Source organism: Aquarana catesbeiana, linkage group LG06 (genome assembly GCF_042186555.1).
Source record: "Aquarana catesbeiana isolate 2022-GZ linkage group LG06, ASM4218655v1, whole genome shotgun sequence".
In the NCBI taxonomy this organism is placed as follows: Eukaryota; Metazoa; Chordata; class Amphibia; order Anura; family Ranidae; genus Aquarana; species Aquarana catesbeiana.
Window position 1 is genome coordinate 103483218 of NC_133329.1, and position 130528 is coordinate 103613745.

Consider the following 130528-nt stretch of genomic DNA (forward strand, 5'->3'; position numbering starts at 1 on the left):
GTTCCTCTCTCTCTCTGTACAGGGCAGCCATCGCCACCAAACGCATTGCTCCTGCCCTCCATGATGGGACCAAAGAGCCTGGTGGGAGGGGGGGTGGGACCCCCTTTTACCACCCGCAGTAGTGATCAAGTGGCTAATTAGCCACTCAGATCACTTCTGCCTTTCTCGGAATCGCCAGATGAAAAGAACAATAACGGGACGATGCCTTCACACTGATGTGCTGCGGTTTACCCACATAGTGGGTGCAGTGCAGTGTACCTGCAGCTCTCCTGTGGGTTTGTTGAGCTTCTATTATATCTGGCCAGTTTGGTGCACTTTCTGATTGCAGTCGTTTTGGTGCACTTTCGGAAAGTGCACCACACCTGCTGGATATAATAGAAGTCTATGGCAAAGTGCAACTATCCCAGCAAAGTCGCAGATGCACGGTGCAGGTAAACCGCAGCACATCAGTTTGAAAGCAGCCTTTAAGGGGGGGATCAGAACAGCAAGGGTTAATTTACATTTTCAGTTTGGAAGGGCGGTAAAACTCCATAGTAAAGACGTGCTTTTATCACCCCCACCCCAACCGCACCCAGTTTAGCTGCAGTAGCCAGGGGTGTACACATGTGGCAGCTGCAGCATGGGTTATATGTCCTGCCATGGTTGGCGAGTGTAGCACCTGCCCAGCATGATCCATTCAAGTGAATAATGCCACTCTGCAAGTAACCTGCAACCTTGTGCAGTAAAGCAAATAAGTAGTTAAAGAAGCCAATGTTGTGTTGCTTTCTCACCACCTGCTTTAACCCCTTTTATCCCACAGAAGCATGCAGTTAGGGGGCGCTTGCAGGGTGGTCCCATTTAATTGAATGTGTCACGATTGGCAGGTAGTAGCATCCACCAAAAGCAACAGGGGGTTTAATTCCTACTGTACCATGTGTACACCTTTTGGCTGCTGTCACAGCAGCTAAAGGGGGTAGGGATCGGGGGATGGTAAATCTGCGACTCAACCACAGGGACTTCCCCTCCCTCCAACTTTACATGTGAATGAGTCCTAAGGGTGCTGCTGCTCCTCTAAAAAGCCCTTTGATTGTGTTTAACAAGTGGTGAGGAGGTGATATGTTGCCTCCTCACCACCTGATTTAAGCCCATGATTGACCTTACATTGTGCACTGGTCCAAATCAGTTCCAGTGAAGGGAACTCTTAGGCGTCAGCATACCAAGACATTTCGGATAATTTCATGCTCCCAACTTTGTGGGAACAGTTTGGGGATGGCCCCTTTCTTTTCCAACATGACTGTGCACCAGTGCACAAATCAAGGTCCATAAAGACATGGATGAGCGAGTTTGGGGTGGAGGAACTTGATTGGCCTGCACAGAGTCCTGACCTCAACCCGATGGAACACCTTTGGGATGAATTAGAGACTGCGAGCCAGGCATCCTCGTCAAACATCAGTGTCTGACCTCACAAATGCTTCTGGAAGAGTGGTCAAACATTCCCATATACACACTCCTAAACCTTCCCAGAAGAGCTGAAGCTGTAATAGCTGCAAAGGGTGGACCAACTCAATATTGAACCCTACGGACTAAGACTGGGATGCAATTAAAGTTCATGTGCATGGAAAGACAGTCATCCCAATACTTTTGGTAATATAGCTATAGTCCAGAGGTAGTGAATTAAAATTCACAGGGGGGGTCCGGTAAGAAAAAGGTTCTTCTAGCGGAGGTCCGAGTGTCATATTGATGCTATGACTCCATATGATATCCTCCACATCGCAGCCTCCTGTGCACATCACAGGCCCCTCATCTCAGACCCCCATCACAGACTGGTGCCCCCCCTCATCACAGACTGGTCCCCCATCATAGACTGGTCCCCCCCTCATCACAGGCTGCTCCCCATCACAGACTGGCCCCCTCCATCACAGACCCCCCCCCCCCCCCCCCCCCCAGATAGCAGACTCCTGTCCTGTTCTGGTCGTCCCAAACGTCTTCCATTTAAGAATTATGGAGGCCACTGTGCTCTTAGGAACCTTAAGTGCAGCAGCATTTTTTTGTAACCTTGGCCAGATCTGTGCCTTGCCACAATTCTGTCTCCGAGCTCTTCAGGCAGTTCCTTTGACCTCATGATTCTCATTTGCTCTGACATGCACTGTGAGCTGTAAGGTCTTATATAGACAGGTGTGTGGCTTTCCTAATCAAGTCCAATCAGTATAATCAAACACAGCTGGACTCAAATGAAGGTGTAGAACCATCTCAAGGATGATCAGAAGAAATGGACAGCACCTGAGTTAAATATATGAGTGTCACAGCAAAGGGTCTGAATACTTAGGACCATGTGATATTTCAGTTTTTCTTTTTTAACCACTTCAATACCAGGCACTTAGACACCTTCCCGCCCAGACCAATTTTCAGCTTTCAGCGCTGTCGCAATTTGAATGACAATTGCGCGGTCATGCTACACTGTACCCAAACAAATTTTTTATCATTTTGTTCCCGCAAACAGAGCTTTCTTTTGGTGGTATTTGATCACCTCTGCAGTTTTTATTTTTTGCGCAACAAATAAAAAAAGACCGAAAATTTTGAAAAAAAACAAGTTTTTCTTTGTTTCTGTTAAAACTTTTTTGTAAATAAGTACGTTTTCTTCTTCAATGATGGGCACTGATATGGCTGCACTGACGGGCACTGATACGGCGGCACTGATGGGCACCGATGAGGTGGCACCAATGAGGTGGCACTGATGATGGGCACTGATAGGCGGCACTGATGGGCACTGATAGGTGGCACTGGTATGCGGCACTGATGGGCACTCATAGGCGGCACTGATGGGCACTCATAGGTGGCATTGATGGGCACTCATAGGTGGCATTGATGGTTACTTATGGGTGGCACTGATAGTTGGCACAGATGGGCATGGATGGGCACTGACAGGTGGCATGAATGGACACTGATGGGTGGCACTGCTTGTTTGCAGTGATGCCCCTAAGGGTGGCATTGCTGGGCATCACTGCAACATAATGGTGCCAATCAGTGCCCATTTGTGGGCACTGATTGGCACAGATTTGGCACACTGGGCACATGTGGATGGCCATGGGGTACATACCTGGCCATCCACATGTTGCCCCTTCCCTGGTGGTCCTAGTGGCGATCTCTGGTAGTCCAGTGTGGAGATCTGCGGGGGGACTGCGCTGATAAACAATCAGCGCAGACCCCCCCTGCCAGGAGAGCCGCCGATCGGCTCTCCTCTAATCGCGTCTGTCAGACGCGAGTGAGGAAGAGCCGATCAACGGCTCTTCCTATTGACAGCGTGATCAGCCGTGATTGGACACGGCTGATCACGTGGTAAAGAGCCTCCGCCGGAGGCTTTTTACCAAGATCAGTGTAGCGGTGTGTCAGACTGACACACTGCTACACTGATCGCCACGATGCGCGCCCCCGGGGGCGCGCTGCGGCATGTTATCCTGCTGGACGTCATATGACGTCCAGTCAGGATAACAGAACCACTTCCTGGACGTCAATCCGCTATAGGGCGGGCGGGAAGTGGTTAATAAATCTGCAAAAATGTCAACAATTCTGTGTTTTTCTGTCAATATGGGGTGCTGTGTGTACATTAATGAGGGAAAAAAAATGAACTTAAATGATTTTAGCAAAAGGCTGCAATATAACAAAGAGTGAAAAATTTAAGGGGGTCTGAATACTTTCCGTCCCCACTGTATATATGTGATCTAGCGCAGCCCTCAAAATTTCCACCCACCTGCTCACATTTGGCGAGTGGAAATTTGCTGAGGGCGAGTGGAGAGGAGGCGCTGAGAGCAGGTGAGCACCCAGCTCTCCAGCTGCCTGAATGACAATGTGATGCTGCCGTCATTCCTATCATTCCGAGCAGCACACAGTGTAGGCTGTGATGGCTGCTAGAGGGATGATTTTGCTCCCCTCTCTCTCTAGCTTTGGGACTGGCAGTTTCAGGCTCTGGCTGCTCATTGAGTGGGCGGGATAGGGATGCAGCAATCTTCTAAGACCCTGTCCGCCTCTCCGTCCGGCCACCCGCCCGCCTGCCTGCACTCCTGGAAGAGGGAGATGTGAGCTTAGCGGGCGCGAGTGTGTTTCATTGCTCCTGTCCCCTGTCCACCACCATAGCACTAGGGGAATGGGACTGGAACAGGCTGGAATTGATGAGGGGGTCAACATAGGCGTGCACACAGGGTGTGCCAGGTGTACCTAGGCACACCATAATCACTGCGTGCAGCACTGATTCCCACTACTGCCCACCCCTTGTAGCTCTTCTGTTTGTGAAGAACAGGAAGCTGCTCACCACAGAGCACTTCGCATTCATTCACTGTTCCATGCAGCTGCAGAGAAAAGAACTGATGAATCTCAAAAGAGAGACATCAGGGGTCTGTTTAAAAAAAAAAAGATTACAATAATAATTAAAAACAATTACAATAGCCTTTTTTGGTATGGGGACATGCTGCAGCATAACGTGGGATGGTGGATGTCCTCTGTACAACCACTGAAATTACCCTTGGGCTGACATTCAGCTTGACACACCCTCTGTCTTACTGCTGCATTACCTGCCATTTAAGCATTCCTCATTGAAGTGGGTTCATATTTGCTAGGCTGCTTGTAGAGTATGAAATGCCTGAATCTCAACCTGGATTGCAGTGTATGGACCTTCTTACCTTGATAAGGGTTCATACCAGGTTCCATATTGCAGTACTTCAGTACTTTGCTTTATGAAAGTAGCTGTTGGTGGTGTATCGTCAGAATGTTGAGCACCTTTACCTGCTGCTGAGGGGAGCTGGGGGACTTCAGGGTGCGCAGAGGGTGTTGGAAAGCATTGGGGGATAAGTTAAAAGCTTGCTACTTGAAACCCAGTCAGAGCTTGCTGGAATGCCATCATTTGTATCACTTAAGTCTGGGTATGCTGTTGCCATGGACTGAGGCGTTTGGGCTGTAGAACTGGACAAGCTACATTCTGTGCAAGAAAGGAGTAGTGGGCGATTGGACCTAAGTGTTACATATTCACATTTACTTGCAGCAGTGAGTTAACAAGTATCTAAACACCAAAACACTATTTTAATATATATATGCTGTTTACAAGCTCTTTAATATGGTGACTGCATTAGTGCATTTTGGCTTTTTTCTCTTTTCACCTAGGGGTCCTGGGATTTTTATCATTCCTATCCTTCAATGGCTACCCTCTCTTCTGCTCAGAATCACACCAGCAGGGCATATCACAGAAGGGTTAAAAAAAAATCATGACAGGACCTATGACATCCTGGGAAGCAGTCCATTGGGCAAAACGCAGCAGCTGCCAGAAGCGACTCTATCACATACCATGGAAGTGCCGTGGCGACCATCTTAAGTGAGGTTTACAGGCTTTTATCAAGCATTTCTTTGTAAGTGAATTGTTGTATAATAAATACTGGATTTTAGTGATATTGCTGTACTATATGGGCCCTTTTTGAGTATTTTACATGGCAGAGTCCTAATATTGCAGTGGCAAAAATTATGGAATCACCAGTCCCTGAGGATGTTCCTTCAGTTGTTTATTGTTGTAGAAAAAAAGCAGATCACAGACATGGCCAAAAACTAAAGGCATTTCAAATGGCAACTTTCTGGCTTTAAGAAACACTAAAAGAAATCAAGAAAAATAATTGTGGTGGCCAGTAACAGTTAGATTTATAGAACAAGCACAGGGAATAAATTATGGAATCACTCAATTCTGAAGAAAAAATGATGGAATCACCCTGTATATTTCATTACAAACACTAACACCTGCATCAGATTAAATCTGCTTGTTACTATGTAGGTAAAGAGGGTAAATCATCACGCAGTGTTGCACAAGATGTTGGTTGTTCACAGTCGGCTGTGTCTAAAACATGGACCAAATACAAACAACATGGGAAGGTGGTTAAAGGCAAGCATACTGGTAAACCAAGGAAGACATCAAAGCGTCAAGACAGAAAACTTAAAGCAATATGCCTTGAAGACAGAAAATGTACAACAAAACAAATGAGGAACAAATGGGAGGAAACTGGAGTCAACATCTGTGACCGAACTGTAAGAAACCGCCTAAAGGAAATGGAATTTACATACAGAAAGGCTAAAAGAAAGCCATCTCTAACACCTAAACACAAAAAACAAGGTTACAATGGGCTAAGGAAAGGCAATCGTGGACTGTGGATTATTGGATGAAAGTCATATTCAGTGATGAATCTCGAATCTGCATTGGGCAAGGTGATGATGCTGGAACTTTTGTTTGGTGCCGTTCCAATGAGATTTATGCAGACGACTGTCTGAAGAAAACATGCAAATTTCCACAGTCAATTATGATATGGGGCTGCATGTCAGGTAAAGGCGCTGAGGAGATGGCTGTCATTAAATCTTCAATAAATGCACAGGTTTACATTGAAATTTTGGACAATTTTCTTATCCCATCTATTGAAATGATGTTTGGGGATGATGAAATCATTTATCAAGATGATAATGCATCTTGCCATAGAGCAAAAACTGTGAAAAAATTCCTTGAAGAAAGACACATAAGGTCAATGTCATGGCCTGCAAACAGTCCGGATCTCAATCCAATTGAAAATCTGTGGTGGAAGTTAAGGAAAATGGTCCATGACAAGGCTCCAACCTGAAAAGATGATTTGGCAACAGCAATCAGAGAAGGCTGGAGCCAGATTGATGAAGAGTACTGTTTATCACTCATTAAGTCAATGCCTCAGAGACTGCAAGCAGTTATAAAAGCCAGAGGTGGTGCAACAAAGTACTAGTGATGTGTCGGAGTGTTATTTTGTTTGTTTGTTTTTCATGATTCCATAATTTTTTCCTCAGAATTGAGTGATTCCATAATTTATTCCCTATGCTTGTTCTATAAATCTAACTGTTACTGGCCACCACAATTATTTTTCTTGATTTCTTTTATAGTTTCTTAAAGCCAGAAAGTTGCCATTTGAAATGCCTTTAGTTTTTGGCCATGTCTGTGATCTGCTTTTTTTCTACAACAATAAACAACTGAAGGAACATCCTCAGGGACTGGTGATTCCATAATTTTTGCCAGGGGTTGTAGAAGATCAGGAGAAGTGCTGGTAAGGGGCATGGATTAATTGGTGGATCACACACATGGTGGAGTTAGCATTGGGTTTAAAGAAATACCCGTTTATAAATGCATTTTTGTGAGTAGCACATATTAAACTTTGTGGAAATAGTTTTTCTTTGCAGTATTACACTATGGGGGGAGGGGGTTTACTAAAACTGGTGCAGCTGTGCATATTAACCAATCAGCTTCTAGGTTTTATTGTTAAAACTTAAAATGTAAAAAAGGTAGGTTTTATTTTTTACCATTATGCATTCTAAGGTAAAAAAAAATGTGTGCAGCAGCGCCACCCCCCCTATTACCTGAGCCCCCTTTTAATTCAGCAATGTCCGTGAGAGCCTTGGCTTTAAAGTGATTCACAATCCTGATGAGCCATGGGCTCCTGCTGCTGTCAATCACAGCCATTTAGCCAATCAGGAGATGGAGGAGGCGGGAGCTGGAACCACAGCTGCTGCTTGCTCTGGAGGCACCCAGCAGAAGGGAGGGGCCAGGAGCACCAGCGTGGGACCCGAGAAGAGGAGGATCTGGGCTGCTCTGCGCAAAACCACTGCACAGAGCAGATAAGTATAACATGTTTGTTATTTTAGCAAAAAAAAAAATACCTTAATGTTGCTTTAATTGAACAAGCTGAAATTAGAAGCTCATTGGTTACTATGCACAGCTGCACCAGTTTTAGTAAATCTCCCCCATAGTGTAATACTGCAAAAAAAAAAAAAAAATTTCCACAAAATATAATCTGTGCTACTCACAAAAATGCATTTTTAAAATGTGCATTCCTTTACAGTGTATTCCGAAAGTATTCACAGCCTTATTCCAAAATGGGTTAAATTCATTATTTTCCTTAAAAGTCTACAAATAATACCCCATAATGACAGTGTGAAAGACATTTGTTTGAAATCTTTGCAAATTTATTAAAAATAAAATATGAAAAAAATCACATGTACATTCACAAGTATTCACAGCCTTTGCCATGGCACTCAAACGTGAGGTCAGGTGCATCCTGTTTCCACTGATCATCCTTGATGTTTCTACAACTTGATTGGAGTCCATCTGTGGTAAATTCAGTTGATTAGACATGATTTGGAAAGGCACACACCTGTCTATACAAGGTCCCACAGTTCATGTCAGAGCACAAACCAAGCCATGAAGTCCAAGGAATTGTCTGTAGACCTCAGAGACAGGATTGTATCGAGGCACAAATCTGGGAAGGGGTACAGAAAATTTTCTGCAGCATTGAAGGTCCCATTGAGCACAGTGGCCTCCATCATTCATGAATGGAAGAAGTTTGAAACCACCAGGACTCTTCCTACAGCATGCCGCCCAGCCAAACTGAGCATGCGGGGGAGAAGGGCTTTAGTCAGGGAGGTGACCAAGAACCTGATGGTCACTCTGACAGAGCTCCAGCGTTTCTCTGTAGAGAGAGAGGAGAATCTTCCAGAAGAACAACCATCTCTGCAGCACTCCACCAATCAGGCCTGTATGGTAGACTAGCCAGACAGAAGACATTCCTCAGTAAAAAGGCAGATGACAGCCCGCCTGGTTTGCCAAAATGCACCTGAAGGACTCTAAGGCTCCATTCACACTAGCGTGTTTTTTGATGCATTTTGCAGAAATGCACGGGAATTTTTTAACATGGGTTCCTATGGAACATGTTCACATCAATGCCTTTTTGTTTCTCTGCATTTTTGGAAAGGGTCGGGGACTTTTTTTCATGCAAAAAGCAGCATTTTGCATGTAATAGAATTCAATGGACAAGCATCAAAAACGCAAGTGCACCGTTTTTGCAGCGTTTTTGATGCGTTTTTGCCGTTTTTTTTAATTTTTTTAATTTTTTTTAAGACTGTAAAAAAAAACAAAAAAAAAAAAAAAACGCAAAACGCAAATCGTGGCAAAAACGCTGCTCAAAAACGTGGCAAGCATGAAAAAAAAAAAACCTCCAAAAACGCTCAAAAGCAACATGCATAGGTGTGAATCGAGCCTCAGACCATGAGAAACAAAATTCTCTGGTCTAATGAAACAAAGATTTAACTCTGGCCTGAATGGCAAGCGTCATGTCTGGAGGAAACCAGGCACCGTTCATCACCTGGTCAATACTATCCCTACAGTGAAGCATGGTGGTGGCAGCATCATGCTCTGGGGAGGTTTTTCAGCAGCAGGAACTGGGAGACTGGTCCGGATCAAAGGAAAGATGAATGCAGCAATGTACAGAGACATCCTTGATGAGAACCTGCTCGAGAGCACACTGGACCTCAGACTGGGGCAAAGGTTCCTCTTTCAACAGGACGACCCTACGCTCACAGCCAAGATAACAGAGGAAGTGGCTACAGGACAACTCTGTTAATGTCCTTGAGTGGCCCAGCCAGAGCCCTGACTTGAACCCGATTGAAAATCTCTGGAGAGATCTGAAAACGGCTGTGCACAGATGCTCCCAATCCAACCTGAGAGAGCTTGAGAGGTCCTGCAAAAAGAATAGGAGAAACTGCCCAAAAATAGGTGTGCCAAGCTTGTAGCACCATACTCAAAAAGTCATGAGGCTGTAATTGATGCCAAAGGTGCTTCAACAAAGTATTGAGCAAAGGCTGTGAATTCTGGGATTTTGTTTTTATTTTTAATAAATTTGCAAAGATTTCAAACAAACGTCTTTCACGTTGTTATTATGGGGGATTGTTTGTAAAATTTTGAGGAAAATAATGAATTTAATCAATTTTGGATCAAGGCTGTAACATAACAAAATGTAGAAAAAGTGAAGCACTGTGAATACTTTCTGGATGTACTGTAGGTGCATGTCTCCAAATGTTCCTTTTTTTGGGAGCTTCTGACACCCACTTGGAGAGAGGAGATACAGTGAGGCAAAAAAGTATTTAGTCAGCCACCAATTGTGCAAGTTCTCCCACTTAAAAAGATGAGAGAGACCTGTAATAGTTATCATAGGTATACCTCAACTATGAGAGACAAAATGTGGAAACAAATCCAGACAATCTCATTGTCTGATTTTTGAAAGAATTTATTTGCAAATTATGGTGGAAAAAAAAAGTATTTGGTCACCTACAAACAAGCAAGATTTCTGGCTCTCACAGACCTGTATCTTCTTCTTTAAGAGGCTCTTCTGTCCTCCACTCATTACCTGTTTGAACTTGTTATCAGTATAAAAGACACCTGTCCACAACCTCAAACAGTCACACTGTAGACCTGCACCAGGCTGGGAAGACTGAGGCTATGTTTCCACTAGTGCGACTTTTCATGCGACTTGGGACTGAAAAGTCGCACGACAAATTGTATGCCATGATTTCCAATGAGTACCGTTCATATCTGTGCGACTTCAAGTCGCAGCGACTTCAAAGTAGTCCCTGCACTACTTTGGTCCCACTTTGATGCGACTTGAGGTCCATAGATACAGGCATTGCTTCAAATCGCGCGACTTTGGGGACGCAATAGTGGAAACATAGCCTTAATCTGCAATAGGCAAGCAGCTTGGTGTGAAGAAATCAACTGTGGGAGCAATAATTAGAAAATGGAAGACAAACAAGACCACCGATAATCTCCCTCGATCTGGGGCTCCACGCAAGATCTCACCCCATGGGGTCAAAATGTTTACAAGGACGGTGAGCAAAAATCCCAGAACCACACGGGGGGACCTAGTGAATGACCTGCAGAGAGCTGGGACCAATGTATTAAAGGCTACCATCAGTAACGCACTACGCCACCAGGGACTCAGATCCTGCAGTGTCAGACGTGTCCTCCTGCTTAAGCCAGTACATGTCCGGGCCCGTCTGAGGTTTGCTAGAAAGCATTTGGATGATCCAGAAGAGGATTGGGGGAATGTCATATGGTCAGATGAAACCAAAGTAGAACTGTTTGGTAGAAACACAACTCGTCGTGTTTGGAGAAGAGAGAATGCTGAGTTGCAACCAAAAAACACCATACCTACTGTGAAGCATGGGGGTGGCAACATCATGCTTTGGGGCTGTTTCTCTGCAAAGGGAACAGGACGACTGATCCTTGTACATGAAAGAATGAGTGGGGCCATGTATCATGAGATTTTGAGTGCAATCCTCCTCCCATCAGCAAGGGCATTGAAGATGAAACGTGGCTGGGTCTTTCAGAATAATAATGATCCCAAACACACCGCCCGGGCAAAGAAGGAGTGGCTTCGTAAGAAGCATTTCAAGGTCCTGGAGTGGCCTAGCCAGTCTCCAGATCTCAACCCATAGAAAACCTTTGGAGGGAGTTGAAAGTCCGTGTTGCCCAACGACAGCCCCAAAACATCACTGCTCTAGAGGAGATCTGCATGGAGGAATGAGCCAACATACCAGCAACAGTGTGTGACAACCTTGTGAAGACTTACAGAAAACGTTTGACCTCTGTCATTGCCAACAAAGGATATATAACAAAGTATTGAGATGAACTTTGGATATTGACCAAATACTTATTTTCCACCATAATTTGCAAATACATTTTTTCAAAAATCAGACAGACAATGTGATTGTCTGGATTTGTTTCCACATTTTGTCTCATATTTGAAGTATACCTATGATGACAATTACAGGCCTCTCTCATCTTTTTAAGTGGGAGAACTTGCACAATTGGTGGCTGACTAAATACTTTTTTGCTGCACTGTAAAGGCACAGAGGAAAGTTACATTGGAGTCTCACAGGCTTTTTTGAAAAATAGGAGGGCAAGTAGAAAAGAACGCATCTTGTGGTTTATTGGAGACATTTTTTTCTATAAGTTTTGATGCAAGCACATTATAAGAATACAGTTAGTACATATGTGAAGTTAGACATACTGCACTATATTGTTTTTCTTTTCTTCGAAATTAATCATCTTATCAAATGGAGCACTACTAAAGTTCCAAAACCAGGGAGGACAATGTTGAAATCCATGATCTATATTGGACTTTAAGGGGTTGAGAATCCCCAGAATGACATTTGTGGACTGGGGTGTGGAGGACTTTTAATAGTACTGAATTTTTGTTGTCTTTCCCCACTGGGATTGCAAGGCCTTTTTTCAGATGCTGCTAATATTCGGTTATTTAATGGTCTAGTTTCTAGTGTACTAAATTTTAAATAAGAGCTCTAAGACATTGTCACAAATACAAAATATGAACAATAAAGCTAAAATTTAGAACATGTCCAGGATTATTATGATTGCTCTCCTTAACACTAGAGTTATCACAAGAAAATTCTGTTAATGGAATAAAAGCTAAAAGATGTTCTATGCCGCCATCACCAACCAGTCCTGGCCCTGAACCACCTATGAATTGGCAGACCATTTGGTAAACTACCATTTATGCACGTCTGCAAATGACAGCTGAATGTGGTTACACAGAGAGCTGGTTCTGGGTGAAACTGGGTGCACTGGTCTAAGGTTTAGCTTAGGTTCACACTGACATCGGGACTGAAATCGTGCAAGTTCAGCTGAACTCGCACAATTTTATACCCGCATGTCAGTCCGACTTCAGGAGTGATTTCAGAGACATCTGTGCATGTTCCTGCACAGATGTCTATAGAAATTGCAGCCCAAAGTCGCCAAAAGTAGTACAGAAACTACTTTTGGGAATCGGTGCGGTGCAGCAAAGTCGGCGTCGCACCGATTCGGATGGTGCCATTGCCGGCAATAGCCACCGATTTCACATGTCAAATCGTATCAATGTAAACCTAGGCTTAGTTTAGGTAATTAAAATGGCTGTCATATAGTTAAAAAGTCTCAAGCAAGCAGGTACGTATAAGGGCTGGTCCTACCCCGAGAACACTTAGATATAGCCGCTATGCAGCTGACAATTTTTCACGTGCCTCCTTCAGTTTCTCATTTGAAGCATGCTGGGCAGGAGGGGGGAGGCAGACCCACATCTGAAGTTGACTTCATATGTTCAGCAAGAACCAGTGAAAATTCACACACTGTTGTTTGGTCAGCTTCCAGAAAAATAATTCTTCTTGCTCTTCCCACTGACACATCATTGTTGGAAAATGCTTCTCCAAAGTCTACTGGAAAACAGACAGTGCCAATCTCTTCGGTACCCTGCAGCTGGTTCGTCCTGGTGACCTCCACGAGAGAGCATATCATAGAGGTAAGCAGGAGGAACCAGTGAGATTAATACTCCCATAGGTGTCAGTTTTTCAGCAGAACATGTTTCAGTAATGGAATGGCATACGTCACAGGAGAGGTAAGAATTGTTTGCAGGGGTCTCAAACTGGCAGCCATCCAGCTGTTGCGAAACTACAAGTCCCATCATGCTTCTGCCTGTAATGCTTGTAACTGTAAGCCTTGCACTGCCTCATGGGGACTTGTAGTTTTTGCAACAGCTGGAGGGCTGCCAGCTTGAGACCCCTGGTTTATTGGTTAGATAACTACTTGCTTGACGCTTTAGGCCCCTTTCACACCAGCAGATCCGATCGGACCACCCATTGTTCTCTATGGGGAGGTGGATATAAACTGACGTGTCCGTTTACACCCGGCTGCATCCGATCTGCCCCACCAAAAATAGACAGATGGTGATCCATTCCACATCCTTCCAGCAGATCAAATCGGATGGAAATGGACAAGCGGTCCATTTCCCTCCGACTGCCACATAGAGAACAGTGGGCTGTGTCCGCTCTGCGTAACCGGAGCGGAGACTGACATGTCACCTGTCTGCTCAGCAGAGAGATCCCCTGCTGAGCAGGTGAATCTGCTTGACAGAGTTCACCCCATGTGAATGGGGCCTAAAACACCTCCTAAAATATTTATCATCAACAATACACATTACCCCCCCCCCCCCCCATTTCTATCCACTCAACTGTCTATATTCAAACAGTAAAAACATCCTTGGGACTATGTCAAGAGGGCTTGTCTTTATGCCCCATGTTGGCATGGTGTCCATCATAGCAGTGGCAGAAGAGTATAGGACTGGCCGTAAAAGGGATTACTTTGATGCAGTTGGCCAGCTTAAACATGTGTTGCAGTATGTGTGAACTAAAAATCCCTGTTTTTCATTGCATAATTTGCTGGAAAGGGTGTATAGCAGGGGGGTTCATCCAGAGTCTGTATTGTTAACATGTGGTCACACCCCTTTAGCACCTGATAGTTTAACCACCTCAATACTGGGCACTTTCACCCCCTTCCTGCCCAAGCCATTTTTCAGCGCTGTCGCACTTTGACAATTGCGCGGTCATGCAACACTGCACCCTAATGAAATTTTTATCATTTTTTCCCCCACAAAGAGAGCTTTCTTTTGGTGGTATTTGATCACCTCTGCAGTTTTTATTTATTGCGCTATAAACAAAAGAAGAGGGACAAGTCTGAAAAAACACAATATTTTTTACTTTTGCTATAATAAATATCCATTTTTTTTTCTCAGTTTAGGCTGATATGTATTCTACATATTTTTGGTAAAAAAAAAAAAAAAAAAAAAAAAAAAAAAAAAAAATCGCAATAAGCATATATTGATTGGTTTGCGCAAAAGTTATAGCGTCTACAAAATAGGGGATAGATTTATAGCATTATTTATTTATTTTTTTGTACTAGTAATGGCAGGGACCTGCGATTTTTATTGCGACTGCGATATTGCGGCGGACATATCAGACACATTTTTGGGACCATTCACATTTATACAGCGATCCGTGCTATAAAAATGCATTGATTACTGTGTAAATGTGACTGGCAGGGAAGGGGTTAACACTAGGGGGTGATCGAAGGGTTAAATGTGTGTCCTAGGGAGGTGATTCTAACTGTGGGGGAGGGGACTGACTGGGGGAGGTGACCGATCGGTGTCCCTATGTACAAGGGACACACCATCTGTCTCCTCTCCTCTGACAGGACGTGGATCCGTGTGTTTACATACACAGATCCACGGTCCTGCTGTTACCCGGCAATCGCGGGAGCCCGGCGGACATCACAGCCACCGGGCACACGCATCGGGTCCCGAGCAACGCGCGAGCGCCCCCTAGTGGCTAGGGAGGGCGATCACGTCATATGACATCCGCCCATAACGAGAGCTGCCTCGTCCCGCAGTCATATGACAGTGGGTGGGCAGCTAGTGGTTAAGGTGGTTGTTAAGCCATAATGTGTCCTCTGTTATATCGCATATTTCCCTTGTTTTATAAAAACAATGCGGCGCAATTCCTAATTTTGAAGGGCCGCTGTGCACGCAGCTGACATCCGAGTGCTCTCCTGCCCCGCTCCAAGGACTGCAGAGGGGCTGACCTCCCTCCTCACAGTCATCTGGGACACATCACAGGTCCCAGAAGGCTACGGGACCATTTACAGTGCGCGGCTCTCACATGTGCAGTGGACACCCGGCCATGAAGCCACAGCTGGGTGCCCACAGTTGAGATGCCAGCACCAAAAGACCAATGGAAGGAACGCCTCAGGCATGCACAGCGCTGGATCCTGGGACAGGTGTCTGTTTATTAAAACTCAGCAGCTACAGTTTGTGTAGCTGCTGACTTCTAATAAATACAAATACGACTGACACTTCTCGGTAAGCCCTTTCACACTGGGGCGGTTTGCAGGCGTTATTGCGCTAAAAATACCACCTGCAGACCGACCCAAAACAGCCTCTACTGTTTGTTCAGTGTGAAAGCCTGAGGGCTTTCACACTGAAGCGGTGCACTGGCAGGAGAAGAAAAAAAAACTCCTGCAAGCCGCATCGTTGGAGCGGTGAAGGAGCGGTATATTCACCGCTCCTAAACCGCTCCTGCCCATTGAAATCAATGGGGCAGCGCGGCTATAGCTGCGCTATGCGAGCGGTTTAACCCTTTTTCGGCCGCCAGCGGGGGTTAAAACTGCACCGCTAGCAGCCGAATACTGCCACAAAAACGACGGTAAAGCAGTGCTAAAAATAGCGGTTTTACCGCCGACGCCCCCACCGCCCCAGTGTGAAAGGGGCCTAAGTGGATGAAGTTAGAGTGTGTTTGCAATATCACAATAATTTTTTTTTTTTAATACATTTATTGCAATGTGAGATGTATTTTTTACATGCATTTCAACTTTCTCTTTCATATTTTTATGTGAAATCATGGACAAGTGACTGAACGTCTTAATAATTTGTGTCTCACATTTTTTGAGCTTTTAAAGAGTTACCATTACTATAATGTAACACTTGTGATTTTTTTTTTTTAGTATCAACTATTGTATTAACCTAAAAGGTACACACAAAAATAAGATCTGGCAAAGCCCCCTCAGTTTCCTCAACAGGAGGCCATCTAGGTATCTCACAATGAAGATGCCGCAAGAGTGCAGTAGGGCTTATATTGGGGTCAGTATCTTTGTGAACACCCAAGGTGCAAATGAGAGACAAAAGAAAAAGGGCCACAAACTGAAAGTGTAGAGGTGCCACAGCAAAACATAGGAAAGACCGATGCACTGGGAAAATGGGGACATGGAGGTAGGCATACTTGCTATTCACATAAGCCAGCAAATCTTGTTGATGAAGGGATGTGGTGGTAGACCTGGAAGAGTCCATGCAGAAGTTCAGATCTAAAATTAAGCCTTTTAGCCATTTGGGATCCAAGGTGCGGCAAACAGGCCCTGTGGACTTTGCAACTATGTGCAAGTTGAAGTAAAATCCTTGAAACCTTTGCCAGGGGAACTGAGGCAAGAACGCCCAAGTCTAGGGATAAGAAACTGAGGAGGGGGTAGGCAACAAAATGCCAGAAAGCCCAGGATAACAGCTCCTGCAACCAAGCATCCAAGATGCAAGCTGTTTAAGCATCCCAAAAGGTAAACACCACCTTCTCACTCTAGGTGGGGTCAGACCTTCATATGGAGGAAGCTTTGTCTGAGGCTTTGAGCCCCAGACACTGTAGGTAGATTAGGAGCCAAGGATGGGGTGTCTTAGTGTGAAGGCTGCAGGAGTGGAAATGAGAGCAATATTTCGTAACCTGAAGAGATTACAAAGGCAGATTCAAAAGACACATTGGGGGGATTTACTAAAACAAGAGTGCAAGATCTGGTGCAGCTCTGCATAGAAACCAATCAGCTTCCAGGTTGTATTGTCAGAGCTTAACCACTTCAGTCCCGTAAGAATTTACCCCTTTCCTGACTAGGCCATTATTTTTTCAAATTACGGCACTGCGCCGCTTTAACTGACAATTGTGCGACGTTGTACCCAAACAAAATTGACGTCCTTTTTTCCCCCCACAAATAGAGCTTTCTTTTGGTGGTATTTGATCACCTCTGTGGTTTTTATTTTTTGTGCTATGCACAAAAAAAGTGACAATTTTGAAAAAAAAAAAAAAATATATTTTTTACTATAACATCCTAATATTTTTAAATAAAACTAAATTTTTTCTTCAGGTTAGGCTGGTAAAAAGAAAATCGCAATAAGCGTATATTGATTGGTTTGCATAAAAATTATAGCATCTACAAAATAGGGCATAGATTTATGGCATTTTTAGTATTTTTTTTTTTTTTTACTAGTAATGGCGGTGATCAGCGCTTTTTATTGTGATTGTGGCGGACAGATCGGACACTTTTTTTTGGGACCAAGGCATTTAAACAGCGATCAGCGCTAAAAATAGCTATTGATTACTGTATAAATTGAATTGGCAGGGAAGGGGTTAACACTAGGGGGCGATCAAGGGGTCAACTGTGTTCTAACTGTGGGGGGGATAGGACTGACTAGGGGAAGAGGCCACTCGCTGTTCCTACTTAGTAGGAGTACACAATCTGTATCTCTACTCCCCTGAGAGAACCGGGATTTGTGTGTTTACACACACACACACACAGATCCTGGTTCTCACTCTGACACGAGCGATCGCGGGATCCTGGAGGTCATCGCGCCTGCCGGGCACACGCATCAGCTCCAGGGACACGCTACGAGCGTCCGCACCTGCTAAAGCGTCTTAAAGAGCTGATGTACAGCTACAACGGCTCAGGCAAGGGAGACAACCTGCCGCAGTATAACTGTGGCGGCTGGTCCGGAAGTGGTTAAACAAGCTGAAGTTAGACACTGATTGGTTACCATGCACAGCTGCATCAGATTCTGAGTGCTCAAGTTTTATTAAATCCCCCCCCCACTGTCCTTCCAAGGCCACTTCTTGGACATAGGTTCTGCAGTCCAGGACTTCAACCAAAGTGTCCAATGCATGTTTACGGACAACACGCACTTAGGACAAGTATGTCAGGGCTACAGACCACCCCCCCTTCATATAACATGGGGGGGGGGGGTTCTGTAGCCAAAGCTGAACTTGGCAGGGCTGATATTAATGCTTCAGAGAAGATTGCAGAGGGCATGGGATAGCACTGGATTTCTGGCAGGATCCACATATCAAACAGATTTACCAAAAAAAGCTTTCAATGGTATTCAACATACTGAAAGGGCGTACATAAGAGGCAGTAAATGTATGTCAACCCCAACAAATGAGGGCAAGCACACATAACATTTTTAAATTAAAGTATGCAAATCCCACCAAGTGCACTACAAAACAATTATTCGTTAAGCGGTGAACATTATGGGAATAGGCAGGATTTAGTAGTTTGACAACTGAGCAGGGCTGACGCCAAATCCATCAACAAAAGGGCATGTTGTGTCATTGCACAAGAGGAAGTTAGAAGACAAGTGCATGTCTAGCAGATCAACTGGTATTCATCTGTACTCACAGGGTCTTTAACAGGATTAAACAGAAATGTGCACGTATTGCAGATTCGCCTTGACATATGTTTAAAAAAAGACTCTGTCAACAGGCTATCCATTTAAATTTTCCCATAAAATTATTTGTGCACTTAACATTTTATGCATAGACCATTAAAAGGTCACCCCTGCATAGATATCCAAGAGCTCGGAGACTGCTCCTGGGTCCCTCTATTTCAGACATGAAACTTCATAGTAATGCACTTTGCTTCTGCCCCAGTAGCTGCATAGTTTATGGAAAGGAAAAAAACTGCATGTAAAATTCCTACTGTATTGCCATAGAAAAGACTAACCAGCCAAACATAAGCACAACCACTGTGCCTTGATAGGACAAAGCTGATCATTTTTAAGATTTGGAGCTGTTATGAGAGAGGTCTCCCTGGAGGCCACTTACTTTCCCCCTGTAGTGAGTATGTATTTATACAGTCATATTACACTCAGGAAATCCATTATCCACATTCCTCTCCGTCCTACAAGACACTCACATAGGCTTCAGGGTCAACATTTAGGATTAACTGACCAGCATACCTTTTTTGAAAAAAAAAAAAAAAACGGCTAATATTCACAGATACATAAGGTTCCCAGTGTACGCTATGGGTGATATTGTTATTGAACCTCTCTCTTAGCAAGCCAACTAAAACCAGATCCACCATTTCATAGCAGAACAGAGCATTCTTTACAAAATGGATGTTGAATGTACACATGTAACCTGTTCACCAAAAATCCACTGTCCTAAACTGTTCAATACAGACGCATTTGCAATTTCCAGGCTCCAAACATGCTCCCCTCCAGTGTCTGCCATTGTGATCTGCTACTACAATGACCATATTCCTTCCCCCAAGTTGAACTCTCATGTCCATGCTAAGCCTCACCAAGGGGTTGATTGTGCCACCAGTGTTTAGCCCCTAGCTTGATATCACAGCTTAGAACTGTTCTTTATTTTATAGCATGATGTACAAAGCTCAGTCCCTGGAACCCGCAATTTTCAATGCCTACAGCCAGGTGGAGCGTGCATGCCACACACTGCTCAAGAAACTCATTTAAAAGCAACAGATATGCAATCAATCCTTAGGCAAGTAATCAGCAGGGAGAAGGGCTGCAAACCCTTTTAAAGAATATTCAAATCCCAGAAAAAAAGCTTAAAGTAAAATTATAGGCAAAACCCATTTTGTGACTATCAAGTCACAGCAGCGCCACTACTGGTCACATTGAAGAATTGTTTGCATGAATAACACCTTGGGTTGTAGGCTGTCTGTTGAGACCATTTATCAATCCTGCTGGAAACATCTAATTGCTTGATAGCTGTTGGCTGCTTTGCAATCTTTGTAAAATGAACTGACCACCAATTGTGCAAATTCACAGAATCATACAAAATAAACTGTTAACAATTTGCCCATGTTCTATGTACCTGTGAGTGTTATTGATCAGTCTTTCATAAGATTTGAGCTAACCAGTTATGAAAGAATATAAATGGCAGCCTTTTTCTATCAGAAGCCTCTTGCTTTAATACTGTTAGTCACCAACCTGGAACAAGTCTCAGTTCAGTGGCTTGAAACATTGACTCAAGATGTCCACATAACAGCCAGGCAGCTAGTAAATACAGGACAGCCCATCAATGACAGCATTGATATTTCTCTCAAGATAGATTTGCTAGACGTTCTAATTTAGGTTGGACTTTTACACCCCATTCACATCTGGCGATTTAAGAACGTGGGTGGAATCGCCGCGATTCCAAATTGTACTGCAATGCTGGTAAAACGCAACATGCTTGTTCGGGGGCAATTCATTTTCAAAGGAAAACCCTTTTTTTTTTTTATATCCACAAAAACTAAAGCATTTTCCATCCATACAAAGAGGAACCTGCTGCTGTCAAATCAAAAGTTTTCATATATATTCGTTCAACAACCATACAGTGATCAAAATTATTAAACCAGCTAGGTTTCTGTGTATGGCCAGTTGTAGTGTGTTATGCTCCTTCGTTGCCTAACCTGCAGGAATGGTTAGTGACCACAGTGTAATTAATGGAGTAAGTGGTGTCACTCTCCTGGCTGACAATGAAAAGTAGGTGCAGCGCTGTATTGTAAGGGTGGGTTGTAATTCAGTAACTTTTTTTGGAGCCTATTGTACTAGTTGGTTCGTACTGTGTTTGCAAAATGTATATATACAGTGCCTTAAAAAAGCATTCATACCCCCTTGAAGTTTTAGACATTTTGTCATGTTACAACCAAAGATGTAAATGTATTTTATTGGGGTTTTATGTGATAGACCAACACAAAGTGGCACATAATTGTGAAGTGGAAGGAAAAGTATAAATGGTTTTCACTTTTTTTTTTTTTTTACAAATAAATATGTGAAAAGTGTGGCGTGCATTTGTATTCAGCCACCTTTACTCTGATACCCCTAACTAAAATCTAGTGGAACCAATTGTCTTCATAAGTCACCTAATTAGTAAATAGAGTCCACCTGTGTGTAATTTTACCTTAGTGAACAAACAGCATCATGAAGGCCAATGAACACACCAGACAGGTCAGGGATAAAGTTGTGGAGAAGTTTAAAGCCAGGTTAGGTTATAAAAAAATAAATAAATAAATAAAAAACCTGAACATCTCACAGAGCACTGTCCAAGCCATCATCCTAAAATGGAAATAGTATGGCACAACTGCAAACCTACCAAGACATGGCCGTCCACCTAAACTGACAGACCAGGAAAGGAGAGCATTAATCAGAGAAGCAGCCAAGAGGCCCATGGTAACTCTGGAGGAGCTGCAGAGATCCACAGCTCAGGTGGGAGAATCTGTCCACAGGACAACTATTAGTCGTGCACTCCACAAATCTGGCCTTTATGGAAGAGTGGTAAGAAGAAAGTCATAAAAAGTCCCATTTGCAGTTTGCAAGAAACCATGTGGGGGACACAGCAAACATGTGGAAGGTGCTCTGGTCAGATAAGACCAAAATTGAACTTTTTGGCCTAAAAATGCGCGACGGAAAACAAACACTACACATCACCCTGAACACACCATTCCCAGTTTGAAACATGGTAGTGGCAGCATCATGTTGTTGGGATGCTTTTCTTCAGCAGGAACAAGGAAGCTGGTCAGAGTTGATGGGAAGATGGATGGAGCCAAATATAGGTCAATCTTAGAAGAAAACCTGTTTGAGTCTTCAAAAGACTTAAGACTGGGGCGGAGGTTCCCCTTCCAGCAGGACGACACCCCCTCCTCAACATACAGCCAGCGCTACAATGGAATGGTTTAGATCAAAGCATATTCATGTGTTAGAAAGGCCCAGTCACAGTCCAGACCTAAATCCAATTGAGAGCTATTTTGCAAAGAAGAATGGGCAAAAAAATTCACTCTCTAGTTGTGCAAAGCTGGTAGAGACATCCCCAAAAAGACTTGCAGTGAAAGGTGGTTCTACATCTTAACTCAGGGGGGCTGAATACAAATGCATGCCACAATTTTCACATACTTATTTGTACAAAATTTTGAAAACCACGTATCATTTTCCTTCCACTTCACAATTATGTTCCACTTTAAAAATTTCAAGGGCTATGAATACTTTTTCAAGGGTGTGTAAAAATTTTTTTATATATATATATATATATATATATATATATAAACCACCCCTTGGTGGTGGTGTGTGGTTATAAAAACATATACTAAATATTGAAAACCAAAGAAAGTGCCGGGTGCTATCGACTATAAAATTTGTGCTAAAAACCAAATCCTTCATTTCATACATATGCAAGAATCTAAATAAAATACAAAAAAATTGCAATTGATATAAATACAAGATTAAGTGAATTCATAAACGTATACTTGATTAAATAAAAGGTGCTGAAATATGTATCCAAAGTGATTCATTTAATATAAGTCCATGTGCAGTTTAGTTTGCAAAATAAAGCAACAGGTGCTGTATAGAAGTCTAAATAATAGTGCCAAATAAAGTGCTTCAACAACTATGTGTATTCACAAAAACATGCGTTGTGCTGGTGCTCCCCCCCCTTTTTGCAGCACTCTCCAGAGGGCTTTCCCTACACCAGCACAACGAATGATTCTGTGAATACACACAGTTGTTGAAGCACTTTATTTGGACTTCTATACAACACCTATCACTTTATGCAAACTAAACAGTACATGTACTTATTATATTGTTAAATTTATCTTTTTAGATACACATTTCAGAACTTTTTACTCATGTATACGTTTATGAATTCACTTTATATCAATTGCAATTTTTTATATTATTATAATACATGATTTATATATTTGCACCCGGCACTTTCTTTGGTATTCAATATTTTTTTAGTGTGCATTTATTTTAACCACAGGTTACCACTGAGGTGTATATATATATATATATATATATATATATATATATATATATATATATATATATATATATATATATATATATACACACACACACACACATACACATATACATATATATATATATATATATATATATATATATATATATATATATATATATATATATATATATATATATCATACACACACACACACACACACACACTTATACATACACATTTTCCAAACACAGAACTAACCGAATGGTACAACAGACTACATTTAGTTGCTTACTGAATTACAACCAATCCTTTCAAGGCAGCACCACACCCACTTTTCATTTTCTATTAAACGGACTCTACCTTAGTAGTTGTCTAAGTGGAGGCAGCAGCTTTCTACACATTTGTACTTAAATTCAGCTATTTAAACCTTGTGTGGAACTATCCTATTTTTATTTCTACTCTCCTGGCTGAGCTGTCTGGCAGTCTTACAACTCACAAGCAGCAGCTGGAGAGAATTACAAATCTTATTGGCAGGTAAGTCAGTTCACAAAAATGTAATATAATTTTACCTTACCTGTCCTTAGCTGTGACCGCTGCATTAGCTTTATTTTTTCAGGCTATGTTTCCTTTATATTCACTTGGTAATCTGTGCCAGTCCTAAATGTGGTGGCTGCGTTATTTCTTTTAGGACTTTTCCCTTGATTTTCACCTAGTAATCCTGTCAGTAACACTTCGGGTCCTTGGAAAACAGTGCTCGGCCAGTAAGTAAATAATGGCTTCAGCTTGGTCTCCTACTCATGGGAGAACCCGCTCTAACATGTTTCACCCAGTAGGGGCTTAATTGTACAAGCCTTTATGGTTAAGCCCCTACTGGGTAAAACATGTCAGAGGGGGTTCTCCCATGAGTAGGAGACCAAGCTGAAGCCATTACGAATATGTTTTGCCCACTAGGGACTTAACAATAGAGTCTTGTACAATTAAACCCCTACTGGGTGAAACATGTTAGAGGGGGTTCTCTCATGGGTAGGAGACCAAACTGAAGAGGAGATCACTATATGCCAAAGCTGTGTGCAGTCAGGCGCCATTTTGTTGTAGTTCTCAATGTGACTGATGAGCCAGTATTCAGCTCGACCAGCACCTGCAAACATTGTTGCTAGTTGGCTGGGACAATAGAATGGGGCATTCGAGCGGTATCAATTTTATTTGGCTAAATAAATAAATGCAATACATGCTGAGTGTAATGCACCAATGGAGAAGCAGCATTGTCAGCCTAAGCTGATTTGGGCTTCAAACTCTTACTACTCTGCTCATTGACATAACATAGGGAGAGACAATCTGAAGCACACAGAAAGAAATGGTGGGAGATGACAACATTGTTTTAGATTTCAATTCACCGCACAGGGAAGTGACAGGGACACTCCATTTCCAGCACAAACAGCAGGTATTTGATCACAGAAAAAAATCTCTAATGCAGCTACCACATCTAAGGATTGGTAATCCATAATATATTACATTTTTGTTACGGAGTTAAGATACACTTTAATAGCCAGTGTTTTCCCCTCAAATAATGTTTAGATCAATGGGAAAATCATGGTCATTCCTAAATATTCACACAGCAAAGCCCTAAATGATCTAGGGGGCATAAGAATAAACTACATTGTAAAAATTTCAGTAATTTATATCAATTTTAAGCAATACTTTATATACAATTAAAAAAAAACATGCATAGTCCAGCATACAATGTTGAAAACAGCATTTTTTTTCCATAACAAAACAAACGGGAAATGAAGGAAAAAAAAAAAAAAATGAAAAAACCCAGAACACTGAAGTTTTAATACCATGTACACTTTTACTCAGCATGAAAATAGCTGCTGTCAGACAGTATTCCGACCCCTTCCCTGCCAGAGGGGGTCAAAGGAGGAAGAGAATTACTCACCCCCTCTGACAGCAAAGTGGTTAACAATATCATATCGGTTAAGAAAAGCTCCCAGACGTTCTACCAGTCTGTACAATGATTCAGTCTCGGGTTTTCTCTCCCCTCGGTGCCTCTTATTTATATGGGGGGGTAACAACCGGCATGATTTACATGATTGCTTGTATTTCAAAAAAAATTTTGCTTCTGTAGTTTTCTTTTTATAAGCAGTTCCATTTGGCGGGAGCCTTTATTTCAGTTTTCACGCCCCCAACCATTAGAAAATACAAATAAAATAAAGGGGGGGGGGGGGGGGGAGGGGGAGGGCAGGATATTTCAACAAGATGGCAAAATTCAAATTGCACGGCTTCTCCCTCTGGCTTCTGTGAAAATTCTCTGTACAACGAGGGAATCGGTCTGGTGGGAAGATTTGGTGGAAGAGCTTTCTTGCTGCCTGGGATTTTTATTTTTTTTATATAAAGGAGAAGAAAAAAAATATATATAACCATGAGGATGACGGCTTCTATACAGCATCCTTCCCCCCGAAACCATCTGTCTTTACAAACGTCTTATGGAAACGCCTCTTCTTGGGTTTGAAGAGGATGATGTAGTTTACAAGTGGTAAAAAGGACTCCAAACCCCCTCCCCTAGTTTTTGTTTTAGGCTCTGCAGCTGCAGGAGGAAAAAAAAAAAAAAAAAATACCCGGTAAGACAGTCCTTGCAGATGAAAAAAAAAAAAAAAAAAAAAAAAAAAAACTACACACATTAGGGTATTGATGAGTTCACCCCTTCCCTGTCAGACGCAAAATTGCACCAGTCTGCCAGAGAAGGAAGCAGAGTGAGCAAAGAAGGGGGTTAATCCTCTTTAACAAGGTTGGCCTGCTGTGTTTTGTGAGGCCGAGCAATAATTTAACAGCCCAAGGGGAGGGAGGTGTCTAAATTTGGCCGCCTGGTCAGCTTGGAAAAAAAAAAAAAAAAAAAGTGTTGAAACGCATTGAACGTCAGAGCAGCCACTGACAATGCTAGAGAAGGGTGAAGGCGATGCTCAGCAGCGCTATGCCATCCTCTCCGACAGTGTAGGGTTTGAATCTGGCAAATGGGTGGCGGTCTCAGTCCAGACTGAGGCCCTGTGTGTCCCTGATGTGCAGACCAGCAATGAGTACGCAACGTAAATATTAAAATAAATGTCAATGGTAAGGTGGAAGGAATGGGAGGGATAGATATTTATATATTTATATTTATATATAACAAAAGGGGCGGGAGGGGCAGATGGAGTTAAAGAGGACCCCTTTCCCTCCACCATTGCAGTTCTCCAGTTCACTGCCGGTTCTGTGGATGCTACAATCCCTCAACAAATTTTTCCAAGGTGTCCCCTGAAGTATCTCCCACAAGAGACAAGTCATTTGTGAGGGCGCCACGGTTGGGAGGGTTGAGCTGTGGAAGCATGGCGCTCTGATCAGGGTTCCCCAGGTGACCCTGGTCTAAAGAGGTACCCATAGAAGCTGCCAAGCCTGGGTGAGGCGATCCTGTCTGTGGAGAGACATGGTGAGGAGAAGGCTGAGGCTGTACTCGGGGTGAAGGACTGGAATGTGGAGGTTGTGACTGAGGGCGGGGCGACTGGACGGGGGCAGGTGAGCGCACCTGGTTGCTTAGGGAGGTTGCAATTTGTTGGCCTTGGGGAAGATGCGTAGAAGGCGGCTGGCCTGTCAAAAGGTGTTGCTGAGGACTCATAGGGTTAGGCTGCCCAGAAGAAGCCATCTGCTGCTTGAGCTGTTGTTGAAGTCGTAATGCCTGCTGGATGCTCTGTGGTGCTCCATCTGTGCCTAGTCCTGGCTGCCCCATCTGCTGTATTTGTCCCATTGCTGCACTGGGTATGGGAAGGTGCTGCTGCATACGCTGCTGCTGCAAAGCCTGTGACTGTGGGTATCCCCCTGGTGGCTGCTGAAATTGCCCATGGGCTTGCATTCCGCCTGCCATGACTGCAGTGCCTTGCTGTTGTTGCTGCTGCTGTTGCTGCATTATCTGTCGTCGAAGCATCTCTCGATATTGTGAGTTGTGGGCCAAGCTGGTATTGTGAGCTGAATTCATGAGGTTGATGCCTTGGCTCTGTGGGCTCATTCCTGGCTGCTGCTGAGGAACATTAGGCCTTTGCACCCCGACCTGCATGGGGTTCATACTCTGCAGGCCAGGCTGTGGATGCATGCCAGGCTGCTGAGGAGGCTGTTGGGGTGCTTGCTGTGGCTGCATACCAGGCTGGTTGGCCACATATTTAGCAGTTCTTTGCTTTATAAAAGCAGCCATTAGCTGAGGGTTTGACTTCAGGATGTTAAGCACCTGTTGCTGCTGCTGAGGTGAACTAGGAGACTTCAGGGTTCGCAAGAGGTCTTGGAGAGCATTGGGTGATATGTTACGGGCCTGCTGCTGGGGAACTCCTTGCAATCGAGGTCCGGCCACAGCCTGCGGGGCTGCAGTCATTTGAAGTACTGGACGTTGGATATTCTGTTGCATTGAACTCTGCTGAGGCATTGGGGCTGTGGACCACTGTCCCGGTTGCATGCCTTGCATGATAGGAGGAGGAGCGATTGGACCCGGGCGTGGCACATTCATACTCATTTGTGGTAATGGATTCACAGGCCCCACTGTTGGACTCACCATGCCTGGACGCACACTGGTCATTCCCTCAATGTTAACCCGATAAAGTTGTTGTTGCTGTGCCTCTAGCTCTATCTGACGGGCAGCTGCAACGGCAGCCGGTGGGGGTTGTGTAGGCTGAGCAGGAGGGGCCACAGGAAGCGAACTTGTTGGCTTTCCCTGTGATGCCACGTTGGGAGGCTGAGTCCTAGCCACATTGGGGAAGCCTGGTGAGGCCATGCCACCCGGAGAAGGTTGTGGAGCAGGCTGAGGAGTCTGTGGGGTGCTGGGTTGCTGAGTAGGTGTGCCAGGAGTAGCTGGGGTAGGGGAAGGCAGAGGCTGTTGCGGAACTGTACGCGTGTTCATAGTCGCCATACGCCGCCTCATCAGCTGGGCCTGCTGCAGCCGGTGCTGAATCTGCTGCTGCCGCAACTTCTGTTTGATGTTGAGACAGAATGGTACTGGGCACTTGTTCTCCTGGCAGTGCTTGGCATGGTAACAGCATAATGCAATAAGCTGTTTGCAAACTGGACAGCCTCCGTTGGTCTTGCGCTTGCATCCTTTTGTATGTTGCACAACTCTTTTCATCTTCTGGCATGAAGGCAGTGAGCAGTTGGCATTGCGGCACTGGCAGGCATGTACCAGTGACTGGATGCAGCGCTGGATGCTCAGCCGGCGGGACTCCTGAGGGCTCTTGGACTGGGCTTCTCCTTGACTGTTGCTCTCGTCGTCCAGCCCAAGACCCCACTTCACCATCTTGTGCTCATGGTTCTTGGAGTTGTAGCAGTTCACACACAGATCATAATCCTATAAAACGAGAGGATATTTGCATATCAAACCACTAGAGACACAATAAATGCAGCAAGACTTTAATATAAAAACACTGCACAGAAATAATAACAATGAACAGGCTGCATGTAATCACTTTCTATAGTAGCTCAAGTAATACCCTCCAAAATGATTTACTTTTCTGCAATGTCTTCTGCAGGATCCTTGTTTTCTTTCCACCAGGACCATCTTATACTATATGACTCAGGCAAACTTAGCAGTTAACTGAGATAAAGGCCTGATCGATGTGGAGAACCTTGTAAACAGTGCAAATACGGTTAATAGATTTTATGAACTAATGGCTTTTTACAAATTGCAAAGCGATTGTAAAAGCCATTTTTTTTTTGTAATAGATTTATACTTCCCTGCTCTGTGCAATGGTTTTGCACAAAGCAGCTCCGATTCTTCTCTTCTTGGGTCCCCCCTATCAGTGCTGCTGGCTCCTCCTTTTCTTGGTGTGCCACCATAGGAAGCAGTTTCTATAGACACGTATAGCGAGGCTCAGTCCCGCCTCTGCTCTCTGACAGGCTGTGATTGACAACAGCAGGAGCCAATGGCTCCTGCCTGAGCCAGTGATGACAGAGACAGCATCTCTGCTGTTCATGGGCACAGCACTGGATCAAGCTCAGGCAAGTATTTATGGGGACTGAGGAGGGGAAGCAAAACACGAAAGGTTTACCTCAAAGCGGAGTTCAACTTAAAAAAAATAAAAAGTCAGCAGCTACAAATACCGCATATGCTGACTTTTAATAATTGGACACTTACCTGTCCCAGGGTCCAGCCTGCGGCGCCGGCGTTGTCACTGTGGGTGCATGGCTGTGGCTTCACAGCCGGGCAAGCACTGCGCATGCGCGAGCCATGCAGCGACTGGCCGGGCAATCATCTGGGACCTGCAACGTGTCCCAGATGATTGCCGAGAGGGAGGGGGGAGAGGTTAACTTGCTTCCGGCGCCGCCATGTGCCAGGAGGAAGTGGGAGCTGGAACCCTCTAAAAAGAGGGTTTCCGTTCCCCACCCCAAAAAAATTACATGCCAAATGTGGCATGTCAGGGGGTCACCTTCCCTTTAAGCAGAATTTCCATTTTTCAGTGGAACTCCACTTTAATGCAAAAAAAACTTTAGCCTTTACAAGCATTTTAAGGTCCCCTAGAGTAATTTTATAATTTGCACAAATAATTCCCCTAATAAACATGAAACATTTAGGCACACTCACCTCACAGACCGTACAATGCCAGCGAGTCTCCACATGGTGCTTGCATTCATTGCAGGTGTAGACAAAACGGTCCTGGCCTTGTGTGTGCAGCTCCACCAACATGCTGAGTGTGGACCATTTGGAGCGACGCAATGAGGAAAACTCCCAGTGCTTATCCCGGGCAAGGGTAAGGAATGCATCTCGTCCATCCATCAAATCACAGCTCAACATAGGGTCTGGATCCACAATAGGTGGGAGGGAGTTGATCACTGGGCCCGCATAGAAATGAATCACAAAAAACACCTACAAAAGAAAGAAAAAAAAAAAAAAAATACCAGAGAATGGAACCAACACAAACTTATATTGCATATGGCTAAATTAGCAATAAAAATATCCAGTTATCAACTTTTTTTTTTTTTTTTACACACTGCAAAATTTTAAACCTTGATCTTAATAGCCGATTTGAGGAAAAAAAAAAAAAAAAAAAAAAAAAGCAAGAAGGTGAATATTTAGGCCAGCATCTGTACTGTGTGCCTACCTTCTAAAAAGTCTAAGCTTAAACTAAGAAACAATTACTTTAAGAAAAGGGCATTTGCTCATGTAGTACAGCCATCTTTTGCTTGGTGTTCAACTTTCTATAGGTCGGGGATATACCCAAGAGGTCTTCTAAACATAAAAACACCAGTTGGACATGTCGGCTTTAAGTTGCTGCTGTTTCCTTACCTCTTTATGTTTTTCCATGGTGGCATACAGTTTTTGGCTCAGATCATTACACACATTGGGCAAGCTAGTTTTCTTCTTGTTGGCCCGGCTCATGCTGCTCTTATTCTTGTTGGTCTTCTTGTTGTTTTTCTTTTTGGCGTTCTTGCTATCACCTTGGCAGCCCTACAAACAAGTCAAAATATATATATTTTTTTGTGTGTGCTCCAAAAGGATGCAACCTGGATGTCTCCTCTGAAATGAAAATAGTCTGTGTGCTCCTTAAAGTGTACAGGCAGTCCCCGAGTTTCAAACAAGATATGCTCTGTAGGTTTGTGCTTAAGTTGAATTTGTATGCAAGTTGGAACAGGTACATTTTTTTTAAGAGTAACTCCAGCCAAAAAAAATTTAAGTTTTGGATAGCATAGGAAAGGGTTAAATGGCCATGCAGTGAAGTGGGATCGCTGATGGGTCACTGGATAGTAGGTGAAAGCATGCGAAGAGCAGCAAAATGGCCGCCCAGCAGTTTTCGGGACCAGCTTGACATCACGTGCCTCTGTTCTTAAAGCGGAGTTCCACACAAAAGTGGAACTTCTGCTCATTTGATTCCTCCCCCCCTCCGGTGCCACAATTGGCACCTTTCGGGGGGGGAGGGTATCCTTTCCCCTTTCCAGGAGCCTCAGCCACGGCTATTGACGTCACGGCTGGGGCTCTCTTCTCCTCCCCCTGTCGCCGGGCAAGTAGGAGAGAGGGGCGGGCCTCGCGTATGCGCAGTAGGGTTCCCAGTGTGAAGCCGAAAGGCTACACTGCCGGGTTCCCTTACCCACAATGGCGGCAGCAGCATTCGACAGCTGATGGAAACATCAGCTGCGGTTCCGACATCGCTGGACTCCAGGACAGGCAAGTGTCCGATTATTAAAAGCCAGAAGCTGTAGTATGTGTAGCTGCTGGTTTTTAATTTATTTTTTTGGACGGTAAGCTTTAAGTGCGAGTCGTATGCAAGTTGGATGTTTGTAACTCGGGGACTGCCTGTATTCGAAAAAGATGATATCAATGTAAACTCACCTCGGGGGGCTCGCAAGATGCCGTGCTCTCTTCCTTTTTCCTCTCCTCTTCCTCCTGTTCCAGCTCCTTAATGCTTTCCTCCAGCACATTAGGCCAAAAGTCACCTTCAAAATATGGAAGCTCCTTGGCAGTAGTTACTCTGTCCTCAGTCGCTTGTTTAAATATATCCTGCACAGTAGACAAAGCTTTAAGTCAGACATGATTGGTTCATTTATCAATTCAAATTTTTTTCATAACTGAATAAGCATGAACTCAATTTACCCCCAAAACCTCCCTTTCCTCGTTTAGTGCACGTCTCAGCATTATTTTATTTTCCCCTATTATTGTCAGAAACCACTTCTACCTTCACATGACATCACCAGGCTACATCTCAAAAGAGTTTTCCAACACACAATGTAGGCAGTCTTTTGGGATCCAAGGCTACAACATTGTTTTGCTAGTAAAAAAGTAGTGCATGTAGAGATGATCTGGGATGTGGAGATAGGTGAAGTTCTGCAGTCCTGTAGAGGAGACCTCAGGTGCGAATGATAAAGCTGCTTAGGGTTTAAGCGCAGCAGGGGAAGTCAACAGGGAATTGGGAGACCAATGGACCTCTGGCAGGATCTTCAGTTATTTTTCTGTATTTGCAGACTTTTAAAGAGGGATAATACATGGAGAAATGTGCATGCATTGGAGATGTGTATTGCATGCTCATTTTATTTTGTCCAGACATTACCCCTAAAAAACACTTTTACATACTTTGTAGTCATGTATGATGCGCTCTGCAAAAGCTTTGTCCAGCATCTTCTTGTACCACTCCTGTAAACGCTTGGGTTTGGGAATCTTCTGGTCAGGTGGGTGGCAGTGGAAGATGTAGTCATCGCCTTCACTTGGTGGGCAGGCCCAAATGTGCCCTGTTACATAACTGAATGGACAAGGATTTTAAAAATTAAAAAAAAAGAAAAAAAAAAAAAAAGAAAAAGAGCTACATAAAGAGTATCCTTAAGCAATACATATGCAAATGCAAAACTATTTATCACAGTTTACAAAAAAACTGCAATTTCTAATCATAAACCTTTTTAAAAAGATATAAAGAACAGAAATTTACCCAAGCTTCTTCACATATTCTAAGTACCCAATGAGAATTTCATGGTAGACTGCTGTACGGAGGCTTCGCGGCCGGAAGAAGTGAATACTGTCCAGATAGGAGATGTATACACGTCTGAAGAAAGACACAGATTCAAGTTTTAAAAAGTGTATACATAGGGATGCACAGGATTATACATATTGGTAGTAAGAACAAATGTCATAAGTTTGCAGATATGACCAGGGATGAGACCGTTGGCTCCCATTTTCCCAGAGGTATAACCTATCACTGTGCAAAAAGCTACACCACACTACTATAAATGTGAAAAAAAAGTGTATGACATCCCTGTGTATAGCAGGAAGAGCTAGCTCATATGTATGCCAAAATGTAAAGATCCAGAAGGTTGTAGGGCATTGAGATTAGCAATGTTGTGGGCCAATATTAAACAGAAAGTGTGATCACCTGGTATTGGGAAGAGGACAATCTGATCCATATTCTTGGACATGCATGCCAAAGAAGCACACATCCACTCCATCAATCTCCTCAAAGGCAAAAAGTGCCTTTGTGCGGTATGGGAAGGATTCCGGCATCTCACCAGTGTCCACAAACCTGTTCAAAAGATTAGATTTAGAACTAAGATCATGTACACTATCAAGCCAAGATCTCCAGAAGCATGTACATACAAAACAGGGAAGAGAAGCAAACCTATGATCTATAACACTATATCTGAAAAATTCTCACTTTGCAAGGGTCAGCAATCCTGCTCAAGGGCAACATGCAAAGTAAATTCGTAATGCGTACCTGGATTTCATGCCAGGCTTGACCTCCACCATCTTATCAGAACTGGCCACCACCCTGACTGACACCTCTCCAGCCTCTGGGTGGTTCTGCCGCCTTAGGAATTTGTTCACGCGATCCTCAAGGTGATTTCCTAGTCGGGTCGTTTGAAGCCCTGGAGAAAGATTAATGGAAGAATGACAAAAACAAGGAAAAACCCACACAGAAACACAGGGCCAAATAAAGAAGCAACCACAAACACATTCATTGTAAATTTCAGTAAGCAAAGTAAAAAAAAAAAAAAAAAAAAAAAACAGACTTTTTTATACTCAGGGTTACAGAATTGTAAAGATGAAAGAAAAAATAGCTACTCACTTTTTGCACAGAATTTATTTTCTTTACGAGTCCGTCCAGTTTTCTTTAAACAGTTATCACAGACAAATCTATATGAGAAAAGAAGTGAATTGTTTATTGTATGTTTGAAATCCTTTCAGCCATTCTGTTTGCGAGTTAAGTGAGAGGCAGGTGCTTTGTGCGAATCACACACAAACATACATTACTAGATCTTTGTGCTTACCCTACCTGCCGAATGCCTGTTCATGGGCCACAGCCTAGTAGATGGTGTACAGAATACTCAACTCACAGGCTAAGGAAGTGCATGTTTAGAAGAGATGAACTTACCCAGATGGCCATATGATATCATAATGAAGGACGCAGATCTGATGCATTTTTCTGCCACATTCTTTGCAATCCACAAACCTGGTGTAGACAGAAAATACAGAGTCCTCATATACCTCAGGAACTTAAATATTTTACCACTGACACCACACAGCTAGGCTGCAAATGTATATAGATGTATAAAAAGGACAAAAAGGCTCAATGATTGAAAAGACAGAATATTTTAAAAAGATATTAAAAACATGGCTCACAGTAGACATTACAAAGTACTACTTGCCAAGAACAAAAGCTACTTACGGCTCAGAGTCCAGCATGTCATTTTTCTTTTTCTCAAACTGTTCTTTGGAGATTGTTCTGTGTAAAGAGATTATTATAGATATAGTTCAATTACAGTTCCCAACCCCCCAAAAAGCTAAGAGCTGGGCAAGGTAAGCTGTATTAATAAGCCCAAGGGCTTACCCAGAGCACAGGGAGGCCACTTACGTTTGAGGCTGGGAAGGGTCCTCTCCTAATGTTACATTATCCCCTTGAATCTCTGTGAAACACTTTTCACAGAAGTGATACCTGAGGGAACAGAAATTTAACATTAGCACAAGCTCCTATAAAAGGGGAAAAAGGTATTTTATAATTTTTTTTTTATATCTATACAAAAATATTTTGCCTTTCATTTCTATATTAAACTGAATGGGTTGTTTTACAAGGTGATTGTTTACAATCACTTTAAGTTTGCGCATGCAAAACACAGCATTCATAAATTGAGCTGTCTACACAATCCCTGTGTGAACACCCATGTGATCTGATTCCAGTGTGCGGGGGAGGTTCCTGCACTATTTTCGTGAGAATCCAATGTGAGTTCAGCCATACAACTGTATAGATGAACTCGCATTGCACAGACAATGCATGTGATCTGCACAGCAATGCGGTGCGAATCACATGCGATGTCTGACATCGGATATGTGTGAACCCAGCCTTAGAGCTGCCCTGAGATATAGCAGATTCAAATGTTCTCCAACTGTTACTTTTAAGCGAAGTTTTCAATCCTATAGATATGAGAAAGCTTCCATCACAAATGGAACAAGGCCTGACGCCCAATACAAATAAAGATGAAGTCTCCAGGAAAAGTTATTACTAGGTTGCGAGGTTTATGGGTGGATTGCATTGTATGTTGAGGTTGAAAATTTGGTTAATTATGCAATGTACACTGTGTTCTTTTTCGGGAGCTGTGTGTATCCCCCCCCCCCCCCCCCCCCATGTGCTTCCACATACATGTAGGAAAGAAATGGGCAGATCGACACGGATTAGCAAATGTTCTAAAAACTTTCTGGCCTATGCCCTTGGCCCTACCCACAGCTGCATAGCAAGCATTCAGGGGGCATTTTCATGTTGACTACCTCTAGTTACATACTCCTATATGCATTTTAAAATTATGGAAGGAGTATACAACTCTTACTGCCATGAGACTACAAAAATGGGTGTAATTATGCAGTTTGGTTCTAGACCTGAGCCTATATTAAAGTGAAACTAAGCCTATCGATTTACTGGTTTCCCGAAACAGTTACATTCAATGCATGGCATTAATGATAAATGTCACAGTTGCATGTGCTCTCAACCAAACGGTCAAGCCATCAAATGGCCAGTGTCATAATGAAATACATGTGCAGCATCATGGCAACCTCTGATCCCAAGATGGCAGCATCCTTGACTGTAAATGATAGGAGGGTTTATTTCCGGTTTAAGTCTGATTTAGAGTTATTCATGGTTGGATGTTTTGTCACATATTAAAAAAAAAAAAAAAAAAAAAGTGGCCCCGGCAGATTTAGACCATAATGTGCTAGTACATTATGAGAGACTTATGCAGGCCATACACGGAGAAAATCTCCCCCATCAATACAGACAGTGTTGACAGGGGAATCCCTCCCATCGAGCCATTGTATTCTCCCAGCAGGGGTGAACCGTGCCCTCTGGAGAAGACAGTGACTACTGCCAGCGGCTATAGCAGCCAATAGTGATAATTGCATGAAAAACCCTGCAAGCTGGTGTACCCAAGTTGATCGGTCAACTTGGTACATTCAGTCTGCCCATACATGGTTCGAATCTTGGCCAAGATTCGAAATGTATATGGCCGGCCTTACCTGTCAAATGGAACCTTTCAGCGCTCTCACCACTCCCTCTGATTGTGGCACTTCTCATCTTCACCCAGTCTTTCTTCTGGGTCCTGTAATTTTGGACATCTGAATAGCCAGGCTATTGATATCACTCCCGCACACGTGCATGAGAGCCTGTCACTTTGGTTACTTGAACGGCCAGGCTGCAATGACCCCATTGCCGCACATTACCATGGCACAGACTGTTATAAACAAGATCTGGGCTGTGTATGTGCGGCTCAAAACACATTACCACTGCCTATCAATGGTTTTTTTAAAAATTGGCTTCAATACCACTTTAAATGTCAACATCTTCAAGAACATTAATCTGCTAGAAACCTGTGTGGTTGGTGGTTAAAATATAAAGCACTTTTCTCTTAAACTTAGAGCACACCTGGTTGAGATGTTCTGACTGGTCCATAACAACACAAACTGAATGTTACCTGTTCTGATAGCTGAAGTAGGCAGCATCACGAGGGATGGTACACAGCTGCTTCCCATAACAGCATAATGTCTGTGGTGAAAATTCAAACTGGCAGCAAAAACAAAAGTAGTAAAATGAGTTGCAAGTCCCCCATTAAAGCAGTGAAACACAACCTGCATTTGTATATATATCCAGATCTTACCTTTCGGCCACAGCAGTAACCAAGAGACTGCATGACAGGATCAATCTCCTGCTCAAACACCTCCGCAAGCTTGGTGCAGTACTTGTAAACCCGGGAGGTCTTGCGATTATATAACCAGGCATTGTTAAACATCAGCCATACATCGTCCACATACTGCCAAGGCTCTTGGTACTGCCCTGTATCAAGCTTCCTCTTGATAGTTGATAAGTCCATGGGGTTTTTCACAATGTCAAAGTAATCCTACAATACACAGAGGAATCGGACTTCAGCATACTGCAGGTCCTAGGTCAAAGATTTAATGTGCTCTAGTGACACCTACAGGTAAAATGATGCACTTCCCTGCTAAGCTACAGAAAAAAAGTCAAAAACGACACGCTAACAGATACCGCACAGGTGTCACTTGAAAATTCCTTATTAGAAATATATCCTACTTACAGGGATTCCCAGTAGCTGTGGGTCAACAGGTTGTCTAAAAGGCAGAGACTCTGGATCTTGTCGGTATAGGGCTTCTAATGTGGGCATTAGGGCCTGACGTAGCTCTTCTGGCTTAAATACTGAAATAAACATACAGATTAAAAAGTCAGATTTTATTTGCTGCTGCAATTTTACTTGTCTGCTTTGAAGATATAAAGCAAGTCCAGCAATGACATACTCTTCTTGCGTGGCTGAGAAGGTGAAGTGGATGGAGGGGTAGTGCTGTTGCTGGTGGCCTCATCCTCTTCTTTAGGCTCAGTTTTAATCTCTGGCTTCTTTTCCTCAACCTCCATTGCTTCTGTTTTTACCTCTGTACTCTCAGGTGGGGCTTCCTTTACTGGTGGGGGAGCAGTCACCTCCTCCTCAACCGGCTCCACAACAAAAACAAAACAAAGGAGTGCATTAAGTGGCAAGTAACCAATGGGTTAGTATCAAAAGGTGGGCATGCTACAACAACCTCCCCCAAGTATAGTAAAACCGATGCAAAGTCGCCAAATGTTAGAAAAGAGAATGGGCACAGACCATCATATTTTCAGAAATTCCTCATTACAAAAAATATACTAATTCTTATTTACACTGGAGTTTATCATTACATACATGGTATCACAATTAAATAAAACAGGCCAGCTAAAACAAATGCCCTGCATGGGAAGACTTGCACACACAGCTGTCATTCAGTTAATTGCTTTAGCACTTGAGGAACTGGTATGCTAGGAACCGGCTAAATTATAAAAGTTGGATCATTCGCTAAAGACTAAGGGCCCCTTAAACATGGGGCGGATTCCATTGGAGTCTGCCTGGTTAGCGTTGAATCTGTCCGCTGATCCCCGCTGAGCAGGTGGATGGCTAGTCTGTGTCCGATTATGCAGACAGGATACAGACACAGCCTGCTCTCCTCTATGGGCGATCGCATGTAAATGGCACGCCTGTCCGTTTACACCCGAGTTCCATCCAATCGGAATGGAATGGATCCCCATCCATCTGTTTTTAGCAGACAGGATCACATCGGTAATTGGCATTGGTTATTGTACTTCCGTAATTTTGGAGTGCTATCAGAAGTCGCACCCTTATGTGTCTGGACTGCACCTGATTCATTTATAATTCTTATATCACCTTATTTTGGGATATGAGCTCACAATTAATTGGTTAATTTCTTTCTTCACTATTATATATCTATTTATCATGCACATCGCACTTTGGTAGTAATTATTATTTATACTTTGCTGTATCCAATTATATATGCGAATTGCATGCTCGTGGGAATTTTTTGCACATTACTTTGTATGAATTTCAATATTATTAATATATGCACATTGCACTTTGTTAGAAATTGTATTTTTTCAGTTATATTATCGCATATGTGAATCACATATTTTTAGCAGACCCCCGAACACACACCCAAACACACACTATTGTACCGAGCTCTATCTGTTCTGTGTGTATCTTTGCCTGGGACGCATTTATCATTATTCCTTCACGTTGTGACTGAGGTAGCGCTACATATAATTTTTATCATAGGTTATTGGCAGATGTCAGCAGACACATCTGTTGACACCCCCTGCTCCACCAGAGACAGGAAGATCCGATTGGGACTGCCTGAAAAACTGACAGGCGAGCCGCCTGTGTTAAAGGGCCTTTATGCCTCGTTTCCACTGAGCGGATCGGTTCGGTACGCTTTTTTGGGTGTTTCCATTATAAAAAATGGCCCATACAACCGAACCGTACCGCTCCATTCAGGGTCCTGCTTCAGATGTGGGGCCATAGATAATGGAACGGTTCGGTTAGGGTGGAGCTATGATACATTCCACTGATTGGCTGACAGAAAACCCACTGCTGTGCTATGCTGAGGCATTTTTTCTAAACCCTGTTGTATGGCCCCTTGTGGTCCCACTTGCAGTGGAAACGCTCACCAGAATAGACCGCACCATTCTAGGCCATTCAAACTGTACCGACCCAAACCAATCCGCTCAGTGGAAACGAGGCATTAGTCACACTTTGCCACAATCTGTGCTGCTGTCAGTAGTCACCTCAGGTTTTGGCTCTACCACAGGCTCGCAAGGCTCCGGTTCCTCCATCTTGACCTCTTGCTTGACCTCCGACATTGGGTGATCAGGGGCTGACGGGTTGTCGGTGCTGGCAACTGAGGCAGGTGTGGGCACCCGGTTGTCAACACTTGCGGCAGGCTGAGATAACTAGAATCAAAGCAGGAAATTTTTAATTAAAGTCATCAAACAGTCTACAGAAGTGAAGCGTCACCTCTATAGAAACCAAGTAACTTACTGGAGTGCCAGGGGCCGCTGCATGCACAGATGATGGTTGCAGCGGAGCTGGTTGTGGTGTCGGCACAGACTGACTGGTCACAGGCGTAGGAGGCTGTGGAGTGAGCTGAGACTGAGCAGCCGCTTGTACAGTTGGGGTGCTCTGTGCCTGCATGGAATTGGGGACGGAGCCAGGTGTCGGCGCTGGTGTCTGTCCAGCTGGGGGCAGCGGAGTGGAAGGCTGTGCAGGTGCTGCTGGCTGTGGAGGAGTCATGCCACTCGGTGCTTGGTGTTGTGTTGGGTGTTGCGTTGGGTGCTGGACAGGGGGCATGCCAGTAGGTGAAGCATTGACTGGAGGTGGTGTCTGATGAAGAGGAGATTGGGAGAGAGCTGGCCTTGGAAGCTGACTTGTTTGTGGACCCAACAAGTTCATGGAGTTGCTGATTGGCAAAGATGCGGTGGGTGCCTGTCCCTGCTGCATTAAAAACAAATAAAAACACCACATTACATTTTCCCCATTTTTACATTTTGATTAATCTATTACATAGGACTTCATATACACACACACAATCATTCCCTGCATCAGAGCAGCTCACAAATGTGTCTTCCAGCCAAACTCTAACGCTAAATTGCTCAGAAGCAGTTAAGCCAACAGTAGGTTGTATGAACAAAGAGAACATGCTAATTCCATGAAAACAAGCGCCTGCCGAAAATTGAACCAGAACCCAATGTCACACTGCTGAATATTTATCCATTCAAACACCAATTATTCTTCCTCCTTTTTCACAAGCAAGACATTTCCTTACCTGTGATACAGCCGCCGCTGCCCCAGTCTGTCCAAGGGCCACTCCTAGTCCTCCAGTATTGGTTGGGAATTGCCCTTGCGGCAAGAATTGATTCTGTGTCTGTGTGGGACCCATCAAGTTACTGGCATGTGTTCCCATCATGCTCTGAGGCTGGGACATGCGGGAAGGAGACATCGCTGCCATCTAAAAATGAATCATACAACCAAGAGCACTTTCAGAAATAGATTCCACGGGATAAAATAGTATGTTCAAGCATGCTGACAATGCCATTTTTACTAAATTTTCCAAATCATAGCGACAGTGTCCAAGATTGACCTGAAACCTGAGATAAAGGTCTAAAATGTCTAACCTTGGAGCCAGAAGTCCAAGGAACCTGCAGTTCCATAGGTAGCAGATAAAAAAAAAAGTAAAGTACCAGCTTCCTTACATTGCTACCTGGTTCCAAAATCTACTGGGCTCTTGTCTAGACATTGTATAACAGCGACAGGGGGTACTCACAGCTGGCACGGAGCCCATGTTGTTCATCTGCGTGGGGTGGTTAAGTGGGGATGCTGCACGAGGTCCCATTGGGCCAGAAGGAAGCTGTACATTTCCCAAGGGCATGCTGTTGAACTGGTTCATTCCTGCTGGATTTGAAAAAAACAAAACAAAATTTAATAGTGGGTAGACTAAAATGACCATATTTTGACCTGCTGCCTAGAGATTGGATGACAGTTATTAGACAAGCGTTTGTGTCTTACAAGGCAGATACACAAATATCAAGCTCATTTGAGGTCAGATCATTGTAAAAATGTTTGCTGGTAACATCAGTGCACAAAACACAGGTCTGTATGCTACACACTATATGTGCAAGTGACACCAAAGTGGTCCATAAAGTGCCATCTAATGTGGAATGTACTTTCCTTGCTAAAGAACATTATTTCTTATCAAGCCGTTATGGGTGAAGTTCCATTTTGAGTTCATATATGGAAATAGTATGGTAGTTGACTATGGCACTCCTAACAGACAGCACATTAACAGGTATTCTGAAAGAAGAAAAATCTTACAGAGCATAAAGCTAGTAAATAAAGGATTTGAGCTTCATTTCCCTTACTTTTCAGTAAAATACAGAGGGCCATAGAGTGAATGGTCAGACTACATAAGGAACATTAGAAGTTTCATGCCTTTCCTCTAGGAAAACCCTCCTCTGAATATCTGTAGGTAGAAGACACTGTAGACTTGTTTTTGAACAATCTGTATCTGATGTACTTTTACTTTGCGAAAAAGAGTTGTAAGAAACTCTGCTCTCAATAGGAAAATGCTTTTAGCAAATAAAGCTCTCTTATTATTATTAAACAGGATTTGTATAGGGAAAAGCAGTTTGCGCAGCGCTCTACAACATGAGGGCAGAAAGGGCGGTTGCAATACAATTCAATACAAGATAAATCAGAGGGCCCAGCGTAATAGAGCTCTCTTCTGCACAATCATCCTGGTCTACCAGAACCTGAGGGTTGCAAAAGGGGAAGCAACACTGCTCTCATCCAAGCATACCAAAAAGCAGTTATTTCAGCTGCTACTCCCAGACCAGTAAACCACCAACTTTAATTTCTATTACAGAATGGTTTGATTTATATTGTATATGGCTTCATCTTCTTACTTTATTGGTGATATTAGTCATTGATATTATTTATATCATTGTATAGTTTAATTTTATTGCGAGTTTTATTGTTAGAGGTTTTGTGCACTCTTTTTATTATTTTGTTATTCCCAGTGACCTCCACCCCTCTAGCTAAACCAAGTTCATTTTGCCATACAGAAAAGAAAAATTAAAAAAACAAAAAAAATCAACCAGTGGAAAACTCATAATACATCCCCTCTTTTTTTTATAAGGCATACCAATAAAAATATATAAAAACTTGCAATACCTGAAGCCATTGGCATTCTATTCATAGACACTGAAGACATTGGCAGAGGGCCATCTGAAAGGTGAAAGAGATAGGGGTAAGTACAAAACTTTTTCAGAACTCTGCTTCTACTGTAATTTAATCTCAACCCTGTGTTACTTACTGGCTGGTCGGACAGCCTGTGCTTGGCCTAGTGAAGCAGCCGCAGCCTGTGGAAGAGCTGATGCCGGTGTTCCAGGTGTCTGTAGGGCCTGATTTCCCATAATTCCTTGTTTCTGTAGACGAGACCTTCGCTTCTCCTCCAGCTCCTTTTGGATTTTGTAGATTTTCTCTGCCAGTAAATGGTAGTACTCATCCTGGATAAAAGGCAAACACAATGAAGTAGACAAAAACAAGCTGAAGTTTAAGCTAAACGTTCTCACACTTTCTACCTAATTCTGCATAAAATTTCTCAATTACTTTTCTTTCCTTCTTTGCCATGTTGGGTCCTAACCCCGCCCATTTCCTCCAGCCACTGTTGATCTGACAACCTCTAGATCAGTGGTTCTCAACTCCAGTCCTCAGGACCCACCAACAGGCCAGATTTTAAGTATTACCTTGAGGAGATGCAGACTAGAATACTGCAATCACTGAGCAGCAAATGATATCACCCGTGATGTATTTCAGTTATCTTGCAAACCTGGCCTGTTAGTGGGCCCTGAGGACAGGAGTTGAGAACCACTGCTCTAGATGGACAAAAACAAAAAATGCATGCATGTACCTTCTAGCTGTGTGTAGTGTAGCTTGCTAATGCAGCAGTGCATGTAGAGCCCACTATGCAAAAGTAAACCCACCAACAGTAATGTTTAGATTTGGTAGAAGGCGGCGGGGTTGCTGTCATGGTCAACATCCTTCTGAAAACGATACCTGCCCTAGCTCTCATGCTGACCCCATGAACTTAGTATTCAACCTTGGAGAAACATATGGACCAGTAAAACCTAAAATTTTATACTATTATTAGATGCCACATTAAATAGAACCTCCTGATTCATGCATTTGGTCTCCTTACATTACCTAAATTTAATAGAAAAGGTTCATCTTGTTGGTATAGTAGGCCTGGTGACAACCACACCAGTCGTGCATGCTTTACCCCCCTCTAGCCCAAGGCCAGCTTATAGAAATGCAGCCATTAAGGCATTGACGTTTATTGCGATTGAACAAAACAGCTTTGCACTGACCACCAGAACACCCCTAGACAATACATACCCTGCTGTTGGCAGACTCATACATGTCACCCTCAACCTTCCTAGCGTAAGCCACCAGGTTTTCCATGCGCCGATCTTTCAGGGCTGCTGGGTCAGGAGTGGGGAAGATTGCTTGTACACTGTAGTAAAAAGATATTGTATACAATATTCATCATGGTGAAACAATATATTTTACATGTTACAACTGTACCATAACACTAAATTACCTCTCTTGCGTGATTCACTTACAGTTTGTGGACAAGATGGTTTCGAAGATCCTGAGTCACGTGTTCATGCCAGGCTTTTCTCACCCCTGTTGTAGAAGGTGGTGCTGCAGTAGGCATGGTACCCAAGTTACCAACATTACTGGGGTTGGTGCCATCGTTCAGTAAAGAACTGGAATGGGGGGAAAAAAAAAAAAGTTCCCAGGGATTAGTTACGTACATTTTTAATTAATCTTTACTAGGACAAAAGAGTTACTGAGATTACAAGAAACTCTAAATAGCTAATGTAACCCCTTCTGTTAACAGTGCAAAGTTCTTTTATATGACACACTAAACACGCATGTCAGAAGTTCCACAAAGTGGTCATTATATAAACAGTGTTTGTATGTTAGTAGTAGGGTGGTCCCGATACCACTTTAAGACCGAGTACAAATACCGATACTTTTTTTTCCAACTACTTGCCGAAACCGATTCTTTTTTTTTTTTTTTTTTTTTTTTTTTATGTCATGTGACAGTGGCACTAATATGCAGCACTCATGAGGCGTGAACCATCAGTAGCTTTTTATTTATTTGTTTACAAATTCATTTTTTACAATGCTTTCTTTTTTTGAAGGGGGGGGGGGGGGGGGGGGGGGGGCAGTCCGTGTTTATTTTATTTTTTTATTATTTTAACTTTAGAATATTTATGACAATGTTACCTTTTGAATTTTTTTTTTTTATTCAACCCTGTTGGGGGGTTTGGTGAGGTTTGGCTTTGGTGAGATGTCAGGGGTCTAAACAGACCCCTGACATCTCCCCTTTGAGACATGGAAAGAGTCTCCTCTCTATTCATAAAGTGAAGCAGCGTAAAACACAGTTTATGATGCACAGTTATGAATGGACAGAGTTAGTAATCACTGACTCTGTGCATTTGGAAAAGTAAGGAGACGGTAAATATCATATATACCGGCTTCTTCCTCCGCTTTCCATCCTGAAAGACCTGAGGGGGGGACCACAAGAGCGCATGGAGGGGGGAGGTTGGGACCAGAGGTGTCTGCGGAAGAACACGGAGGACAACAGAGGGGAGCCGTAGGAAGATACAGGGGACACTCAGGAACAATCGGTGCGGTGGCAGAGGAAGTTATAATCACCGATCTCCGGTGTGCTTCTCCTTCTCTCCCCTCCACGTCTTTCAGCTGCTTTATTGAAATCCACAGAGGGAGATTGGCGATTATAACTTCCCCGCCACACCGATTGTTCCTGAATGTCCAGGTATCTGATTAGGCATCAGGAGCATTTACAAGAGTACAAGTACTCCTGCAAATATTTGGTATCAGGACCAATACTTGTTTTGGTACAACCCTAGTTAGTAGCCAGTTTAAAATATCAGAACAGAGTGTGAATGCAGATTGTACTGTATATGCCAGGAAGATTAAAAAACTTCATATTCCCGGTCATGCCACCAGTTTCATTGTATATTGCTCTGTTTTTATGAGCCAAGGAGGGTAAAAAAAATATGCAGTAGTAATAGTACACAGTAATCAGGCTTTAATTTAAAATATCTTAATTGTTCTCAAGAAGTGGTAACCCCCTTTTGGACAGACAATACCAATTAGCTGTTTAGGAGAACCCCAAACCAACACTGCCCATGTCTTGAATCAGCATGACCTTTACCAGGCAGGGCTAGAGATGGGAAGGCCTGGGGAAGGCCTGGGGAAACTCCCCCCCCCCTGAAAACTTGGGGCAAATAACAGGTATTTTTCTGTGTTTTTCAAACCATGAGCAGAGAGTGACTGGCAGTCAGTGGCTCTCTGCTCTGCCGCCCCCCCCCTCGAGCGCTGGGCTGTGGAGGAGGCTCAGGCTCTCAGTGGCTCGCTGAGAGGCTGAGCCGGGTGCCGGTTCAGGGATCTGGGTGGAATCCGACTCTATGGTACTGATGATGCCCGAGCCTGGACCGACTGATGTCAGCAGTGAGCGGACTTCAGCCCGCTCTCTGCTGAAAACGGGTCACGGGAGTGCAAAACGTACAGCACTCCTGTGATCCACAGGAGAAGTACAGCCAAACGAGCTTTGGCTGTAATTCTCCTTTAATGAAAGATTTCTGAGACTTTATGTAGTCTTAAATTATTGCAAAGTATTAAAGTGGATGTAAACCCACTCTCATCCTTTCTATACTGCCATAGTGGTTATCTAAAGGATATACACATGCCTCCTGCATGTATCCTTACTTGTCAAATGTCTCCCCTCGGTCTGTTATGAGACCCGAAAAAATGCAGATTCTGTGGGCGGGTCTGTTGTCTGGAGCTCAGTGGGTGGAGTCGTGATGTCAGTACACTCCCCGCCCACCTCTACACTCCCCTTGTCAATATGCACTTTCTCCACTGAACTTGTGCTATGATTACTAACATCCAGTCAAAACCCAGAAGAGTCACCACATGACTTCAGCATGCCCAATCATGCTAAGGTGGGGAGCAGCCAATACTGGGAGAGCTGGAGAAGGGGTTCTGAAGTACACAGAACGCCTCTCTCAGGCTCGTGCATGAGATATGTAAATCACCTGTCACTCACAGCAAGGGGGAGGACTGACTCCAATTTTTCTGTGTGTCAGTTTTTATCTCACTGTAAAAAGATAAGATGACTGTTCAGAGCTAGATTAACTCTTTGTGACAAGACTGAACACAGATGACATGAAATCCTATTAATGAAATTTTTTTTTTTGTGTTTTACATCCACTTTAATACAGTTCTCAAAACAAGATATATATGTATTTCTGTCATTAGGGGGCACTGCAGGGGAAAGGCTCCAGTTTAGCTTGCTTGTGAGCTCCATCTTGTACCTTCTACAGCTGGGTGATAGCTTGTTCTCTCATGCCCTAATTGACAAGTATGAGGGTAAATTTGTCCGACAAATTAGTTTATCTTTTTAACCTTTAAACGATTCCTATTAAAATGTTCTCCACCATCACAGCATGTTTCCCTATAGTCTGGTCAGTAAATTGTTTTTTCTTATCCTCCTCTCAGTAAAATGGTGAGACCAACATCTAGAGTTTAGAAACATTTTCAGTTTGATTACTGCTGAGAGCAAAGCTGCAGTTTGCAAATATTGTTTGAAGAAATATTATTTTCCAAATGCTTCAAGGAAGACAAAAACACATCCTGCCATGCCAGAGGTGCTCTAAAGACACTAAAAAATACTTTATGGAATTACACGATCAGGACCAGAATGAAAGTGCGAGTGGCTTGTGTGTCCAGAGTTCTCATTACAGAAACACGCTTTCTGCTGCTTATGGATCACAAAGTGTTTCTTCTCCAGCAGCATCTTCAAGGAGTGTTACAAACCACGGCCTCCCAAAAACACAAAATCCCTTCATTTATAGAAGAAATGACACCTGAAAATCTGAATATTGATCATGCTCTTGCGAGATCAATATATGCTTCTGGATCAGCAGTGTCAACTGAAAATGCATACTGGCAGGAAGCTTTTACATTATTATGAGGGAAAGGGGGATGGGTACCTGTTCTCATGTATAGGTGAAATGTTCTCATCATATACAGTCTTTATTATTCCATTTGTAATAAAAAAATACAATTTTAAAAAGCAAGTTTTGTTTATTTACTGAATAAGCTGAACTTTAATTTCAAGCATAACACTTATATACACTGCATTTCACATTCCCAGTGTAACAAAATGACTTTCAGTTAGTAAAACTATTTCACACTGAATTTTTCAATTTCTCCAAAATTTAATTTTTTTCCCAGAAAAAATGTCCCGTCCTCCCCCCAGCTTCAAAATTTCCAGAAATGTTACATTTCTAGACAGGACAACTGCAGTTCGTATGCTTGCGCACTTAATGTCCAATTAGCTGTTCTGTCGGCTGTTCTTGATGCTTGAGGTACAACTAAAACCAATTTTTTGTCTTAGATCCAGCAGGAAGCAAAATAAGAAAGGAAAAAACATTGTTCAAATACACTAAAAAACAATCCCAGATGAGCTTTTCCTACAACAATTTGAAAGAAAAATCTTAATAGGTCTGCAGCATATAAATCTCAGTCACCCAGTCCAGTCCCTTACAAATCCTCTCAAATTCTAAACCGCGTGTTAACAAGACCACCTCACTCACTTTGTGTTTGCCAGGGCTGTGGGAAGAGCAGGTTCACTGATCAGGTTTGCCTGTTGGTCAGCAGCCATTCCACCAGCTGAGTGATTCATTGGAGAACCTATAATAATCAGAAAATATATTACCCACCATAAGACACAAAAGGTGCTATAAAACAAACATGCATCTTGTCATTCATAAAGGTGGCAAGGGTTTCCAAATGTGCCAGTAAAATCCAGTGTCTGCCAAGCCGCAAACAACCCAACTACTCACCCAATGTACCCAGGCCACGAATCTGCTGATGAACTTGGGTCTGTGTAGGCTGCTGCCCAGGGCCCTGAGACTGGTTACCGTAAGGAAGCCCCAGTGCAGCATATGCTCTCTGCATGGAACTAGGATCAATGGGATTGGGACTACTTAACGATGGAGCCGATTGCTGGGTACCACCTACTGTCCCAATTGTGTTCTGCACCCCACTGGAAGGGGATCCCAGGAGAGCTGTGAAAGAACAGATTAGAAGTACATGCATTTAAAATGTACGCAAACACACAAATGCACTAATTATGCTACTGAATTAAACAGCTTTTATAATATAACTTTTATTTTTTCCAGAAGTGGAAAAATGACAGCAAGTTTCAGGAGGTAACAATCATATATGGAGACCAAAGAAACTTAAAAAGATGTCAGGAAGCAAGTGCTTTGATTGCTCAAATAAGCCCAGAGTTGGATGCTAGCTGTAATATTTTTTTCTCCATCTGACTCCTGGTGATTGCTCAGTGCTAAACTATGGTTTCACAGTGATCAAAACAAATGAAGAATCCGAGAATAAAATGACCCATTAGCCAAAAAATATTTTGTGGCCGATTTTTATTACCTTGTAATAGAACTCTATTGATTCACATAGATTTTATATCAATTCTAAGCAGGTTTAAATCAACACTCCAGCTTTGGTTAGTTCTGCATATGTAGGTTGACCAGTATCTACTTCCAACAGGCAGTAAGCTAAAACAAAAGGACCAATGTGTTGAAGAATATAACCCAGTAAGGCATAATCGTTTTTTGCAAACTAAAATAGGCAGCCAGCAACCCTAAGCATCCAAGTGTTTATTTGCTACAACAGGATAAAACATCTTACGCGTTTCAGCCAGGTGGCCCTAGTCATAGCATGCTTCATTTGCTTTTTATATGGGCTACTGGAAGACACCTGGAGCACAAACACCGACTGCTCAACTACCTATCAGGATTTATTGAGATTCTGGTATGAGCGCGTTTTTTTCTGATCAGTCATTTTTTCCCCTTTAGTGTCTATCCTAATAGTACCATCAAATACACTTACGCTGCTGGTTCCTCTTGTCACTGGCATTCTTTAAAGGTAGGCACACAGGACAGTCATGCCGCGTGCAGTTTTTCCAGTGAGAAATTATCTGTCTTGAGGAAGCGCAATGGGCAACTGTAGGATAAAAATATATAAAAATAAAATAAAAATTTGCCAAGTCTGTGCAAAATACATGAAACCATTACTGGGATGGTGGATGGATTATTTTTTTAATTTTTTTTAGCAAGTTGATAATTCTAGTCTCTTAAAAAGCTATATCAACCACATGCAATGCAAGCTGAAAGAGATATGGAAGGGTCCCAAAGTGACACTTTTTTCTAATGAAAACATTTAGGGTTTTTGAAACATTTGCTTTAAAGGCTCAGCCAACTTGAAACCTGTTTTATTTATAGTGGACATTATGTATGGTGATTAAGTTCATGTAGAATTCATAAGCAAGAAGGTGGTTTACACACCACCAGACACTAGTAAGAAGAAAAAAATAAAAATACAATGGAAAATTAACCTAAAACCTTGCTGCCATAACAAAGCAGAAAAGGCAAGGAAGGTGGAAGCATGTGACTTTCCAAGTGGTGAATGGAGAAAGAAGAGTGTTAAAGCAGTTACTTCAAGGAGGTTTAGAGGTAGAAACAACTTACCTTGACAGGCCTTCCCAGCCTGGCAGTGCGTCATGTGATTAAGTACATTTTTCATAGTACGGCAGTGAGGAAGTGCACAATTCTGCATTTCACCATTTGACTGTTCTCGCCGCTGACACTTGTGTGCATGGAGCAACAGCACCAGCTGCTGTTGGATAAGTTTGCGTTTTTCTGGGTCGGCAGTGGGGCCAGTTCCCATGGAGGGAGTTGTACCTATGCCAACTTGCTGAACTTGTGCCTGTAAAGGAGACTGCAATAGAGAAAAAAACAAAACGCATTCATGATTGTACAGAACAAAAGCTAGATTAAAAAATTAAAACACAAACAAATGTAAGTGCAATAAAACAATTGTGAGACAGGGGTATACATCAAAGCAAACAGATGTCAAATGGTTCTGTTAATCCCTTTCCTGCCGACCACCTTTAAGGGTTCTAATGGCTGTGATGATGGGGGGCATTCGGGTCATGTGAGCGCTGTGATTAGCTGTCACATGATCGGAAAGCCCCCGATCGCTAGTATGCATCAGGAGCTTGAAGTTAGCTGCTGGCTACTAGGGATCGACCGATTATCAGCGTGGCCGATATTCACATTTTTCAAAGTATCGGTCAGCAACGTACCGATATTGCTTCAACGGGGTTGTACCGGGGCATTACCCCGGTACCATTCTTTAGAGCGGACGGTCAACTTTCTTGTAATGACAACAGATGCGGCTAAGCAGTCGCTTGGCTGTTATTACAAGCAGTGGGAGAGGACCAGTTTAAAAAACCCAAAGTATTTAAAAACGCAGATATTGGCGTTTTGAATACTTTCAAGTGCAGAGGAGGGGTTTGGGGTCTTATAGACTCCAGATCCCTCCAAAAAAGTTAAATTCCTTGTGACAGCAATAAAAGTGATAATTTTTTTTTAAATTTTTTTTTTAAAAGGACAGTGTTAAAAAAAAAAAAAAAAAAAAAAAAAAAACACTTTAAATGTACAGAATATTGGCACCTGATTTCGGCTACCGGCCTGAAAGGCAGCCAAAAAATCAGTATCGGCCCTGAAAAAACGCTGTTGGTCGATCGCTACTGGCTACTGTCAAAATAAGAAACAACTGCACTTCACGTGGGCGCCAAGTAAAATTTATTGGAATATCAAAATGACATCAGAGGACACCAGCAGTGGTCAAGGTAGGCCCGTTTCACACAACAAAAACTGGCTACATATATGCAGCCGCTCGGCGCTAAGACCCACAAGCCGAGAGGCCACATATATGTGCGGCTGGTGTAAAGAGGTGAAGGTAGATAAAAATGAAAAAAAAAAAGGGGGGGGGGGGGGGGCAGGGAGCGTTTTATGGCAGAAGAGGTGAGGTACATTTATAAATATCTATTTGGCACAAAAACGTTCTTCCACCTAAGAATGCTTCATTATTTGCTAACTGATCGCTATGCATGCTCAACGCAGACTATGGACACAGGTGCTGGGATAACGAGGAGTTACATCATCTGTGACTGATTATTGGCCAAGTATATAGGCTTGGGACCTGGAAGATGACTGAATGGCAGTGATATTGTGGTGTACGAACCTTGGATCCCTTGAGAAAGGGACACTAAGACCCCATACACACTATTAGATTTTTGTCTTCAGATTTACCAAAACCATATAATATGAGGGCAAACCTTAAGAGTTTCAATTTGTATGCAATCAGGCAGGCCCTTGAACTACATGGTTTTGGTAAATCTGAAGATTTACTAAAATTCACAACACTGTTTTTTTATGCTTTTTGCAGAAATGCAGGACATTTTTTTTTGTTTTTTAACATGAGTTGCTATGGAACACGTTCACATCAATGCATTTTTGCAAAGGGTCGGACTATTTTAAAATGCATATGGTGCTCTTTTATTTGGTTCAACAGACTTGAATGTAGAAGCTGCAGAAAAGCATGTAGTGTTTTTTTTTACCGCTATTTGCGTTTTTTTTTAATCTGCCAAACAAATTTTAATAAAAACAAAAAACCCCCACAAAACACGAAAAATGTGGCAAACTGACCCCCCCCCCCCCCCCCCCCCCCAAAAAAAAACACGTAAAAAGCACAGCAAAAAGCACTCTAGAAAAGCAACATGCATAGATGTGAACCGAGCCTAAGGGCCCACTGACACCAGATTGAAGCTTGAAACTTGTAGCTCTAAAATGTTTAAAACACCAAATCCCACTAATTTCAATGGCCCCTATTCCCATATGAGCGCTCTGTCACCTGAAGAAGATGATTGTCGCGCAAAAGAAGTACATGAGCTTTTTGTCAGATTACAAGCGTTTTTGGCCCCATAGACTTCAATAGACACGCCACTTCAGCATTTTATGAGCCTTTTGTCACGCAGTTTCTGTTCAAATAGCAGCTCCCCACCTCGCCTCCACCTGGTGCTTTCCATTGTGTAATCAAAAATGCCTGAAGCTGTAAAACGCTTGTAACACTTTTAAAAACACCCAAAAACTCAAAAGCATCGTAAATTGCTACGCTCACGTGTGAAAGCAGCCTAAAAGGCAGTCACCCATACTTGCACATTATATCAAAGCTCTGGAGGCACCGCTTTCATATATTTTTGCTTTAAAAATATTTAAAAAATTGATTACTGTTGCCTCAATTCAAAAACACAAAAAAAACAAACCATGGAAAAGCAAGCAGCTATTACATTTCAAAATTTGTGGTAGAATAATTATAGTTCTGTATAATAATAAATTTAATAATTATAGGTCTCTATTAACTTTCCAATGTAGGACTTTCTGCAATTTTTTTATGACAGCACAGAAATTAAAAATACAACTTACCATGCTGGGCACATTAGGGACAGGTGAGCTTTTCATATCTGAGGGAAAGGGAGGAAGGCTGTTGGCCATGCCAGGCTTGGTGGGAAGCTGTGGATTTACCCCTTGGGCTCGAATTTGTTGTCCTGGGCCTTGGTTAAAAGTTTGTCCAAAAGGGCTGTTGTTGCTTTGAAGTCCCATCTGTAGGGGGAAAGATGAGCAAACATAAGAACTGGAAGGAGAACCCAAAAATTCTAGATAGTAATGAGTAGTGTACATTAAACCACAAAATTAGGATTGTTGTACCTGCTGTAAAATCTTTTTCTTGGAGACCTTTGAGGGACACATGAAGTCATTCATCTTCAGGTTAAACTGCTGTCTAAAAGATGACTGGACAATGGCAAGCATAAAATTTAAGGCCAGTCCAGGATAATCATAGAAACACCTACTACCAAGCATACCTCTGGTAAACAAGGCAGTACCAGGAGCCTGATCATCTTTACAGAGAGGGATGTGTCCTGCAATGGACTCCAAGAAAAAGATTTTATGACAAGTGCAAAAGAATCCTATTTTCCTTTTTTTTATAAAGAAATAAAATTAGTATTGCATTCTTCAGCACAACAATAAATCTTACAGAAAGTAATACACAAGTCAGAGGTACAGCAGTTATCACAATGCTTAGAGTATGATGAATCACAGCATATGAAGGGTACAAAATAGCAAATGTGGATAAAGCTCATTATGTATTAGGAGTGTGACTGGTAAACTAAACCAAAGATAGCCACTCGTACGGGAGTCTCTCCAATCTATTTAACCTTTTTATCCACTGAGGCACGAAAAATGTCTTCACCATCAAGAAGCCCGAAATTGGGCAACAGTAATCAACCACTACAACCCTATTCTGAACAAGAACTGAGAAATACCTGCCTGTAACTCAGGAGCAGCCTGAAGGACCAATGTCCGAAACTGGCACCGAAACCCTTATTTGGAGACCAGGAGGAAAAAACAAAGGAACTATATCCGATTACCAAAGACCAGTAAAATATCAAAAGAGGAATGCCTCAACATGGGAATGGAAGCACCAAACTATAGACCAGGGATATACAATTAGCGGACCTCCAGTTGTTGCAGAACTACAAGTCCCATGAGGCATAGCAAGACTGACAGCCACAAGCATGACACCCAGAGGCATGATGGGAGTTGTAGTTTTGCAACAACTGGAGATCCACTAATTGCATATCCCTGCTATAGACCATTAGCGTGAAGCTACTTAACCTGTTCAAACCAGAAGGGTGAAAAAAAAAAAAAAAAAAAAAAAAAAAAATGGACTTTACAGGGAAAATATGTCACTACCTGAAACCATGGTCGACAAGGTGGAGCTCCCTTTTAAAAAACCCATACTGGATTGTGGAATTGAAAAAATGATGTCCTGGTAGAAGACCGGAGCAGCTGTAAGTATGGAAGGTTCTCCAAGCACCAATTCACCCCTTCCCAGAAGGAACAAAGAAGCAAAAAACTCCATAAGCACATGGAGGAGACTAGAGCCGGGCATGCTGCTGGGTGGGATGGATTTCACACTGGGTGGTTTCAGGGGATGCATGTCCCTTTGGGGCTCTCGAAGTGCAGTGATTTGACGCCTGAGGTTGTTGGGGCTGAGGTTTTTGATGTGTGTGCGTTGTGGGGCAAGCTGTGTGGGCTGAACTCTGCTCGTCTCCAGCGCCACGCACAGGGATTGGCAAGACGGAAGGGCGAACCATGGTGTGCACAAAATTGGCTGGTGCCGAGGGAGAGGGAGGTGTGGGGGAGCCTTCCGCACAGGGGGTATGCTGGGGAAGGGGTGGAGGCTGCCGGTGTATGGAGAGGAAAAAAAACTTTGGCTCTGCTGCGGGTAAGCAGTAGAGCTTGAGGTCTCTGTTTTTGGATGTTGGAGCTGCATCTGCTGTCCGGCGCTGCATGTCTGGGGTGTCAGACACTAGGAGTTGCTCGCTCCTGGCGGTGAGTAGGCTGGCGAAAGCCCAGGCGCTGGAGACTAAATGTCTGGTTGCTATGGCAACCTGGAGCCCAGTGTTAAGAGGCCTAAGGGAAAACATGTTGACATTTGCTGCCTATCCTGGAGCCTACAAAAAGTAACAGGGCAAGAGGTGCATTTGACCTCTCAAATCCAAGGATGCATCAGTCTGTGGAACAATGGTCAGGGGAGTCATTAGTAACAAAGAACATTCGCCTGGGTCAAACAGAGCAAGGAAGATCACCAAGAAAGACTGGGGCAGTACCAACAGGATGGAAACACAAAAGTTAAAAGCCAAACTACTTTTCTCGACACAGGAAGACCACCTGTTCCTCATCGATGGTAGAGGCTCACTAGCACCTTGATGCTGTCCAACCTAATACCATATCAGGAGGCCATCTCAAGGAACTATCCCATGATGTAGGGGGAATCACTTTATCTGGAACTCCAGAATCTAGACCAGGGGTCTCCAAACTTTCTAAAGAAATGGCCAGTTTACTGTTCTTCAGACTTTAGGGGGGCCAGGCTATGCCCAGTGGGAGTAAACAATGCCTGATCTTTGGTATTAGGGATAGAAATAGTTGGTGTCAGTGGGAGGAATAGTGCCTCATTTTTGTGGTCAGTGGAATTATGCCCCATCATTGGTGTCGGTGGAAGGAATAATGCCTCAAGGGCCAGATAAAGGCAAGCAAGGGGCAGCAGTTTGGAGACCACTGGTCTAGACCAAGAGATAAATGTTCTGCGAAGGCAAGACCTCAGACATTGAGAGGTCTTCGCCAGTCCCAGTAGACTGATCACCAGGTCAGGAATGATCTGCTCCTCAGGGGCAAGCAGTTTAATCTGCTCAGAAACTTGATCCATAACACAGAGAAAAGGTCTGAGGTAGACTAAGAAGAGAGGAGATAGCTTCTCAGCTGTTACAGGAGAAATTCATGTTGAGGGCTAACTCCCTGACCAAAGGAGAGGAACATGAAAGCAAAAGGAAGCTGTAGATTTCTTTAGCCAAAGAACTATTATGGCATGAGCTTCCTGCATGCAATGACGGGCTTCCACATGATACAGATCCAGCCGAATTACGGAGACGTTTGAAATATTAGAAAGACCTTGCCAACTAGGGCCCATGACAACTGTCATCTCTATAAAAGGTTGTTTGAATGTCTCACAATGTGATTGGCTTGAAAAGGCACTAGGGCAAACTTTACAGCCAGAAACTCTTAAGTGCAAGGGCATGACTGGAGAAGTAGCGCCCCAGGAGGATGTTGATCTGTCAGTGTGCATACAAGCTGAGCATGAAGAATAAAAAGGTTCCTCTCGTAAGAGACAGGGATGGTGGATACCATGCAAAATGGTTGGCTCTGCACATCTCAAAATAAATAAAATAAACATCTTTCTGTGACTCCAAGGAACAAGGGTAGGGCCACTATAGTCCACGTAATGGACTCGGTTACATTTGCTGCAAAGATCTCATCAGGGAGAGGGCGAGATACCCCAGAATCAGAAATTATCACCACAACCCCTGACCCGCCTAAATCTAGAGCTGTGAGCAGATCGGCAATAAACTCCACAGGGGAAGATACTGTGCTAGACACCAGTGGAGAGAGAAAATGTAAAAGGTGCCCAGTGGTCCAAACAATGAAGTAGCGCTGGGAACATGGAAGTGCTCTGTAGCTAACTTGTTACCAGGACTAGGTCTAGGAAGTGCTGTATGTAGAATCCAGTGTCAGGATGTCACTTCCAGGTTAGCAGGGTCTGGTCACAGCACTCCAAAAGCCAAGCTGAGGATAAAAAGCTCAGAAAAGCTGCAAATGCGATGAGTAGCAGCAATGGAGAAAAGATCTTGACTGCAGAGAGAGGGAAAAAAAACACCAACAAGAAATGGTTAGACTTTTCTCAAAGCTGAAGAAACTATGTTGATCCTCCTGGGGAACCAAAAAAAAAAAAACAAAACAAAACAAAAAAAAAACGGAAGCATTTTGGCTCCAGGGAGGAGTTACTTTGGGCTGGCCTCAATTTTTCCTCGTTTGCCAGTGTCGAAATCTCCTGAAGGTGGCAGTATAACCCAACAGTTAAGACTTCCCGTGTCACTCAAAAGGAGAAAGATGTCTAAAGCGGAAGACCCCACATTCTAAATATGAGTCACATGACCCCTCTGGTCCTTCTAGCTTAAACCTGCAGTCTAGAAGTAGTAGCAAGAAAAAAAAAGTAATTGGCAAAATCTGATATAGTCACATTACAATGGCAGAGCAGATTGTGGGGATGATATTGATTAGGGATAGGGACTGTTACAGAAAAAATAAAATGCCTTGACTTCCACTTTTTTGGTTACAGCTGCCATCACTGTCAGAAAATACAGGTATCCAAGCTACAGAAGCCACACAAAGCAACACCCCAAATATGTATGGAGTTTTACACAAATACTTACAAAAGAGACTTCAAACTTACGAGTGTCTTTTTTTGTTGGTATAGTTATATTGGGCCAGCTTGGACTAATGCAAGTTTGCAAATCTCATTATATGTAAACTGCAAATCACTAAAGTAATCGCCACTACCACAGTGATAACAGCACTTTTCCAGGTCCAATGCCAAGCAGCTGTAACTCAGGGGGTCGCTTGTTGGGTACTGCCGCCATTTAGTTAACGCCTTGATTTTTTTTCAATGAATATAAAGGCATTCTCTGACTGAATGAGGTGAAGGGGCAGGGCAGTGACCTTTCCACATTGTCCAATCAGCCATCACGTGTAGCTAGGACTAGACTTAGACGTACAGGCGACTACTTGAAGTGATTTGCAGCTTATACAGGCATTGATCAGTTATGAGATACACATACTTGCATTGGCCCGAGATGGACCAATGTAACCAAGCATTAAAAAAAAAAAAAAAAAAAAAAAAAAAACAGAAAAAATTACAGCCGTCCATTCACACCATATCCCGTTGAACAGAGACACAGCTGTGGAATTTCATTCTTTGATCAACATTTAATGTGGTATTAAACCCAAAACACTAATATATTGCAGCTTACCAATCATCAGATGTGGTGGCTGCCATCATTTTCTTTGGTATTTCCCCCCTGTGTTTTAAACTGGTGCTCTGACCAGTAACACAATAGGTATGTTTTTTCCCTTTTATTTTGTTTGTAATAAAAAATGAAAGTTTGTTATCTTGGGGGACTCAACAGGGAGGTGCTGTTGGCCACCATTCTGTCCATATGGGAACTATGGCTACCTGCTGGTCTGGTCTATCAGGACCCAACTTGTTGGTTTCTCTATGGTGAACCTTTCCTACTCTTCCTGTGTCTTTTGTATTTTTGGGGACACACCCAGCTGCATGGCTTTTTGAGCCTTTGGTTATTGTTCACATCCTAACTAGAAGCCTGTGTCTTCTATGTGTTTTTAGCTTAATAAAGCAGTTTTTTTTTTTTTTTTTTTTTTTTTAACAGTCATATGTGTGTTTTTGCCCTATAACATCCCTGCCACCCATTTTAGTCTACAGTTTGAAAATCTGTTGACCGTTCTTTTACTTTATCCCTCCATAAGGCTCAGTGCACCTTTGCAAGTGTGTGGACCACGTTTGTTTGGGCAGAAAAGGTGCATGCACCTTTTTTAAAACGCGTCCCGCAGTGAAATCGCATGGTCGTTTTGACCATGTGATTTCCCTGTGGTTCCTGCACCCACAAATGCGCTGTGTTTTTACATTTGTGTTTTCACTATGGGTGCCGGTATCGCTGCATTCACATAGATGTGAACTGAGCCTTAAAGTCAACGTGAAAGCATAGGAGAAGAAACACATTAAAATGATCTCAGATGCTCAGGTACACTCGCTTCTAATCTGGACACTGACAAAAAACAGTGAACACGTTACTTAGTGAACTATTGCAAGTCCAGCTACTCTCCTTGGCAAAAGACTGCTTTTAAAACATAACCACTTCAATACCGGGCACTTTCACCCCCTTCCTGCCCAGGCCAATTTTCATCTTTCAGTCCTGTTGCATTTTGAATGAAAATTGCGTGGTCATACAACACTGTACCTATATGAAATTTTTATCTTTTTTTTTCACACAAATAGAGCTCTCTTTTGGTGGTATTTGTTCAAAAAAAGTGTCGATAACCGGCTTCTGTTTACTTCCGTAATCAGCTGTCACTGGCCGACAGCTGATTACATGGTATAGGGCCGCTATGATTAGACCTTTACTTGATCTGTGATCAGCCGAGTCCCGAGGAGTCGGCGATCACAGAGTGCGCCCCCTGTGGCGCGCTGGCAGCGGGAGCAGGGAAGAACATGCATGGATGCCGTCCCGGCATTTTAAGCCCACACTGTAGCCATCTTTTGGCTATAGCATGGGCGCCAAGTGGTTAATGCTGTCATCAAGGATGCAAGGGATTCAAAAGTATAGCACACTAATAACATTTAGATTCCATTTTAACATCCCACAAAACTATACTGAAAGTTTTCAGATATCTCAGGGTAAACTTACACTTGGGCTCCTTTAACTAAACTGCGCCCAAGTTAGATTGGAGGAAAGGCACACACTCCCCCTTTCCTCATAGGTAGAGACTTTAAGATCTGTTCAATGAATAGTTCAGCTTTCTGCTAATCTCTTTCTAGCATCCTCCCTAACACAAAACTCAGGCTGCTTTTATCACAGTTGATGGAGAACTTGTCAGAAGTTATCAGGCTGATGACAGAAGAACTGGGCAGGAGAAAGCTACAGAACACAGGGCTTTGAAGAGAGATAAGAAAACACTGCAGATATACAGTATCTCACAAAAGTGAGTACACCCCTCACATTTTTGTAAATATTTTATTATATCTTTTCATGTGACAACACTGAAGAAATGACACTTTGCTACAATGTAAAGTAGTGAGTGTACAGCTTGTATAACAATGTAAATTTGCTGTCCCCTGAAAAACAATTGAACACACAGCCATTAATGTCTAAACCATTGGCAACAAAAGTGAGTACACCCCTAAGTGAAAATGTCCAAATTGGTCCAAAGTATCAATATTTTGTGTGGCCACCATTATTTTCCAGCACTGCCTTAACCCTCTTGGGCATTGAGTTCACCAGAGCTTCACAGGTTTCCACTGGATTCCTCTTCCACTCCTCCACATCCACAACATCACAGAGCTGGTGGATGTTAGAGACCTTGCACTCCTCCACCTTCTGTTTGAGAACGCCCCACAGATGCTCAATCGGGTTTAGGTCTGGAGACATGCTTGGCAAGTCCATCACCTTTACCCTTAGCTTCTTTAGCAAGGCAGTGGTCGTCTTGGAGGTGTGTTTGGGGTCGTTATGTTGGAATACTGCCCTGTGGCCAAGTCTCTGAAGGGAGGGGATCATGCTTTGCTTCAGTATGTCAGAGTACATGTTGGCATTCATGGTCCCGTCAATGAATTGTAGCTCCCCAGTGTTGGTGGCAGTACTCATGCAGACCCAGACCATGACACTCCCGCCAACATGTTTGACTGTAGGCAAGACATACTTGTCTCTATTCTCCTGACCTGATTGCTGCCACATATGCTTGACACCATCTGAACCAAATAAGTTTATCTTGGTCTCATCAGACCACATGACCTGGTTCCAGTAGTACATGTGCTTAGTCTGCTTGTCTTCAGCAAACTGCTTGTGGGCTTTCTTGTGCATCATCTTTAGAAGAGGCTTCCTTCTGGGACGACAGCCATGCAGACCAATTTGATGCAGTGTGCAGCGTATGGTCTGAGCACTGACAGGCTGACGCCACCCCTTCAACCTCTGCAGCAATGCTGGCAGCAATCATATGTCTATTTCCCAAAGACAACCTCTGGATATGACGCTGAGCACGTGGCCTGTTCTGAGTGGAACCTGTCCTGTTAAATCGTTGTATGGTCTCGGCCACCATGCTGCAGCTCATTTTCAGAGTCTTGGCAATCTTCTTATAGCCTAGGTCGGTCATCTTTATGTACAGCGACAATTCTTGTTTTCAGATCCTCACAGAGTTCTTTGCCATGAGGTGCCATGTTGAATTTCCAGTGACCAGTATGAGAGTGAGAGCGATAACACTAAATTTAACACACCTGCTCCCCATTCACACCTGAGACCTTGTAACACTAATGAACCGCATGACACCGGGGAGGGAAAATGGCTAATAGGCCCAATTTGGAAATTTCCCCTTAGAGGTGTACTCATTTGTTGCGGTTTAGACATTAATGGCTGTGTGTTGAGTTATTTTGAGGGGACAGCAAATTTACACTGTTATACAAGCTGTACACTCACTACTTTACATTGTAAAAAAAAGTGAAATTTCTTCAGTGTTGTTACATAACAATATCATAAAATATTTACAAAAATGTGAGGGGTGTACTCACTTTTGTGAGATACTGTATATGTGCCCAGCTCAAATCTCATGAAAATAGGGTTTACACTCACTTTAAGCCCTGTACACATGGGCCGACATTCTGCCTCGTGTGTATTTTGGTCTGTCAGACATGCAAGCTTGAAAACCAGCAGCCGACGGACTCCCGATCAGCGCTCCCAGGTAAAAAGCCTCGCAAGGTTAGTACAGTGGCTCCCGACCAGAGCTGACAGTTTTTCTTCCAACCCCACTATAGTGTGTACCCGGATTTAGGGCTCAATCACACTGCATCTCAAAAGAAGCAACTCCTGCAGGCTTGAGCTTTTTTGAGCTCTATTTTTTTTTCTGCCTGACAATTCCCCTCCCATGTTAGCCAATGTGTCTATGTGAAAAAAAAATTTAAAAAAAAAAAGAAAGCTGCTTTTATTAGCATTTGAGCTTTTATTTCTACCAGCCAGAACCACCATGACTCCTGCTTCCATGCCTTGTGAGCGCTCAATGAGAGCACTATGCTCAGGCACAGTTAAACAATAATTCAAAGTGTGTATACTGCGCTATTGATATTATTGAGTGACAAACCTGTGAAAGTAAAAAAGCAGCGACACAAACATGCGATACAATCATGTGCAAAACTTACAAAGGTAAAAATAGTCGTGCTAATAAACAGTGCAAATAAATTATGAATCAAAAACCGAACAAAATGTAATACATGGAATAATATATAACTCCTGTGTGATAAAAAGAATGCAATAGTGACACAACTCAAGAGTCTCTTGTAGAATAAAAAGTGAATAAAAGTGACTTTATAGAATATAGTCTCTCTAAAAATATGGTAGGTATATCAAATTCTGCAGTGATGCAACTGTGAAGAGAGATGAAGAATTCTCAGTTTCCAGCCGCCACCAAGAGAAAAAGAGCAGAATCCCTCCGTGGTGCGAGGGGCAAAAAAAATGAATACTCTTACCAGAAGATGTGGACCTCTTGTTATAGCGAGGTCATATGCGCCAGCAGATATAGACCTCTGCAGGGTCTAAGGTGGGTCCTGGACCAAGATGTATGGATCAGCCACGGACGTCGGCCTCACTCACTGGCCACCATCCGCCCGCTTCCTTCCAAAAAATGTCAATCTCCTGTATATTGCATATCTTGGAGTACAGTACAGGCCACCCTCCCTCCTTTCTTAGTTTACTCTGCACAGCTAGCTACAAAACAGTTAAACAATCACACCCAAGCGTACAATGTCGGACTCCAGCTAAACCATACTCAAGACCATCTCTTCCAAGAGGTCCTGGGCTGAACAGTATGCTGAACTGTGTCCAAGCCGAGTATGGAGAGATCACAAACGAACCAGACTCTTTGGGTTTGGTTTGAAACATGCCCAGGCACAGTTCAAACACCTAGTGTAAGTACACACTTAGTCTGGAAACTTATCTAGCTTGAGCAGCTTTTGTTCTTGGCTACACCAAGAAGTTCCCAGCATTGTAGTCATTGTCCTGAAACTAGTAGCAGCACAGAAGTCATAGACTGGCTGCTTGCACCACAGCCCAACTGCCATGAGTACACATAGTAGAATAAAAATTAAAAAAAAAAAATATATATATATAACGGGGGAAGCATCGGGAGCATTTGCCCAAGTACTTGGGCAAATGCTCGGTATCGGTATACACACACACACATTATATATAGATTTTTATAATAAAAAAGAAACTATATATAATATTTTAAATATGCATGGTCTGTGCAGTGGTTTTGCACAGAGCAGCCCTGATCCGCTTTTTGGGTCCTCTATCGGCAGTTCTGACTCCTCCCCCATAACGAGTGCCCGCAATAGCAAGCCTCCCAAACACTACTGTGAACGGACATTATCCATGTGCACTTTCACACAGTGCAGCTCAGCCCCGCTCTCTCCTCATTGGCTCCATGGCTGTGATTGGCTCCTGCTGCTGTGTGAGCCAATGAGAAGAGAGACCCGGGAACATCACTGGTTCGAGATGGGTCTCAGGTAAATTATGCAGCTTCTAGAGCCTGGGTTCACACTAGCGTGATTTCAGAGATCGCATGTGATTGGCACCCGCACCACAGGTGCCAATCAAATGAGATCTCTAAGCAATGCTGAGCAATACAGTTGTATGGCTGAACTTGCATTGGATTCGCACAGAAAATAGCACAGGGACTAGAATCGGATCGCATGGGTGTTCTCATTCCTTTGCACTGCGATCTAAACTGGGGGTGTCATTAACTTTGTTAATGACACCCACAGTGGTTCGTACAAGGCAGTGTGAACTCCCTGCCGGAGAGGAGCGATGCGGGAACTGGCGCTGGAATCTCGCTGGTTCCCGCATCGTACTAGTGTGAACCCAGTGTTACAGTTATTGTAGAGGACTTCAACCAGTGGAAGCAATCATTTCACAAACAGAACCAAGATCAATGAAATTTAGGGTAATTTATTCACTAAAAGCAATCGTCAAACAGAGGAGTCCTTGTTTACATAGGCTTCAGCTGGTATAAAAGCAGTGTGCAAATCAATGGTTAGGCCTCCTGCACATGGGCATATGAAAGTATGCTTCAAATATGTTGGATTTTTTTTCTTTGCCAGTCCTTTGCAGAAAAAAGCTGTTGCTTACGTAAGTGTATAGTGTTAAGCATAAACGGAATCTACTGTGCAGAATATTAATTTATTCTGCCCATCGAAATAAAATTTACACTCATACTAGAGCTGCACGATTAATCGTTAAATAATCGAGATCACGATTCTACCCTCCACCCGATCTTAAAGCATTTCCTCGATTCAGCGCAGAGAGTTCTCTGCTCAAGCCGACAGCTGTCAAAAAAAAAAAAAAAAAAAAAAAAAAAAAACAGGCAGCATGCCAAGTTTCGCAACAGCTAAAGAGAAACATTGTAACATAGTTCTTTTAGATCAAAGGGATAAACTTCTGTCTGTAAATGAAGTCAGTTTAAGCACTTAAAGACTAAACCTTTTTTGACACTTGTTGCTTACAAGTTAGGAATTTGAATTTTTTGCTAAAAATTTTTATTTAGAACCCCAAAACATTATATAAATTTAGCAGAGAGAAATGGCGGTTATTGCAATATTTTATGTCACACACTGTATTTGCGCAGTGGTCTTTCAAATGCAATTTTTTTGTGAAAAAACACACTTTAATCACTTCAGCCCCAGAAAAATTTGCCCCCTTAATTAACAGAACAAACAAAACAAAATTGACGTCAAATGGAGCTTTCTTTTGCTGGTATTTGATCACCTCTGCGATTTATTTTTTGCACTATAAACAAAAAAAGACTTTTTTGGAAAAAACAACAATTTTGGAAAAAAATATATAGAAAAAAAAAAAAAAAAACAAAATTTCTTCCTCAGTTTAGGCCGATATGTATTCTTCTACATTACATTTGGTAGGAAAAAAAAAAAAAACACAAAAATCGCAATAAGCATATACTGATTGGTTCGCGCAAAAGTTACAGCGTCTACAAACTAGGGGATACATTTATGGAATTTTTATTATAAATCTGTTTTTGTTTTTTTTTTTTTTTTTTACTACTAATGGCGGTGACAGCTCTCACACCGTGTATTCCCAGACTCCACACCCACCGCTGGAACTGGAAGAAATATTTCTAACACAATGTACCCTTTCTAAAGAATGTAGCTAGAAAGCTGAGGACAGCAGATATAAAATGTAAAACTTATGTAGGGAGTAGAGCTGCACGATTCTGGCCAAAATGAGAATCACGATTTTTTTGCTTAGAATAAAAATCACGATTCTCGTGGTGCAACATCATTTTTCACATTATACAAAACAATTGGGCTAACTTTACTGTTCTTTTTTTTAAAAAAATTCATTAAAAAGTTAATTTTTTCCCCCAAAAAAATTGCATTTGAAAGACCGCTGCGTAAATACCGTGTGACATAAAATATTGCAACAACCACCATTTTATTCTCTACGGTCTCTGCTAATAAAAAAAATACAATGTTTGAGGATTATGATCAGTGTTGTGTCACACACAGCCCCCCCAAAGTTAGAATGACTTCCTAGGACACACTTAACAGCTACAGCGCCACCTAGTGGTTAACCCCTTCACTGCCAGTCACATTTACAAAGTAATCAATGCACTGATCGCTGTACAAAAGTGAATGGTCCCAAAATCGCGTCAAAATTGTCCGACGTGTCCGCCATAATGTTGCAGTCACAATAAAAACCGCTGATGATCACCGCCATTACTAGTAAAAAAAAAAACATTATCAATAAAAATACCATATTTTGTAGACACTATAACTTTTGCGCAAACCAATGAATATACGCTTATTGCGATTTATTTTAACCAAAAATATGTAGAAGAAAACATATCGGCCTAAACTGAGGAAAAAAATGTTTTTTTTTTTAATATATTTATTATAGCAAAAAGTAAAAAATATTGCGTTTTTTTCAAAATTGTCACTCTTTTTTGTTTATAGCGCAAAAAATAAAAAACGCAGAGGTGATCAAATACCACCAAAAGAAAGCTCTATTTGTGGGGAAAAAAGGATGTCAATTTTGTTTGGGAGCCACATCGCACAACCGCGCAATTGTCAGTTAAAACGACGCAGTGCCAAATCGCAAAAAGCGTTCTGGTCTTTGGCCAGCCAAATGGTCCGGGGCTGAAGTGGTTAATAACAGTTTCACTTCAACTACTTCAGTGACAGTATCAGCATGTAAACAAACCCATGGTCACAATAGCAGCCTGCATTTGTTTACATTTTAAGAGATAGATGTAGGCTCTATTATCTAAGTGATCAGGAGGCTACAGCCTGTCCAATTGTTCCTTTTTTTTTTTTTTTTTTAACCCTTCCCCCCCTAACATGCCAGCCAACATCAGCCGGTTCAATAAAAATCGGCCAATATTCGACCTGTGTGTAAGGCACCTGGTCCAACACAAGCCAGTTGTTTGGACGACTTCTGTCGGACAAGCATGTTGGAAAACAACGAGCAGACTGGCTCCCGATTAACACTCTCAGCCAATGGCAGAGAGCACTGATCAGAGTGTTCTGGCGGAGGGGCCTGCCAGAACACAACAAGCTCAACGTGGAAGATCACTGTACTAATGCTGGATCATTAGTACAGCAGCTCTGACTGGAGCTGACAGTTTGTGCTTTCTTTCATTCAACCCACTAGGTTGAAAGGGAAAAAACGAACCGTGTGTACCAGGCTTTACTCTGCGATTAGCCAGTTATATGAGTACAATGGCTGTAGTGAATGAGCGCTGGGCAGGACAGAATAGGAAATGCTTCCTCCTTTCTGCTGCAAAACGTATGACATTTCCCAAAGAACCCCTCTTTCTGTCCTAGAACCAGACATCTCTGAATCTCACGGACCTTCTAATGAAATTGACAGATATTAATTTTTTTAATTATACTGTTGCTGTATGTCATATTACAGGAATTTAGTCAAGCAAACTCATAAAGTTACACATAGGTCCAGTTTAACACTACAGACCCAAGAGTTATCATCCTGTTCCTGGCATCACTACCTAGTCGCTAACCTGAAACAAGTATGTAGAATTTTGACTTCTGACTCCACTGTCTGCATGCTTGTTCTAGGGCAGTAACTCACTAGGCAGTGAAGCCATGAACTAGACAACAGGCTTTAAAGTGGTACTAAAGCCTCAAGTATTTTGCACCTTAATGCATTTTATGCATTAGGGTGAAAAACCTTGTGTGCTGAAGCTCCCCCAAGACTCCCCTTTTCTTTACCCGAGCTCAATTCGATCCAGAGACGTGCACGAGAGCAGCGGCTCCCATCGCTGTCTCCCTCCTCATTGGACAGATTGATAGCAGCTGCTGTCAATCAAAAGCTGTGACGCGGGAGCAGGGCCGAGTCCCACTGTCTCTGTCAATGGACGCAGCAGCGAGACTCCAGAGCGAGCACTCACGGGTTCCCCTAAGGAAATCGGCTTTCTGTGGGGGCACCCGCTGAAGAGAAGGGGCCTGAAGCGCCGGGGAGGGATCCCAGAGGAAGAGGATCAGAGCTGCTCTGTGAAAAAACCATTGCACAGAACAGGTAAGTATAGTCATGTTTGTTATTTTAATTTTAAAAAATAATAAAGCTTTAATAACATTTTAAAGTCCGCAATAGTAGCTCCCATGTTTCCATTCTTACAGTTCCAACAAGCATACCCATTTAGATTTTTTTTTTAAACCCATTAGGATCCATTCAGACCTGACATTTGTGTTAAAATAGCCCATTTATTTGAATGAACTGACAATGCACCATTTGTTGTAATGCAGTGGTATTTAAAGTGTGTTGCGGTTCCCTCCAACACAGGTATGTTTCTTTAGTGAGTTTAGGCGAAAGTGAATGGCTGCATGCCTGCTGCGATATAGCAACCCAAAAAGGCTTTTAGGGAAAAGAATTTCCAGTCTGCGTTTGACTAATTGGTACGGGTATGTTTTCTTTATCTTCGGGTAAGTAAAAGATGGCAGCACAAATGTCTTCACTTACGGTTTATAAAAATGGAAGCTCTGTAGTAATTTAAAAGACACACATTAGGGGCTGATCACACAAATAAAGCATGATGTATAACAATCAGCTTCTCAAAAAAAAAAAAACAAAAACAAAAGAAACAAAACATATCACGGGTACTAAATGGCAAACACACACACACAGCAACCACTTCAAAGAAAACTCAGCTCTAGCAACCAAGACAAAAAACCACACGAATACAGCAAAGAGGCAGGGAACTCTGTAGGGGGGAGGGAGGGGGGGGGGGGGGGGTCTGAAACCATCTCCTGAAGACAGCCTTAAATCTATACTGGGCTGATATTCGAGGGAAAAAGTACAAATCTGTTGCCATTAGCTACCAGCTTTCATCTGATTTCACTGTAGTTTTAGCAATCAAGTTGACAAGATGCTACATGCAAGACCAAATGAGCAAAACCCTACATACACGTAAAAAAAAAAAACAAAAAAAAAAAAATAAGCAACAACGTATTAAATCCATATAGTGTCATACAAAGGTGAACATTAAATCATTTATTGACTTCCAATCTCTCTCAGACTCCACCAGTGACGATTTTGCAGTTCTCTGTAGTCCCCCATCCTGGAGACATTTTTCTCTGTATTATCCTGAATATTAAGGCTCACATATATGCGGGGCCGGTTTCTGCAGTTCAAAGCGCATCAGATTTGCATTTATGTGAACCAAGCCTAAAGGATCAGCCCCACCCAATACTAATCTCATTGTGGTACATTCTGAAAAGTTAGGCCAGCCATAGGTGGTTTAAATCTCGGCCAGTTCAGCAGGAACCACTCGAGAGTCGAAACACATACGGGCAGCCAGAATGTACCATGTTGATCTTCTTGGGTACAACCAGCCTGCCAGATCTTGCATGCGATTTTCTCTAGCGGCCCATATAGCCACTAGTAAGAATTACTAGGGATACACCAACATCTGTGCCGATACCGAGTATATGCACAAGCACCAGAAGAAAATAAAAAAAAAAAAAAAAAAGTACAGATGCAACCAGAATAATCACTGGTCTTTTCCTGGCGGAACAGCTTCACCACCCCCCCAGCTGGGAGAACACAATGGCTCGGCAAGAGGGATGCCCATGTCAACACTGTCTGTGTTAAAGGGAAAATTGAGCAAAAAATTATTTCCTGCAACCTGTGTTTGCGGGAAAGAAATTTGCACTGTGCATGGCTGGCTTTAGAAGTCCCTATACTTAATTTCATGGGTCTACAAGCCAGCTGTGCCCATAGTGAGCGTTTCCCACTCTCTGCAATGGATGTTTTTATCTTAGAAGATATGAAATGCAACCAGAAAAGCTGGAACAGAAAAAAAGGTGGTGGACAGGAACAGCCAAAATTCCATGGTGGACAGGAACAGCCAAAATTCCATGGTGGACAGGAACAGTCTGCAGATATGGCAGTGAAATTTCACTGTTGGGATTTTAAAGGCAAATGAAAAACAGCAGCTGACTTAGCCCACCAGACTCGGCCCATAAAAACACCATTATTGGATGCAGTGGCCCTTTAATTGCTGAATCTAATGGATAGACTGGTAAATAAGTGGTTCACTTGTACAGAATTCCCACCATGTAAAAGAAGTGACAATATATTCAGAGGTTCCGGTTCTAAAAACGCCAGAAATCTGCTTGTTGCTAGCAGCTACAAGTAGTCAACATCTTTGGGCATGTATAATAACTGCTCCTGACATAATACACTCTTGCTGGCCCACATGTCTCCACAGGATATACGAGCCAGCAGAAGAAACCACAGCGTGCAGCAGGGGTAACATGTATTCAACCCACCTGAAGTGTCAAATACCTGCAGCGGCATTAGAGAAGCCAATTACTGGCATTTCAACACCAGAAAGGTAAATATAGTCACCGTTTTACGGTGCGCTGTCACTTTTAACCACTTAAGCCCCGGACCATTTGGCTGGCCAAAGACCAGAGCATTTTTGCGATTCGGCACTGCGTCGCTTTAACTGACAATTGCACGGTCGTGTGACGTGGCTCCCAAACAAAACTGACGTCCCTTTTTCCCCACAAATAGAGCTTCCTTTTGGTTGTATTTGATCACCTCTGCAGTTTTTATTTTTTGCGCTATAAACAGAAAAATTGTGACAATTTTGAAAAAAACGCATTCTTTACTTTTTTGCTATAAGATCCCCAAAAAAATATATATTAAAAAAAAAACAAAAAAAAAAACACTTTCCCTCAGTTTAGGCCGATATGTATTCTTCTACATATTTCTGTTAAAAAAAAAAAAAAAAAAAAAAAAAAAAAATCGCAATAAGCGTGTGATTGGTTTGCGCAAAAGTTATAGCGTCTACAAAATAGGAGGTAGTTTTATGGCATTTTTATTAATTTTTTTTTTACTAGTAATGGCGGCGATCTGCGATTTTTATCGTGACTGCGACATTATGGCGGACAAATCGGACACTTATGGCGCTATTTTGAACCACATTTATACAGCGATCAGTGTGATTAAAAAGTCATCGATTACTGTGTAAATGTGACTGGCAGTGAAGGGGTTAACCACTAGGGGGCAGTGAAGGGGTTAAGTGTGTCCTAGGGAGTGATTCTAAATGTGGGGGGGCGTGGCTATGTGTGTGACACGACACTGATCACTGCTACGATCAGTGTCAGCGTCACTAGGCAGAACGGGGAAATGCTTGTTTACATCGGCATTTCCCCGTTCTTCCTCTCCGTGAGACGATCGTGGGACCCGCGATCACACTCACGGAGGTCGCGCGCAAACCGCTTCTTAAAGGGCAACGTACAGGTACGTTAATATGCCTGTACATGCCCTTCTGCCGACGTATATCGGCGTGAACCGGTCGGCAAGCTGTTAAAAGATCTTGCCAGTAGGTATGTGAATAAACTGAAAAGGTCATATTTATATGGCAAAATAGCTTGCAAAACAATGACATTTTTAAATTAAAGTGGGAGTTTCCAATTGTAGATGTAGTTGCGCACTATAATGGTAAACAAATTAGTATACAAAACCACGGTAAACCAGCACATACCTTGGACATGGGTCCTGTCTGGGCAGTGGTCATGCCTGTGTGTTGTGGCATTGCCGTCGTCCCTTGTGTCAATGTTTCTGCAAGGACGCTACCTGGGGCGGTCTGTAAAGAAGAAGTATTGTACTGTAGACCTGCACCCCGACCTCTGCTTCCAGGTCCCAGCGAGCCATTCAGGACTTGTCCCTGTGCAGGCTGGCCTTGGCTCATTAGTGCATGCCCAGAATTGTTATTCATCAGTGCTTGGTGCCCTTGGTTGAAGTTAGAGTTGATGCAGATTCCCGCAGAGGCCTGTTGAGCAGCCGGGCTGCCTGCCACCATGCCGACTTGTTTTTGCGACTGGGATGTGGGTGCAGATGGACCAGGCGTGCCAGTAGCTGGTTTATTTAATCCAGACGGTGGTGTGCCAGATAGTCCCTGGTTAAGTGGGCTCTTGCTGAGACTGCCCAAGTTACCGAGGCCTGGGCTGCTTTGCTGGCCCTGGCCTCCCATGCTTTGTTGCACAGGGCTACCTGAACCTCCTCTTCCCATGCCAGGGCCCAGTCCTGGATTTCCTCCACGAAGGAGATCGGACAGCTGCTTGTTCTGGGAAGCCGCATCTTGTCCTAGCCCTCCACCTGTGCCCAAGAGGTTCAAATCTCCATTGGGGATTAGTTCATCAGGAAGGTCATTTTCCAAGTCAAAAAAGAATTCTGGAAAGTAAAGAAAAAAAAACAAAGTTAACACAAAAGATACTATGAAGCTGATCTAAAGCTACAATTACGGTAAAACAGGACTATTGTCAAAAACAACCAATTAGGTGGACAGTTTTATTTTCTAGTTCACACCAAAAAACTGACCATTAGGATAAAGTTTTTAGCAGTGAGAAGCTTTCATCAATTCATCTTGTGTATAGATTTTTTCATGATGTAGACCTAGTCTTATATAACCAAACCTAAGCTATACAGTGTAATCTAATGGGCAAGAATGGTTCTAATTTGTTTCTTTTTGCACCAAAAAGCAGAATACCTCCAACAACGATAAAAACTATTACCACTGCCTTAATTACCAAACACCTTGCATCTACAGTATGTTTCATTCAAACTAGATGGAGCATCACACAAATCATTCCCCATACACAGGCAAGCCATTCAACATACTACAGACAGAAGATTCCTCAGAGACAAAAGGACTTTCATTCGGCAGCCATGAAAACACGTATGCATTAGGCCTAACCTACAAAACACTTTGCCAAATTAAAGGGTCGTTTTCTTCCAAAGCTAACAGGCTTTTAAGATTTAGGAAATTACAGATGTAAGGAGGAGATTCTATAGTGGAGGAAACATAATTGTAATATCACAGCCAGGAGATCCAGACAAGTAAAAGACGTCATCAGGCCATGACCACTTTAGTTCGACTGACCTCCTAAAAATGGTAGAATTCTTAAACAGAGAAAAAAAAAAAAAAAAATACCAGCCACCCTGCAGGTTAATGGCATAATGTGCTAGTATGCATTACATACTCTCATATTATGACAGTCTTACCTGTAAAACATATCCCTCCAGCAGCGTGTCGTCACTGCTGCCAGGGCCTCCATCTTCACCTGGTCTTCATGCCAGGTTTGCGGGCTGACGTCACTTCCATGCATGCATACGGGAGTCGGACATGCACATCAAAACACAGTGCTCTGGATTGGCGGCACTTTCAGTGTGCCCTCAATTCAGTGTGCAGAGCACATGCACTGCTGATGTCACCAGCTGCATAACGTGAATATCTCCTAAATGGTGCACGTTTAAGAGATATTCACTGTACCTTCAAATAAGCTTCATTATAAGCTTACCAGTAGATACAAGTGACCAAGCAGAGTTTACTACCTCTTTAGGTCTTGTTTAAACTGGTTGTAAAGAGAAAGTTTTTTTTTTTTTTTGTTTTTTTTTTATACCTTCATGCATTCTCTGCATGAAGGTAAAAAAACCTTCATGCATTCTTTGCATGAAGGTAAAAAAACCTTCATGCAGCTCCCCCTCTAAATACTCGCCTGAGCCCGAACTCAGCCCATCGCTCTACACATCTACAGCAGCTCTTCACCCCTCTCTCCGTCTCACAGGCTTGGCTGAGAGCAGTGGAAGCCCATTGGCTCCTGCTGCTGTCAATCAAAACATAAGAGCAGGGGGCGGGAGCAAGCCCGATTGTGTGTCTGAATAGACGCAAACAGCTCGCCTCGGGAGTGAGAATGCACACGTGCCCACATAGGAAGTGGCTTGCTATGGGGTACTCTGAGGGGTAGAAGTGGGGGCCAGGAGCACCAGCAGGAGACAATAAAAGAGGAAGATCGGGACTGCTTTTGCACAGAGCAGGCAAGTAAAACAACATGAAGCTTCACAATCACTTCAAACTGTCTCAATCCAAAACAAAAAGCACTCCTAATATGATTGGTTGCTGTAAACAAAAACTCAGATTTCCCCTTATCACAATTCCGAACGCTAGGCAATCGGAGACTAACCCAATAAGCTCTCTGGGTTTACCTCCAGGCCAGATTCAAGATGAGCACCATTTAAGCGGTCATGGGCAGAGCAAGTGATCTGGTGACAATAGTGCAGCAATCACAAGTTGCACCCTGTACATCTGAAGAAAATCACTTAATATCTTATTTTAAACATGTGCTGTAGTGATGCACCAACACGTGTTCAGTAGGTACAATTCAGTGGAAAATGGCAAAAAGTTAAACAGGACATTATTTGCTTACATTTAACCAGTTCCGCACCAGCCACTGCAGTTGTACTGCGGCAGGTTGGCTCTGCTGGGCAAAGCGACGTAGCTGTATGTCGGGCATGCACCCCTTAAGCGGCCGTGATGATCGGATTCGCTTCAGAACCAATCAGTCTCCAGGCCCAGGCCAATGATTTATGGCCTGGACCCAGTGATCAGTTCTGGAGAATTAAGAACTTCCCCTGCCTGTAAGTGTAAACACAGGCAGGGGTAGTGATGTCATCTCCCCTCATGGAACTCTTTTCTGTTCCAGAGATAGGAGAGGAGACATCTCATAGTAAGTTGCACCAACACTACACTAACACCAGTACACGTAAGTACACTTGTCGCCCCCTGATCGCCCCCCCCTTCACTCCCTATAACAGTGTCACCCAGTGCAGTGTTCATATTTTTCTCTGATCACTGTACTGGTGTCATTTGTGACAATAATCAAAGTTAGGCACTTAGTAGTAGCCCCAGATAGGTCTAGGGACCTCCCCTAATAAAGGTTTAACCCCTTGATCTCCCCGTAACCAGTGATCACCGTATTAGTGTCACGGGTGACACTGGTTAGTTATTTTCTTATAGCGGCAGGGCACCCACTGTATATTACCTAATAAAAAGGTTTAACCCCCTGATCACCTGGCGGGTGATATCAGTTTTAGCGTCAGTTAGGGTCTGTGTCGCCCCAGGCAGCTTTAGATTAGTGCCAATAGCGCTAACACCCATGCACCATACACCTCCCTTAGTAGTATAGTGTCTGAACGGATCGATATCTTTGATCTGATCAGAACTATATTAGCATCCCCAATAGTTTAGGGTTCCAAAAAATGCAGCGTTAGCGGGATCAGCCCAGATACCTGCTAGCACCTGCGTTTAGCCACTCCGCCCATCCCAGCCAAGTGCAGTATCAATTGATCACTGTCACTTACAAAACACTAAATGCATAACTGCAGCATTCGCAGAGTCAGGCCTGATCCCTGCGAACGCTAACAGTTTTTTTGGTAGCGTTTGAAGCAGTCGCTGACAGTCAAGGTGCTCTTTTTTGGGGAAAAAAAGGATGCAAATTTCGTTTGGATACAGCATTGCATAACCGCGCAATTACCAGTAAAAGTAGTGCAGTGCCAAATTGTAAAAAGTGCTCTGGTCATTGAGGGGCCAACTCTTCCGGGGCTGAAGTGGTTAAACAATATACAAAATTTACAAAAATGTACAATTGGGTAAGTCTTGACTATATTGTCAATTGATCTTCTATCTATTTACAGATATATTTCCTGATGAAGCGGTTCATCCCACAAAACTAGTCAAAGTATTATATATGACCAAGTCACCTTTGTTTTTGTCATGTAATTTGTACTAATACATTTTTGGAACTTTTTATGACGGTCTTTATGTCCTACTTATACTTTTCTCACACTGTACCCAGAAAATTTCAGATGATGGTACAATTTGTTATTGCTATTTTTATATTTATAATGATTTTCAGAGGCCATTCATTTTTCTCTAATACACGGTTAAGATTGAAATGCAAGTGGTTACTTATTTAACGTGCAATTAAAGTCCCACTTTCCAAAATTTTGAGCAGACTCTTTATTGCAATGCAATAAAAGAAGCCTACCTGTCTGCTTTTAGTCTTCAATTGATTGTACATGGAGCTGTGCATGCACAAATCAGTTTACATTCCGTCACAGTACTTGTGTGCTGGGATGACTGCACTCCTGTGCATGTGAAGGAGTGACATCATCCTGCATAAGCCAATGAATGAGAAAAAAGAAAAGGGGGCAAGAGGAGGCCTCCTAAAAAAGATGGTCCGCTCAAGAACAAACTGTTGTGAACCTGAAAAAACTTTATTGTGTCAATTTACTAAATAGAAACATAATCCACTAACCATGTATATTTAAAAAATAGGGCAAAGAAAGTCCTATTGTGTGCTGGTGGCCACCACAGACATTACACATACATCAAAATTTCATGCACTCCCACTCATCAAATTAATGTCACTGAAGACCCGGGTCTGTACAATTTTCATGGGATTCCAGAGCAAGGAGATGGCTTCATGAATAATAGACATTCGGTCCTTCTAGGATAAAGTGCAAGTGCTGGTGAAAAACAAGGGTCCCATACAGATGTGAGCCAATAGCTGATTGGGCATATATGTGTGTCAACCGACAAGGAGAAAAGGGGGGAAGAGCGTCCTGATTGATTAGTGAACGACTGCAACTCCAAGGGGGGGAGGAGGAGGAATGGTGGAGAAGGAGCAGCCTCACATGTATAGCATTGAAGATAGACGGAGGATAGCCATAGATAAAGTGCCTCCTATATGTAAGGGTACATTTTTAGCTCACCGTCTGACGTCTTCAGTAAAGTCAAGGGCTGCTGATGACCGCACTCATGTGGGTAAAAGACACGTTCATGCGGCATATAAGTTTATTGTAGACGTGGGCTGTTACTTCCAGGTATCCTCCAGCAAGATGTGCGGTGAGTCACAAGGTTCAAACATACTGACATTTCATACCTAGTAGATTAAGCAGTCATAGGGAACCCTCAGAGTCAATGTTCACCACAAAGGCTCCGTCTGATGTCCAAGATCAGGTTGAGACAGTTAAAATGTTCACATCCAATTTCGGGAATATCCTTGTTGATGTGTGAAAGTCTGTGTGCCACCTGCACATAAGTCAGATGCTTATGTGGCACACAGACTTTCACACATCAACAAGGATATTCCCGAAATTGGATGTGAACATTTTAACTGTCTCAACCTGATCTTGGACATCAGACGGAGCCTTTGTGGTGAACATTGACTCTGAGGGTTCCCTATGACTGCTTAATCTACTAGGTATGAAATGTCAGTATGTTTGAACCTTGTGACTCACCGCACATCTTGCTGGAGGATACCTGGAAGTAACAGCCCACGTCTACAATAAACTTATATGCCGCATGAACGTGTCTTTTACCCACATGAGTGCGGTCATCAGCAGCCCTTGACTTTACTGAAGACGTCAGACGGTGAGCTAAAAATGTACCCTTACATATAGGAGGCACTTTATCTATGGCTATCCTCCGTCTATCTTCAATGCTATACATGTGAGGCTGCTCCTTCTCCACCATTCCTCCTCCTCCCCCCCTTGGAGTTGCAGTCGTTCACTAATCAATCAGGACGCTCTTCCCCCCTTTTCTCCTTGTCGGTTGACACACATATATGCCCAATCAGCTATTGGCTCACATCTGTATGGGACCCTTGTTTTTCACCAGCACTTGCACTTTATCCTAGAAGGACCGAATGTCTATTATTCATGAAGCCATCTCCTTGCTCTGGAATCCCATGAAAATTGTACAGACCCGGGTCTTCAGTGACATTAATTTGATGAGTGGGAGTGCATGAAATTTTGATGTATGTGTAATGTCTGTGGTGGCCACCAGCACACAATAGGACTTTCTTTGCCCTATTTTTTAAATATACATGGTTAGTGGATTATGTTTCTATTTAGTAAATTGACACAATAAAGTTTTTTCAGGTTCACAACAGTTTGTTCTTGAGCGGACCATCTTTTTTAGGAGGCCTCCTCTTGCCCCCTTTTCTTTTTTCTCATATATATCTTTATGGTCCATTGAACAACTATCTGATAGCTTGTTAGCTACACACCATTGAGTTAATTGACAAATGATTTGGGTAACCTTAGGGGTATAATTAATTTGATTAATTGTTTCATTGGGTGGTAAATCCCCCTTTCCCCTATCCGTCTTCCCCTGAACCTATTCTTGGATGAATTAAGGTGTCCTCCCCTCTTTTTTCTGTATAAGCCAATGAATACAGCAGTGGTCCAGCACCTGGAAGAAGCCAAACAGAAAATGACGGCGAAGAACGTTGGATGATTGAAAGACAAGTATCTGAGTTTAGCTCTGCTTTAAAAATTAAAAACTCCTACCTACAACACATTGAATCTACAGTAGACTGTTAACTGACTTATGAAGCGGCAAGGCTTTACTAAAAGTAATCAACTGTGTGTGCAAGATTCCAATGCTTCAAGATAACCTAACTTCCTGCAGAAAAGGCAAGAAACATCTCAAATCTAATCTAAAATACCACTGCAGGTTAGAGCTAAACTCCAGCATCAAAATTAAAATAAAATACCCTTGCTGTGCGCCCCCTGCATTGTACAGGTGGAGGGTAGGAGGCATGTTGAAAACCAAGGCAAGTATTACAGCTTATTTCTTTACCCTTAAACATGAGGAGTACTGAACCATTGCAGTCTGGAAAGACCCCACTGCAAGAGCAACTTTTTTTTTCCTGCTCGGACTGGGGCTTTAAAGGATAAGTTCATGTTTGTAACATGTTGCACATTACTTACATATTTAAGGAGGAACGTGTAACATACTCCAGAGCCTATAGAGTGCCCTCTTGGTTCATTGACACTTTCTAACAGAAAGCCCGTACAGAGGTGCAGACAAGAAAGCCAAGTGTCTACAGGAGCCCGACACTGCACCCACGATCCGCTGATGCACTATTTTTACAATATACGTGCATTTATTATTACTTGGCCTTTACATCCGGTACTGAATCATATCCATACTACACAAGCTGCAATAATGAGAACCTGGGACTATACAGGTATGTATGTATTATATATTATACATACACACATATACATACACACAAAAAGCTGCACAATTATTCGTAAAAAAAAAAATCATGATCTTAATCCAGCATTTCCACGATTCATGTGACCATTGCAGACCAGTTCCCTGGCTCACAGCTGTCAAAAAAAAAAAAAAAAAAAAAAGGAGCTGCCAATGGTAGCAAGAGAGATAAAAATAAAACATTGTATCTTTCTGTTCATTTACAGATCAAAAGGGATGAACTTCGGTCTGCAAATGGTCAGTTTAAAGTGGGTGTAAACCCACTTTTTGGACTTCTACCTATAGGTAAGCCTAGAATAAGGCTTACCTATAGGTAGTGGAAATATCTCCTAAACGTGCGCCGTTTAGGAGATATCTCACTTGTAGTACGCCAGAAATTCCAACGGCGCATGAGCAGGGAAGAAACTAAATTAAGTGCCGCTTTTCCCCTAGCCTATGCCATTAATCGCGGCTCCCGTGCGCATGCGCAGGAGTGACATCACACGGCTCTGGCGAATCACAGAGCCGGAGTCTGCGGCCCGGAAGGAAGAGGGCCAGAAGATGGACGCTGCCCACACAGGGGACATCGCTGGATTCTTTTGCAGGCGAGTGGCACATAATATGCTTTTCATTTGCAGGCTGCAGCAGCGAGCAAAAGAGGAAGTCAAACCCATCAGGGTTTACTTCCTCTTTAAGGCCCCTTTCACACGGGCGGATACAATTGTTCTTTTAGCTGCGGACAGATGAAGTTATCTACCTCAGCTAAATGCACACAATGCTTTCCTATGGCCCCGTTCACACACTGCGTTTAGGGACGGTTTTGTGCCGACAGAAAAAATAAAGTTGACTGCATCCAGGAACGATTTAGAGCAGCTATCGGCACATAACTGCAGGAAATCGCAGTGTACTTTTTCTCCTGCAGATAGCAGCGGCAACAAGGAAAGAAAAACAGGAAGCGCATCAGAAATGGCAAGAATGTTCCAACATAGCCGCATGTAAACGCAGCTAATCACAGTGTACAACTGCAAGTGAACGCTGTGCCAGGACTCTCTGAATTTCAAAATCAAAACATGCTTTTAACAGCGGCATAATAGCCGCCCGTGTGAAAGGGACCTAACCACTTAAAGACTATGCCTTTTTCTGACACTTGTTGCTTACAAGTTAAAAATCTGTATTTTTTGCTAGAAAATTACTTAGAACCCCCAAATATAAACTAATATATATATATAAACTAATATATATACACTAATATATATATACACACACGTGTGTGTGTGTGTGTGTGTGTGTGTGTGTGTGTGTATATACACACAATTTTTTTTTTTTATATTCTTTTTAGCAGAGACCCTAGAGAATAAAATGGTGGCCGTTGCTATATTTTATGTCACACTATTTGTGCAGTGAAAAAATACACTTCAATGAATGCAAAATAAATAAATAAAAAACCAAAAAAAAAAAAAAAAAAAAAAAACAGTAGTTAGCCCAATTATTTTTGTATAATGTGAAAGATAAGGTTACACAGAGAATCGTGATCTTTATACTAGCAAAGAAAAAAACAAAAAATGGTGATGCTCATTTTATCCAGAATCGCGCAGCTCTAACACACACATATACATATTTGCCCAAGTCAGCCAACTCTGAAGGCCAAAGCATTTCTTGTGGCTGAACAGTCAGTAAGAACATCAGCCTTCACAATAGTCTGGGGAAGTTTTATACGATAGTGAAGAGTGTGTGAAGAAAAACTTGAAAACAAAACTTTTGGTTTGCTAAGGCTTCTCTACTGAGTGGACAGCAGCCCAGTAATATGTAATAGGCCTCAGTGGTTGCTAATGTTAGGGTTGAGGGCTAATTTTGTGTACATTAAAATGATTAGCGCTAAACGCAATATCCTTTCATCATAATACAGGATTGTAAGTACTACATGCCTAATCCTAACCCCAAACCTAACATTAAGAACCACAAGAGTGTGGTAAGCTTACAGTACTACTATCCTTCCAACACTGAGAAAGTATTACTGATAGGAAAGACAAGCCTGGACATTACTCTGCTTAAAGGAAAAAAAAAAGAAATAAACAACTGGCGTTGATTGGTATGCAAAAGCTTGGGTTGATTAGAAGTCAGATTAGAGTGTTATAGTCACAGAATGTCAAAAACCACATAGTGTATAGAGAGAAATGACTGACAGCTTTTGTGCTATTAAAAAAAGCCATTGACAATCGGGACCTTCTCCCTCCTCGCCCACTTTCAATCATTTTCTTCTAAACCACATCCTTTTACACAACTGCACTTTTTTTTATTCATTTACTTATTTAAAAAGACTTTGACAACCCCATCTCCGTACTTCTGGAATTCTCACCTAGGCGAAAATGACATCCCCCAGCTACCTGCAGCCTCCTGGGATAATCTACAGAACAGGCTTCCCAGTGTGTCACCAGGGGGCTGGTTGCAGGAATGAGGAAGAGACAGCGGACTCCAGATGATGTCATAGTGGAGCGGCAGATAATAATTGAACAATGCTGGATTTTCTGGGCATGCAAGTGGTTTTTTTGTGGATAACCCAGCAAAAGAGGGCAATACGATTATAATCATTATTACTATTTGAAGTTCCTCTTTAAGCTGGCCACAAACATCAAAATTGTGCCGGTTGAGCAAGAAGCCAAGAACCAGACAAATTTTAGTCTGTGTGCACCCCTATCTGTTCAACAGGAGCCGGTCATTAAAATGGCCTCCGTCCAGGGATCCTGCAGAACAGTGAATTCTGATGGGGAAGTGGGGCTGTAGGGAGCAGCGGTGGAGATTCCTGCCTTCACATTACTTATGTAGATGGGGTAATACGAGTTTTTTTTTAGCCAAAGCTCATTTGGCTGTACTTATCCCGTGGACCACAGCAGTGCAGTTCATTTCCCACTCCTGTGACCCCTTTTCAGCAGACAGAGGGCTGAAGCCCACTGTAGGCGGACGTCAGAGCTGATCCAGGCTGGGTCAAGATTGACAATAAAGTTGGCATCCACCCCCAAAACCCTGGATCGGCAACTGGCTCAGCCTCTCAGTGAGCCACTGTGAGCCTCAGCCAGCCATTCCCACCCCCTCCACAGCCCAGCACTCCAGTCACCAGCTCTCTGCTCATGGAGCTCTGAGAACTGAGCGATCAGCAGTGTTTGATTGTTCGGTTCTCAGTCTGAGCCGGCGGGGGACAGATGCAGCATCATACTAATGATACATCCACCCAGGCAAGTATGATTGTGAAAGAAAATAATAAAAAAATAAAAATAAACAAAACTTGAACTTTTTTAACATGTATACCCAGATAAAAGCCCAATTCATTCTCGTGTAGAGGGAAGGGCATTCCCACTCGCACATCATTTTTTTTTTAGCACAATTTACATGTGTTGGTGTGTTACGCACAGGGCAGCTCATTTACTTTAGTTTCGACTTGCAACAATATCGCACCGCGTTTGGGGTGTCATTAACAATGAATGGCACTCAAACGCACATCTTCCTGTGATTCCAAATCACTGTGTGTGAATGGAGCCGTACTCATTCTAGTAAAAGGGCAAGCCTGACCAAATACACAATGAACAGAGTGCTCAGGTAAGCTCTTAGAGGTTTTACAGACTACAACAAGTTGTAAGGACTACTGAAACTTGTAAGAGCAACTTTATAGTGACCTAGCCTTTTAGGTGTCAAAAGCAATATTATGAATCACTCCAATTATTGTGAGGCCTGTTAACTGAAACTGCATGATCAGTTGGTAAATCAGGGGAGGATTTGATTTAAATTAGAATTTTTAAATAGAAACGGTCATCTCTGTACCACAGCAGCTCCTCCTCTGACCCCCTGTTGACTCACCGACAGTCCCATTCACTTTATTGGGACGGCTGGTGATGCGGCAGTGACACAACAAGGTGAGGGAAGGGGCGGCAGCAGGTGAGTGGATGCCCGCTAACAGGCGCTGCCATGCTGGATCTGAAATGACAGGTGATCTTTAAATGTAAGGACTTATTCTTGCTGGTAGTTAGAATCTTCAATATTTGCAAACATAATGAAAGTTTCCTATTTAGAATAATAAGCTGTCAGGTTAGTAAAACAGCAATATCAGAACTGATTCAATCATACAGTTTGTAGTGTACATATTTGCAAAACAATAGATAGAATAGATAAAAGAATATTCCTGAACTTTGTTTTATCTCCTGGTTACTGTGACATTGTGTGAATGCATCATTGCAGTGCACGTTATCTCAGCTTGGATTCATTGAATGATTTTACCAAAAATGTAAATATTGCAGAATATACAGCCTCATGCTACATAACGAAGCTCCATTTCACGCGGAATAAACTAAAATTATTGTAGAAAGTGCGTTTTGGGACTTTACATGAGGCATGTCTATGTGGATAATGTTGTATACAATACCCAAGTGTACAATGAATGTCACAATCCCCGTAGGGAAGACCATATAACCATGATAAATGATTACATTTATTGGATTTATCAATTTAAGTTGATAGATACAATAATGAATATGATATATAATGTAGAATATAAATATATAATACATGATGTACGCAAGAAAGGATATAATAATATTCATATTGACATACCGTATTTATCGGCGTATAACATATCCTTTTTTCCCCTTAAAATCAGGGGAAAATCGTGGGTGCGTGTTATACGCCGATCCCCGCTATTTTGTGATCTATCGGAGCGATCGCCGCCGACATTCACATAGCGTGTATTTTTAAATATGGCGCCGCGGGGTTCGGAGGGACTCGGCGGCGCTCGTTCACCTGAACGAGCGCCGCCGAGAACACAGTGACTGGGCGGAACCGAGATACACCTAGCCGAGGGTTCTCGGCTCTTCTTCCGCTATTGGACCTCTGTTATGTCCATCATAGGGACTGGGCGTGACTGTGAACGGCGCCGAGAAGAGCCGAGAACCCTCGGCTATGTGTATCTCGGCTCCGCCCAGTCACTGTGTTCTCGGCGGCGCTCGTTCAGCTGAACGAGCGCCGCCGAGTCCCTCTGAACTCCGCGGCGCCATATTTAAAAATACACACTAAACTTGTGTATGTCGGCGGCACTGGGGACAAGGCTGCACTGACCACTGGGGACAAGGCTGCACTGACCACTGGGGACAAGGCTGCACTGGGGCAAAGCTGCACTGACAAGGCTGCAGATGGACAGATAAGGCTGCATTGATGGGCATTTAAATGTAAGTTTTTTTTTTTCCTTAAACTTCCCTCCTAAAAGTTTTTTTCCTTAAAATTCCCTCCTAAACTTGGGGTGCGTGTTATACGCCGGCGCGTGTTATACACCGATAAATACGGTATTTAATATCAATGATAGATAGACAGGATTGGTACAAACTATAACAATTAATGAATTCTATAAACATGCGAATCAGACATAATGATCATGATACACGCAAATAAATGCCATTGACAGAATTCATGATTTCGAGCAAGCGTGGCACCCCTGAGTGAAGACTAGACGCGTTTCATGGCTTCATTCAAGGGTGCCAAGTCAAGCTTGCTCAAAATCATGAATTCTGTCAATGGCATTTATTGTTTGCATGTATCATGATTATTATGTTTGATTCGCATGTTTATATAATTTATTGTTATCGTTTGTACCAATCACGTCAGTCATGGATATTAAATATGTCAATATGATTATTTATTATGTCCTTTCTTGCTTGCATCATGTATTATATATTATATATCATATTCATTATTGTATCTATCAACATAAATGGATAAATCCAATAAATTAATTTATCATGGTTATAAGGACTTCCCTACGGGGATTGTGACATCCATTGTACATTTAGGTATTTTTATACAACATCATCCACATACCTCAAGTCCCAAAACCCACTTTCTTTTTTTTCCACATATATACAGGGATGGAGGCATGCCTATGCATAGGTTTTGTTTGGGTTGAAATGGGTCACTAGCTGTTCTCTACTACATTATTAATGTAACTTAAATAGAAAACTATCTTTAGATAGATTTTTATTCCAAAATCATTTTATTAAAGTAAATTTGATAAAAATCTGATTTAGAATCAAAAACAAACTGGATTTAGGTAAAAAAATTAAATAAAAAAAATCATTGATTTTTATCCACCCTGTAAACCATTGTGGCAAATTCTGCAGGGGATACCCACAGCCACAGAAAAAAACATGAATAAACTGACCACATTTAACACAAAAGGTGATTGATCGCCAAGAGCCACCAAACTCATTTATCCCATTTTGGAAATACAAGTACCAAAATGTACATGCACATAGTTTGTTTTCCAATATAAAGCTTTAAATCCCCAGGACCTTCACCCCAGGGTCAGCGTTTCATGCCATTTTCAGACAGATACCAGTAAACAGTGACCTAAAACTGAAAGATCTGCAGATCTATTGCCTTTTTCTTTACTGTAAACAGAATCTATTAGAAACCTATAGATATTCCACTATGTATGAGTTAATTTACATACAAATCGTTACAAAAGAGGGCGTTCCTATACAACGATGTTCCCGTGTGCATGCTGTAGAGAAATATGCCATTTCACAATAGACTTAACCCAGTCTCTTCCAGAGTTCTGCACCCCCCAGGGGGGGAGGGAAGAAGAAAACGGAGTTACAAGTTCAACCACAAAAGTTATTTGGAGTATAGTATATCTATTCACTTCCTCAGCTGCCATTAAATCATCAGCTTTGGTAGGAACCAGACAAGATGACCTCAGGAAACTCAGAAAAGGTGAAACCGGGATAAGCCATGATCATTGCATGTACATTTAATTTACTGTATATTCCTTGGCAGTGCATGCATAGAAACAAAAGAACCTAGGGCTGCCCATTCTTTTTGTGTGGAAAAACGTAATGGCTATTCTTCTCATTCCAGAAACAAAAAGAGTGAAGGAAAAGTTCTTGGAGAATGTAATATCTCAAAGGGTCTGAGGATTCTTCATTTTTGCCCCTGTGTTGGGGCACATTCACATTAGCCAGTATGCTAATACAATCTTGTAATCAATTATTTTATTTAAATCTAAATAAACTATGCTGTTTGGAATCATTGTGAGCACCACACTGAACATCGACCATAGAAAGGTGAGAGTTGTCTTAGAGGGTTAGAAAGAAAATTATAGACCAGCATGCCAATGGTAAAGGCTGTAGGGCAATCTCCTAGCAACTAGATGTTCCTGCGACTAAAAATGCTAATAAAGACGTTCAAGATCCACAGTGGAGTAGCCAACCTCTCTGGACGTGGCCGCAAGATGAAAATGGACCCCAGATTGAACTGAAAACTTAAATCCACAAATTCAGCCACAGTAAAGGGACAAAGTCCAACTAGGTGCTTTAACCACTTGCCGACCGCCGCATGTACATATACATTGGCAGAATGGCACGGCTGCGCAAATGGGCGTACCTGTACATCCCTTTGAATGTGCTGCCATGTGGTCGCGTGTGCGCCGCCAGTGGCACACGCGCGAGCTTCGCAAGTAGGATCGCGGGTCCCGCGGACTCGATGTCCGCGGGGATACCCGCAATCGTCTCACGGAGCTGAAGAACGGGGAGATGCTAATGTAAACAAGCATCCCCCCCATTCTGCCTAGTGACACTGTCACTGATCATAGCTCCCTGTGATCAGGAGAAGTGATCAGTGATGTGTCACTTGTAGCCACACCCCCTAACAGTTAGAATCACTCCCTAGGACACACTTAACCCCTTCCTAGCCAGCTAGTGGTTAACTCCTTCACTGCCAGAGGTGAAATACCACCAAAAGAAAGCTCTATTTGTGGGAAAAAAGGGACGTCAATTTTGTTTGGGAGCCATGTCGCACGACCGTGCAATTGTCAGTTAAAGCGCCGCAGTGCCGAATCGCAAAAAGTGCTCTGGTCTTTGGTCAGCCAAATGGTCCGGGGCTTAAGTGGTTAAAGAGGTTGTAAACCTCAGAAAAAAAATTCCCCTGCAAGACAAAGGCATAGCTAGTATGCATCGCATACTAGCTCATTCTAAAATACCTTAAAATGAAGCTGTTGCAGTGAAGTCCTACACCGCTGTCACGGCTGACATCTTTCCCGGAGCTTTTTCTGGGTTCACGGGCTCTGACGCAGTCATTGGCTGGAGTCGCAACAATGTCACTCCCGCGCATATGCGCAGGAGCCACCGTTTAAAGCACGGGTTCAGAAGAAACGGTACACATGGGCCGTTCCTTTAGAGCTTGTGTGCCAGTGATGTCACTGGCTGCATGCACTGGAAATATTTCCTAAACTGTACACATTTAGGAGATATTTTCAATACCTATAGGTAAGCCTTATTATAGGCTTACCTATAGGTAAAAGTTTGCAGAGGAAGTTTATTTCCTCTAAAGTGGACCTTCAGTCATTTTTTTCAACATTCTATATATTAAATCCTCTGCCCTTGTTGTTTTAACATTGTATAGTAAAACATTTTTTCTGCCAGTAAATACCTTATACAGCCCACTTTCCGTTGCTTGTCTGGTAAAAAGTCTAGGCTTATAATATCATTCACAGCTCGCTCTCTCACTCAAGAGTTTGCCAGGAAGGGAGGGGGGGATGAGTCAAAAGAGGGCCAATGAAAGCTGCAAAGCTGGAGGCGTGTGTCTGTGTAAATCAAGGAAGTAAACAGGCAGCAGCTTCAGCTGCCCACAGTTAAAATGGATGCAGCCAGACTCAGTGGAGGGAGATTTCTGGAGCATAATTTGGCAAGTACAGAATCACAGTATATATAAAATAATATGCAAAGCGGTTGGAGGGAAGCTTCGGCATGGCAAAAATGTTTTTATTACGAAGACTGCAGATCCTCTTTAAAGCAGAGTTCCGCCCACCACTGCAAAAATTAAAAGCAACTTTTAATAAAATCGGACACTTACCTGTCCTGGAGTCCAGCGATGTTGGCACCATTGTAAGGGAACCCGGCAGTGTAGCCTTACGGCTTCACGATGGGAACCCTACCACGCATGCGCGAGGCTCCTCTCTCCTACTGGCCCGGCGGCCGGGGAAGGAGGAGGGAGGGAGCCCGGGCGGTGGCGTCAATACCCGCGGCTGAGGCTCCCAGACGTGGGAATGGGATACCTGTGAAAGACAGGTATCCTGTCCCCCCTCCGCCCCGAAAGGTGCCAAATGTGGCACTGGAGGGGGAGTACAAGTGGAAGTTTTGGGTGGAACTCCGCTTTAAGTCCATCTCCTGATCTTCTCCTAAAAGGTTTATTGCTCTGACGGAGAGACACTCTGGGATCTGAGAGGAGAGAGAGGCACACACAGTTGCTATGCCCGCCCCTCCACTCAGCTGCCCATTCACAGGAGCCTTTGTATTTTGAGAAAGTGTTCACATAATACCAAGGCTTCTGTTACTGGGCAGGAAGAGGGGAGGAGCAGGCATAGTAGCTGCAGTGACTCTACTGTTGAAGATGCAGAGAACAGAAGGATCAGTGTTGGGCTCCCAGAAATATAGAGATAGCCGTCTTCCCAAGAGTAGTATAAAACTTGTCAGATATAAACAGAGATCTCTGATGTCATGGACCTCCTTGCCCTTAAAAAGATTGTAAAAGATTTTTTATTTTTTTTAAAAACAAACACTATATTTACCTGCGCAATAGAACTGCAGATTGGCCCCGAAATTACTCTTCTCTGGTTGTCCCCCCACCAGAGCTCCTGGCTACTCCTTCCTCTGTCCAGTGCCGCCACAGGAAGCCGCTTCCCATGGGGATACTTGTGCATGCTCGCTCCCTAGCCCCGCTGCTGCATCCATTGACACAGGCAGTGAGACTTGACCCCGCCCCCGGTCACTGGATTTGATTGACAGCAGCCCCAGCAAAGCCAGTGAGATACAGAAGTGAGGTGAGAGAAGAGCTGCAGGCGTGCAAAATGGTGGATCAAATGAAGGGCTAAGATAAGTATAAGGAGGGGGGGGGGGGGGGCGCCAAAATCGATGCCTAAACATTTTCAATGCAAGGCATGCATGAAGGTAAAAAATGTTTAGGCTTTAGAACCACTTTAAACTCGTAGTGTTGCCTTCACCATTTACAAAGGAGCTGAATTCCTAGAATTCAGCTTGAAGAATAGCATGAATGGTAAGTGACGAGCCAAGGAAATGTTCCATAGATACAAGCTGAACTTCAAGGCTCATCAGTGTGATGGCCACATCTGTCCTTTTTGAGCAGCAATGTCCGCAAAAGGAAGACGACCCAGGAGGACCCCACTGTTGAAAGAAAGACACAAAAAAGCCAAAGTAGAAATTACTAACATGCATTAACCACAATGCATCTGAGAGAATTTCCTTTGGTTAGATATAGGGAGAAAAAAAAAAAAATGGAACTTTTTAGCTAGTCACACCAGCTCAATGTTCACTTCACAGACGAAAAGAAATGAAGATTTCAAAGAAAAGTACTTACTGTGAAAAATAGAAAAGACTTTGAGAATTAAATCTGTGCTGGGTGCTATAAAATCTCAAGCCTGGGAAGGAATTCTGAAGCAAAACATACTGTCCAGTGTCAGAACGTTCTCTCAGTCTTAGGTCCTCCAACAGGACGGCGATCCAATACACAGCTGAAAGCACGCAAGAAAAAAAAACAAAAAAAAACAAAAAAAACAATGGACTATTCTGAAGTTGGCTTCTATGAGCCCTGATCAGAATCCTACTGCACATCAATGGAAAGAGTTGAAACATGCAGCCTGCAGAAGGCACTCTTCAAAGATGAGACAGTTGCAGAAGTTTGAGTGGACTAAACTCCCTGCTGGCAGATGCAAAAGACACATTGAGAGCTACAGAAAAGTGCTGGTTTGCATTGTCTTTGAGGATATGTTCACGGGGGCGATTATCAACGGACAGCAGATTCCTGTGGCAAGAGTCAATGGATTCCTGCAGCAGGAATTATGGGTGTATGTGAACTGCATCCATTACAAGCGGACAGCAGCCTCATCTGTCCACAGCCAGTGGATGGCACTTGGATTCATTGACTGTGGATGCAGAAATAATGTGTCTAGGGCTGATCATCCTCAGTGGAAAGAAATGGCTGCTCTCAGTCTGTCAACTCATTTGTACAGGCTTCCCGACAGCAGGGAGAGAAAAGAAATAAGTAAAGCTAGCCATGAACTCAATATATTCCACGCTAACCAGCGTGGATGGAGAAATCTGCAAGGTCACCCATAGTTTCCTTTAATCACAGATTTATGGTCATTCCAACAACAGTCTGAAAAACCTGTTTTATACACAGTGAGGGGCACTAAACGTCAGTCCCCACCCAAGTAACCACTACAACTGGCTGCAGTGAGGACACCACATTGCTACAAACTTACCAATTAAGGTGTTGACATGCACAAGAGTGTCCACCAACAAATTAGCCCCTAGCATCATATGTATTAAGTGTTTTAAAGGAGAAAACCCCCAAGTTTCATGTGCCTACATCATCAACATAAACCTCTATAGAAACCCTTCCTCTCAGGCTCCGTCTTTTACTAGAAAGCAGGAAAAGCAGATCATGTGGCCTGATATTAGAGGCATGCTACTTTCACAACTGTCTTATGTGAGGGCATCTCCTAGGCTTCTCCAAAAAATTACATCCATTCATTTTAAACCATGTATTGATAAAATCATAAATATACAATTACAAAGCAAATGTCTGAAAATGTAGAGCATTTCATACCTTACAAGAGATACATTTGTAGGCAACATGTAGAAAGTTTAAAGGGGGATTTTTCAGGCAGTAGAACAAAAAAAAAAAAACAAAAAAACAAAAAACTACATAAAATTATTCCAAGATCTGGAAAACCCCACAATGTAACATTCGTAATGTAAAGGAGGGGAAATGGACGTGCTTAAATTTTCTACTTCAAATGAAAAAAATAAAAATATATATACAGACAAAAAAAATTAAACAAACGGACTGTAATGTATGAAAAACAGCAGTGTGTTAAAGTTTAAAAACCTAGTCTTGTGCATAGTTTATAACAGGCTTAGATAAATGGTACATCACAATAGTAATCCAATGTCGCTGACTTTTAAATGGTGACACAGGGTTTCTGGCATGGGGTGGACAGAACAACCAGGAACAATAAAGCAGAGCTCCACCCAAAAGGGGAAGCTCCGTTTGTACCCTCCCCCAAACCCACCCTCTACTGCCGCATTTGGCACTTTTTTGGGGGGGGGGGGGGGGGGGGAACTAAAACTAAAATGCCATTTTAGTCAAAAGACTAAAACTAAATTAAAATTTGACGTCATAATTAACACTGGTCTCTAGTGCATGCTCATACCTCAATACCATAAATAATAACATTAGATTTTTCACTCCAGCAGTATATAATGAGTTTGGAAATTGTAGAGAAATGCTTAAATAATGCATTACAATTTAACTCTGCCCATTAGATTTTAGAAGACTAAAATGAGTTTGTCGACTAAAATGCCCTGGAGATTTAGTCGACTAAATACGATTAAAACTAAAACAACGGCAGAAGACGAAAATGGGACTAAAACTAAAATGCCATATTTGTCCCAAGACTAAAACCAAATCAAAAGTTGCTGCCAAAATTAACATTGCTTTCGACCCCTCCTCCTTCCCCCTAACTGCATTCTGGGACACACACACACGTGTCTCAGAAGGTGGCGGGATCATTCAGAAAGTGCAGTGTGACTCGCAAATGCGCAGAAGGAAGCCAGCTGCGAAGCTTGAAGGCTTCACTGCCGGTTTCCCTTACTTACAATGCCGGCGCCTGAAGCCATTTGACAAATCAGCTCGGGATGTCGACATTGCGGGCTCCCTGGACAGGTAAGTGTCCTTATATTAAAAGTCAGCAGCTACAGTATTTGTAGCTGCTGACTTTAAATTTTTTATTTTTTTATAGACTGGAGCACCTCTAAGTAAATGACAATTGTTGTGTTTCCTATATTCAGTTCACCGATACTGGAGCATATTAAAAAGGGGGAGGTTTAAATGTCCATTCACATTTCTGCGACTTAATCATGCCATTTCCATTGCGACTTATGAGCGCGACTTTGGCTTTTAACAATGTGATCACTTTGTTTGCGCTCTACAATATCGCTAAACATGTGCAGAAAAAATAGTTTTGTTTGGTTTCTTTATTTTCTAAAGAATTAAAAATCTTCTGAACTATTCGAATCGGTTGAAAATTGATTGAGCGATTATAATTCTGTGTGAAGAATAGCTGGTTGTTAAGGATTAGGCCTGGTAGCCAGCCGCCACAACCTTAAAAACCAATGATTATTCAGCTGCCAGCAGATTTCCCCACTCACAGCTGAATGTAAACAGAAGAATGCAAATAAATGAAAAAAAAATAACCCCCCACCGCCCCCCCATCCATGCCATCCGAGCATGCAGCTGCAGCTCAGCAGGTCAGGAAACGAGCCTGAACCATACCAGGCCACATGGGTAGCAGGCGTGGGGGGGGGGGGGTTGGGTGGACGACATGGTGCTTTGCCCCCCCCCTCCAACAGCACCTTGTCCCCATGTTAATGGGGACAAGGGCCTCTTCCCCACAACTTTGACTGGTGGTTGTGGGGGTCTGCGGATGGGGGCTTATCAGAATCTGGAAGCCCCCTTTAACAAGGGGGCCCCCCCAGATCCCCAAATCAGATTGTCCAAATAAAAAAAAAAAAACAACAAATTTTGCATTTCAACTAATATGAAAGAAATAGCGAATATAACGAATGAATTCAACATGATTCGGTAATTCGTTAAAGATGCAAAATTCGGCCGAATTTTCAATTCGTTACAAAACGAATTGCACATGTCTAGTACTTATTGAGAAACATAGGGTGCGACTTGTCATGCGACTTTGGGGTCCAAAGCCACATGACAAGTCACGCAAGTGTGAATAGGGCCTAAGAACCCGTGAAAATGGTTCAACCCCAAACTCAAATTTTTTTTTGCCCAACCCGAAAGAAACTGTTATCCATCAGATACATGGAGGCTGCCATTGCCAGTTCCTCATTTTGCAAAAGCTAGTTTGCCTAACAGTCACACCAAAAGTATATGAACGATTTTCAACTTTTCTGCAGAGCTGACTTGTATCGGATCAGTAATTCTAAAGTTCTGAACCAGATGGTCAGCATTCTTACCAAGAAACGAGTATTATCAGAAGTTCAGCCTGTATAGATCTCAGCAAAGGTGTACATGAAGAAATGCCAACTTCTAACTTTCAAAAATCTGTTCAAGGTTTATAGTTTACATTATCAATTTATATTCACAATGGAAAAAAAAAAAAAACACAAGTAATAATCAACAGCTGGAGCACAAGTTGCCTGAACTTGGTTTACTTAGCCATTTTGTAAGCATGTACAAGTAAATGGAGGCTGCGAGGCTTTGCCTGGCTTAAAACATTCCATGTATGTCGACGACGAGGAACAGGCTGCTGACATTTTATGGTTACGAGGTTTTAAATACCACAGTCCTGTAAGAAACCCTAACAAGCAGAGTCAGTTCGCTTCCTGCACGCTTACAGATCCCAGCTCGTTCTGTGAAGAGAGACAGGCGAGCCCTGCAAAGCAGACATGTGGCACGAACGCAACACTTCTGCAGCAGGAAAACCCTCCATAGAAGTAAGCTGGATTTCACTGCAAAGTTCTAGAAACAAAAGCTGCCGGCTGAAAGTCGATCCCTTTTTTCTCAATGAACCATAAAAAAAAAATAAAAATCGTAACCCTCATCACGCCTGAAACCCCAACGCAGACACATGGACTATCAACACAAGCCAACCAAAACTGACAGTTCAAATCTATGATGGCTCAGAGCTGAACAATGCTTTCCTTGTCATGCCTAATGAGAAAAAAAAATGCCAGAACTTGCATCTCACACCAGTTACTATTACAGTTTAAATCATAATGAAGGACCACTAAACCCAAAGTGAGAATATTAAAAAGAGAAAAAGATATTTGCATTTAAAACACTGTCCATATCTGACATTTTCTTTGCATCACAGTTGTGTCCGTAGACATTTACACCCTATAAAGAACAGTCGTTATTACCCTTCCACTAGCTCATATTTGGAAAGAATGCAAATTCACTGCTCCCCATTCATAGCAAGTATTCTGTAGTTCCTCCCACCAGTTTGTAAGCCCCGTAGTGGCATACAAGCAGCGCTGAATCCTGGCCTAGGAGGACAAGGCCCAGGCCAGCACTTTGCAAGGGGGCAGCATGGAAAGAGTCCCCACCGGCTTGCGCTACACCGTTAGTGTAGTGCCAGTCTTATGGGACGGACTCGGCTGAGGCGCAAATTAGTCTAGCTCCCCCATAAAGTGGCTGCACTGCTTCCGGTATGTGGGCAGCCGGCATTCCACAACTGTGGGGGTGGGGGGGGGAATCGCCGCTTCTAATTTTGACTGTCCTATCATCCTGGACCACAAACCTTCCTCACTGTGCTATATGTTTTCTGCTGCACCATTGACATGGTTATATCTTCTTAGTCCTCTCCATAAAATTACCAGAAATTTGTGCTTAAAGTAGAACTATAGGCAACACTTTCATTTTGGATGGATTAAAAGGGAGGGTTATAACCCGTCAGTTTATTTTTTTTACCATCCCTGTCTCATTGCAGAGATTTCCCTTCACTTCCTGCCCCATAGCCAAACAGGAAATGAGAGGAAATCTATGCAAATTAAGGGAATCCATTGCGCACCCCCCCCCCCAGGCCCTCAGAACTAGTGTCCCCACTTGAAAATTTCAGGGCAGTCTTAAACAGCCAGGGGTGTGGCCTTGACAGGAAGGGGTGGGTCATATTTAAATTAAAGGGTGCACGAGTTTAGTCAGGCCTAGGGCAGCACAAAACCTAAATACACTACTGCATACAAGTCAGTGGGAGGAACAACGTGCCATGAGGAAGTGTGAACTACACGCAGGAGCGAGGAAGCAGTGGCATTTCAACACAAAGGCAAGCATATTACCTCTTCTTTTACAAGTATGCAATTGTATACAAGTAGCATCTTAAAAATATTATAAACTTGTTGAAGATGAAGCAGCTATCTTCAGCCCACCTTTTTTTGTCAACCTTCATCAACCCTTTTTTCTTACTGATACGCATCAGTGTTGCCTCTCACAGCTATTCGATTTTTGTGCCATTAATCATTTTCTTCCCAGAAATTATATGAAAGAACAATTCCAAAGCATCCTTTTAGACATGTATTCTCAAGATGAAAAGTAGCATGCTGTAAGGTCTACAGGAGTCAAACCCAAAAATCAGCAGACCCTTTGATGACATTGCTAGGCACAAAAGAGTTTATTTCTTTCCATCACAAAATGATTATGGGTGGGGTGAGGTACAAAGGAAGGTATTACATGTGCATATTACACTTTAGCTTTAATGACATGGGAAACAGGGACAGGGTCTTGTCACCCTATAACAGAAGCACCTGGACAAGTATGCATTTAATGAAATCTGCAGATTTTGAAATACTGAAAATACTGAAAATGTATTAAAGCTCCTGAAATTTTAGTGACTCGGTTTGCCTACAGAAGAAATCCAATTCCAAAAAAGTTGGGGCGCGGTGTAAAAATCTCGAAAAAAAAAAAAAAAAAAAAAAACAATGCAATGATTTGCAAATCTCATAATCCATATTTTATTCACAAGAAAAAATATCAAATGTTAAACTGAGAAAATGTACCATTTGAAAAAAAAAAAAAAGTTGGGACAGGGCCATGTTTACCATGATGTAGCATCCCTATTGCGCGATTGAGCAACAATTTTTCAAATGCGTTTTTTTGTGAAAATAAAAAATGAATTATAAAAAAAATAAAAAAGTAAAGTTAGCCCAATTTTTTTTGTATAATGTGAAAGATGATGTTACACCGAGTAAATAGATACCAAACATGTCATGCTTTACAATTGGGCACACTTGTGTAATGGCGCCAAACTTTAGTACTTTTTTTTTTTTTTTACAGGTTACATGTTTAGAGTTACAGAGAAGGTCTAGTGCTAGAATTGTTACTCTTGCTCTAACGCACGCAGCGATACCTCACATGTGTGGTTTGAACAGCATTTACATATGTGGGCGGGACTTCTGCGTGCGTTCGCTTCTGTGCGTAAACACACGGGGACGGGGCGCTTTAAAAAAATTTTTTTTTTAATTGTTTTTTTAATTTTTACACTTTAAATTTTTCCTTTTATTTGTTCACTTTTATTCCTATTACAAGGAATGTAAACATCCCTTGTAATAGGAATGGTGTGCGTTAGGTCCTCTTTATGGAGAGATATAGGGTCTATAAGACTCATCTCTCCTCCAGGCTGGAAAGCATCAGATCACGGTGACGGTCATAGAGACTGGGAAATCTCTATGCTCTTCATACGGCAGCGTATTCTCTATCTGGGTCCCTGATGGCACGGGAGAGCCCGGAGAAGCACGGGGGAGGGTGCTTGTCTACACACCCCTGTCAAAATGTCAAATTTTCCAAGGCATTAGATATACCATGGAACACAGAGAAGACAGTCATCAAGTGGAGAAAATATGGCACAACAGTGACATTGCCGAGAACTGGGTGCTCCTGGCTCCTCCCCTCCGCTGAGTGCCCCTATAGGAATCACTTGTGCAGGCTCACTCCCAAGCCTCGCTGTTTGTCTATTGACACAGAAAGCGAAACTTGGCCCTGCCCCTCGTCAGTGGCTTTGATTGACAGCAGCGGGAGCCAATGGCTCCCGATGCCTCAGCTAAGCCCGAGAGACCAGAAAGTGAGGGGAGAGAAGAGCTTCAGACAGGCACAGCATTGGATTGAATGAGGGCTCAGGTAAGTGAAAGGGGTTACTGAGGCTTAAACATTTTTTAGCCTAATGGAAGGATTGCAATAAGGTAAAAATTATTTAGGCTTTAAAATCTTAAAACTTTAAAGCTTCTCACAAACCAGATTCGATGTTGGGCAAGCAGATGAAATGCAGCCTTATGTGAATTTTAAATATAAAAATGTATTATTTGTTACCATACAAATTGCAATCTGATCTCCCTTGAAAATGTGGTCATGTGATCAATGCCAGGTGGACTGTAACTTAAAGTGGATGTAAATCCAATGTCATCCTTTCTAAACTACTGCCATAGGGGTTATCTATAAGGATATACATGCCTCCTGCATGTATCTTTACCTGTCAAATGTCTCCCCTCTGTCTGTTATTAGACCCGAAAAACTGCATATTCTGTGGGTGGGTCTGTTGTCTGGAGCTCGGTGGGTGGAGTCGTGATGTCAGTAGACTCCCCGCCCACCTCTACACTCCCCTTGTCAATATGCATTTTCTCCTGTGTATTTCTAACACTGAACTTCTGCTATGATCTCTAACATCCAGTGAAAAGACAGGAAAGTAACCACATGACTTCATCATGCCAAATCATGCTGAGGTGTGGAACAGCCAATCCTTGCAGAGCTGCTGAAGAAAGGAGTGGGGGTGGGAATTAAAAAATAATGCATGTCTTAGGCTAGTGCACGAGATGTAAATCACCTGTCACTCACAGCAAGGGGGAGGATTTGACAAAGTTTTTCTCTGGTTGGCAAGTTTTATCTCACTGAACAATAAGACCCCTTTCACACTGGAGCGGGGGCGTTGGCGGTAAAGTGCTGCTATTGTAAGCGGCGCTTTACTGTCGGTATTGGGCCGCTAGCGGGGCGGTTTTACCCCCCTGCTAGGGGCCAAGAAGGGGGTTAAAACCACCGCAAAGCGCCTCTGCAGAGGCGCTTTGCCGGCGGTATAGCCACGCCGTCCCATTGATTTCAATGGGCAGGAGCGATGAAGGAGCAGTATACACTCCGCTCCTTCACCGCTCCGAAGATGCTGCTGGCAGGACTTTTTTCCCGTCCTGCCAGCGCACTGCTCCAGTGTGAAAGCCCTCGGGGCTTTCACACTGGAATTAAAGCAGCGGCACTTTCGGGTCGGTTTTGCAGCTATTATTAGCGCAATAGCACCTGCAAACAGCACCAGTGTGAAAGGACCCTAAAAGAGGATTGCTCAGAGTTGGATTAAAGCGGAGTTCCACACAAAAATAGAACTTCCGCTTTTTGGAACCCTCCCCCCTCCGGTGTCACATTTGGCACCTTTCAGGGGGGAGGGGGGTGCAGATACCTGTCTAAGACAGGTATTTGCACCCACTTCCGGCATAGACTCCCATGGGAGTCTATGCCTCTTCCCGTCCCGACCGCGCTGTCTGCTGGGAACACACAGGTCCCAGGAGAGAGCGGGGACCACTAGGGACGCGCAGCGCGACTCGCACATGCGCAGTAGGGAACCGGGAAGTGAAGCCGCAACGCTTCACTTCCTGATTCCCTCACCTAGGATGGCGGCGGCAGCTGCCGAGAACCGAGCGGGTTCTCGGCGTCCCCTGCCGACATCGCTGGACCCTGGGACAGGTAAGTGGCCATGTATTAAAAGTCAGCAGCTGCAGTATTTTTAGCTGCTGGCTTTTAATATTTTTTTTTTTTGGCGGTGTGGGTGAACCCACGCTTTAACTCTTTGTGGCAAGACTGGGCTCAAATGATAGGAAATCTTATACTCTACATTATGACATAAAAATAAATAAATACATTTTGCGTTTACATCCACTTTAAGGATCACAATTTAGGAAAAAATTCAACCAAATCCAAGTTTTCAGAGCCCTGTCTACAGAGACCATGGCCTTGGTTCATCTCCTGGAGGAGCATGCAGCATTTAAAAAAAGAACAATTTTCCCGATGCATCAAAAGTTCTCTCACTTTATTTCTGCATAACTATGAAATTTTAAGTAAATATTCCAGTTTGTCAGTGGGTGCAGAACTACTTAAAGCCGTGTAAAAAATAAAAATCACAGCTCTTCATTCAGTGGCTGTTAGAAACAAGGAACTTGCAAGAGGCAGGCAGACCGTTATCAAGCACGCAACTAAAAGCAAAGCTCGATTCACCAGGAAATGTGGTTATGCCATACTGAAGGGATAGCCCGATACACAAGGTAGTCGGTGGTCTGAAGTAATCTACTTAAAATAGATAAAAACACAATCAAAAAAGTCAGTGCAAAAACACAAAGAAACCTCAATGGCTACAGCTGCGAAGGAGAATCCTTAGACCTCATGTACACTGCTGCTGGTAAACAGACGTTTGGGAACAGTTGGGCATTTTTTTCAGCTGCCCCTGAACTGCCCTCTGTTATCTTATCAGTACGTGTACACAGGGTTGTTTAAAGTCATTTATAGGCAGTTTAGAGGCATTTTTTGGAAAGCGAAAGAAAAAAAAAAATCGTTCAGGAGAGGTTTCAAAACGTCCCATGTACATTAAGCCTAAATAGGTTAACCACTTACGGAGGACCGCCCGCCGTCGATCAATACGGTGGTACTCTGAAGAAGGATATCATTGTTATGGCTGCCATAACCCTGGAATCCTCTTCTTCAGCGGGCGGTCCTGCTTTCAGATAAAAAAAAAAAAAAAAAGTGGTCTCTGCGGCAGATTTTCTGCAAGATCACTTCTATCGGCGGCAGGAGAGGGACCCCCCTCCCGCCGTGCTCTGGTGCCCTCCGCTGCTTACCAGAGGCGATCAGCTCCTGTCACATCTGTGGTATGGAGATGAGTGAGGGGAAGATGACCCTTACCTGTCTCCATACCACTGCAGGGTGGAAGCAACGTCAAAACGTCACTTCCGCCCACAGCTCTTAAAAAAGGACTTTTTTTTATTATTGTATTTTAGTCCAAATGTAAGATCTGAGGTCTTTTTGACCCCAGATCTCATATTTAAGAGGTCTTGCCATGCTTTTTTTCCTATTACAAGGGATGTTTACATTGCTTGTAATAGGAATCATTTTTTTTTTTTAAAGGGAAAAAAAAAAAAAAAAAAAAAAACAGTGCAAAAATAAAAAGGTAAAATAAATAAGAAAAAAAAAAAAATAATAATTTTAAACGCGCCCCATTCCAACGAGCTCATGCACAGAAGCGAACGCATATGTGAGTAGCGCCCACATATGAAACGGTGTTCAAACCACACATGTGAGGTATCTGCACGATTGGTAGAGCAAGAGCAATAATTCTAGCCCTAGACCTCCTCTAACTCAAAACATGCGACCTGTAGAATTTTTTTTAAACGTTGCCTATGGAGATTTTTAAGGGTAAAAGTTTGTCGCCATTCTACAAACGGGCGTAATTTTGAAGCGTGACATGTTGGGTATCAATTTACTCGGCGTAACATTATCTTTCACAGTATAAAAAAAAAAAAAAATGGGCTAAGTTTACTGTTCTCTTATTTTTTTAATTCAAAAAAGCATATTTTTTCCCCAAAAATTGCGCTTGTAAGACCGTTGCTCAAATAATGTGTGACAGAAAGTATTGCAACGACCGCCATTTTATTCTCTAGGGCAGGGATCCTCAAACTAAGGCCCTCCAGCTGTTGCAGAACTACACACCCCATGAGGCATTGTAAAACTCTGACATTCACAGACATGACTAGGCATGATGGGAATTGTAGTTCCTGAACTGGAGGGCCGTAGTTTGAAGACCCCTGCTCTAGGTGTTAGAAAAAAAATATATGTAATGTTTAGGGGTTTTAAATTTTCTAGCAAAAAAAAAAAAACTGTTTTTAACTTGCAAACACCAAATCTCAGAAAGAGGCTCGGTCCATAAGTGGTTAATACTACTACAAATGGTAGTAGAGTTATCACTAAGCAAATGGCTCCTTATACTATACTATACGGCCCTCCCCAACAAAGAAAAGCGCATTTAGTAACAATTAATCTCACACGAAGGGACAATGTTTCAGCCACAAGCAACCGATACTACATGCTACCTGTGTAGCTTACTCAAATAGGAAGCCATTTGTTCCAACTCAGATAAATAGTTAAGCCTCGTACACAAGGGCAGAATGTCGGGAGACATTTGCCGGTACAAAAAATACCGGCCGACATTCTGCCCTTGTGTATGTCGGTCTGTCCCATGGAAGCCAGCCATGCATGCTGGAAAACAAGCAGCCGACCGACTCCCAATCAGCGCTCTCAGCCAATGGCAGCAAGCACTGCTCGGAGTGTTCTGGCGTGGGGTTGGGGGAACACAACAGCTCAGCGGGGGAGGGAAAAAAAAAAACACACACACACACACACAAACTGTAGTGTGTACTCGGCTTTACTCCTTGAAATAATTGCTTGAAATTTTAGTAGCACGATTGAGCTACTAAAAATCTCTCAAAACAAAAAACTGGTGGATGCAACGAGAATATTGGTTACCATACCCACGTTGATTTTCACCTGATCAACTGACTGATCTGGCTGGATGTCAAAAATGATCTACCGATAAATTTGTGGAAATTCTGCACCATCGATCTGCTTGCTTTTGGTAACAAAGGTTGATCAAAAGCCTACAACTGTAGTTGTAAATTTTGACTTACTGGTTTGTTTAGCTAAAAATACCCAACCCTTCTTTTGAGTTAAATCCAATCAAAATCAAGTAGAGGGAAAAAAAAAAAAAAACCCACGATCACAAGCGATCTCTCATCAAAAATTATCCTAATTTTAAATCCTAGCTAATTGTTTCAATCCGCTGCCACAAATTTCGTAGAAAAAGAAGTAGACATTGCTTTGGAAGTCAATTGTTTACGAGATTAAAATCTTTAAACTATTATTTTATTAAGACCGGGTTCACACTTATGCAAATTGCACGCGGGTGCTCACACATCTCCGGGGCGGCCGCGGAGCGCAAAGCACAGGGTTCCTGTGTATCTTTGGCAAAGTTTCAGGTCCAAATTCAGGCCTGAATCGTGCCTGAAACAGAGAACATGGATGCACCGAACCCCTGCTGTGAGCCGCATCCGTATCAGGTGTGAACCCAGCCTAAAAGAAAAGTCCACGTTTAATGAAACACCCATAATTAGGGTCAACATAAAACATGGTGAGAGTCTGCAAAAAAAATAAATAAATTTGGTGGATTTTTAAGTGGAAATGAAGAGGTCACCATTTTAATCATGACAAATTCATGAGAATAAGGAAACGCCTACTTTTAAAGCTACTGTTTTTACCAATTCTTGCCATAGGCGACAAAAAAAAAAAAAATCAAATCAATTTGGCCATTCTAGCAGATCTTCCACAGGGCAGCAACTGTCAGACTTGACTCAGCCTTTGAAATGGAACGATCAAACTTGTGCTAGGTACACAGCTCAGTTTTATTTCGTTCAACCCAGCGGGCTGAAGAAAAAAAAAAAAAAAAAAAAAAAAAAATGACGCTTGCTATACTATATACTACCCAATGTTAGTACAGTGATCATCCTCGATGAGCTATTATGTTCTGACAGGGGGGCCCACACCAGATGACACCGGTCAGATGTTTTTCAGGCATGCCCATTTGGGCGGCTGCGGTAAAAACCAGGCTGAATGTTGGCCAGTTTCTGTTGAACCGGCTAATACATGGCCTGTTTGTACCAGGCTTTTGGCAAAGTAATGCCAAGTAAGATGGCACTGGGAATGGATGGGCCATAGTAAGCTGCTCACCACTCAGGTATTACCAGCCATCGTTGAGTGCTCTCTCCATTCCCCTGCAGCTGCTGCTGGCTGAAACAGGGGAGATCAGGTGACCAGACCGGATCAGATCAGGATAGGTTATAAAGATAGCCATATACCATTTGAATTTCAGCAGCTTCCTGATAAACCGGGCTGAAATCTGATCAGTAGGTGGCCCTACCGGCCCCCTCCCGCTCGATATTCCTCAACTAAAAAAACGAATGAGCTGAGAGAGAAATTTTCAGTCAAATAGCAGCTTGCATCCAAAAAGCTGCAGGCTCTGTGATGGTATTTTGACAGCCGGTGGGGTTGATTGTTAAAATGCAACAGCCTCAGTGGGAGATCGGACCACCCGTGCCTTTGAGGAATCTGTCTTTATTCAGCACCCCTGGACTACATACACATTTCAGGGAAATGTGAGGCATATATTTTCACCTGCAGTTCTAGACAATGTAAACTAACATTGCCATTTTCATTGTTTATGGCTTCAACACCATCGAAAACAGGAAAATTAGTATTAAATTCTACACTTTAAAAAAAAAAAAAAAAAAAAAAATATTCCCCATTAACCCCCTTCCCACTAAGACCCAGCGTCCCTTTAATAGTGTCTGTATGCCCGGGTGGGGGGTTGGTGGCAAGGATCAGCAATCACTATGATTGACTGTCACAGTGGGTATGTGATCAGGCATGGGTCCCGCAGGCTAACTATTGTTAGTGGGGACCAAGTGCTGGTCTTTGACAGCTCTGTCTCTATGATGAGCGTGCTGGTCTTTGACAGCTCTGTCTCTATGATGAGCGTGCTCTCAGTGCAGAAACATCAGCCACCCAGTGACATATGTGCGATGTGTGGGCATTAAAGACCGCCCTTTTGCTGCTGCACATGTGCTACGTGGGCAGCAACATGACAAAGTGCAAGTTAAAACGTAAAAAAAAAAAAAAAAAAAACACAATTGATAATTGCACGTTTTTGCAGGTAAAATTTTTTTTAAAAAGTGCATTTATTATTTTATTTTTATTATTTTACTTTCCTCAGGAGCCTGCAGAGCATTGCAACCGCGATCAGTGGACCACGAGTGCATTGTCAAGCTCCTGCACATTCTCCCTCCAGCTTTCTTGCCCATACCTCTGTACGGCCTGTTAGAAAGCTGAAGGTAGTGTAAATTAACTATTAGGGTGCTAATCAGTGCCCCCTGTAGTTCACTGAACTACAAGCCATCCGCCGCAGTGGCAGACAGGACTTTATTCATTCACAGATCTCTTTGAATGAATGATGCGGCTGTGTGGGAGGAGCCCTGCCCAGTTGAGCCAATCTGAAAATGTGACAGCAGCTGCGGGGGAAGAAGACCCCCACCTGCTGTCATTGGGGGGTGGGGGGGTGCTGGATAGCAACAGGTTACATCCTAAATACGCGTCAAACCTGTTATTAAAGCTGAACTTATCCTTTAACTAGGGCAACATTCTCCAGTACAGTATTTTGTTCATATTTGTGCCCATTTTTCACCATTCACTGGCTCCAGATCCCTGGCGCAGCTTTCCAGAATTAACTGTCAGGAAGCATGCTTACTGTACAACACGTCATAAGGGACAGTGCAGTCTCCTGCAGCTGTTTATCAATTAGCTAAGCAGGAGCAAGAGAGGCTTGCTGTTCTATGTTGACATACACAGCATAGTCCCAGCCAGAAGCATATATGCAAGTGTGGGGCTCCAAAAAAACCCTGCAAAGGCAAGGAGCCACCCTGAATGTGGTGCTAGTGCTGAGGGGACCACCATATGAAGGAGAAAATAACTTTTAGCCCCCATTTACACTGGTGTCACTTGTCTTGCGAACTGAAAGGTCCAAAACGCAAGACAATTTGCACCCTATTGTCGGCAATGGAACTGTTTAAATAGGTGCAACGCTGAGATTCTGTAAACACTGTTTCTTTTGACTGTTACATGTAACGTTGGCAAATAAAGCAATTACAAAAAAAAAAAAAAAAAAAAAATGTATGCGACGCCAACTTTGCTGTGCTGCACCGATTTGGAAAAAAAGGTTCCTGCACAATTTTTTGCAATTTCAGGTGCGACTTGCATAGACATCTGTGCATGAAGTCGCACAGATGTCAGCCAAGTTGCACTGACCTGCAGCTTTGAGATTGTGCGATTTCAAGTGAAGTCGCACGATTTCAAAGTCGGATTCAGTGTGAACGGGGGCTTATGTATCAAGAGCCTAAATGTATTGTAGGCGTTCATCTTCGCAGATTAAATTGGAAAAAAAAAAAGTGAGGCTTTCAAAGCATCTTAAAAATCCGTGCATGACTGCAACAGAAGGATGCGATGCAAATCCCCACAAACGTCACAAATAGGACCTCAAGTTAGTAAATCCTAATTGAGAATGAAGCTACTACATGCTTACAAGCCATTTTTGCAAAATGTTTCCATCCACACCAGTCATAACTTACTAAAATGTCTGATCTAGAAACTGGATTCCTCCAGACACTCACAGATCAATCATTCTTTTGTACCTGCACATTTCAATAATAAGAAAGTCACATGATGTAGCTACACATTTAGTGCGGCTTTACAACATGCTTTAGGTTTTTATGCCACTACAAGCCTTTATCACTTAGTCCATTTGAAATCTGGTTAGCTTTAATGTTGCAACACAGAGTGGGTAAAAAACATTTTTTTTTTTTTTTTTTAAAACAAACTCAAAAAAGATTTTGTCGATTTAAACTGTATTTTTAATAAAATGCTTTAAAGATAGTTTAAGATACATTAACAATTTAGTTTATTCAGCATTAAATGCTTGGTTATGTAGAATGAGGCTATATATTCTGCCATATTTACATTTTTGGTAAACTCATTTAACAAATCCAAGCTCTGCAAGCTGAGATAACATGCACAGCATTGATGCATTCACACAATTTCACAGTAACCAGGAGATAAAACAAAGTTCAGGAACATTCCTTTATCCCACTGTTTTGCAAATCTATGTACCCTACAAACTGTATGATTGAATCGGTTCTGATGTCGCTGTTTTGCTAACCTGACAGCTTATTCCAAATAGAATCTTTAATATTTGCAAACAAAATTCAGGATTCCTAACTACAAGCAAGAATAAGTCCTTACATTTAAAGAGCACCTGTCATTTCAGATCCATCATGGCAGCGCCTGTTAGCGGGCATCCACCACGTCCCTCACCTTGTTGTGTCACTGCCGCATCACCAGCCTTGAATGGGACTGTCGGTGAGTCAACAGCGGGTCAGAGGAGGAGCTGCTACGGGACAGAGATGACAGCTGCTCTTTAAAAATCATGATTTAAATCGATTTAAAGAGGAGTTCCAGCCTGGGTGAAAAAAATTGAAAGTCAGCAGCTACAAATATAGCTGCTGACTTTTAAAGCGGAGTTCCACCCAAATTTTGAACAATATCTGTATGTATTCTCTTCCTTGCCTAGATGCTGACATGCCGTTTAAAAAAATTTAAATCGCCGTAATTACCTTTTATTTTTCTATTCTTCTTTGCACTTCCTGGTTCTCCTCCCGTGGGAGTAGGCGTGTTTCTAGCCTCTCCCAGACTCCTGGGAGCTAGTCTCAGGCTTCCCAGGATGCCACTGAGCATGTGCGGGAACGAGCGGTGAATGCTGGGAGCACAGCATTCACCACATCCAGGAAATAAATGATTGTGGGCTTCAAATTCCCACAATGAAGATGGAAACCGCCTGCAGTGAATAATATAAGTTATTCTTTCCGACGAAATCTGACACAGGCGGACATATTACACACAATATGTGAGTATGTAATGCTGAGAAGAAAACTTTGTGAATTAACTCAAAAAAAAAAAAAAAAAAAAAAAACATAGATAGGTGGACCCCCGCTTTAATATTAGGGCACTTACCTGTCCAAGGAGCCCGCGATGTCGGCACCCCAGACGATTTTCAGATTAACTTCGGGGTTGCTGCCGCCACCATTCCCATTAAGGGAACCAGGTAGTGAAGCCTATCGGGTTCCCTACTGTGCAAGGTGAAGAGCGCTGAGCTTTCTTATTGGCCCGGCAGAGGGGGAAGGGGGCCAAACTTCTGGGAGATTGTTCTGCAGCCCGTCCCTGGAAGTGGGGGAAGGGGACCTGTCAGAAACAGGCACCCCCTGAAAGGTGCCAAACATTTTAGGTGGAACTCCGCTTTAAATCAAGCCCTTTTACTAGCGATTTAAAGTGGAGTTCCACCCCCCCCAAAAAAAAAAAAAAAATAGTAATGTGCTTAAAAAAAAATAAAGAAAAAAAAAAAACAACATTTGGAGAAAAATTTTCACCTCTAAATGCCTGTTGCTAGGGGGTTCCTCGTAGTCTGCCTCCTTCGGTGCCTGGGCTCGACGTGACTTCCCTCGGCGCAGGAAGGGAGATCGCCTCTCCACCCTCCCCCGTCAATCATCTGGGACACGTGACCGGTCCCAGATGATCGCGGGGCCAGCGACGGCTCGCACATGCGCAGTGGGTGCCAGGCTGTGAAGTCACAGCCGGGCGCCCACAGTTAAAATTCCGGCGCCGCCAAGCAGAGGGGGGGATGAGAGGGGCTTCGATCCCCCCCATCACTGGACCCTGGGACAGGTAAGTGTCCGATTAAAAGTCAGCAGCTGCAGTATTTGTAGCTGCTGACTTTTATTTTATTTTATTTTTTTTTTTAAATGGGAACCCCGCTTTAAATAAATAAACTTGATTTAAATCAAATCCACCCTGTTGCAGTATTCATACTATTGCTCTACACATTTTCTATCAACACATAGAAAACCGTTCTCCACATCCCAAAACAATGCTCTTCCAGTAAACACGGCACATTGCTTCACACCAATTCTATTGTATAGATCACCCATTAGTGTAAACAAATGCCTAACTTTATAGCACACTTCTACTCCAATTCAGTTCACCACTTGCTATTGTTAGTGCTCATGCATTATTCCGTTTGCTTTGTGAAGTGACTGCCCAGCCTGCCAGAGCAGCCATTTCACTTCCCGATCGTCTTCACACATCCAAACTGTCTATTTGCATCACTACTACTTTCAGTGCTCTTGTGATCGTACGGTGCACAAATCCCAATGGCGGTCCCAGCACTTCTGCAGCACAATCAGCTACATCTCCAAACACACTACTTTTCTATCCTCCTGTCATTGCTTCTGCTGTACATCAATCCTTCTGTATGGACACTCAGATCCAACACTAAACATTCATCTGTACAGAACTACTTCTACAGGGGCAGTGGATACATCAGTTTTCTAGCAACTAAATATACAAATCCAGAAACATTCTTATACAGAGACAACTGGCTCGATTTACTAATAACATTTTTATACTGGTCCCAGTAATCGTGTGACTACTCAAACCATCTCAGTGGACGTTTAATGTCTTTTATCTACCCTAAAAGGTGAAAGCGCTTAATACAACTTTTATTATTTTTTTTAATAAGCTTTATTTTATAAAAAGTCTAATTTAAACAACATACATAAATATATTTGACAAAAAGGAATAGACATACTATACAATAAGCACACCATTAAAAAAAAAAAAAAAAGTGTCCTGCCCTTCTCCATTTTACATTACCCTATTGAAATCTGACAGTGGGGTAATTTCTTATTTACTAGGTTTTAAAGTTATTCCCAAACTTGAGAAAAATCCCTTATTTGGTACAACTTTGATAGTTCTATCTTGCTATTATTGCTCACTATTTGCCAAATAACTATGTATAAATGTTTCCTAATTAGAAGCCCAGGTCAACAATATATACATCAAAACCGATTAATGCAATGGAGGTAGAGAAACATAACTAGTCTATATTTTAGCATCAGCAGCACCTAAGAGGCTGCTTTTGGACAACATGGATTTCTTAAAGTTACATATACAATAAATGCCCAAAAATCTTAGACTACTCAAGCCCCTTTCACACCGTCTGTCCGATCAGGTCCACCTGTCAGACTCTGCTTTGTCCTCTATGGAGCAGCCATCCAATCCTCCAAAATCAGGTGGTCCTATTTTCCAACCGTCCGGCAGATCGGATTGAAACTGACAGGCGGTCCGCTTTCATCCACTTGCCCCATCGATGAGAGTAGTGCAATGCCCATGTCCGCTCTGCATAATGAAGCAGACAGAACCTGTCATCCACCTGCTCAGCAAAGAGATCCCCCACTGAGCAAGTGGATTCCACTTAACAGAGACCTCAGTCTGAAAGGGGCCTTAAAGCGGAGTTCCAGCTGGACCCATGTTCATTGGAAGTCAGCAGCTACAAAAAGTAAACACACACTCACCTGTCCGCGATGCGGCCACACATAGCCTCTGTTATCTCCCCGCCTGCCCGCGGTGCCGGCACTGCAAGTGTGGGCACCCAGCTGTGACAGCTTGCGGCTTCACAGCTGCATACGCACTGCGCATGCACGAGTCGCGCTGCGTGTCCTTAATGGCCGGGCAATATTCTGGGACCTGTGACGAGTCGCCTAGATGGAGCGGGTGGAACTGGGAGCTGGGTACCTGTCAAAACTACGTACCCACCCCCTCCCCCAAAAAAATGACATGCCAAGTGTGGCATGTCAGGGGTCAGAATACCTTAAAGCAGAAGTTCCACTTTTGGGTGGAACTCAGCTTTAAGCAGATAATTATAAACTTAAAACCTACCTTTTACATCACTATCATACAAATGTGTTTGCTAATCCATATAACGGTGCTATGTATACCTATACTATAAATATTTGAACATTATACATACACACAAAGGCATAGCTAGATCTATATCTCTCACTCCTACATGGATCGAAGGAAACTTTCGTACAGTGTGCACTTTGCAGTGTGTAAAGCCTAGTACAAACGTGCCAAATATCCCGAGACATCAGCCTGTTCAATAAAAAACGTCCAACATTCGGCCAGTGCGTATGGTAGCTGGTCAGAAAGAAGCCATCCACTTGGCCGGCTTCTGTCAGACGAGCGTGCTGGAAAACCAGCAGCCAACTGGCTCTCACTCAGCACTCTCAGGCAATGGCAAAGATCACTGACCGGAGTGTTGTGACGGGGGGGGGGGCAGCCCTCTGTCAGAATACAATAGCTCAGCAGGGTGGGGGTTCGCTGCACTAACATTGGATTGTTAGTATAGCGGCTCCAACCAGAGAGGTCAGGTTTTTTTTTTCATTTAATCCCCCCCCCCAAAAAAAAAAAAAATTACTAGTGGTGTGTACCAGGCTTTAGTATTGGTCATCTCAAAATGCAACCATGCATAATCCTTGCAAGTTATGAAGTTATACAAAACATACACACACAAAACACTGCCAATTGTTCCCCAACCAGGTCAAATCTAAAAATTATGGAAGCTAAATTGCCTTTTAAAAATTACCAACATGCAGCATGCGTTTACACGGCACAAACACGCTATGTGTAATACAAACATACCATACATACACTTTTCATTGTTAAACGGGGCTCCCTCATCGAGCACATAAAGACCCCTTTCACACTGGGGCCGTCCGTGCGTTAGCAGTAAATCGCCATTAGTTTTAGAAGCGCTTTTCGGCTGCTAGCGGGGTGCTTTTAGCCCCAAAGAAGGGGTTAAAAACACCCGTGTTGCAGCACTTTTCAGGCACTTTGGAACAACATGTATTAACATTCGATAAACCTAAACTTCAGAAGCGCTGCCCATTCATTTCAATGGGCAGGGGCATTTTGGGAGTATACAGCGCTCCCAAACCGCCCCAAAGATGCTGCTTACAGGACTTTTTCTAACTGCCCGCAAGTGCACCGCCAAAGTGTGAAAGCACTCGGGTGGTATGGGAGGCAGTTTTCAGGTGCTTTACAGGCGCTAAAATGCCTGAAAACTGCCTCAGTGTGAAAGGGCTCTAAACGGTCTTCAACACTTCAGTTTACATTTGGACATGAACAATTGCATAGCTAGTGTGCAACATGCAATAACATTCAATAAACCAAACTAAAAAATAAGTTTGCTGTCATAGGGATGTATCTCTACCTTGTAATATTTTTTAGACATGGTATGTTTTTCCTATAGGTATGGCCACCCAGGTTTTTTTAAAGGCTGTCACATAAAAAAACAAAGTTTAAAAATTTTGATATTTTTACACACCAACGCATCTTAAAATTATACAAAGCACGTTATTTTATTTTTTTTTATATGACTACCTAAACGAGCTGTATGATTTTATATTAATATTAAAGTGGACCTTGCATGAAAATACAAAGTTCACTTATGCTGCAGCCCCTCCATGCCGAAAAAAAATGCTCAGAGAAAGCAATAATATATTAAAAATAAAAGACTGGAAGGAAAAAAAAAAAAAAAAAAAGAAAAAAAAAAAAGAAGAATGTAAAAAATACTTAGCTTACACCAAGTTCTTCTGGTGGACTCATTGAGGTGAGGGATGATGTGGCTAAACTCGGGATCACTGAATCCCAAGAAACTCAAATCCCGTCTTATGCACAATTTGGGATTCTCAGCTTTCCTGGAATCCCATAGAAAGGACCAGCGTTATTCCCGATGTCTACAGAAATAAATTTGTTATTTTTTCTTTTTTTTAACTGTAATTGTTTTTGCTGTGCATTTTTTTTTTTTGGGGGGGGGGGGGGGGTTGCATCATAAACACTCTAGGTCTAATTTAGGCTATACTCTCTATTATGCAGATGAGGCATGTCATTTTATGTAAAGTAAAAAGAATACCACTATGAATGATCACTGCCATGTTGAACCGCTATTCAACATCAAATCAGATAGGGCCAAGTCCACTATGTGACCCAGCCAACATCAAACATCTGCTATCACTTCTATGACTGATGTGCAACATGCTTCAATGTTAGATGAACATAATATTCTCCAACACACATCTATTAACATTTTTTAACCCACTTACGTGTTAAAGCGAAGTTGCACCCAAAAGTGGAACTTGCACTTAACTGTCTCCTCCTCCCCTCTGGTGCCATTTGGCACCTTTCGAGGGGGGGGGGTGGGTACCCTTGGTCCCCACTTCTGTCGGACCCGGCCACGGCACGTCAGAAGTCCGGACCCCCCCCCCCCTACTGTCGGACCAGTAGGAGAGCGCAGCCGTGCTTCGGGGCATGCACAGTAGGGACCTTCGCTGCCGGGTTCCCTTATCGGCAATGGCGGTGTCAGCACCCGACGGAAACATCAGCTGCGGTGCCAACATCGCTGGACTCCAGGACAGGTAAGTGTCCTAATGTTAAAAGTCAGCAGCTGCAGTATGTACAATTTTTTGAGGGGAAGGCAGAACTCTGCTTTAATATTACTACATTACAAACTATGTCCCCAAAAATTGCATTTGAAAGAGCGCTGCGCAAATACAGCGTGACATAAAATATTGCAACAACCATTTTATTCTCTAGGGTCTCTGCTAAAAAAATGTGTGTGTGTATATATATATATATATATATATATATATATATATATATATATATATAAATAAATGTTTGGGGGTTCCAAGTAATTTTCTAGCAAAAAATAATGATTTTAACTCCAACAAGAAACCAACAAGTGTCAGAAAAAGGTTTAGTCTTTAAAGCGGAGTTCCGCCAAAAAAAAAAAAAAAAAAAAAATTAAAAGTCAGCAGCTACAAACACTGCAGCTGCTGACTTTTAATAATCGGACACTTACCTGTCCAGGGTCCAGTGATGCGGGGGATTGAAGCCCCGCTTGTCTCCCCCTCTGCTTGGCGGCGCCGGCATTTGTAACTGTATGCGCATGTGCGAGCCGTGATTGGCTGCGCAGTCATCTGTGACGTGTCCCAGATGATTGCATAGAGGGAGGGGTGAGAGCTGATCTCTCTTCCTGAGCCGAGGGAAGTGATGTCAAGAGCCCAGGCGCTGAAGGAGGCAGACTCACAAGGGACCCCCTAGCAACAGGTATTTAGAGGCGAGTAAAAAAAAAATTCTCTCCAAATTTTTTTTTTTTTTTTTTTCTGTGTACAATAATGAATTTTTTTTTTTTTGGGGTGGAACTCCACTTTATAAAGTAGTAAAAACTTCCCTAGTTTACAGACCGAAGTTCATTCCTTTGATCTAAAGAACAAAACGTTACAATTTTTATAGTTAGCTCAGCGGCTGAGGAATGTTGTAATGTTGTGGAACTTGCAAGACTGCCTGTTTTTTTTTTTTTTTGTTTTTTTTTTTTGACAGCTGTCGGCTTGAGTAGAGATCTCTGCATAGAATCGGGAAAATGCTTTAAGATCAAGATTTGGGGGGGGACGCGATCTCAAACATATACACATAAAAGTTGCGCACCTCATCTACAGAATGAGGAGAAAAACACATTTTTTTTCCATATTTTGCAGGTAAGATACATGCATACACTTGAATATAAAATCTGGCATCATTTTTTTTTACTGTGCAGGCAAGATGAATAGTTTTCTTTTATATCACAAATGCCGCTACAAATAGTCTGCGCCCTCTGAGTACATTGTCCAATAGTGAATTGTGTTTCAGACAGAACTATGTTTGCTATGTGATCTAGCCAACATTAAACATCTGCAATCACTTGTGTCGCTCATGTAACATGCTTTAACGTTCACTAAACATTATTATTATAAAAAATGTGTTCAACAAATCCAGTGAAATGACACCAACTGCCTTACATATTGAAATGATAAAAATATTATTAATATTATACAGCTGAGGTAAATGACTTATTAATTATTAGAAAAGGGCCGCCTGCGCTCTCTGGGAACGTTCCACCAACATTGAACTGTGCACCGGACAGATCGATCTCACATAGTTCAGTTTGATGCATAATTGGATATCAGGGAACATTCCCCTGTCAGTGGATGTTCTAATGTAAGATCACACAAAACCATGGGCAGCAGAATTATTTCTATGAATATAAAAAAAAAAAAAAAAAATGTATATAATAATATTATTAATAATATGGGCTGCCCTACGCACACAGCAAAAAAAAAAAAAAAAAAAAAAAAAAAAAAAAAAAAAAAAAAAAAAACAAAACCACACACAATATATATATATATATATATATATATATATATATATATATATATATATATATATATATATATATATATATATATATATATATATATATATATATATATATATATATAAATAAAAAGATGAAAATGTTATTTTGCTGGCCCTGTTTGGGGTGCCATTAGCAATTAATAGCACCGCAAATGCAAAAACATTTTTTTTTGTGCATTGCAGGAACACGCACTTCTACACAGATGTGAACAGAGCCCAAGTGTTCTGGGTTGTAGGTTAAAGAGGAGCTCCAGTCTCCCCCCAAAACAATTAAAAGTCAGCAGCTACAAATACTGTAGCTGCTGACTTTTAAGATAAGGACACTTACCTGTCTAGGGATCCCGCGATGTCCTCACCCAACCTTATTCTACAAATCGGCTTCTGGTGCAGACGCTGGCATCTTAGGTAAGGGAAATCGGCTGTAAAGCCGCGCACATGTGAGTCACGCTGTGTTTGGGACATGGTTCTGCAGTCTTCTGGGACCTGTGATGTGTCCCAGAGGGCAGAGGGGCAAGGAGGAGGGGCCAAACATTGCTGTGGCAATCTGACCAGAAGTGGGAGCAGGTATCTGTCAAAACCAGGTACTCGCCCCCCCCCCCTCCTCCCCCAGAAAGGTGGCAATGGAGGGGGGGTTACAAACAAGCAGAACTTCCCCTTTTGGGTGAAGTTCCACTTGTACACATGAAACATTCTACACACAACCATGAAGTATTAGGCCCTATGCACACTGAAGCCTGCGTGTTTTCATGCTACACACACGAAATTAATGTGCTGCCCTACATGCAGCAAACTAGCTCATGCGCCTTTTTGAGCGTTATTTTTGCATTTCTCATGTGAAAATTGCACATCGGGTGTGCCATAAACAAATGGCACAAGCATGACACCCGTTTTTTGTGTGTGAATGAAGCCAGTGTTATGGGTTGAAGAAGAAAAAGTTGAACACACGAAACAATCTGTCACCAGAATCGATCCTATACAGCAGTGGTCATCAACCCTGTTCTCAGGGCATGCCAACAGGCCAGGTTTTATGTATTACCTTGGGGAGATGCAGACTAGAATACTGCAATCACTGAGCAGCAAATGATATCACCTGTGATGTATTTCAGTTATCTTGCAAACCTGGCCTGTTAGTGGGTCCTGAGGACAGAAGTTGATGACCACTGCTATACAGAACCAAAACATATTCTGCATCATTTACACCACGTTGCACTACATGCACAAAGTAGCTCATGCACCTTTTTGAGTGTTTTGCCACATTTGTTTTATGAAAAACGTGCATCTGGAGTGTCATTACTAATGAATGGCACTGTGTGCTTTGGTTGGTGCGCGAATGCAGCCTAAGTTGGTCGCAGAATGAAAAGTCGTAGACATGAAATAATCTATTGTCACAAGAAGGATTTATTCTACATGGGCTGGTTCACACCGGTATGCGCGTTCACATGTGGTCCTTGGTGTGTCAGTTTTGACAGCCCATTCATATGAAGGAGTTGCAAAATGCACAGGAACATGCAAAAAGAAATGCATGCACTACTTCTGCAATATGCACCATGCAGTGTGGTGGCTGCAAATGCGCTGTGTTTACAAGAGGTGTTTGGCATTCCATTAAAGCAGAGTTCCGCCTAAAAAAATAATAATTAAGTCAGCAGCTACATTTACTGCAGCTGCTGATCATTAAAATAAGGACACTCACCTGCCCAGGGCGCCCGCGATGTCCTCACCTGAAGCCGACCCATCCCTCAGCTACGGGTGGAGGCGCTGGCATTGCTAGTAAGGGAATCAGGAAGTGAAGCCTTGCGGCTTCACAGCCTGGTTCCCTACTGTGCGAGTCGCGCTGCGGGTTCTGAGTGGTCCCTGCTGTCTTCTGTGACCTGTGTGTCTCGCAGGTCTGAGATGGAGGAGGGGCCAGGCATGGCGTAGATCGCAGCGGATACTGCGCCGATCGTTCGGTGGGAGAAAATACCTGTATTAGACAGGTATCTGCTCCCCCCTGAAAGGTGCCCATTGTGACACCGGAGGGAGTGGGGATCCGGACAGTGGAAGTTCCATTTTTGGGTGGAACTCCACTTTAATAAGAGCACGTCAGAGCAGAATGCGGTGTGGGAAACCCTCATTTTCTCCAAGTTTCACGCACCACATTAAAATCGTGCTGCACTTGTGATCTGCAGCGGGTGTCAGTGCAATACTAATGGCACCCCAAACGCAAGTTGCAAACACAATGTGATGGTCTGCACCAGACTGCATGGTACAGAGGTACCATGCAATCTGGTTGCTCTGCGTCTTGTAAAGCCACAAATGCACTACTTTTTGCTGCAGTCCGTCGTGATTTCAACCCATTCAAATGAGACACAGATCTGTAATGCAGTGCATTTGCCTGCACCACATTGCATGGTACTAAAACTGGTGCATGCACTACTTTTGGTGAAATATGGTGCGATTTAAGTCCATTCAAAATGAACTGAATTGCCTCAAATCGCACCACACAGAATTGCCAGGAATGTGCTTAGCGCATTTCTGTGAGATTCATATGCAACTCGTAGTGTGAACCTAGGCAAAATTGGCACCTGTGTGCATTTTGCAAAGACAGCGCATTCATGAATAGTAAACGCACAGAGAATGCATCTTTCCCACACCACACTCCAGAGCAGAACAGACCCTCAGGACCTCATTCATGCAACGTGGTGCTAAAATTACCAGACAGCCCTATGCACAACAAAGAGCAGCTCATGCACCGTTCTCAAGTCTTTATAATGAGAAAAATGTGTGCTGCGCGATGAATGGCCCTGAGCTCTACATTTAGTAAATGTGCGCAAAATCACACGCGCTCACAAAGCGCTCAGGTGAAAAAGCAGCCTTATGCCCCATTCATACCTGCGCACTGAAAAATAAAAAACAAAACACTCGTTGCACATTTATAAGAACGCACAGATGTTATGCATGTTAGACACACAGAGATGAAGAGCGCTGCGATCCGAGATGAATGAAGAGATCCGTAGAATGACACTCGTCACATCAACAATGTGGCATGCTGCACAGAGAGATCATACACACCATAGAGAGGGAGAACGAGAGAGAGAGAGAGAGAGAGAGAGAGAGAGAGAGAGAGAGAGAGAGAGAGAGAGAACACACACACCATAGAGAGAGCGCGCACACACACACACCATAGAGAGAGCGCACACACACACACACACACACCATAGAGAGAGCGCACACACACACACACACCATAGAGAGAGCGCACACACACACACACACCATAGAGAGAGCGCACACACACACACACCATAGAGAGAGCGCACACACACACACACACACACACCATAGAGAGAGCACACACACACACACACACCATAGAGAGAGCGCACACACACCATAGAGAGAGCGCACACACACACACACCATAGAGAGAGCGCACACACACACACACACCATAGAGAGAGCGCACACACACACACACACCATAGAGAGAGCGCACACACACACACACACCATAGAGAGAGCGCACACACACACACACACACACACACCATAGAGAGAGCGCACACACACACACACACACACACCATAGAGAGAGCGCACACACACACACACACACACACACCATAGAGAGAGCGCACACACACACACACACACACACCATAGAGAGAGCGCACACACACACACACACACACACACCATAGAGAGAGCGCACACACACACACACACACACCATAGAGAGAGCGCACACACACACACACACACACCATAGAGAGAGCGCACACACACACACACACACACACCATAGAGAGAGCGCACACACACACACACACACACACCATAGAGAGAGCGCACACACACCATAGAGAGAGCGCACACACACCATAGAGAGAGCGCACACACACACACACACACACCATAGAGAGAGCGCACACACACACACACACCATAGAGAGAGCGCACACACACACCATAGAGAGAGCGCACACACACACACACACACACCATAGAGAGAGCGCACACACACACACACACACCATAGAGAGAGCGCACACACACACACACACACACACCATAGAGAGAGCGCGCACACACACACACACCATAGAGAGAGCGCACACACACACACACCATAGAGAGAGCGCACACACACACACACCATAGAGAGAGCGCACACACACACCATAGAGAGAGCGCACACACACACACACACACACACACACACCATAGAGAGAGCGCACACACACCATAGAGAGAGCGCACACACACACACACCATATAGAGAGAGCGCACACACACACACACACACACCATAGAGAGAGCGCACACACACACACACCATAGAGAGAGCGCACACACACCATAGAGAGAGCGCACACACACCATAGAGAGAGCGCACACACACACACACCATAGAGAGAGCGCACACACACACACACACACACACCATAGAGAGCGCACACACACACACACACACACCATAGAGAGAGCGCACACACACCATAGAGAGAGCGCACACACACCATAGAGAGAGCGCACACACACCATAGAGAGAGCGCACACACACACACACACACACCATAGAGAGAGCGCACACACACCATAGAGAGAGAGAGCGCGCACACACACCATAGAGAGAGCGCGCACACACACACACACACACACACCATAGAGAGAGCGCACACACACACACACCATAGAGAGAGCGCACACACACACACACACACACACACACCATAGAGAGAGCGCACACACACACACCATAGAGAGAGCGCACACACACACACCATAGAGAGCGCACACACACACACCATAGAGAGCGCACACACACACACACACACACCATAGAGAGCGCGCACGCACACCATAGAGAGAGCGCACGCACACCATAGAGAGAGCGCACGCACACCATAGAGAGAGCGCACGCACGCGCACACACACACACCATAAAGAGAGAGCGCGCACGCACACCATAGAGAGAGCGCGCACGCACACCATAGAGAGAGCGCGCACGCACACCATAGAGAGAGCGCGCACGCACACCATAGAGAGAGAGCGCACGCACACCATAGAGAGAGAGCGCACGCACACCATAGAGAGAGAGCGCACGCACACCATAGAGAGAGAGCGCACGCACACCATAGAGAGAGAGCGCACGCACACCATAGAGAGAGAGCGCACGCACACCATAGAGAGAGAGCGCACGCACACCATAGAGAGAGAGCGCACGCACACCATAGAGAGAGAGCGCACGCACACCATAGAGAGAGCGCACGCACACCATAGAGAGAGAGCGCACACACACACACACACACACCATAAAGAGAGCGCGCACACACACCATAAAGAGAGAGCACGCGCACCATAGAGAGAGCGCACGCACACCATAGAGAGAGCGCACGCACACCATAGAGAGAGCGCACGCACACCATAGAGAGAGCGCACGCACACCATAGAGAGAGCGCACGCACACCATAGAGAGAGCGCACGCACACACACACCATAGAGAGAGAGCGCGCGCACACACACACACACACCATAAAGAGAGAGCGCACGCGCACCATAGAGAGAGCACACGCGCACGCCCCATAGAGAGAGAGCGCGCCCCATAGAGAGAGAGCGCGAGCGCACGCCCCATAGAGAGAGAGCGCGAGCGCACGCCCCATAGAGAGAGAGCGCACGCCCCATAGAGAGAGAGCGCACGCCCCATAGAGAGAGAGCGCACGCCCCATAGAGAGAGAGAGAGAGCGCACGCCCCATAGAGAGAGAGCGCGAGCGCACGCCCCATAGAGAGAGAGCGCGAGCGCACGCCCCATAGAGAGAGAGCGCGAGCGCACGCCCCATAGAGAGAGAGCGCGAGCGCACGCCCCATAGAGAGAGAGCGCGAGCGCACGCCCCATAGAGAGAGAGCGCGAGCGCACGCCCCATAGAGAGCGCGAGCGCACGCCCCATAGAGAGAGCGCGCACGCCCCATAGAGAGAGCGCGCACGCCCCATAGAGAGAGAGCGCACGCCCCATAGAGAGAGAGCGCACGCCCCATAGAGAGAGAGCGCGAGCGCACGCCCCATAGAGAGAGAGCGCACGCCCCATAGAGAGAGAGCGCGAGCGCACGCCCCATAGAGAGAGAGCGCGAGCGCACGCCCCATAGAGAGAGAGCGCGAGCGCACGCCCCATAGAGAGAGAGCGCGAGCGCACGCCCCATAGAGAGAGCGCGAGCGCACGCCCCATAGAGAGAGCGCGAGCGCACGCCCCATAGAGAGAGCGCGAGCGCACGCCCCATAGAGAGAGCGCGCACGCCCCATAGAGAGAGCGCGCACGCCCCATAGAGAGAGCGCGCACGCCCCATAGAGAGAGAGCGCACGCCCCATAGAGAGAGAGCGCACGCACCATAGAGAGAGAGAGCGCACGCACCATAGAGAGAGAGAGCGCACGCACCATAGAGAGAGAGCGCACGCACCATAGAGAGAGAGCGCACGCACCATAGAGAGAGAGCGCACGCACCATAGAGAGAGAGAGCGCACGCACCATAGAGAGAGAGAGCGCACGCACCATAGAGAGAGAGAGCGCACGCACCATAGAGAGAGAGAGCGCACGCACCATAGAGAGAGAGAGCGCACGCACCAGAGAGAGAGAGCGCACGCACCAGAGAGAGAGAGAGCGCACGCACCAGAGAGAGAGAGAGCGCACGCACCAGAGAGAGAGAGAGCGCACGCACCAGAGAGAGAGAGAGCGCACGCACCAGAGAGAGAGAGAGCGCACGCACCAGAGAGAGAGAGAGCGCACGCACCAGAGAGAGAGAGAGCGCACGCACCAGAGAGAGAGAGCGCACGCACCAGAGAGAGAGAGAGCGCACGCACCAGAGAGAGAGAGAGCGCACGCACCAGAGAGAGAGAGCGCACGCACCAGAGAGAGAGAGCGCACGCACCAGAGAGAGAGAGCGCACGCACCAGAGAGAGAGAGCGCACACACCATAGAGAGAGAGCGCACACACCATAGAGAGAGAGCGCACACACCATAGAGAGAGAGCGCACACACCATAGAGAGAGAGCGCACACACCATAGAGAGAGAGCGCACACACCATAGAGAGAGAGCGCACACACCATAGAGAGAGCGCACACACCATAGAGAGAGAGCGCACACACCATAGAGAGAGAGCGCACACACCATAGAGAGAGCGCACACACCATAGAGAGAGAGCGCACACACCATAGAGAGAGAGCGCACACACCAGAGAGAGAGAGCGCACACACCAGAGAGAGAGAGCGCACACACCATAGAGAGAGCGCACACACCATAGAGAGAGCGCACACACCATAGAGAGAGCGCACACACCAGAGAGAGAGAGCGCACACCATAGAGAGAGAGAGAACACACACACCATAGAGAGAGAGAACACACACACCATAGAGAGAGAGAGAACACACACACCATAAAGAGATGATAGGAGAGTACACACACCATAGAGAGAGAGAGAGAGAGAGAGCACACACACACCATAGAGATGATAGGAGAGTACACACACACCATAGAGATCACACACCCCATAGAGATGATAGGAGAGTACACACACACCATAGAGAGAGAACACACACACCATAGAGATGATAGGAGAGTACACACACCATAGAGATCACACACCCCATAGAGATGATAGGAGAGTACACACACCATAGAGAGATGATAGGAGAGAACACACACACCATAGAGATCACACACCCCATAGAGATGATAGGAGAGTACACACACCATAGAGATGACAGGAGAGATCACACATCCCCCTCCATGGTGTGCTGTGCACGGTCCGGATCTCCCCTCTCTCTCCTAGGCAGAGCGGGGACAGTGTGTCTCGGTGTGCAGTGATGAAGTTCCTCCTCCATGCACTCTCTCACATGCACACTCTCCGTGCAGCGCCCACATCTGGCCCAGCATCCTCCTGTCCCCTCCGGCCCACCTACCTGTACTGTCCGCGCTGGCCGAGAAGCCCGGCGAGCTGAGTTTGGGTCTCTTCCGGTTGGGCGGCCCGTCCAGCAGGTTCTCGGCCATCTTCTTCTTCTCCCCTTTTCTGATCGGTCACCGAAGACAGACGAGGCTCCCTCCCCGGAGGAGGAGCAGTGCGAGAGAGAAGAGAGAGAGGGGAGGAGGAGGAGAGTTATCCCCGGGCCGGCCACCACCTCCCCCCGGCACTCGTACTACTACTACTACCTGACCACAGCTCAGCAACCCCCCGAGTCCCGCATCGTCCCCGGAGAGAGAGGGCGGGGGGACCCCGCGGGGCCGGGAAGGCCCAAACTCCGACCCCCTGCAGGGGGAGCTTCACCGGTGTACAGGAGATCCGGCTCACCTGCAGACCCCCCCCTCCCCCCCGATCTGCCCTACAATCACTGCACCCCAATACTAATCATACAGGTGACCCCCCACCCCCCAATCAGTGCGCCCCCTCTTCCTCCAATCACAGGTGCACCCCACTATCAGAGCCCAGATATCTTCCAATCAGTGCACCCCAATAACCCTCCTCCACCAATCACAGGTGCACCCCACTATCACTGACCAGAGGCCTCTCCAATCAGGACACCCCAATAACAGGTGACCCACCAGGTGTCAGAGCCCACCCACAGGTAGGGGGTATTAGGACCCCTAAATAGGGGGCTGTCAGTGCCTGCTCCTTATATAGGTGGCCGCTGTCACTGCCTGTTCTATGAGTGTCCCCCCCTCCTCCTCAGGACCTCACTTCCACCTCAGAAAACAAATCCCCCGAGTATGGCCAATGGGAGGAAAAAAAAAACAGGCATCAGTCGGGTCACCCCCAAAATAAAAAAAAAAGACCCCCAAAAGTAGCGTCACCCCCCAAAAAAATGAACCCGCAATGCGCGCTCCCGCCGGGTCAACGGGAAAAATTTGGGGGTAACCGTCGAGCCCCCCCAAAAAAGTTGGGGTGTCGGGGGGGTGTCAGAAGGTAGGCCCCGGGGGAGATGGAGGTTGCGTCAGGCCCTCGACTCCGGCCCCCCTTCCCCTCCGCCGCTGCCGGTTCCTTCTCCGCCCGCCCACGCAACCGTGCGGCCGCTTCCTCCTCCTCCTCCGGGAGGGGAGGGAAAACAATGAAGAGCCGCCGCTGGCACACGGGGGGCCCCGGGGATTACAGGACAAACAGCAGCCTCCTCCGGGGGTGGCGGGGAGAACGAGCCGCCCCCCCCTGCCTCTCGAATGCCGGCAGCCCCACTCTCTCTTCCTTCGCTGGGCCCCGGAGATCTCCGGCGCTGACCGAGCCGCGACAAGATGGCGGCTGTTGATTCCTCAATTAAAAAAAAAAAGTTTTTTTTTTTTTTTTTTCCTCCTCTCTTCTACGACGGCGGGAGGAGGGGAGGAGCCACGCAGCACGCACGGGAGAGGAGGGGGTGGGAGGAGTTAGACGCACAGGCTATGGAGAATGAAGCTAAACGGAGCGGGTGGAGGGGAAAGCGCACGTAGACTGCTGTGCGGGGGGAGGGCACGCCTGTAGGGAGTGGCAGGACACGCCCATGGATGGTTGGCCGCGCCCGCTGACGTACGGTTTGGCCACGCCCAGAGGCTCCGGCTGAAGGTGGAAGCAGTAGCGGAGGAATCCTCCTGTGGAAGGTGGATGGGGAGCCGCTTGTACTGCTTGTCACGGGAGCGCTGGGAGGGTGACAACCCGGGGCTGTGACTACGGGTCAGGAGGAGAGCAATGCATCATGCACAGACAGGAGAGGTGCATGCACGCAATGGACATCAAATGCATCCTGCAAACCCTGGATGTGTATATATATATATATATATATATATGTGTGTGTGTATATATATATATATATATACCCAGAAAACCATACACAGGTGTACAAGCTGCAAAACAAATACTATTTTTCAGAACTCTTTTATATATGAATATATAATATCTGGTACCCCTTCTATGTAAATATATATTCCATTTCTGTCAGATAATGCACCACTTCACCCAGAAAATTGTTGCAATTACAAATGATCAGGTATTCTCGTGTTTATTTCTTTTGTATGTATTGGTATGACACAAAAAAGTCAAAAGTCAACAAAAAGCCAAATCTGACACATTCCATGCAAAACTCCAAAAATGGACAGAAATTGTTATCCTCAATTTAATAATTGGTAGCACACTTCTTGGAAATAATAACTGAAATCAATGGCTTCCCGTACTGATCTATGAGTTTCTTCCACCTCTCTACTGGAATTGTGGACCGCTCTTCTTTCACCAACTGCTCCAAGTCTCTGAGATTGGAAGAGTTCCTTTTCCCAAGTGCTGTTTTGAGATCTCTCTGTAGATGCTCTATGGCAGCTGTTATACAAGCTGTACACTCACTACTTTACATTGTAGCAAAGTGTCATTTCTTCAGTGTTGTCACATGAAAAGATAGAATAAAATATTTACAAAAATGTGAGGGGTGTACTCATTTTTGTGACAAACTATATATATACATATACATATATAGTGCCTTTAAAAAGTATTTATACCCCTTAAAATTTTCCAAATTTTGTCATGTTACAACCAAAAATGTAAATGCATTTTATTGGGATTTTACTTTCAAAATATTTTATTTTCAATATATATAGAATACAATTCGATACACTTAATAATTGTTTTACAGGTTCATTAACACCAAATCCCGGATAATGACGAGTTCATGAAAATAAGCCAGTAACAACAAAAAACACGGTGAAAAGGCGTATTCCATTCCCTCTAGGTTAACTTGCTAGGCAAACCAGCCTGGAGGAGGACACCTAGGAAATAGAGGTATTCTGAACCCTCCGGCACCCCTAGCGGGATCATGCTGTGCCGAAGGGGCGAACCCCCCACCCCCGGTCAGAAAGGATATTTTGACAGGAATATCCAGCCCAGCAGGAAGGAACATAATAAAAACTTATCTATAACTTGTAATATAATAAAATGGAATGGACAAGTATCTTCCAATGTAATTTCCAGGTATCATCAGAACACAAAAATAAAAGGACAGAGAAAGAGAGGAAAGGAAGGAAAAGAAAGGGGATTCAGGTCTATCCTAAAGCTGTGAAAGGTTGAGATCCAGTGTGACATTATGAGAAATAGAAATCCCTGTATATTTAGCACACGGATTCCAGATTCTTTCAAACTGTTGGGTCTTGTCGGCTAAGATGCTGGCCAATTTTTCTTGGGCCTAGATTTCTTCTAGGCTTTCGCTATTATAAGCTTGACTCCTGTGAGTATGAAGTGGATTAATTTTTGTGTGTATTTGGGGATGAGATGTATATGGGCATTTAGAAGAGCAACAGGAATGGACCTAGGAATCTGAAGACCAGTCACCTTAAATATCATGTTAAAGACTTTGTTCCAAAATGGGCGGATCCTGGGACATCCACACCAAATATGAACAATCGACCTCAGTAGTTGACAACCTCTGAAACAAGTTGGATCTGCAGTTGGGTATATGGTTGCAAGTTTAGTGGGGGTTAAATACCACCTGGTTAGAACCTTAATGTTAGCTTCCATCAGAGAAACATTAAAAATCCCCCTGAAGGATTTTGAGCAGGCAGTATGCCAGGTTTCTAAGTCCTAACTGCATTGAAGATCATTTTCATGAACTGCACTGAAGATCATTTTTTTCACATAATTGTGCAGTGGAGTGAAAATGATAAATGGGTTTCAAAATGTTTTACAAATAAATATGTGAAAAGTGTGGCTTGCATTTGTATTCAGCCCCTTTACTCTGATACCCCTAACTAAAATCTAGTGGAACCAACTGCCTTCAGAAGTCACCTTAATTAGTAAATAGAGTCTACCTGTGTGTAATTTAATCTCAGTGTAAATACAGCTGTTCTGTGAAGCCTTCAAAGGTTTGTTAGAGAACCTTAGTGAACAAACAACATCATGAAGGCCAAGGAACATATCAGACAGGTCACGGGGATAAAGTTGTGGAGAAGTTTAAAGCAGGGTTAGGTTATAAAAAAATATCCCAGGCTTTGAACATCTCATGGAGCACTGTTCAATCCATTATCTGAAAATGGAAAGAGTATGGCACAACTGCAAACCTACCAAGACATGGCCGTCCACCTAAACTGACAGGCTGGGCAAGGAGAGCATTAATCACAGAAGCAGCTAAGAGGCCCGTGTTAACTCTGTAGGTGCTGCAGAGATCCACAGTTCAGGTGGGAGAATCTGTCCACAGGACAACTATTAGTCGTGCACTCCACAAATCTGGCTTTTATGGAAGAGTGGCAAGAAGAAAAACATTTTTGAAAAAAAGCCATAAGAAGTCCTGTTTGCAGTTTGTGAGAAGCCATGTGGGGGACACAGCAAACATGTGGAAGAAGGTGCTTTGGTCAGATGAGACCAAAACTGAACTTTTTGGCCTAAAAGCAAAAGCACATCACCCTGAACATGCCATCCACACCGTGAAACATGGGGGGTGCTTTTCTTCAGCAGGGACAGGGAAGCTGGTCAGAGTAATGAGAAAATGGATGGAGTTTTTGTTGGAAATTCGACCGTGTGTAGGCTCCATAGGACATTTTCGTCACACAAAATTTGAGATCTGGTTCTCAAATTTTCCAACAACAAAATCCGTTCTCGTAAATTCCGATCGTGTGTACACAATTCCGATGCACAAAGTGTCACGCATGCTCAGAATAAATTACGAGACGGAAGCGCTCGGTCTGGTAAAACTAGCGTTTGTAATGGAGATAGCACATTCCTTACGCTGCAATTTTTAAAACATTTTAATGCAGCACATTCTCTTCTTCTTTATAATGCTATAATAATGAAGTTGTTTTGCTGCTCATATTCACACAGAGTTCTGACAAACTGATTTCTTTATTATTTCTCGTGATCTCCTGAATCATATTATTTATTTTTTTCCTCAGATCTCCATAATAATGTTTCTAATTTTTGTTTATATATCTATATAGATATATATCTATCTCTCTCTATATATATATATATATATATATATATATATATATATATATAGAGAGAGAGAGATAGATATATATCTAGATCTATCTCTCTCTCTCTCTATATATATATAGATCTCTCTCTCTCTCTCTCTCTCTCTCTCTCTCTCTCTCTTCTCTATATATATTTTTTTTTTTTTTTATCAAGATCTCCTATTTTTTTTTTTTTTTATATAGTGATCTCCATAATATTTTTTCTCGTTTTGTGTGTCAAGTTACCACAACACCATTATGATCTTGTATTTTTTAATCTCAAGGAGGTTGGTGTTGGTGTCCCTTAATTTGACATTATATTTTGGAAATGTACCTGCCTACTTACAAACAAACTCCTTTTTGAAGTAAAACACATAGGCAAGTATTTCAGAAAAAAAATATCCATTTATTATGGGTCATAACAAAATAAAGAGGAAGGCAATGCTGGAGAAACTGGTGAAATTTGCGAAGCCTTTGTACCCCAGGGCAACCATCAATTATTTTACAGTCAAAATTGGTGGCCTGAGGAGTCCATATAATAGTGAGCACAATCCAGGACTACAAGAGATCAGGAACAGCAACATATGACATATATTTCCCCAGGCTGTGGTCATACAATAGCCTGCATCTTTTGTCAGACCAGGCTGAACCCAGGCCATCACTCTCTGGTCTTCCTTACACATTTCCTTCCAGGCTTCCTTTCAGGCTGTGGTTCTGGTATTGTAGTTGTGGCAGGAGATGGAGGAGGTGGAAGTGGAGGAGGAGGACCATGGTTGAACTCACAAACGTGGCTTTGGTTTGTGAGTTCGCCCCTCAACCCCTTATTTAGGGCTTGTAAGATCAGATACTCACATATACTCACATAAGAGGCGTTGGCCCTCCTCCATTTCTTGCATTTTGCAGGCTGCCATGTAGGCATATTCCTCCTGATTATTGGGGGGGGGGTTCTGAGGGCCGCAGTAGCCTTCCAAAATAGGCCAATTGCAGCCTCCTCCAGGCTACTCCTCTTCCTGAGACTTTTTGTTGGAATGCGGAGGGGAGGGACCTGGGATTCGGGCAGGCTACTGGGCCAGCCACCTCCTGGCTGCCGCTTTCCACTGCCTGGCTAAGGCTTTCCTGTGTATGAAAAAGGGATATAGTTTTATTTTTTTGTTCAGCAATCACACACAATTTTCAGCTCATGACTGTTGCAAATTGAATGTTAATAAATAGAAACGACTATCATTCTGACCCCAGCATTTTTCATTCTTGTCCCAATCATTTGTGACCACTACAGTCTATTGATATGTAAAACACTTTGTGAAATCATAAATTAGTGATCAAAACATAAATCTCATCTACTGCTCCTGATCTCAGGGAATTCTGGACCTTCTTGTGCTCCCTATTATAAATGCTCCTCATGATGTCTGCCATGGGGATCATCAGCTTTACAAATTCAAGCAGTTTCTCCAGTGCTGCCTGCCTCTTTGTTTGATTATTAAAAAACGGGTGGTTCAGCTGCCACAGACAGGGCAGCTCCCTGAACATATCAATGAATATTCCTAGAAATTCCCTATCATTGAAGGGATCCATTTTCTCTGCAAGACACAACGCAAGACAAACCCTAATGTCAGGCGAAACTCTCCTAATCTTGACCCAATATAGGCCTCAATCTATAAGCAGTATAAACCACTGATGCACCAAGTTAAAATTGTACCTTCGTTATAACAATTGTCGCTTCTGCTACTCCGCCCTCCGCTCACAGATCATACGTACGACGTACGCGTGTTACGCTTTATATACACTGCGTATGCGTGAAACTCCGCCCGCCTCTGATGTTCTTTCCTGTCTATTCCCCGCCCCTTCTCTTTTGGCGCAGTGGGTAGAGAACATGGCGGAGACACAGCATGTGCATGCAGAGGAGAGCGGCAACAACAAAAGCCTGGAGCCACGAACGTCCCGATCCCAGAGGAGATTTAAGGCCTCAGATATGTCCTTTAAAGAGATGGTGGACATATTGAAGAGGGCCGACTATGATGGGAAGTATGGACCTTACCTAAACCCAAATGTGAGAAAGGCCAAGATCATGACTAAAGATGTGAAAAGTCTGTGGTGGAATTTTGGGGTACGACGATCCAAGGATCAATTGAGGAAACGATGGTCAGACCTCAAATTCAGGGAGCAGGATCAGTACAGAAGAATCAAGAGAGTTGTTCAAAAAAGTAAGTAGTTGTCGTGTGTTCGTATTATTATTATTACTTGCATGCTGCTCCATGTGCTTTTCTTTACTGTTGTACAGTTTAAAATGGCAACTTTCATGTTCATAAGCTCAGTAATCGGTCGTAGGAAACATTGTTCGTTCGCCCACCTGTCAGATGTTTTGGGCAGATGCAGGTTAACTACATTTGTTCAGGCCTATTTGTATTAAAAGAAGTTCATTGTCTAGATGGGTTTGTAACTAGAATGAAATGGAAAATTGATTCAGTGTAAGGAGAGGACACTCAACAGCTGTTTACACATCTGGACGCAGGAGCACTAGTGTGGGACACAAGAACAAACTTTTTAGGGTGTCCCACACAGGTGCTCTAGTAGATACTAGGGGTCTCTACATGTGTGAAAATTGTACAAAAAAGGGAATTATTCCAGCTTTAGAAAGGAAAAAAAATGTATTCAGCTTGGAACTCTGCCAAAACAGACAATTGTACGACACTTCCAAGCAATGTTTCATATTCCTATTTCTGCCCTCAAATATCTGTGTGCTAAGTATACCTTTTTTTTATTCACATAGGGGAGAAAAGACTCGGGACATATGAGGACACCAGGAACCTCCTAAGGAAGGAGAAATCCCACAACCACAAGCAGAGGATAAGGAGGGAGACGTTTATGAAGTGGGTGAAATAGTCACCACAACAGATGTATGCCTGCATATTTATAATACATGGTGTGTTGTTTTTATTTTAGGTGATGTGGATGTTGTGGAAGAAGAATCTCATTTCACAAGTGAAAGTGCTCAGATCATCACCGGGGAGATAATGGGGTGCAATTGTGATTTAGAAAATTGTACCGTTTTATTGTGTATTTTTGCTTTTAAAAACAAGTTTTAAAGTATTTTAAAAGCCAAATTTTGAGGATGCACACAGTGTGTCAACATGTGCTATCTGCCATCACGGGATATCAACGTACACGTTTTGTGGGTGCAACCCCTTCCTCGCAACTCAAGTAGGTGAGAAGAAGGGGTTGCACCCCCAAAACATGTTCATTGATCCCCCATGATGGGAGCTAGCACATGTTGACATTAGGCATGGGATCAGGAGGGAAATCCCCAGTTTGAATCACAATTTGTGTGCATCTTCAAAATTTGGCATTTACAGGGGTGACATCACCCCATCTGGTGAAGGCAATATCAACGCAGTTTGGACATACTAATGTCTGATATTGCCTTCACTTTATCAAAGTTGAACTTTGTAAGTTCCTGAGTTGTGTATGCTATGGTTTGAAACATGTCTGTTTAGCCAAAAAAGTAAATTTCTAATGTGAAAAAAAATGTTATACACCAAAGATGTTGGTTTGTTCAAAAACCCTTTTCATGTGAATGTGCTTTGAGTAAAATGTTTTATACTCAACAATGTGTGGCTTCTTCTTTCAATGCTCAATAGCAACTTCTGGAGGAAGTTGGTGTTTACAGTAACAATGGGGGTTATTTACTAAAGGTAAATCCACTTTGCACTACAAGTGCAGTTTCAGTGCAGTTTCACCCACAGCGATTCATAATTTACCACAATCACGCCATTTTCGTCCACAAATTTCAGTCATGGTGCTGAAAATTATGAATATTTTTATCAGTATTGCATTACATTACATTAACAACAAAAAAAGGTGTGTGTGTGCAGCAGACCCCCAACATGATAGTTCACTGAAGAAGAGATTGTCACCTCATGTATCCAAAAAATTAGGTTTTCACTATTGAACAAAAAGGCAAAAAAGAAAAGCCCATTGGATAACCTAGGAGCCAGCTAAAAGAAACACAAGCAATAAATCAAAGTAAATATTATTTCGGTTTGAATAAAAAAATGATTTTTAACATGTTTCTTAAACATTTTGTGACATATCAATGGCCCCCTACCCGCAAAGTACTCTAGATACTTTTCACAAACTTCACGGGCACTTTGGGGGGGGCAAGCCAGGACGGCCAGCTTCAAGAGCCGTCAGGGTTGTTGTATCCGGTAATAAGCCAGCCTCAGTCCCAACTGAGGCCACGTAGTTTGATGCATTTTTTCTTAAAAAGTTATGCAATATGCAACATGCCATAACTATATGATTGATTTTATAATCCGCCATGTTTATTGCAGTGAGGAATAGGTGGAACCGACTGGCCATTATTCCAAAGGCATTTTCCACCACTCTTCTGGCTCTGGCCAGCCGGTAGTTAAAAACCCTCTGCTCCGGGGTGAGGGTCGTCATCGGGAACGGCCGCATCAGGTGTTCGCCCAGACCAAATGCTTCATCAGCGACAAAGACGAACGGGAGTCCTTCCACATTCTCTTTCAGCAGGTGGAAATCCCAAGCCACCATTCTGGAGCCGTCTGTAAAATTTGGTCTGGGCGATGACTCCGACATCCGACAATTCTTCCCCATGTCCACATACAGGAACTCATATGTCGCCGACACCACCGCCAACATCACAATACTATTAAACCCCTTATAGTTATAATAGTAGGACCCCGACTTGGGGGGTGGGACGATGTGGACGTGTTTCCCAACTATTGCCCCTCCGCAGTTGGGAAAGTCCCACCGCTGGGCAAACTGGGAGGCCACAGTCTGCCATTCCTGTGGTGTTGAAGGAAACTGGGGAGTCAAACAAGAAAAAAAAAATAGTCATTTTGCACATAACATTGCAAGCAGATTAGACACAAACATTCTTGGCCAAAATCAGTATTAACATTTATTTGAAGGAGTATTTAAAGACAAAAAGAGAAGGTCCACTTATCAGATTCCTCACCCCCTCTGATGGCCCATTGTAAAAATTTTAGGTGGGGGGTGTTTTGGACAGGTAACCCTCTCCACTTCATTGACAGCTGAATGCATACATAATAATGTGTGTTACTTTGGCCAGCCCCTCCTTACTTACACTATTGGCAGCCCACTGGACAGGTAAGATGTGTCATAATACAAAAATATGAATACACACTGTACAAATTGAAGCACTTTTTTACATTCTGCAATTACCTACCAAGATAATAGGAGAACAAAACTTTAAACAGTACCATTTGAAAGTATTCAGGCAGGCCATTTCACTACATGCTTTGGTGAATTCATAAATATGACCACAAAATAGGTAGGTATAGTGTGTATGGGTTTGGCAGCAGATAGAGTCAGCAAGTCAGCAGATAGAGGATTGGTATAGGTTGACTTAGCGGTTGGGGGGAGGGAGGGTTCAAAAGGATTTTGGGACCCCCCAAAAAAAGCCTCTTGCACTCTGCATGATTTTGAAGACACAAATAACATTTGTTCACATTTTAGGGGGTGTTTAGGGTAAAGCACTACTATGGAGCTGACAAAATACATTGTTAAGTCACTAGGCTAGGTGTGTATGGGCCAAGGATAGCATGCTGGGGAGGTTAGTGAAGGCAAATATGCATGAAGGACAAAAAAAGGAACTTTAAAAGCTTCCAGCATGCATGAGGACAAA

The 130528-nt window shown here is 43.4% G+C and overlaps 1 protein-coding gene across 2 annotated transcripts; it reads right to left on the reverse strand.

Moving 5' to 3' along the window:
• Nucleotides 1-24830: 24830 nt before the first annotated feature.
• Nucleotides 24831-121265, reverse strand: CREBBP (CREB binding protein). Of its 2 annotated transcripts, none has more exons than XM_073636577.1 (31): nt 119877-121265; nt 70173-70861; nt 52338-52514; nt 49536-49785; nt 48898-49011; nt 47835-48059; nt 47586-47682; nt 43512-43658; nt 43285-43402; nt 42203-42395; nt 42061-42114; nt 40655-40779; nt 40157-40339; nt 39373-39825; nt 39120-39284; nt 37271-37463; nt 37054-37172; nt 36619-36858; nt 36436-36524; nt 34332-34412; nt 34146-34202; nt 33852-33929; nt 33546-33613; nt 33195-33345; nt 32856-33002; nt 32415-32528; nt 32066-32231; nt 31328-31495; nt 30287-30448; nt 29585-29866; nt 24831-28351 (listed from the first exon to the last, which is right to left on the reverse strand). In XM_073636577.1, the coding sequence occupies exons 1-31, from the start codon at nt 119962-119964 to the stop codon at nt 26252-26254; spliced, it is 7293 nt and encodes a 2430-aa protein (XP_073492678.1). In that variant the 5' UTR covers nt 119965-121265; the 3' UTR covers nt 24831-26251. The 2 variants fall into 2 exon arrangements, with proteins under 2 accessions (XP_073492678.1, XP_073492676.1); XM_073636575.1 differs by having other exon boundaries at nt 40655-40782; nt 119877-121264.
• Nucleotides 121266-130528: the final 9263 nt, after the last annotated feature.

Coding starts and splice junctions, on each gene's coding strand:
- CREBBP (XM_073636575.1), bottom strand. CDS start 119,964: ATGGCCGAGAACCTGCTGGACGGGCCGCCCAACCGGAAGAGACCCAAA. Junction 42,396..43,284: donor ATGAGTCTGCCAACAGCAGG/GTATGTATTGTC, acceptor CCTTTTATCCAG/GATGAGTACTACCATTTACT. Junction 29,867..30,286: donor CCATGGAAAAACATAAAGAG/GTAAGGAAACAG, acceptor TTTCTTTTGTAG/GTGTTTTTTGTGATTCATTT.